A 113,210-nucleotide genomic window follows, 5' to 3' on the forward strand; every position below is an offset into this window, starting at 1 on the left:
CTTCCTGGTGTTTTCACTTTGAGTCATGTGGGAGTAGGAACAGACCAAAGATGCCATAAATCTTTAATTATAGAGCCTACTCTTCAGCTGGTCTGACTCTGTGCAGTCGGAGTGATATCATTTACCCTCATCTGGCTTTCCAGTTCATGGGTCTCCAGCAGGTTTTTCTTGGGAATAACCCATCATATTCACATTCTGCCAAGATCAGCTGCAATAAAACTAACTCAGGAGTCTGATTTGACACGCAGAACCTGTGGCCCTGAATCTGCAAAAAGTCTTGTGAAAAGATCCAGTTTTAATGTGCTCACAAGAGACCAGGGAGGAGAACTGTAGAAAAATGAATGAGCCCAAAATAGAGCAAGTAATACATAGGATGTTTTCTCTATGGCGTCAGTGGGTCTTCAGCTGAAGGTGGGCTGGGTCCTACATCAGGTTGTTGGAATTTCTTCTCATGGTGAATGGAGAACAGCTGAAAGAAGCTTTGCTACTCTGGCTGTCAGCAAAATCACTATAATTAAATGGATGAAAAAGCAGAATTACAAAGAAGGGAGACCTGTAAGTACTCATCAGAAATGATAGCACAGAATGAGTGTTCTGAAAGGAATTAAAGTTTGCAAAATTGTAATCCAATAATTAGGGCAATTAAAGAAGTTGTGAAATATCCAGAACAAGGACCCAAGGGAATAATTCCTGTGTGCTGCTCCCTCCCTGAATGAAATTTCTGTTTGTGGGGTAAAAAAAGGTAAAGATAGGAAAATTTGTCAATTAGAAATAGAAGTAGAGTCTTGAAAAGCTGAAGCAAAATATTATTGTAGTGAAGAGATCACTTCAAAACAATCAGTTTAAAAAAATCATACTTAGCTTTTCCAAACCCCATAGGAAAAAAAAAAAATCTGTGGTGTCAAATGTATTAGCATAATTTCATTTTTGGGTGCTTCTTCAGTATATGCTAGCAGCGGACCCCAAGCTGTGAATGCGAGGGCTAATAATTCTTTTAGTGTAAAACAGGCTTTGGGCAAAAACTGGTGAAAGAAACCCAGGCCTGTGATCTGGGAGCCCTGTTTGGTTTGCCGCTCAAGCCCACTGGCACTACCCTACAAGGAGACTCTGCTGCGGTGTCTGCTTCGTTGCCTGTATTAATTGAAGGTATTCGTGAGGGTCTCATACCGGACAGTTTTTATTTCATGCTGCTAGACTACACTGTGTGATACTAAACCACACCTTGCTCTCCCAAGTCTCTGACAGGTGCAAGGCCGACGCGGGAGGCTTTACCTTTGCTTCTTTCCAAGCCGGATGCTTATGTGCTACCTGCTCATTTCGGGGGACATTTAAGCAAAAGCACCCGGGAGCCAACGCTGGGCAGCTGCTCTGGGCGGCCGCCATACCCAAGGGCAACTGGGGAGGACAAGGGCTCTGGAGAGGCGCCGGCCTGGAGCAGAAGCCTGGCCCTCGGGAGGACCCCCAGTGCTGGGAGGCCTTGCAGTGGCCCTGCCGTCCCCGCGGCCGACCTGCCCTGCGCAGCCCCTTCCCCTCAGCACTGCGCCCACCCCGGCACCCAGCGCGTCCTGCCCGTGACAAAGGGCGGCCATGACCCCTTCGGGCCTAACGCTGGCCCTTTGGGGGATGAATCCTGTGAGGAGAAATCCCAGCTGGCCTACAGCGGCAGCTGCCTCGCTCCGCCACCCTACCCTGCGCCTCAGGGAGGCCCCTGCCCCACGGCAAGCGGGGCACAACACCACCACCAGCTCTCGGCGCCTCTGAGGGGAAGCGAAGGAGACGGGGGCGAGGGAGGGCGCCGTATGGGTCTGAACTACTGCAACAATGACATGGTTTTTAACCTATGCCCGTTACGGTGACTGGATTTTAAATGTCCTTTCTCCCCCCTCCTCTGGCAATGGGCCTAATTCTCCATCCCTGGAGCAATGCAGATGCGAAAGTGTTACCATGCCAATTCCCTCCTCAGCTCCTCTTGCAGGCGTCAGGAGGGGCTTTCATACTTGAAGACTTGTCTTTGTTCTTTTTTTTTTTTTTAACTGTTATATTTCCCCCCACTGTTTCATTGATCTAATAAAAGGTATCAGCTCTTCTTACAGACTACCTCGCTGCCATTCTGGTTTGGTATCATTTCAGTACCCCTTGACACTCAGTTTGTTCAAGCCTGTGGGACTGTGGAAAGTGCAGATGGATACCTCAAAGACCAGAAGGTTGTGTGCAACCCTCTGCACTCTTGCAGCTTCTGCAGGCAGTGATCTAAGTCCCTCCGCTGCACCAGCCCTGCAAACATATTGTCTAGAATCATCACAGAACGGTTTGGGTTGGAGGGGATCTTCAAAAATCATCGAGTCCAACTCCTCTGCCATGGGCAGGGACATCCTTCACTAGACCAAGTTGCTGAAAGCCCCATCCAACCTTACCTTGAACACTTCCAGGTATGGGGCATCCACAGCGTCTCTGGACATTCTATTCCAGTGTCTCATCACCCTAGTAAAAGAATTTCCTTCTTAAGTCCAATTTAAACCTACCCTCTTTCAGTTTAAAACTGTTGCCCCTTGTCCTATCACTACAGGCCTTGGGAAAAAGTCTTTCTTATAAGCTTCCTTTATACGTGGAAAGGCCACAATAAGGTCTCCCTGCAGCCTTCTCTTCTCCAGGCTGAACAACCCCAACTCTCTCAGCCTGTCCTCGTAGGAGAGGTGCTCCAGCCCTTGGATCATTTTTGTGGCCTCCTCTGGACCCGCTCCAGCAGGTCCATGTCTTCCCTGTGCTGAGGGCCCCAGAGCTGGACGCAGTACTCCAGGTGAGGTCTCACCAGAGCAGAGTAGAGGGGCAGAATCACCTCCCTCGACCTGCTGGCCACGCTTCTTTTGATGCAGCCCAGATTCAATGGCCTTGCTGGGCTGCAAGTGCATACTCCGGGCTCATGCCCAATTTTTCATCCTCCAGTATCCTTAAGTCCTTCTCTGCAGGGCTGAACCCAGTTTCATATATGTATATATTCAAGGTACATTGCTGCTTTTTACAGCCACTTTTCATTTCTTTCATTGTAAACTGTAATGAATCCTTCAGCATCCTTCCCCCCCCTTTCTGACCATCGCCCCCTTTTCTGACCACTACCGTAAGTTATATTTCAGCAGGAGCTATCAGTTCCCTACATTTGTTTAAAAAAGTAGAGTGTCAAATATGAATTTTCTTGCCTGAATTTAGTGGCCAGCTCAGAGACCTTTGGCAAAGATTCCTTTATCTTTTCCCGTAATTCAAAACTGCATGACTTTCCTGCATGACTAGTCTCTGCTGCTCTCTGGACTGGGTTTCAGGGGCCACCAGCCCTCACGCCGCAGAGGGAGGCACTGACACACGTCCCCGCTGCCACCTCTGCAAGGAAGAGCTGAGGGATGTCATGTCTGGAGCCATATTTCATGGCTGGTTCTTTTAACCACCATGAAGGTAGAGAGCTTCAGCTCCGCGGGCTGCCCAGCTGGTGGTCCTAACCATGCCCTGCCTGCGGAGCAAGCCATGCCCTGACAGTCCAAGGTGAAGTAAATCTTTTATTGGGATGAGTCTAGAGGACAGTATTACGAAATCAGTGGCAATAAAAACTTCACAGTACCTCAGACTGTGGTGCATCTTGTGTCCATGAAACAGGTTCAGCCTTATCATTCATCTTTTTTTTTTTTTTTGCTTGTTTTTGTCTTTTTAGATTCCCTCTTTTTTTGAAAGACTTTGGAATATATTAGTTACTAGGGAAACCATTCTCATTGCGAAGGGTGGAGTTCAGAGACATTTACGAGACAAGAACAAATTATATTTATGGAGTGTTTCAAAATGTTTATTGCAATTTGTGAAACAGGGGATGTGTAGTGATTTGTTTTATGTGGAAAAAATCTAACTGTAGATCACAAAATGCCAGTCCACTGTTGTATGTGAAGGTCAGTCCAAAAAACTTTTTTTTAGTCCATGAGTTACTCCCACGCTAATACCAAACTATGTGTGTTTTATGATGGTTCTTTGGATCAGTAACTAGGAGAAGGAAACTTTGATCAAGGGTAGTAACAACCTCCACCTCTAAGACAGAAAAAGGGAAATCGATAGGAACCGTAAGCACTGTGGTTCGGGTGGTGAGCTGCAGAGTAAGGGACAGACAGGTCCCCCGGGGCTGCGTGTCCCATAGCTGAGATTCCTCCGCAACTGCCGAACTGGTTGCACCAGCAATGGACTGCGCAGGGCATGGACCCTGCCCGCTGCCATCCTGCTCTGTCTCATCTTGCCTCTCCTCTGAATTCCTTACCTCTCCACGGCACCGCTGCCAGCATCGCTTTTCAGCAATGGTACTGTACAGATGTGTGGCTGGGAGGCTCCTCAGACATTGTTCCCGCACTGAAGTACCATCAGTTCCCTTTACACCCACCAACCCCTTCCTCTGTTTTTAAAAACTTCCAGCAAAGGGGATTTGATAAACGATCCCATAACCTGTTCACCGTCCCAATCCCAGCTGTTAGCATTTTTTTCCTCATGTCTGATTTTCTTTCCTGCAGATCAACCATTTCTTCAAGTCTTCGAAGATGGGTAGCATCCAGTTACTGAGTTTCACAGGCTTCCTAGAGGACTATTACTACCAAATCTTCCTAAAAGACAATTACTACCAAACGTGTCTTCCTGCCTGAGAAGCAGGAAGTTTTTTGTTGGTTTGCCTTTAAGTCTGAACCTAAAGGTTTCCAAAACGAAACCTATTCCTGCGAGCACAGCTCCACTTGGCAGCTCCCTGCCATAACAGGGCTGTGCCTTCTTGCAGCTCCCATGCTCGTAATCCTGTGCACCCAGGACTGTCCCACAATTTGGGGGGACCCCTAGCCCCCATTCATGCAGTGTTCATCGCACCCAGTATGTTTCCGAGAGGAGCACATTTCAGGCTGAAGGAGGACAGGTTATTCCTTTTTAAAAAGGAGGAAACGAAGACTTCATGAGTTTTCTAAGGTAAAACGCAGAAAGGCTTTCCAGATTTACAAGCTGCCAGGGTCAGTTTGACCTTTCCATGTTCTTGCAGTGACTTCTGTGCTGGCAGCAACTCCCTCCACTTTCAGTACAATCAGCATGGTGGGTCAATATAGTGCCAAATTCGTATCTGTTTGGCTCAAAAGATGAAGATACCAATCCCAGCTCTGACCTTTGCAAAAATGACTTTTTGCAACATATTTGGGATATGTGAAAAGAAACATATATATGTCATGGCTTTAAGCCTCTTTTAACCAGCTCTAAGGTGTTGTGCCCATTTGGGCAGTGATAAGAAGCAGAGGAAAGATGGCACTAGATGCATTATCCTCTGCAATTTTAAGAATATATCCTGAACACTGACGTTATTCAGGGTAGTTTCATGAAGAAACTCCAATTCATATGTGAGAATCCACCCATAGGTAACTCTGTAACCTTATTCTCTGCTGCAGAAAATGGTTTTCTGCAAGGCACAGCTGCAGTAAAATATTAGGAAAGGAGCAGAGATGCAAGGAGATGGATGTGGATGATTACACAGGCAAAACGATTTGTTCTGGATAATCGGTGTTTCAGATGGCTGTGGCTACTGCCAAAGCTTACGCAAATATCCCCACATGGCATGGGTGGTCTACACTCACTGCTTTCCCAGGGTCTTAGCTCTGAAAGCACTGGCCTCAATATTTAAGGAGTAATTCTTTGGGAGTAATCCTTGCGCTTGCTCCGAAGCAAGTATTTTTATATATAAGGGCCCTTCTGAGGCCATCAGAGAATCACAGCAACATTGCTCAGAATGATACATTAGCCAGACTGTATCTTACAGAAACACAGGTTTTGGTGGTTTGTTTTTTTTTTTTTTATTATTCAGGCAGCATTTAAAGATGAAATCTAGACATATAATCAGAAGCAGCTATCTCAATAATACGAGGCAGCAGCTGGACACCTCCATTTTTTAGTGTATTTATCCTCAGAATATCATTGTGAGAAAGGGAAATGCTTCTGTATCAGTCATACCAGTGGGGAGATGAGAAGGCAGAACAGGGATTTGACCCACATCTCTCCAGCCCTGGGCACTTACCCTGCGTTTCTTCTGGCCTTCCTCTCCCCGAGGCCTCTACCTTTGCATGTGAAAAGATTGCAGGTCAGACTGAGCACAGCCTGATGTTTTCATTTTCAACCCCTTGCACAAAGCCCCTGCCCTTTGGCAGACTGAGGCTATAAACTGTTTTATATAAACTGCAAGGTTATGGACTATTTCTAAAATATGGTCCTAAATGCATTCTCTATATTTTTAAACAAAATAAGTGTGTCAAACTGCTGGTGGTAGAAAGGACTCCAGCTGAGGAAGCTTTAGGGGATACGTTCCAAGTAATTGTATAAAGCTTTTCTTTCCTCGTGGCTTTTGGGAGGTTTACTAATCCGTCTGTCTGATACTCCTGGAAATTTTGCTCCCTTTCCCCTCGATGTCGTCATGTGGGGCTTTTTAAGTAATTATGGTCAAGCAGTTAGAATGGGACCACCTAATGTGTTTTAATTTCTTGCAAGCAAAATGTAGAAGTGGCCCCTGCGGTGGATCTCAGCAGGGATATGGCCTGTCTGTGCCAGGAACAGGCTTTATGCGGCAGGGTAGCGGCTGGTGTGGGGACCCAAGGGAGGCAGAGGAGGATGGGAAGGTGGCACAGTTTATTTAAGAAGAAAAAATGAGGTCTGCTGGTGTCAGAGTAAAAACAGATGCAATCAGTAATCAAAGCAGAGCGTGGCTAGGATATTAACATTGCACATCTGAACACCCTAAGCCGTTTGAACCTGGCTCTCTGCAAGCTATGCAGGCTGGCCCTGATTCAATACAGTGCCCCTTTCTCCCTGCGCTGCTGCAGTCCCCTGGCTCACCTCCTGGAGCAAGGAGGACTCACCGTTGATGCAGAGGAACCAGGCTAGGGAGCACTTAAACAACCCTGACATGCATATGACCATGGGCCCTGATGGGATGCAGCCATGAGTGCTGAGGGAGCTGGCAGGTGTCATTGTGAGGCCACTCTTGACAATCTTTGAAAGGTCATGGTGATTGGGAGAGTTTCCTGAAGACTGGAAGAAAGCAATGTCACTCCTGTCTTCAAGGAGAACAAGAAGGAAAATCTGGGGAACTACAGGCTGGCCAGCCCCACCTCAAAATCTGTGAAGGTGATGGAGAAAAGCCTCCTGGAAACTGTTTGCAAACACATGAAAGACTAAAAAGTGATCAGGAGCAGTCAGCATGGATTTAGGAAGGGGAAATTGTGCTTTGCCAATGTGATAGCCTTCTACAACAAGATGAGTGGCTTGGTGAATGAGGGGGGAGAGCAGTGCATGTTTTTTATCTTTACTTTAGCCAGGCTTTTAGCACTGTCTTCCATAACATCCTCACAGAGCAGCTGATGAAGTATGGGCTTGCTAAGTGGACAGGGAGGTGGACTGAAACCACAGCTATTCTGTGATTCTGGGAATGTTTAGGATCAGCCATAGCTGCTCTCATACCAGACAGTTGCAGTCTCCAGATGCTTCTGCTTGAACTAGCTGTGTACCGTGTGGCACATCCGGAAAGTCATCCAAAGGCCTGACATACTAGGAACACCCTGAGGCAGCAGGACATGGCCTTTGTGGCCCTGCAGACAGCAGCATCAGCAATCTGAACACGACAAGCATCCTTTGCTCTCCTTGTTGGATTATCTGATTTCTGTGAGTAATGCGAGATGATCTCCTGTACAGCAAGTAGTTCCTGAGGCACAGATAGTCTCTTCAGAGGACAGGGCAAGCCAGGAAGGTCTTTGGCCAGCTTTTCATTCTGAGCTCATTCCTTCTGTTTCCAGTTAGTAACTGAGGAAGCAAAACTTCCTTGGAGGGCTTGTCTCAGACAAGTGTTTTTCATTTCCCAAAACCAGTTATGTCAAGATTCAATCTTTACATCATTTGGCAAATGTATCATCAGTGACCTGGTTTAAGTCTTCTGTTACCAAGGGTTGCCCAATCTATTTGCTCGTCTAAAGACAGATAGTCATAAATAATACAGACCATAGCACGAGCATGTCCTCTTTGCTCATTGCATTCTGTGCCTGGTGGAAACTGTTAAGTAAAGCCAAAGCCATATGGCAACTGGGCATCCAGCTCCTTTTTGCTTCTAGAGGAGGTAGCAAATGCCTGTGGCAGGATCAGGTCCCTCACCCCATTGCCCCCAGCAGTGGTCCCTGCTGGGTGAGGAGTGGAGGGACAATGACATGATGCTCTCCCCATGCCTGCAGCCTCTCCCCTGGCACCTGCGGGCGGCAAGATGAGCTGGTGGCATCCCAACCTTACACTGGACTCGGGCATCCACAGCAATGAGTAACAGCTGCTGCCTGAACAGCTGTGACCAACCTAATGTCTGTGGATAGTGTAAACACTGGGTGTCGTGAAAAGCTCTTTGCTAAACATCCAGATCTCCTCTGCTCAAGTCACAGCAAAGACAGGAGGAAACCCTGATCTTCAGCCCAGCCAGCAATGGCCCTGGGCAGAGCAGGATCCCTGGAGGCAGAGTCCTCCAAGCTGACAGCAAAAGCAGCAATACATTGCAGGGGGGAAAAGGGGTGGTTCATGCTCATTGCCTCTGGACTTCCCTGATTCCCTGCAGAGAGGAACGGCATTCCCTGTTTGAGAGGCCAGGGATAGTAGGACAAGGTGGTACACATATAAATGGCATGACTGGAGACCCACTGACACCTGTGCTTGGAGGAAAGTCTGGGGGCAGGAGGAGGACAGGAGAAAAATGAACAAGTGTCCAGCCTTGGGGTGGGTGAAATATAGGATGAACAAACAGACCCTGGCCAAAGCGAGCTAAAATAAAAAGTAAGTTGGTAGTGTCTTGCCAGTTTACTCCACTGGAGTCATTGAGCCTTACTGGTCTTTGTATGCACCAAGGAGAAAACTTCAGGCCAGACCGTGATCCTGCCCCGACCTTACTGCACTTTTATGCACTAAATCACCCCACCAAGAAGGACCGAACTTCCCAGAGGCCCCACTTACCTGCCAAGAGCCACCCCTGGAGAAATGAAAACCCAAAGCTGTTCCTCTTTGTACAGATGGGTTAGGGAAAGCACCAGCCCTTTCCAGGCAGGGGGATGCTGTTGGCATCAGGGAGCTGCTTCTTGCTTTCCCTCTCCCACTCGTGCAGCCTGGGGGAGGGCCGGGGGTCCCTTTGCCACGGGGTGCGTGGTGCTCGGAGGCAGTGACCCAGAGGAAAGCCTCAGGCAGCGCAGCAGGTATGGCTGCTCCCTGCTGATGGGGGATTCGTGGCAGAGCGCGGGATCGCCCGTACAGACCGCCATCGTGCCACAGAAATTCTGGGGAGCGGTAGATCAGTGCAGTGAAACACACAAAGCTCACCTGAAGAGCATCAGCCAGCAGGCTACTGGGCTGCCAACAACCTGCTCTCCTCTCGTCCTTCGGCCAACGGGACAACCCACCACTAGGAATGGGCAGAGGGAGGTTTTTCCCTCCAGTTCAAGTGAGGTATGTTCTGGTTTTATTTTTATTTTATAGCTCATTACTTAATAATTGTTGTACAGCTAATTTAGCAGGGGGGCCTGGTGTGACTGCTGTAGAGAGTTGACAAGCTCTAACTTAACTGAAGCACTCGGACAAGGCACTCACCAAGTACTTCATTGCAATGATACTAAAACACTTGCCACGCACCAGCCTCCTCTCATGAACTTCCAGAAAATGCTCCTTCAAAGATACTGTCTCATGTACAGCTTACCCTTCTCCCTCCCAGTGCCTTGTGGAGCCCCTCTTTTGGGTGCGGAGGAGGTTTGTCTGACTTTCAGAGAAGGGCAACAAGGCTGGTGAAGGGTCTGGAGCACAGGCCTTATGAGGAGCGGCTCAGGGAACTGGGGTTGTTTAGCCTGGAGAAGAGGAGGCTGAGGGGAGACCTTATCGCTCTCTACAACTACCTGAAAGGAGGTTGTAGTGAAGTGGGTGTTGGTCTCTTCTCCCATGTAGTTAGCGATAGGATGAGAGGAAATGGGCTTAAGCTGCGCCAGGGGAGGTTTAGGTTGGAAATTAGGAAAAATTTCTTTACGGAAAGGGTGGTCAAGAATTGGAACTGGCTGCCCAGAGAGGTGGTGGAGTCACCATCCCTGGAAGTGTTCAAAAAACGGGTAGATGTGTCACTTCGGGACATGGTTTAGTTTAGTCTACCCTTGACTGGTTTAGAGTGGACTTGGTAGTGTAGGTTAATGGTTGGACTGGATGATCTTAAAGGTCTTTTCCAACCTAAACGATTCTATGATTTGTTAAATTACTGTGTTCACTGTTAACTCCTTTACACACAACAGTACTGACGAATGTAAGGAAGAAAGGTTTATCTTCAGCTAGATTAAACTGTTCTCCATGACCATGATTTCCATGAGAAGCCCACTCAAAAACATGTCTGCGGCCTTCCTGCAGCACACTGGTGAGCTCCAGCACCCACGGTGCCAGCTCCTGGCCCCAGCTGTGGGAGGGAGGGAGCACTGCCCCACGGCATGCAGCAGCCAGGCTGCGGGGGCTTCGGCTGCTTGGTGAGGCTGCAGACTCTCCATGCAGCAGAGATGAGGCATCTTGCTGTCAATAGACGGCACTCAGCCTCCCCGCCGCATTGTCCGTCTGCGTTCCCTGCTCTCGCCCGACCCCATGGTAAAGCATGTGATTTGCTCTTTCCTGTAAAACTAATGCTTTCTCGAAAGGTCCCTCCCAGGTGCCAAGGGAATGCTTCAGTATTTTTAAACGGTTGGTCTCCTGGAAGCCCTATTCCAGTAAGAGAAGAAAACCTCATTATGCAGCAAGAAGGTTAAAGTTTTTCTAAGTAGATCCTTTTAATAGTGCCAGTGGGTTTTCCTTGGCCACCCACACCCCCACAGGCAGTGTATGGCTGCTCTCCTCCAAGCCTGATCACTCCTTCATCCTGGGAATACGGTGTCCCGAACTCCAGGCAGCCTCCTCCCTCCCTCCTGTCATTGCACAGAGTGGATTTATGGTTTTCCACACTTATTCTTGGATGTTAATTTCACTTAAAAAACCTCATTCAGCACCTCTACCTACTTGATTAAAACCATGGTCTTACACGGCAGAAATTGTGAAGCTGGGACTTGGCTTCCTCTGCCACTCTCCCTCGTGGATTCTTTGGGGTCTAATAATGGAACAGTATAAAAACTATTAAAGTACTATAAAGATAATTTGTGATGATATAAAAACTGAAAATAGACATCATATGGCAGGCTTTCTCACCACGGAGATACTAGCAGCATCTCTTTCCAGCCATCACCTATTTTCATCAAAGCCATCAGAACTTGGTATAATTGAATCTTTGGTCCCTCTGTCAAATTTATTTGGAAACTGGTCATCAGGTTCTAAAGTTATGGGTGGAAACTGTTAGGCTGACAAGGTGCCTGCTACGTAATACTTCATTTTGTTAGGAACTGGCTAAAAATTGACCTGCAGGCAGTCACAGGGCTTTCAATTCAGGCAGGCTGTGATGCCGGTTCGCTGGAAGGTGAGGGCAGCACAGGTGTATTTGCTGTTGCAGGTAGTTGTGATGATCCAGATAAACTATATAATGCGATCTTCTTTTCATCAAAATAGTCTCTTAGTCTCCATGATGACTATAACTTTACCAGCTGTTATCCCATCCTAGTCCTGTTGATAAGTGCAGATTGATAGCAAGGGAGCAGAGGTCCTGTTTTACCTTACCCTAACCGTGCAGGCTGGCTGCGTGTATTCAGTAGGCACAGACTTGTGGGAACTTGGAACTACTTCCACCGAGCTCACTGTTCCTACACGATTGGCTCTAGCTGTGTAACCACAACATAACTCTTCCTCCGATTTGGAAACGAAAGTCCTTCTCTCTGTCCGGCTCTTGCCTGTTCAAGGAATCAAGCCTGCTCCCAGGCCTGGGCTTTGGGAAAGCTTCAGAGCAAAATGAGAGAAAGCTTCAGCCCACACACGTCTTTGTGCAGGCCAAGATCACTTCTATGTAAGAACGTGGGTGGTTTGGGCATAGCTACAGTTACAATTGCCTGGCCAGGTTCTCCATCATTAACCCCAAATGCCTCATGACCGAAGCATACAGCCAGTGCCAGGGAGATGGGTCAGCCGGCGTCCTCCCAAGAACGTCCCAGACTCTTGCACAGCAAGAGACTGAGCCCCACTGTTTGGGCTGTCCCCACAACAGTGTGGCTGCCCCGTCCCCGGGCAAACAGTGCAGAAAGACGTAGTTTGCGTCATCGTGTTTCAGCCCACCCTGCATTTAGCCGTACAGACACTGCCCAAACCGGCAGGCATGCTCTGCACAGCTCTGAAACACCAGGGCTCCTGAGAAACTTGCAGACTCCTACTTTTATCCACATTTTCAACCTTTTATCACTCTAATACCTCTGCATTTTTAGTAGTCCTTAAGTACTACAGCAGGGCAGAGAGCACAGAGACTAATTCTCTTAGATCCTTCAGAAAACCTTAACCCAAGCTTGACTGTAAAACTAGGGTAACTGTAGTCTTTTCCCTGTTCATATGCTGTACGTTTAAACTTTGTTTAGATTACAATTGTTCTATAGCAAACCATCTTCCAGGCCTGATGAGAAGCAGAACAAATTCAATTTTAGCATAAGATGATCAGGAATGCTGCTGTGTTGAAGCTAAGAGATCACCACCTGATCCAACAGTGCACCCCATCGTTATTTTTTTATTCCTGTGAACAACAGTAACCAAATGCTGAGGATACACTGTATGATTTTGGTCTCATAAAAGACTCTAAATTAGGAGCCCTTCAAGAGCAAAGAAGAAAAACTTGATTCACTGCGTTGCACATACCCAGACAAATATTCATCTTATCATCAGATTACTTTTTGTGGTAGTTTTTCAGGTTCTGCAAACTTCGGTGGATTTTTATGTGAAACGGTTAAAAAGATACACTTCTTAAAGAGGGAGCAGGCTCCAGACAAAACTGCTGGCAACTGTTTTGTCGGCTGCTATGAAAGTTAACCCCCCCCAATCTTCCCACTTTATTACCACTGGGAAATGCAGCTGACTTTAATATCTGTAAGTTTATTTTTCCCAGACTTTACTTTCCAGATCACCATCTGTCTAGACACTGTCAATTACTAATATGTGTACTCAAGGTGAGTTTAAGGGTACTCAATATTTTCTTCTCCATGTGACTGAATTTCCAGGCAGCACTGAACCAACCCACTATATTCGCATTTGTCATTTAAGGCAGATGTCACATTATGAAAAACAAATTAAAGACCTTTTCATTGATTTTTTACTGAAACCAAAGTACAGAAGTTGTGGAAAGTACCCTGAATTTCAAAGGTCTTCTTGATGGTTGTATTATAGGGCCAATCTTTCCCTTGGGTATTCCCCCCTTCCCCCCAAAAAAAAAAAAAAGAATCAGTGAGGTGTGGGAAGGAGGAAAGGAGGATTCAGCTGAAACGAGTTGTGAGTTAACATTGCTCACTCTAAAGAGAAAATGGAAAAGCTTTTGAAGAGCAATCAGATTGATGACACCCACCCCTATATTAATCCATGCAGAGAAGGATTTGGCTGTGCTGGAAAAAAGAACAATTACATTTAGCTTAAATACAGTTTCCGCTAAGTAGCTTCTAGTGCAGCTGGCCCTCGCTGTAGAGCGGGTTACGGAGCACAGGTCAGCAATCCCCAGCTCTGCGGGTGTTGGTGCAGACACCAGGTAGCCCAGGACCAAGCATTTGCATTCTGCATGTCGTGTCAGACACGGTGGCAAAAACATTAAGCTCCCTCTATGTTCTGATCTTCAGCACTGCCGCTCTTGGAGAAGATGCCGCAGCCATCAGGATAGACCAGCTAGGAAAAAAACCCCTAAACCCCCTGATGCATATGCTCTTAATGAAAACTGATTGTAACTGATTATTACTTTCACACAAGTTTATCAAATTTCCTTCATAATATGAAGAGACTTGTCCCTTTTCCTCTACACTAAGCCACTAAATCCCATTCCCCACCAGTCCTGAGGTGTCTGCTCCCCCAGTTGTCTTAAAAGCAAAGTCAGCCCTTTGTGTGACCACAGTTCAAGTCAGGAGGCAAGGACACTGGGCTTTAGGCAAAAGAGGAGAAAAAGGACCAATATTTTGTACTTTTTTTTTTTTTCTTCAAATGTGCAACTGAGCTGATAAAAATTAACATCCCAATAAACATATCTTAATTGGCTGACCCAAGTTAATAAACACTGAAGTGTGAAGTATTAGTCCTAAACACAATTTCTTAGCAGTGTAGGAAGGAGCTTCCTGAACTCCCCTTGCAGTGAGACACCCCTGCAGTATCTTCTTAAAAATATGAGAAAAGATTGCTCCTTTTTGCTTCCCAACGATAGCAGGCAATGCAACATCAAAGTTTGGGGGAGATGTGCATAGAAGGTAAATGCACTTTGAGCTCATGGGTTCACCTCTCCCCTCTGGCTGAGTTACTCCACATCCATGTTTACCAGTTTTATAGGGTTTCTGGGCAGACATTCAGTCTTCCTTATTAAAGCTGTTCTATGACAAATAGATTCATTATAGATACTGCAGGACAGGATGACCAAAACCCCCCAAAAGCACATCTCCCTGGCTAGGCTAGGGCCAACAACCTTGCCCTAGCAAACTTGGACTCTGAACAGAAATGTTCAGAGCAAGGCAGGGACTTGAAGCGATGACCACTGCTTTGGGAACACATGCTCCCCAAGCGGCAGTGGTTAAGACACGCTTCTTTTCAGTGCGTCATCCTTCATCACATAAAGATGTTCCTGTTTCACATATCGGCTGCTTCAGATCCCATTTGGAGGCCGTCCTCCTGGAGAGCAGGAAGCAAACTCGGGACTGAAGGCTCCACTCTTGAGACTCAGATACTTAAAATCCCTTTGAAGAACGGGCCTTTCTATTTATTCCCATTCAGTTGTGCCATCATGGACGTCTTACTCGTGCAGAAACCTAAGAAGCTGAACGCTTGGCAGGCTAAACGTAATGCTAAACTATTGCTTGTTGCATTTTCTCTGTTTTTCCTGGAATGTTCTCAAATTTTAAATAAGCTGTAGGGAAAAATAAATATACTTAAGTTTATTAAGTACAAAAGAAAACTTCAAACTGAGGCATGCCACCTAATGGCAGAACAGCAACATTGTGCATTGGCACCAGTAAATACACATCAGGAAGCCGCATCCCAAAGCTCTTTGTTTATTACTGAGCTGCAACAACCTGCAGGGGTAGTGTTACTTTGGCAAAAAAAACTTGGGAAAAAAAATCAAATTCCTTTGCAAAAAAATGTTTGCAAACTAAGCCAGGTAGAACTTCTGGTTTCAGAACTTTAGCAATCTCTTACCATTATGGAAATAGAAACAATTAAAAGAAATTTACTTTGGGTGTAAACTTAGCATGGAAACATGCAGGGGTCACAGTGCTTGTACATGTCTTCTCAAGGGAAAATTCATTCATTCAAAAATAAAATGTGTGGAAAAAATGTCTGTTCGTCTTGGCTTTCCACATTAAAGAATAATTTAATTTGGCAGGATTTACTAGTCTTACTTTTCTTAGCTTTGCATCATATCCAGCTATTTCTCATAGAGCATTCTGAGGCTAAATGTGCTACAGACACTGTCAAAAGATGTCAGAATACCTGCAGTTGCCAAGGTAGGAAGGCTGTCGATCCTAAAAGATGCAGGAACACTGTCTTCAGAAGCAGTCATGTTTTGTGACTTTTTTTCTATTCATACTCTGAATATGTGTTCGATAAAATCACACTATACTGTAATTTTAACACCTGTCTCTTACTGCCTTGAACGATAGGTACACGTCAGCGTGGTGCATCTGGACCCTTTCAAATGGGCTACGCTACCAGAGCTGAAAGCAGTTTTAGCTAAGAGAGAATGCCACTTCTATACATCCCAAAAAGTTCCATTCAATAACAGATTCTAGTTTCTCTTCCAAATCCTTTGTTTCAGCCAACACTATCTAGGACTTGTGGTTTTAAGAATTATTTCAAAGACTCAGGAATTATACTCTGGACAAGACTGAAGTAAGGCAAAGCACTAACTGTTCCTTTTAAGCAAACAATTATGCAAGTCATTTTACTAAGAAAGCTGCCAGTCTTAGCATAAAGGACAAAGCTTGAATCCAGACTGAGTGAAATGGACTGAGTGAAATTTGACTTCCATCAAATGGAAATCTTTGATTTCTTTACAGGTGCTATTAATACTAAATAACATATATAACATTAATTTCTGAAATCCAAACTGTTTTGCAAATGTATGTAAGCTTTTATATTTTTCTCATCTTGGACAGTAGGAAAGACAAAATGGGAAAGCACCTCAATTGTTGAGCCATTTTAACGTCGACACAAGTTTCTGAATACACTGGCACACATTCCAGGGGAATTTTCTTGGATTAAAAAAAACCAGAACAGACTCCATTGTTTTCTTTCTTTAAACAAAAAACCTTGTGTAAACACCATGTGTGTTTGAAATTCTGACCAGCTTGGCTCATGGTTACCAAGTGAATCGGGAGCTGAACTTAGCAGTCGGAAAGCATCTACCGCTGGTCCATTGCTCAGAGCGCCGAGTCACACCGTCCCTACTTCCTCCCCCTGTCTACAGGCCAGCATTACACACCAAGGCTTAACTGGTGCCAATCTCCACTTAGACTGAGTCAAAGCAGCATAACATTTGATCATCTGAGCATCTTCTCTCCACAGAACTGTCCACTCTGCTGTCTTCAATCCAATGCATAAAAGAGATCTACAGCTCCGAGAACCATGTTTGTGTCACCTCTTGTAGCCCTCCTTCCATTTTTATAAGCGAACTAGTCTCAACTCATACAATAAACTCTTGGGAAAAAGGACTGCATAGGTGTATACCTTATTCTTTTATTCAAGTTACAAGTATCATTAGTGAAGGACAATTTCCCAGCAGTAAACTAGTTATACCAACTAATGTCTTTATATGGTAATTAAAAGGACAATAAAACTAAATTATAAGAACATAAAGCCTCTTGCAATTAAAGCCTTAGACTACTGAAAATCACTAGATAGAATGGAGGAAGAGCAACTAGTCACCCATTTCTTTTCTGAAACGAGTACTATTTTAATAGCTGCACACGAACAGACAGTAATAGTATCCACTGATAAACTGTTTCAAAAGACAAAACTAGCTCAACTGTCTTATATTGTTAAATGCAGAGGAACAAACATGTTAATTACAGCTCAGTCTCAGAGATAGAAGGCTCACATAATTTTCTTGGTGAAGGAATATTCCGTAAAATCTTAAAATAATCATTACCTGAGACTTCTGTTGAACATCTCAGTTTATAACAGGACATTACCTAGCTTTTCCATTACACGCAGAGTATATTTCAAACACGTGGCCAAGGCAAGAAAAAAACAAAAGCTCAGAAGAAGCAGGTAAGTCTTGCTATGAAAAGAGCTTTGAATTGAAAGGCTCTTCTATTACATCCAACTTGTTTACCAGACAAAACTATCCTAAACAAATAATCGGCATCATCTTCTCATTCTTCTGACAGAAACTTTTGACATTTCTCAGCAGGCAGAATCAGATCTTTATCTTTCACCCTCAACAAAAGTGTAGGTAACTAACATCTTTCCCTGTTTACAAACTTGGCAATATTTCAAAACATGAAGCTGATATTCTAAGCCATCATTTTTCCCTTCAGCAATGAGACACAATACACTCCTTATTAAAGGTTCTGTTGTATGAAGTAATAGTGCAACTGCAGCCTAAGGACATAGGCCAAAGAAGGGTTGTAGGCAGAGTCTTATTAGACTAACTAGAAAAAGCACGAAGTTTCAGATATACATGTCCTTATTCAGAACTCATGTACCTGAAAGCTTCTCTACTTTTCTCAGATAACCTGTAAGTAGTATAATAAAAAGTCATTAAGAGGTTAATTCTACCTGTCAATCTTGCCTAGCATGTAGTTTATGCATGGTAACACCTAACTAATGATCTTTAACTGTATGAGAATAATGATTGCTTGGCAAAATAAGAAATTGCAAGGGATTGCATGTTCAAAATCACGATTTATTGATGTATTTTTAATCATGTAGCTCCTTGCAAAGATACACTTTATAAATTATGGAACAAGTATAGTTCTTCCCACAGCTTTCACATATTAGTCCTCAAGTCGAGGTCAGTATTTTGAAACGAGATGTTCAAAGGTAAATTATGTAAAATGGCTTTAAAAAACTACACTAAAAAGCTTCAGGTTCTTTCAGAATCCAAGATACATATATAATAAGCGGCATTACAGTGTCTGCACTACACCCCCAAGCGATATATGCAGGACAAGCAGCGTACAGTACCTGCACCAAACCTCAACGTACACTTCATGATTAGCAGTACACAGCACCTGAACATCTACAGCAGCCTCAAGACTTATCTTAGTACAACAAGTGCTCAAAGGGTTTACAGCATCTGTAGCAAGATTAAATGAAGGGTTACAACACATTACAATCACGTCCAAGTCAGCCCTGCTTCCCGGTGCATTCGGACCTGGCCAATGCACAAGCAGGACACTTCACCGTTGCACTGCGACACGTCCCAAGCAGAGCCAGGTACCCTGCAAACTCGTCCCACAGTACAAGAGAACAACTCACTGCCCATACCCCTCCCCGCTTCACACCCATCCTGTCCAGAAGGCGGGCTCCACTGAACTTTTATCAAATCAAATTACATCTATGACCAACTGACATCACTGCCCTGGTGGGGATGTCCCTCTGCGGTTAAATTTTGCACTTCATGCTTGCTTGCCCTTGATTATTTTTCCTTAAGGTTGATGTTGACAAAATGCCAGATCTTAAAGGCAAACAAAGTAAGTTTGATTTAAAGAAAACATTTATTTGAAGTTCTTTTAAGTCACACAATTTAACAGATACAAGACAACTTTCTCCCCTTCACACGTCAAGCCTTCACCAGAGACCACACGCACTGTCCCATGGACAGTGAGATTTTCCTATAACAATTCCTTTTGGACAAACCAGTGTCCAGGCAGATGAAGACTCACATTTTAAGCAGACTGATTTATAAAATCTGTTTAAAAAAACCCAAACAAAAACAAACAACAAAACTTTGTTATCAAATTCTTGTCACAAAGTAAAGGTGTTTAATACTCATAAGCTTGATCTCAAAACAAAACTACAGCCATTTATAATCAAATAGAACATATTGCCTTCAAAAAATTCCCAAGAATTTTAAAATGTTCCAAATATATATACACGTTTATAACTTAAGTGCTCATTAGCTACAACCTTTTATTCATGCAAGAGTTGTGAGAGGAAAAGATGTTTCTTAGAGCGGCTTTTCTGAAAATGCAGTAAAACTCTTCACTCGTGCAAAGAACAAAGGGGTGTACATTTTGTCAATGTCGAAAGCAGTAATAGCTGTCTCACCAGTCGATCTGCAAAGAGTATTGTAAAAGTTAAATTAGATACAAGTTGCTGTTTAAGTCCCTCAGTAATGCAGTCATGTTCCACAGTACAGTGTGTGCACCAAAACTACAGCTGGAATGTAAGCGTCTTTCGTACTGCTTCGTTCTGAAAGCATTTGAACGTTGGCTGACTCACGCTACATAGAATACACTTCCATTTTTATACCAAAGAAACCACTTTCCCCTTCCATTCTTCTTATTAGCTACAAGACTTGAAACAGCGCAGGATGTCACTCAAGTTACCATATTAATATTGAAGTAAAATAAAATCCCCTTTCATTTGTTTCACTTGCAAGGTGGAATTCAGAAAACATGGTGACAACAAAAACTTGTATGTTTACAAAACCTTAAAAAGAAGAAACCCATATATTTTTGAACATCAGTGATAAGAAGCATACATCCTCTTAGCTGTGTTTTACACTCATCTTTATTCTAGTTTCAAAAGAACACCACCACACTGAGAGGTACAGCAGAACCTGAGCAGTACAGGAACTTCATACTGAAAAGAATGCCTGTGATATTGCCACTTCTTCACAAATTAGGTATGAAAACATTAGTTTTTATAAAAGCAAATTTTCTGTTTATGGAAGTTACCAATACTCCCAACCACCAGTAGTTTACTTCCTAGATTTTATATACTTACAGCTCAATAGCTGAGCTATGTCCCTATAAAAACACCGAATATAGAGATTAAGAGGACTGGAAGACAAGGCCTAAATCCACCCTAAATGCCAACATCAAACATCTGGACAGCCAACTTGCCAGTAATTTAGAGTGTTTTGGTCCAAGAACAGCGGCCACGGCTCTTGCTTCGTTAGTGATCAGAACAGCCAGTCACACACCCATATTTTGCACTGCTGGATTATATAGTTTGTAGGCATCACAGTTCTCACATGATGGGTGCAGACATTTCTAGCTTGCACATCCACAGAGCAAAAGAAATATACCTTCATGAATATATGTTTTCCACACACCTTTACTAGCACCACACTGAGTCATTCAACCTTGATTCAGTTCTGAAATAATTCAAACGCTGTGCATAAAACCTTTAAATGGCTAAAATACTGCAGTTCTACTACTTAGGAAGCTTCCCATACCATTAGAAAAAGTTGCTTGGGATTTCTTAAAGTAGAATTTCATTACGATGTATCAAACCAGTCTCACAGTCTTTACATCTCCTGTACTTAGTACTGGGCAAATTAATGTCACCTGTGTTTCTACAGTTAAGCATCCTTCTTTGATCTTATTCCCCATTTACTTACTTGTAAGTTATGTGACAAGAATGATGTATCCAGACAAGTTTGTTGAACCTCTGGCGCCCACTGGAGCACAACTGTAGTCCTACATGAAAACTGTGATCTGTTTCTTGTGCAGGAACACGGCGGAAATACCTGTATTTGTGGTAGTCAATTGGTTTCTGCACAAAAAGAAAAGAAGTTTCATTACCTACAAAGAACACATTGTGCAACTATTTATCCTGAGGCCTAAATAACTGTGAGAACAGACTGTTAAACTCTCATACTTAAAAGCAAGGAGTACTGGTATTCCTTGACAACACATCAATTTAGATGTTAATTACGGAAGAAGTTTTCACAGAAAGCAAGATAAGCGTGGAGGCCAAACTACCCAAATCCAATGTAAAGTCATGTAACACTTCTAACTCTTCAAAAGTTTCTCTTGACAGACACTTTGTTAATCAGAAAATTTAGTGACAGAAGTAAGTTGACCAAATCATTCAGAGTTCAATTAATGAATACTGCTTATTTAGTTTTATTTAATGCTGTGGAACATAACCGCACACAGTCAAAACCCATCTCAGAAAATGACCTCTTCATCCTTCCCTTCTGTTTGTTGACAATGTTAATGAACTACCTAACAGCACCACACATGGCAATTAAGCCTAAGAGGGAGAACCGTTGCTCAAATGTGAACCAGATATTTACCTGTCTTAATAAAAAGATTATTACAGATTTGGGGAAAAAAGGTAAGGCAAATCACCATGCTTACTCATATTTTATTTTTAAACCATTTAAAAAATAAAATTCGTTTTTTAATCCTCTGGTGTAATGTCAATCTTCAGGTGCCTTAAAATATGCAGTCTGAGAAAAAACTTACTAAAAAGCCACCTCCTTAAACTATTTTTCCTCTATTTTGCTACTTACCTCTTCCTTTTTCTTCATTATTACAGCAAATACTTTGGTTTGATTGTCTGTTTCCTGGGAAAGGCGATAATGGCCAAGCAAGATTGCATCCGTTCTGGAAGGTTAAGAGGAGGATAGTGTCAACGACATAAAAATATTCTGTCTCAAAAGAGTGATGTACTTACAAGTATCAGCAATGAAAAGAAGACTGACTGCATATCATAATCAAAGAAACTATTTTTTATTTCCATTTAGTAAAGTACCAGGCTCATTGATGATATGAAATGACGAAAACGTTCTGGAAGGTTGCTTTTAACTTTCCCAGATAGGACAGTAAAGACAAGTTAGTCAGTTCTACCTAGCCTGCTGCTAAATATTTTTGGACTTCTGGTGAACAGCTCAAACCTGTTCTGAAGTCACAAACAATTTTCTATGTTTTTAACAAGTTTGTGCAAACATCAAAAAGAAATCAGGCAATAATTTAGTCATATCACACCAAAATCTTCAGTCAAGGAAGTGTGAGAAGGCAGTCAATAACAAAATAGTATCTTCAAAAGGATTCTAAAACCACCAAACTAATAGCATGTATTCTTCCATCTACTTCCTTTAAGAGTTTAAAATCACATAACCCACAAAGGAAATCTAATTACAGTATCAGGACCTTAAAATGAAAGGTATCTTTGCATAAAGACCAAAATTTTTTGTTGTTCTCAGCAGAAAACTATAAACATCTATAACACAATATAAATAACATGGTTTTTTTACTCTTGTTTTGCTAAGCCAGGATATAGAATCTGAGACAAAAGTAAATAGAAATTGCCAGGTAAAAGCAAGATGAAAACTGTAGAGGCAAATACTTTATTTTAATAACCTTGTATTTTTAGTCCGTAAGCGAGGAACTATAGATTGAGGATCCTCAGGAGTTGTTAGCATCATAACTTGACCATCTGGAAAGAACCTCAAATACCTGCAAAAATATAATTACACAATACAAACCTAGAAAACATATTCTTTTTCTGTTGTGGTTTTTTTTTAAATCACAGGATGCTTCCCAGAAGGATACAGAACTTAATAGGTAATAGGATTTGAAAACACATTTCTTCACACATGACATAACAGAAAAAAGAGATCAGAAATCAAGAGAGTTTTGAAGATTAAAAGATCAAGTTATGAAGAGTTATGAAAGACAGCAGGAGTTCAGCAGTTTTGTCACCTCTAATCAAAGAAAGAAGGCTACCCTGGAATCAAAACTGACTTCAAGTAAGTTTCTCCATTCCTAGCATCAATTGAGACAAATGCAACAAAACCTTAATTACACTATCAGTACAGAATGGACAATGTCACACGGACTTTTTCAGGTTCTGGGATCTGATCCATTTTTACAGTACTCAGATACTGTGCTGATGTTTGTGAGACTACAGAAATAGCCATGAAATTCCATGATTTCTATTAACAGTTTCCAGCCTCAGAAGGGACAGCAGAATGGAACACTAAATGCTGGGAACAGCAAGATGAAAACCAGCAGAAAAACATGCTGAGAAACAAATGGCAAGGTATTTACAGGAAGTTGAGAAAGCCCAACCTCTTGACTATTTACAATTGGTTACAAGTAAGTTAGAAGACAATTCTTGTATAATCACTTGTTTTCCCTTTGCTGAAAACAATTATTATATCAGAAATGCAGAAGTGATTTGGGGAAAGAAATCTGTGGACGAGTATCACTGTTGTTACTGTTTACGTTTTATCCACATGAAATGGTAAAACTGAGGATGAAATGTGTTTCATGTTTTCATGTGTGAAATGTTTATTTCTTAAGACCTATTCTCAAAAAATACACATAGCTTTACACACTGTAGTAGTTCCATTGAGTTTTACAGAATCATTAATGTCTGTCATATCAAGGGCTGGATTTAAAGAACTTAAGAGAGAGAAACATTTCACTCACTCATTGTACTACAGTTCTACCTGTAATATTCCACTTGGTGCCATGCTCTATAGAAACCATCAAGAGATTGTTCTCCTTGACGTATGTATTTTGTCTTGCTGATATATACACCTGCAGAAAAGGAAGATATAAGTATATGAACAAAAATTAAGTACATAAAATATTTAAAATTAAAAAACCAATAATCTAAAACTTCTGAGTTTATTTTTGTTACTTAAATACATGAAAGTTTTTATTTTTGTCCCTTGCACCCTTCCCTTCTCCTTACAGATATTCTACAGATTCAAACACCCAAACAAATTCAGATTAGGTCTAACAATGTCATAAATATCAAACCCACCCGATTGCTTCTGTCACGGTTACATGCAGTAAAAAAAACCCCACATTATTTGCAAAAGTACCCCTCACCATCAAATCGAACACGAGGCCTTTCCAAAAACATTTCCCTCCAAGAGGCATATGGAACAAGTTTATTGCAGCTCCTGCCCCATATTTTCAAACAGACTTGATGCCAGATTTCAGGATCTCTAGTGAAAATGAGAAAAAAAAGCAAACCCCATAACCTTCCTGCAAACCTTCTTTAGCTTTTATACATCAAAGTAACACACTCCATTATTTAGTTTGGATGCAACTGAATGAAACTTTCTTGAACAACAATAGCTCATAATTTAAAATCATTGACTAATTTACTTAATCCTGGAGCGTTTGAAAGCCACTTCCTCCTCCCAGTGAAATTCAAGAACACAACACCATTTTCAGCCAAGTACAGAACAACAACATGGCAGGAGCCTGGCACTTCTCTGTGTGGCCACACAAGGATGACAACACAACAGATTATTCTGGAGACCCTGCAACTCCGACTTTCAAACAAGGTAGAGCAAGTAAGAGTTTCAGCAACATTTTTTACTACAGTGAAGTCATCTACCTAACATACCATTTAGTGGTGTATTCAAAAGCTGATTAGCACTGTGAGGAGCATAACATGAAAACTGCCGGAAGAAAAAGCAGGACACAGTCCTACATGTACAATTTAGCAGCCTAAAAGTAAAAAAAAAAAAAAAAAAACCAACCCCACCACCACCACCTTTCTAACACAGGCAATTTTGCTCTATGGATTTATTATCCCCCTCTACATACTGTTTACACATACTTGAGCATAAAAAAGCTCTTTTTTTCTTCCTTAGAGCACAGAGAAGCTTCACTCTAGATAATTTATCTACAATACCTGGCGCAAATGTAAAATCCTCGACAAACAAGAGATAATTGCTCTAATGATCTTAGGTCCAAGTCACTCGAAACCACCCATCGGAAAATGTACATTAGTACTTCCATAGGCAACACTGCAAAGAGAAGATAAATCCTTGTTAGAAGGCAACCTGTAAATCAATAGGTTATCTATAATTCCAGGTTTGACCATTACTGAAGTCCTGGCTTTCCATAAAAAATCCTACTTTTTCAAATTGTAGCCAGATGCCAGGGAACAAAAAAAAATCTTTAATTAAAGAAGTCACTATAAATTAGAAAAAAGTCATATAACGGAAGAACAAAAATCAAGAGCTGAAAGTGCATTATGGTAAGGTGATATGATAAAACATAGTTCTAGACTACAAATATCCACAACTGTAAGGTGTTATACCAAAAAAATTCCACATTACATTGCACATCCACAGTGCCTGTGAAGCAGTCTTTTCTTCAAACTGACCTAGTGTGTAACATTACCTCAAAGCATACTGCTTTCGCGTGACAAGCTAAATAAGCTCAGGTCGGGTTCAGTACTGGGTAGGAGGTCCTAAGAACAGCTTACCCACTATGCAATCAGTATGATATCACTCTGTACTTTGTGGTACAGGTCCAGTGACTGAAAATGCTACCACACAGCACAGTTGTGTCAAAAGACTTTTTCTAATGTAATACAAGATAATGACAGGATCCTCATCAAAGCACCACAAGATCATATGAGAATTTTCCTAGCATTAAAAAGTTCAGTGAGAAAGCGCTGGGAAATTAAGCCAAAATGCTTTCTAATAGCCTTCTGTCTCCCTAAGTTTTCTCTGTTATTTCTGCTGGGTATAATCTTGTTTACTAATCATATACCCTCAGGAATTACACTTAATTTATTTTCAACTACTGCTGCTTTCCAGAGCCTATGGCTTGAACTGTATCACCACACGCACTTAAGACTTGATTTTACTCAGTGTAACTGCTTTGAGATCAAATGGAGAGAATAGCTGAGCGGCACAAATGTAAATTGAACTACAATAACTAGCTGTAAATACCATGGTAGAAACCACAATTTAATAGAATTCTGATTTTTAGTGAAAAAACATGCTTCTTAAAAAAACTGTGTTGCTGCACTCCCACAAATCCAACCAGATTGTTTTTGCTATCAAATTTGATGGAACTTAAGTTTCACATTTCAGAATACTAACATGATAAAAAGTACATACACCTCATTGGGCACCAGTTTCTGTATTCATTTAACACACATCTCATTTCATGAATCTGACTTAATTCTATGTTTCCTTCCTTGAGCAGAACAGAGGAGATGAGGCCAAGATTTCCAAGAGCAACTGATAATTCAGGATGCAAAACACACACGCTTTAGAGGCATCTGATTTTAAGAGAGTTCATAGCTTATATATACTCTACATTTTAGATCTCATAAGAAAGTCTCAGGATGACTGTCCTGGAACTGAAGCACTGAAAATTATTAACCTTCAAAAGCCTTTCTAGCTATGTTACATAGTCTTGCTGAACCTGAAAACGTATTTGTTGTAAAAATCTCATACAGAATCAGATAAAACCAGGAAATTCAAAGATGCATATTCTTCACAGAACAATTGTCTCTTATTCACACTTAAGAATTGTAATAAATATTTGCAAACCAAAACAAAAAACCCCACATTTCACTTTTTCAAACATTAACTGGAAGGAAAACTGGAATACACTTACTTCAGCAAGTCTGTTCCTAGAAGTTGCTACTTTTAAGTATGACTCTGATGCTGAAAAATTCTACTTAGTAGTAGTACTATATGGAAAAGCTTGTGTGATAAAGGCAAAATCATGTATGAGAAAAAGATCTGTTTAGGTAGTTGATGATCTTTGTTCCTTTACATCTAACTATAAAAGTAAATAAAGAGATACTGTGTACGTTTCTTTAAAGGTGGCTTTAAAATAAAGGAGACATGTTTTAATAGTGAAACATCTCTATAAATTCTGTCTCTGAACTCTTACAGCGTATCTTAACTCATACCTGAGATATGGGTCTGGCTGACATCAACCTCAGGCTGACAAAGTTTGACTGAAGATTCCTGAAGAGTTAACTGCTGCTGGAAATCTGACAGGAGATCAGCCATTTTGTCATCCTCTTTGTTATCCTCAACACTAGAAAAGGGGGAATGCCAACATTGTGATATTGGACAAAACATACCAACAGATGTCCTTATCTTGGCATCAATCCGCTTTCTTACCCTCATTCAATATAGTTGTTTCCTGTATGTTTTTAAAGCAATCTCATTTCATCATACAATAAAAGAACTACTACAATCTTATCAAGTTCATTTAGATTTTGCTGGAATCCATCTGACAATAACATCTTTTTTTTTCATTTAATTCCAAATCCCGTTTCTTTTTGGGTTTGAGAGTTTACTGTTTTTAGTGAAGTCACTGAAGAACTGCGTGACCTCATGAAAAGACAAATCTCATCATTGACTTTGTCTAAGATAAGCCATATGCAGGAAATAAATTATCATTGACAGAAAGTGATATTTAGTAACCCTTGTCACGATGTAAGATACTGAAAACAATTAAGAATTTTTTTTTTTTATTTACTCTTCCATTATTCACTGAAGAGTGATCCTCCATGGGTTTATTCATCAGTAATGAAGGAAAACTTTCCTTTAGGAAAACTACTTTTTCCCAATTCTGTAAATAGGCAGACACAAAAAATTTCAGGAGCAAGAATAACGTAGCAGAACAGAAACAATATGCTTGCTACTCGTCAGTAAACTCAAAGGATTACTAAGTGATAAAAGAACATTACCACATTCAAGAAAAAATCTAAATTTAAGTTGTATGTCATAATATGATCCTTTAATAGGTGCATGCTTGTTTGCACCAAGTAACCACAAACTACACAACTCTCCTTGATCTATTCATGAAACTATTCCTTTCCCCTGACTTGGTATACAAGCTAGCTAAGAGATCTTCCAGTCACTTTTTAATATTATTCAATTCTACTCTAAACAAGCTTAACAGAATGAGCTGAGAATATAAGTATGCAACTAGTAGACCTACCAATGGGTTTTAAAGTATTATAGGGAAGACAATTATGTTTGGGCCTGTCATAACTAAGACTATAGCAAGGCACTGCACTGAACATACCTTCCTTTCTTTTGATGAATATGATGGCCAGTCCCAATACCTGCAGGCCACACTGTGTATTGTTTTTTCAAATGTACTTCTGTAATTGTTTTCTTCTCACCAAGACTGTATGAAACACCTACAACAGTAATCGAGCAAGCAGAACCACCACAACTCTTGAAAAAACACACCTCTACAAATACTGCTTTTAAACAACAATTAAGAGTACTGGCTGGTTTTCCCTCATTGTCATGTAGTGCTAGGGATAGTGCAGCAACATTTACAAAACTGAATGAAAATTCACAGAATCATACTATCATTAAGGTTGGAAAAGACCTTTAAGATCACCGAGTCCAACCGTTAACCTAGCACTGCAAAGTCCACCACCAAACCATGTCCCTGGGTGCCACATCTACACGTCTTTTAAATACCTCCAGGGATGGGGACTCATCCAGTGCTTGACAACCCTTTCAGTGAAGAAATTTTTCCTAATATCCAATCTAAACCTCCCCTGACACAACTTAGGCCATTTCCTCTTGTCCTATCGCTTGTTACTTGGGACAAGGGACCAACACCCACCTCACTACAACCTCCTTTCAGGTAGCTGTAGAGAGCGATAAGGTCTCCCCTCAGCCTCCTCTTCTCCAGACTAAACAACCCCAGTTCCCTCAGCCGCTCCTCATAAGGCCTGTGCTCCAGACCCTTCACCAGCTTCGTTGCCCTTTTCTGAACACGCTCTCGCACCTCAATGTCCTGCTTGTAGTGAGGGGCCCAAAACTGGACACAGTATTCAAGGTGTGGCCTCACCAGTGCCGAGTACAGGGGGACAATCACTTCCCTGCTCCTGCTGACCACACTATTCCTGATACAAGCCAGGATGCTGTTGGCCTTCTTGGCCACCTGGGCACACTGCTGGCTCATGTTCAGCCGGCTGTCGACCAACACCCCCAGGTCCTTTTCAGCCAGACAGCTTTCCAGCCGCTCTTCCCCAAGCTTGTAGTGTTGCATGGGGTTGTTGTGACCCAAGTGCAGGACCCAGCACTTAGCCTTGTTGAATCTCATACCACTGGCCTTGGCCCATCAATCCAGCCTGTCCAGACCCCTCTGTAGAGCCTTTCTACCCTCAAGCAGATCAACACTCCTGCCCAACTTGGTGTCAGAGGTTTAATGAAGGGAGTAGAGAAAATGATGCTAAAATAAGAAAAAATCCTAAAAAACCTAGGATTTTTACGTGACTGTAGTCTATCATCCAGCATTTTTCCAAGTGCACAAATGCACAGCAAAGATTTCATGCTAGCAATGCATTCAGAAACTAAAGTAGCAGATGTAAATAAAGCACTTAGCTCATCTTACTCTCTTTTATATTGAGTCAACTACTGTATTGAAGCTGTACTGCTCAGGGCAACAAGACTGAGCTAGTAATACCACACAGACATGGTTCTACTTTCCTCTTTTATTCTCAGATTTAAAACTCTTGATTTCTTGTAGCTATCAGCAGCATCTATGGATGCTACCAGTTACCAGTGAATTGGGAAGTTCTGTTTCATAAGCTTGTCTTCACTACGCTATCTGAGCTATAACAGAAGTTTTGGCCCTAACCTGAATCCTGTCCTCAAACTAAGTCTTGGGCTCAAGTTAGGCCAATCCTAAGCCGCTACACATCTGGTATGTCACGGCTAGGGGTATTCTGATGCCTGTAATGATGAAACACTTGACTACTCAGATTACAATCTGTGAGCTTCCAAATTTATTGCTCTACTTACTGGAAATGCTCCCATTTGGCTGTGTTAGCACAAGAACATTAGTACATGCCCTTGCTTAATTACGATGCTTATTCCATGGTACAAAGCTTTTACTAATTCATCTTTTTGCCACCTACAATTTTGTAGATAATCCTAAATGTATAACTCATAAATCTGAAACTAAAACTAATAAAGTGACTGACACTTTTTTCTTTTTTTAAGTAACAACATAACGACTTGTAATCCTTCCATTTGAATTTAACTAGCTCCAAACAAGCCTGTTACCTTCTTTGAACTACAGTATAGAAAAGTCCTCCTTGGACAAATGCATCTGTAAACTTTCTATGAAGCAGTGTATTCAAATGAAAGCAGACAAGTTTTCCAAATGTTAAGAGACTTACACCTGTGTATCACAGTAGAGCGCTCATATGCTTTAGAAACAAAATTTCAGGTTTCAGTACTCCTATGCGCTTAATTAGTAAATTTTCATACTTACCACCTCTTTCCTACTCCATCACCATCTGGGGACCGTGTATAGGTGATCTTAAACTCTATGTCAGGTACAAGCTGCATGGCTAGACGATAAAACTTGATGGCTGAAAATAACGGTTTAATGTTTAAACATGCCTAATGTCTATACTAGCTTATCAAAGCAAAGATTTTTTTTCAGAGAGATGACTTCAGCTAAAAGCACTAAAAAGGTGGAAAATGCCTTTGCCTAGTAAATCTTATTTAGTCTAAATTGATTATGTTTAAATTCAATACAGAAGAGAGGCACATTAAGCCCCTATTTTCAAAACTAAAAACTGCAAGTACTCTTTCAGAATAAAGAGCTCTCTCAGATGTGTTTCAGCGTTGACAGATTTACCTTAACTACTACAAATTCAATTATGGAGTAGAAACTTTTACATTAAAACATTACAAAGTCCTGATTTCATTTGTTGCCCAGCACTTACAAAGCTTTCTCAACAAGCCGTAAAGATTTAAAGCATATTATATCATATTATATTATATTATGGCGTAAATAACCATGAGGAACATGAAAGAGAATTTGAAAGATGATGCAGGTACCTTAAATCCCCGGTATAGTACAGTCAGTCATTCAGACATACACAACATTATAAAGGTGAGAAAGATAAACAAAACGTTGTAATTTTAAAAATTCAACAACAGACACAAACCAAGTAAATTTTACTGTGGCAAAACCCTGGAAACTACAGAAGGCACAGAAGCAAGCCACTCAAAACACTGAGGGTGAGGAACCTGACTGGAGAAAAGCAGCCTTTTCAAAAAGCTATGTAGCAAGCACAAGACTACACCCAACACACAAAATACCTTAGCCTGAAGTAATTTTGGCCCGTAAAAACATGTAATAAATTAGAAAGTGAACCAACTAATTTTATTACCTACTGGGGACTTATATTTCTCCCTCTTCATCTGAGATCTGGAACAACCACCAGAAATCCCTTGCAAGGGAAGGAAAACTCCCATGGTGGAGAGGAAATTTTGTATTCAAATGGTGGCTGAAGTCAGGATCTTCCAGAGTACTCTCAGTTTTGCATATCTTGACATATTTTGCACCTGCACTTTAACAAAGGTGGCCAAAACCTCTAGTGGATGAGCAGGATGGCACATACATTCTGTGTTGCCTTTTTTTTCATGAAAGAAATAGAAAACTGGTATCTCCACTACTGATCTACAGGACTTGAAGTTAGGATGGGCTTCTTTATATGTTCTGAAAACTAAATATGAGAAAGAAAACTTTGAATTTCCATTTTTACCAGTGCTGATAGCAAGAGGGCAAGCAAGCTAAGCATCTTAAATATTTATGGCAAACCTCATAAAATAAGACTACCAGATTTAAACATTCACTTCAGGAATTCTTAAAGAAGCTATCTTAGCATGGTGTGTAAATTAAAAAAAAAAACCAAAACCAAAAACCAAACAACAAAACATTCCATGGGTTAAATAGTTCTGTTCAAAGTGGAATGAAGAAAACTGTGAGCACAGGAAATACAGTATACTGCCTTGATTAATTACTATGCTTTTTGCATGTTACAAAAGTCTGTATATAAAGAAGCATGCTATATGAAGAAGCAAGCCCGTGCTTCATGAAATTGCTAGATTTCAAAATACTGTCATTTTGTCTGAAAGCTAGATATTCTTTCCTTGATCTCACTTTAGCTTCACCTCAACCTTAGAACTCTGATATGAAGGTTGCTTTTATAGCAAGTTGCTTGTTTATCCGAATAATTCAGCTCTCAAATGACTATTAGCCTGCAGTTTAAGTTCACTGGCATCATGCAGTCTTGCACATAAATCAGAGAGCGTTAAATTCCTCTGCAGTAAGGGTGTTCATTGTAGACTTCCATATTACCTTCATAAAGAGCCCCATTTTGTTCTTCTTCCACAGCCTTCAGGAAGAGTTCTTTTGCCTGCACAATAAATTACACAGAACACTTCTTAAATCCCTTACAAATACAAGTGCATAGTCGCTTGACTTAGAATTATTTTTCATCTTACCTACTGTACCCTAGGAAGGAGATAAATAAAATAATTCCATAGAGCGAGAAAACGTATTCATGTGCTATAAGCCATAGCTGAAATTCCCAGTCAACAAACTATCCATGTTCTTGCTGCTCACCCCTTACCTACAGTCTTTCAGAAAGCAGACTGGGAAGGTGACGCAAAGCCAAGCATAAAAACTAGAAAAATCAGTGTAGGATTATGGAAAGACATTAGTATGGAAACAACAGGTCAGTCACCTCTGTTGTTTCTCTAGACTTAATTCAGCATTAGCTTTTAGGACAGTTATCCTGCAATACTAACACACACAAACACATCCCAAAATTATACATCTATTTTTTGTACCTTTTCCTCTTTTGCCATCTCCTGTTTCCCTCTGGCATCTAGAGACTTTACTCCAGGTCCTCTTGAAGATGCTCTGCATGGCAGAGGTTCCAACCCACTAGAACTCACACCTGGAGCAAGCTCAAACATCCACTGAGCTCTGAACATCTGGAGCTGTGCCTAAAAAATGCAATTGATTCTGATTTAGTATCACATATTCAGACAGTACATCTTCTGAGGAGAAATTATAAAGTACAAACACAAAAAAGAATTTCAAAATTATGCTTTACACTTCCAAGTCTTAAACAGTTTCAGTGAGTTTAGACACAGAGAGTTAGTAATTGTTTTACAGTAAATTTAAAAAAAAAAAGTGCATGAGTACTTGTTCAATCCCATTCAGTAACGTAAGTGCTTTTATCTGAACTGCTCACCTCAGAAGAAAAACTGATGTTCAAGAAGTGGTTGTTAGTGCTATGGTTATGACCTAAGTCTCCACAGAAAAGTATTCTTTCTAGACATGTTTGTTCTTGTTTATGCAGAGTTATCTTAAGCAAGAAGTCAATTAGCTCTTGAAATTAAAATGTAGAAAACCTAGTATTTTTTTTACACAAGCATACTAAGCTTTATGACAATCAAGGCTGTCATTCATATAATGTACAAATAAGACCTTACACTCCTTTCTCTTTTAAAAAGAACGGGCTATGCTCTGTGAAACAAGACAAGCTGTAATTCTTGCCATGCATTTTTTTTTCAGCATCTTTAAGGTACACTTTACACACCTCTTGCAATCATGACTTCTGGGGAACAACTACACAGAAATCTAGTACGTAAGAGAACACACTTTTCTATCAGACTGCTTTTATCAACTTGCTGCTCCAGAAGAGAGTGACAACTTAAACTGGAATTTGATCCATACAGAAACTGCTGTCCGATTTCTGCAGTTCTTCAAAGAAATTCCAAATCTGCCACAAACTTTCTTTTTATCTAACTAATACTGAAGACTGAACTTGACACTTGGAACACAATGCAATATTTATCTAGTTCACTTTTGGAGGGGCAGACAGATTACGCATTTGTCAGATCAACAAATGTGCGGTAACTAAATGAGCATAAGTAATGCAGCTTAAATCACAGCAATACTACGTTTGTAAAAAAAACACTAGCATGAGAGACATACCTGAAGATTTGCTTCACCGGATCTTTCATTGTCATCGGTTCTTACCAAATCAGAGTGACAATCTTCTTCAGCTTCTGCCTAGTAGAGAGCAGTCAGATGTGATTATAGAGTCCACATAAGTCCCTACAGCACCTTCACAAGGCGCAAGTGTCACGGACACACATTAAAAAAAATTTAACCATACTCCCCTTTTCCCCATCCTACCCACCTATGCCACAGAGCACTCTCAATTGAGGATAAAAATTAATCTTAAAATTACTGGTATTGTTTGCACTTCCCTATTAACCCAATGAAGTTGGGGTTTGCATTTCAGTCACATCAATCCAACACAGATTAGTACATGCATCAGTACACTGCCATAATACCTGAATAAATACACTCAGTGTTTAAGTCAAAGCATAGGAGTAAGCTTCAGTATTAAACAGTAGTGTGCTTCATGCAAGAAATTAAAATTTAATCACTATCTTCTCATTGTAAAGATAACCAGTAGTTTTGATCTATTTAATATTTACAAAGGCACAAAACAACTAGTGCTTTGAGTAACAATAGATATTTTATGAAAATTATGGGACAATATGGGAAATCTCAAAAACTACATGTGAAACTAAACAAGAAAGTATTGTAAAAGAAAATAAAAAGCTAGCATGAGAGCTTGACAGCTGTTTTTATTTACAGTACTGCTGTGAGACAGGTTAAACAAGTAAGACCTTAAATAAGACCTTTAACTAAACTTAACATGGCTCTACATAGCAGTTAGCTAGTTTAACAGCAAAACTTAAAAAGAAGCAAATAAATTCTCACTGTGAAATATACTGAGATTTATGGAATCTATACTAAGACAAAGGAAAACTAATTCTGAGCATCAGTGACAAGTCACTACAATGACAACAGCAGCAAGATGCCAGTAAGGAAAAAAAAACCTCAACAAAGACTAAGCCATTTGTTTAAAGTTCTTCCTGCAGCTGAAGCATCCCAGTTTTTCTACCACTCTGTGCTGAAATTCACATCTATAGTTCTGCAAGTACATAATGCAGAATGAGATTATAAGAAGGCAAACCTGACGTTAAGATTACCACAGCTACTTACAGAAGTTTTGTTTCCCATCCTTCCTATTGCAGATAGTGCTCAAAGACTTCAAGTGACATTCTAGCAGTGAGATACTTACGAGTTCTCGTAAAGAAATCTCTTATCTCCTGCACAATCGAAGTGCAGAAATCAAAGCATTCTTGTATTCAGAAGATTTGTAAAATTTTTATAGCATCTGGAAGTTCATGATCAAACTACAGAATACTGGCAAACCCGATGGGAAAGCAACGTTTAATCTTTTTTTCTTGGTGACAAGCAGCTCCCTGGAGTTCAGCTGTAGCACTTGTCTCCACTTCCCCCAACAACCACAAACTTACTGGCTTGTCATCTGTAAGCGTGTTTTCACTGATGTCTCAGTCAATTTATCTTTTACAATTGATAATGCAGACAGTGTTGGTTGGTTAAACTAAACGGATATTGCACCTGTTTCTACACTCTGATTTTAAGGCTGCACATTTTTAATTTCTCGGTGGAGAAAACGGGTAAGCCAGAACACTCCAAAGCACTAGCAGCGTTAAATCTGAGCAAGGAGTAAATAATTTAGAAATTTCACGGGTTTTGATTCCAGAATTTTATTGCAGGCAGTTAATGTCCTATGAGTTACAGCAGTCTTACCATGTTATTTCAGCATCCAGGGATTACATCTATGCTGGCCAAACAGAGATGGCCTAGGAACAAGCTAGCATTCAAATGGATGTCTGTAAGTGCATTATTATGGCACTGGGCTGACACAAACAAGGCCTACCTCTGCCTGCGCAGAGTGCAAGGCTTCTGGTTTGCAGCCAAATTATGTCCAGTCAGCTCTCAGTCTGGGCAGAATAAGCCTGTTTTTATCTGCAAAATGCAGAAACTAGCAATTTCTAAACTAAATCAACACACTATCTTCTTATGCATAAAGGCACGCCCATTAAAACCTTTAACTCATGAAGTTTGTAAATAAACTAATTTAAGGGTAAGAGTTAAAATTATTTAGGTAATGAATCTGCCTGAAGTTTACCTCATCTTCTTGCTTCAGTAATCTGTTCAAGAGTCTTGATTTTTCCTCCCCTCATCTCTGTTCAACTGTCTTACTTCTCCTTCATTTCTGAGTCACAGTCAGTCATGGTTCTGGACCAACTGCTTCCAAAATCTCATTCAGTGCTCTTTAAAACTTAAATGTGCTCTCAATCCAAACAGAAAATACACCATACTATGAAGACCTAGTCCACAGCCTAAAAGCTGTCAAAAAACGTCATGAAGTTGATTACAACCAAAGTTTTGACTTCCGTCATTACCTCCTCTATACTGAGTGCATGTGTGATCTGAAGTCTGTCATATCAAATGTTTGTCTTCTGGCAGCAGTGGCAGCCTAAGTGACCATCCCTCTAAATTCACCAGTAAAGCAATTCATTCACATTGCTACTGCATGACTAACTGGACTGAAAAACTGATCTCTATTAACAACCTTTCCACGATTTATTTGATCTGCTGAAACCCTATGGTTTTGCTAGAAGAAATGAGTAAACACAGGTATTGCTGAAACAAGGATCTTCACTAGCAGACAGCTCATGAGACCACACCTAAAGCAGGCTGTTAACTTGTAGAAATTGGCTCCTTGCCCCCACTCTGAGAATACTTAAATTGTAGTTACAGTTTCTGAAGTTCACTGAACATTGTACTGTAACTTCTACTTAGCGGATAAAACTAGCCTGTTCATCTTTATGCAGCTGGCCTTCCTCCTGCGACAAGTCAGCAGTCACATTGAACAGTGACTTTATCCTGCTTAGAAGTGAGACATCCTTAGCATGTACTGATCAGCTCACATAATTTTCCATGAGAAAAGTAGTAGCCAGTCAAGCCACCAAAAGGTCAACGTCAATAGTAAACATCTGAATTAGACTGCAACCTGTAAAAAGTCAGCTGAGTCGACTTGATTCTGTTTGCAAAGCTTTAGAAATCACTTGCCAAATACAAAACTATTTGCACAGCTTAGTTTTAACTGTTTTGCAATCAATAATTGCGTGCTGATTTCCTCAGAGCACAACGATCGCTTACTAAACTGTCTGTAATGTCGAATCTTCTAATAGTTTAGATCTTTGTTTCAACAAAATAAAGCCAAGATCAGAAACAGTTCAAAGCAGACTGTCACCAGTTGAACAGGGCTACACGTGAACTGTACAGAACTGAGGGAGAAGCAAGCACAACACAGCGAAACAGTGACTGATGGCTAATGTTCTTCTTGGTTTTATAAGAAAACGAGGAAGTTGCTCCTTTTTCCCGTCAATGTGGTAGAAGCAACACTGTGTTCAAAATTAAAGAGTTTTAATCACAGTGGTAAGGCGTTTTGAGAGCTCCTGAATGATATAAATGGTTTAACTTTGAACGATCGAGTCCTCATTATGGATACTTGAATCCATATTGAGGTGCAGTCAGAAAAGCAATACTGAACCAAACAATATTTCTGATATCGTATGTTAAATCACAAACTCAAATAAGCAGAGCGCCTGGCCCATGGAGTCGTTTAAATTACCAAGTGACTTTATGCCACCTGTTTTTTGAGGGAAGAAAGAGAAAGGTAGGGCATGCTCGTCTGTAATGACACAGTGATTTGTTCAGGTGTTTCTACGGATAGCCAGATCGGTGCTGAATCAAGCAGCCCCACTCGTCAGCCCAAAAATCCTCTGCGGAAGGCGGCCGCGTCTCCTTGCGGCGCGGTTATCCGCGGCGGGATCCCGGCCAGGATCAGGGCACGCTTCCCGCAGGCACCCCCCGGCGGGCGGCCAGGGCAGGCCTGCTCGGCGGCAGCACGGCTCGGGGGGCCGCTCCTCCCGCCCCCGGGCACACACCCCTCGCCGCCGCCACCAGTCCCCCCCCCGGCGGCGGGGCGGGGCCGGGCCGCCCTCCGCCCGCACCCGCCACGGCGGCCGAGCCCCCGCCGCCGCCCCCCGGGGCGCCCGCTGCCTCGCCCCCCCCCCCGCCGCAGGCCGCACTGCAGCGGGGAGCGGGGCACGGCCGGCCCGGGCCCGCTCACCATGCTGCCAACGCTCGGGCGGCGCTGTCCCGTCCCGGGGGTCTCCGCCCCCCCCGCTCGGTCCCTGCGTCCTCCCCGCGGGGGGAAATTAGCAGAGTTCTCGGTCGGAGAAGCGCACCACGCAGCGGGAGTAACTGCGGGCCCTGCGTACGGCAGCCATCTTGCCGGCGAGTGAGCGGCCGGCGGGCCGGGAGCAGCGGAGAGAGGCGACCAGACAAACCCGCAAGGTCAGAGCGCCGCCTGACGCACGGGCCGCTCCCAGCCGCGGCCGCCGGCCGCCCGGACTACCCGCCCCAGCGCGCACCGCGGCGGCGCGGTGCCTGCTGGGAAACGTGGTCCCCGGCCGGCACCGCCGCGGGCCGCGGCCGCGCCGCCCGGCAAGCGGCGCCTCCCCAGGCCCGTCCCGCGCGGCGGCGGAGCAGAGGCTGCCGGGAAGGGCAGGCCCCCCGCGCCGCCAGCCCGGCGGGCGGCGCCAGCGCCCCGGGGCACCTGGCGGGGTCGCTGCTCCGCCCGCCCGCTCCCCGCCGCGCTTGAGGCCCGGCCCAGCGCGCCGCCGCCCCCGCCGCTCCGGTGCGGGGTCCGAGGGAAGGCGGCCATGTCCGGGGCCCACGGGGAGGCCTCCCGCCCCCTCGGCCCGGTGTCCGCAGGCGCAGGGTGCAGTGTGGGAGCCGCCGATTCCGCTGGGCCGGCGGTCAGACCGCGGGCCTTGTTACCGAAAAATTAAAAACCGGTTAGCAAAGGAGTGGTTAGCACTGCGGCTGTACGGGTCATAACGTGACCCTCAGGGCCCCCTGCTCTTCGCCCATCCAGTTCAGTGAACAGGGTTATTACGTGCTGTCAGTACACCCCCTCAGGTTTTCTAAAACGGGACTAAAACCATCTTTTCAGTCTGCATTACAGTCTTTGTTCCAGAAGAAAACCACGTCTACGGCTCTTTACGTCTGACCTGCAAACCCTTACCAGTACCTTACCGCAAACGTTTTTAAGAGCAGAGGGAGGCGTGTGCGTGTGCCGGCGTCGGGCCGGCGAGGGCTCCCGCTTGGGTGCTGGGGCCGGCGGCGGCAGCGCAGCTGAGGTTTTGTGATGGGTGGTTGTCGATGCGACTGGTTATATTTAATGCTGCTTCTCGTTTGGGGTTGGAGTCCAAGCTGCTGGGCTTTTCTCCCGCCTGGGTGTGCCTCTTCTTGTGGGAATGAAGAAGCCGCGTCTCCAGCAACAGAAAAACAGGGTGCTAGGGCTGTCACTGGGCCCGGTGCTAGCGTGTGTCGCTGCACCTGAGATGTAATAGGGATGGCTTAAAAGCAGAAATCTCTTTTGAGTACGTGTGCACTGCTCCCGCTGGCATCACTGAGAGTCATGCATGGCCATAGGAGAGAATCTCACTCCTTTTATAATTTTTTCAGTCTGAGAAATGTGAAGACAAGCCTCTATTGAGATGGCGGCTGTGGGGGACTGGGCATCCAGAGCTTTCTGGAGTTCCTTCACACCTTTTTTAACGAATGTCTTCTCAAATAAGTGTATTTCACTGTGGGATTCACTGATGCAAAATCCTCCCCGAGGGGAGGAGCGGCATGCGCTGTGCTCCTGAATAACGCCAGCTCACCCCGTCTTGCAAACCCCGGGAAATAACTCTGTGCTTGACTTTTAAAACCTCAGTGAGTAAGTGTAAAAAGAAGCAAAGGCTTACTGAACCATTATTACTGTCAGATCTGATGCTCAATTGCTTGAGGCCAATTTTTTTTGTTCCTTATTTCCCTTTTTCTGCCCCCCCCTCCCCCCCAAGTGTTAACCGGACCCTGCCAGAGGCAGGGAGAGCTGCTGGTGCTGAGGCTCGGGAGGCTCGGGCCCTCCAGCAGCGGTTAAAATGTCGTATTTTTGCCATTTGTTCACAATTTGGTATTTCTGCATTCCTGCTTTGTTATTTAAACTCCTCGCGGGGGTGTGAGAGAGGCCAGTCATCAGGGGATTTTTATCATTTTTTTTTAATTACGTTAAAACCCAGCTCAGCCGTAATCCCCTCTCCGGCAGCCGTGCTGCCGCTCCGCCGGCTCTTGCCTCTCCCCGCGACAGCCGCCCGCTTTTTGGGGGCCGCTAACCCCCCTCCCCGCGGCTGAGGCCTCGCCGGCGAGGCCCGCGGGCCCCCGCTGCCCGCCCGCCTGCCTGCGAGGGGGCCGGCCGGGCGGCGCGGAGGGGAGGGGAGCGGCGCCGGCCCAGCCGCCCGCTGTCGTGGGGCCTTATCCCCCCGCGGGGAGCCCCGCCGCCGCCGGGCGGGGAGCGGCCGGGGCGGGGGGCGCGGCGGGCCGCGCCATGGGCTCGGCGGCCGGCGGCGCCCTGAGCGAGGCCGGCGGCCGCCGTGGGCTGCAGCTGGGCCGGGGCGGCTCGGGGAGCGCCAGCGGGCAGCGGCGGCAGCCGGCGGGGCCGGGGCGCCGCCATTAGGGGCCTTTCGCGCGGCTTCCGCAGGCCGGGCCTCGGCTGAAGCAGGGGGAGGCCGTGCGCCCGGTACCCTGAGGTGCGCCGCCAGTGAGTACCGCGGGGCCCGCTCCCGCCCGCGGCGGGGAGGGGGGAGAGCAGTTCTGCGGTAAAATCAATGACCGGAGCGGGGTTACTCGCGTCTGCCGGGGCTGGAAACCGGCCACGGCCTCGGCGTGAAGGCCGGGCGGGAGCCGCCACCCGGCCCGCGGTGGCGGGCGGGCGCCGGGCCCCGTGGCTCGCCCCCCCACCAGCTGGCAAACGCCGCCGGGCCCTCCTGCTGCCGAGGGGCCGATTCCCCCCGCTGCCCCCTGCCTTGGCGATCGGCTTCGGGGCACCCCCCAAGCCTTTTCACTGGCAAACGTAAGCAGCGGCCGCTGGGACAGCATGGATTTAAACCCGCGGCTTTAAACCGCGCCTTTCTCTGTGCAACCTACGAGTAACACCTTCAGGTTATTGCTAAAGCACAGCGCAGCGCAGATTTTAAAAGGCACTTGCTGATTGTTTACTGTTTGCGTTTCTCAGCTGTGGCAGAGAGTGAGCCAGTTTCGCTTTCAGTTCTCAGCGCTGAAGCCCTTCAAACGGGAGAGGATACTTACTTAAAGCATACATAAGCGAAATAGTAAGTTTGAGTCAGAAAATAGTCTTGACGCATTAAATTCGGCTTGCTTTTCAAGGGGCTTTGCTGGTTGTTTTACGTGGGAAGAAACGTTTATAGGTGAGGCGGAGTCCAAACACGGTGTTACGGTATGGTGAAAATAAGGCTTTTACTTTTTTCTATTTAGTATCGACACATTCACTCCAAGATAGTTTTGCAGTTTGTATTTACATCCTCTAACTATGTGAATTTGCCTAGATTGTAGTTCTAGACTAGATTATACATGTTGTAGCTCTGCAAACGGCTTGTCAGAGACTTGTGCTCTTTTTAGTGATTTCAGTGGGACTCTACTTAGGTGAAACAGTCTGCAGGCTAAGGTTTAGTTTCTTCCCGTAGCTGAAAGTGAGAGATAGTAGGTGTTAAGGACAGAACATAAATCTTGCAAAGTAAAATAAGTTTTTAAAAACAACTTTGCTATTAAGCTCAACAAGAAATAGTACTGATTTAGTTAACCCAAGAAGACTTTATGTAGTTCAGTGGATTTTCATACAGGTGGATTTGTGCTTCCATAGGAGCCTTGTTAACTTCTGTGCATCCTGGCATGTTTTTTAATATGTGTTCCCCACTGAAATCTGTATTTTTTGACACTTTTTTCTTCTCTAGGTTCTTTGCCTCCCCTTTATGCCTCAGAAATATTCCAGTTCATTTGTCTGTTTTGGTCACGTTCGATAGCAGAGCTGGAATCGCAAAGATTTCTTACAAGTTGTGTGAAAATCGGAGGCTGTGGAAAGGAGAGGGGCTTAAATTACTGTCCCAGTAAGGAGTAGGCAGTTATGTTCACCACTTCATCTGTTCAAGAGACATCAGACAAACGGTGGTCTGTCCATGATAGCCATTGGGGATTATTACTAGCAATGTCACGTGCTAGCAGTTATGCATCTTTTGGTTTGCTGTGGTTATCAAATATGAGGTAAAGATGCTCCTCCACTCTGCAGTCACAGTCCCCTGGGAAGGGATATGTGAACGGTAAGCCAGGGGCAGCATAATGGTCTGTGAACTGTAAGGCATCTGTTACAATTTCAGAAATCTGTCATTAGGGGAGTATGTGCTGAAAAATCCACAAGTCCCATGTGTTTCAATTTGAAGTTCCTGTATGAAATTATCTGTTTGGATACTGATAAATACTACATTTTCAGACTAGGAGACCATGCAAGGCTTTGTTATTGTTTGAAGTTTTCACCAAGGATCTGAGTAAAGGCCTGGGAGCCAAGGCTTCTGAGTTGCCATCCAGTCATTGACCAGCTGGAGTAACCAGAGCTTTTTAACCTGGATGCAGAACACTGCCTAAACATAGCTTTATGCTATGCAGGTGCACAGCCTGAATACCAGCCAAAAAGAAACCGGTCCTCCAAAGTGCCGTTCTTATGGACAGGCTCTGTGTTCCTTGGCAAGTAGTACAAAATGAGGGATGAGGTCTCTAAGGTGCTGAATTGTGGTTCTCTGTAGTAGTGTGTGGAGAGAAATGGGTACTGCTAGAGGGCAATTTCTCCTGCCTGAGGTGCTGCCCAGTGTCTAAGATAGTGTTAGAGAGACGCTGTTTCTTTTTCATACATGATGTGTAAAATTGCTAAAAGGTATATTAACATCATATTTCCTAATTTTTGTTTGTTCCTGTATTAGTGTTAGTGGGACTAATAGGCTTAGAAGACTGAAAACAAGGGATCTTCACAACATCTGGCATCTACAGGATTGTGGCTCTGCACTGATGTCAGTTCAGAGTTTAAGCAGCGTAATCCCGTTACTCTTAAAATCATAATTTGGCTTTGTGGAATAGGGCAAGATGGAGGAGAGATTTAAGACTGCTACAAAAAAACCCTGTGGAAATGTAGTTCAAATGTAAAAGTCACTAGCCGTGAATATTGCTGTCCTCTTGGAGAAAAAGAGAATGCAGGGATCAAACCCTCATTGCAGGGAAGTTCTGTGTTATTCCAAATGTATGGTTAATTTATATAGAAGAGATCACATTTGTTCTAAAGTGTAGGAAATACTAGCAACAATTAGATTAAATGAAGGAATAAGAACTTTTTTTTGCTTTGTTATCTAGCATTCTGTTGTTCATGCAGTGTCAGGACAAAAGGTCAGATAGATAATCTGATGTAGCCACTACTTCTAGAGCCTGATTCATGCTTAGGGCTACTGTAGTGAAATACATTTGGTCTTATCTGACATGAATATAGTATTCTTCCTCTGAAGACTTGCTTTAAGGGAATACACATGGCTATATCTCTAGCATAGGACCTTACAGAAAGTCAGAAAATTGGTTTGTTTTAACTGATGACAGTACAACTTGTGAGACGGTGACTTACATGTCTGACAATTTGGCTTGAATAGATTCCCTCCTGTCTTAGTGTAATGCTTCATTTTTCCGATAGCAAAGTATTTTCCCCAAGCTATGAGACTTTATCCTCTGCTTTTAGTAATAGTTTCTCCCATTAGGGCCGCCTGCAAGCTTGCTGTAAAGTACCTCTAGCTTTAGCATAAGAGTGGATTTGGGGAACGTACCCAGTTACATTCAGGTACAGGCTGGCCCTTTCTGGCGAGAGACCCAGACAAGTGTTTGTGCATAGTTTACAAGGAGTATCTCTTGGAGGAGAATGGAGTCTGCAAACAAGCAACCTCAGAAGCATACAGAAATCAAATGGATTATGTTCTGTGCTTTCAGACCAAAGGCTAAGTCTTGAAAACATGATTCCTGCAACTGTTCACACTGTCCTGAGTGCTCTATATTTATGCTGCCACAGAAAGAACTGGTTACATTCGGAGGAGAAACACAAGAAACACTAAGGACTGAAATGCGCTTGCAGCTAGAGTATCCTCATCATGAATAGGTACACAACTATCAGACAGCTTGGTGATGGGACCTACGGCTCTGTCCTCCTAGGGAGAAGCATTGAATCTGGAGAGCTAATAGCCATTAAAAAGTAAGTATTTTCATTTGTTACTTAACAGTAGATAGTCCAGGTTTTTCCATTCTGTGGTCCACATCACTTGGTCATGCTGGTTTGACAACTTCACATTCCACACAACATTTGTATTTGGGCAGCATGCAAAGCTCAAGTTCCTTGTATCCTCCAAAGCCCCAGCAGAAGATAAAGAAGGTGAGATCTGTAGGCTTGCTGTAACAGTCCTCTGCTACTGTGTGCAGTCAAACATGTATTATGTACATTATTTAGGGTATTCCGCAATGCTCCTTGGGAGCCTGCAGACCCTTCCCTGCTGCGTATATGGAACATAGATTTCATGGCCCAATTTCCAGTGTAATGTTAATACTGCAGTGATAATTAACACAATGGATCTCATTGTCCATTATCTGTATCTATATGCTGTTACGTATTGGTCTTTTCAGCTTAAGATTTTGTTAAGATTCCTTGAGAAATCCACTTGATTTTTCTCTGCTGCTTCAGCAGTGACCTCAGTTTGTAAATGGCTTATTTGTCCTAGTTGTGGTAAGAGGCAGCTGTAAAGCATTGCAGGCACCTTCCTGAAATACCAACCATGACCCAGGGACATAGTTGTCAAAAGAGCTTTCAGTACAATGCTGTTTTGTATGAACAGTCAATAGCTGGCTTTAGCAACTTTCGAAGTCCCCTGTGCTGAGGGTATTTTTCCCTGTATCAAACCTTGCCAGAGGCACCTTTGATTTTCATTCTGCAACATGGTAGAAACTCAAAAATTTCAGAACAAACCAGAAGATGGTACTTTCTTAGCTTATACGTTAATGTCAATCCATTATTATGAACAGAAATGGCCTGGTGGCTCAACGCACAAGACAGTAACTGCAAAAACACTACTTAAAAAAAAAAAAAAATTCCAGACCCCCTTCACAAAATGAAGGGCTTGTAGTTCTTAAGCTATTCTAATTCTAAGAGCTGATTCCAAACTGGAAACTTACTACAATAATAAGTAATACTGAATTAGTATTAAAGTCTGACAAAGACTCAGATCTTCCAAGGGTGCCTAGCTCACTCTGAATCCAGACTTTAAGCAGTTGGGTATTTTTGTAAGTTTAATCTGTGTTCTTCTCTGTGTGTGTGTGTGCACGTGTGAGCCTTTGTCCTGTTGATCCTAAAGCATGGAGTTATGTGTGAAAGAACTGAGTCATAATCAAAATGCACATGAACAAATAGGACCATAAGTTACACACAAATACTATGTTCAGAGTTATATTCTGGCTTAGGAAAAAACAGATCTGCCATGCAGTTTGTTTCTGTTAGAGCAGAGTTGCTTATAAGCTTGAAATGAAAGGCAGAATTTGGAAAGCAGTTGGCATGATAGATGCAGCTCGCAAGGGAGGGAGAAACGTGGGGATCAGTGGACACTGAAAAATGAAGAAATACAACTTAGAGGGGAAAGGTACTGAAATTACAGAGAAATCAAAATATGGAGAAGAGGAACAAGAAGAATATGCTAAAATTGGAGACCCAGCGAAGCGGTTTAATTTGGTCTTCATTAGATTTGTTTCAAAACTTAGTCTGAGTTGTTCATAGCTGTCGTAACCCTTGTCATTTTTACAATTAGACTCGACTCCGCCACATTGTATACTGGAAAGAAAAATAGCATGCCCTGACTTGTTGAAGGCTCTGAAATTTTTGCAGCAAGATATATACACAAAAAAAAGCAATCCTGTGTAATAGTAATGGTTTCAATTCTATTAGAGTGTACCTTGTCTAGAGATGTAAAGTTTTCTGACAAAGGGGATAACATGTTGTATTTTGATGGAAGAACTGAATTGTTAAGATGTAGTGAGACTTACGGGTCTAAGACCAGCTGATGTTGACCATGTATTAATCATTTTTTTCCCTCTATTATTGTAGAATGAAGAGAAAGTTTTATTCCTGGGAGGAATGCATGAACCTTCGAGAGGTTAAGGTACTTCTTTCATTCAATAGTTGACTTGAAATTAGAGGATCCCTGTCACATTTTGGGGTAACATCAAATTCTTTCCACCTCTTATCAAAAACTCCCCCCAACATGAGCTGTGGCATATGGCATTACCGTTGTGTTTCCTGGCTCTGCATTTGAACAGGGTGTCCATAGTCTCATAAAAATTCTTACTAAAATTCTGCAGTCTTACAAAAAAAATTATTTGGTTGTAGAGAGCTGCTTCCTCCTTGCAGTAAGTGGTGAGTGAGTGGGAGCGCTTTCCTATCACAAAACCTGGAGTTGATTGATGTTTCTTTTTCAGAGCTTGAGAACACATGCCCTTTGCTCAGCAGTAACCTTTGTACATGCACTTGTTTCAGGGTAGTTGGTTTGGGGAAAGACATTTGGTATGAAATTCTGACACCAGCAAAGCTTTAGGGGTATGTTCTAAGGACCACCCTTAGTTCTAGTCCATGCTATCATTGTTGCAAACATGCAGAAAACCTAGGTCACTTTTCTTACTTGGTACTGTGTTGCTACAGCAAGAATGAATGTAGAACACACTGAAAATCTAAAAAGAAGGGAGAAGGCCCAAGTATGCTGGTTTTGGCTGGGATACAGTTAATTTTCTTCGTTGGATTTGTGCTGAAAACAGTGTTGATAATACAGGGATGCTTTAGTTACTGCTGAGCAGTGCTTGCACAACCATATGCCTTCTCTGTTTCTTACGCTTCCCTGCCAGCGAGTAGGCTGGGGCTGGGCAAGAGGCTGGGAGGGGACACAGCCAGGACAGCTGACCAAAGGGATATCCCACAGGACATTGTGCTCAGCAGCGAAAGCTGGGGGAAGGAGGAGGAAGGGGGGACGTTCGGAGTGATGGCGTTTGTCTTCCCAAGTAACCACTACATATGACGGAGCCCTGCTTTCCTGGAGATGGCTGAACACCTGCCTGCCGATGGGAAGCAGTGAACGAATTCTTTATTTTGCTTTGCTTGCGTGCACAGCTTTTGCTTTACCTATTAAAATGTCTTTATCTCAACCCACAAGTTTTCTCACTTTCTGCCCTTCTGATTCTCTCCCCCATCCCACCAGAGAGGATGAGCGAGCTCAGTTGCCCACCGGGGTTAATCCACAATACCAAGGAAGAATTTCCAGGGTTATATTTAGTCCTGAGTCTAACCTGACTGTTGCTAGTGCAAGTACAAGAAGAGTATGAATTCTGCTAGTAGGAAATTACTTAGAGAGAAAATGCAATTGTTTTGGTGCCTACTGTGGTGCTGGATAGCTGGCTTTTGAATGACCAGTGCATTAAATTGATACATATACCATGTATGTATCTGTTAATACTTGTCTTTGCCCTCAGAGCTGTCTGATTATTTAAAATATTGAAGAATTTTTGAAGCCATGTCTTCTGCATCAGTGAAGTAGTTTTTTCTTTTTCATTAGAGTAAGACCCTTGTAAAATCCTGTTTGTATTTTCTGTTTCTAGTCTTTGAAGAAATTAAACCATGCCAATGTAGTAAAGCTGAAAGAAGTTATCAGGGAAAATGATCATCTGTATTTTGTGTTTGAATACATGAAGGAAAATCTTTATCAGTTAATGAAAGAAAGGTATGTAGCAGCATCACCCATTCCTGGTATAATTACTTGCATAATGTGCTTCTAACACCCCTGTTACTTTTCAAAGGACTTTGGATCAGTTGTTTAGGCTTAGATCACTATGGCTTAAAGCTGTGTGCTGCAGTAGGAGCTGTGGCTGTCACTTTTGAGCATATCCCAAACGTTTTAGTGAGAGTTTCCAGTGTCTCTTCCCAGTTTAGCAGGGCAGATAAGTAGGGCACTCTTTTGAGAGTTAGGAACTGTGGACTTTTAACAGCCCTCATGCTGAGGAGGCAGTGAACCTAGAACTCTTGATTTCCAGGTAAGTACTCCAACCAGCAGTGCTTTTTCTATTACAGGGTGGTATCACCACCTCTTCTGTTACTTCCTCAAATAAATGAATAAATAAAAAGTGGTTGAAACAGTAATCGTGAGGGGTCAAATTCGGGATTACTTCTAGGAATTTTTTTTCCTGGCAATTTGAACTGGCATGTCCAAAGACTGCCTATTTTATTTGTCAGCATTCTCAATAAAATCTAGCTTCTTGATGTTTGCTGGAGCATTAATAAGTCTTAATTTTAGCCTTTGGGCCATGATAGCATCCTCCAGAGGATAATTTGGGGCAAAATAACTCCTTGCTTTGAATTGTTCTCTGAGGAGGCCATTTTCTTTATATGGACCGTAGAATCAGCCTGGGAGATGACAGTGATCTTACTTGATTTAATGAAGTAAGGTTATTGTTACAATATATCTCTGTGAATATGACATAAAATACCTTTTTAAGCATAAAAGTACTTATTATGCATGCACAGGTATAGAACAACTTTAAATTGGGCACATATATGGATGCTGATTTTTAATTATATGAAATGATGAACCTTGAGAAAATGGTTCAAGTGGGTAATATACAAACCAATTATCTTAGGAATTTCTTAGAAATGCTTGATTTATCCTACCTTCTTATCAGAACAAAAAGGGCAGATGTCTGTGAAAGTGTGCTACACATCATATTCTCTACGGTTTAGCTAGGCCTTGAACTGGTTAGGCATTGTATAAATCAAACCTTTAAGAATGTGATTTATTTGCTTAAGTCTTAGTTAAAATTGCCAGTCTTGCTGGAAGGGACTGTAGAGGAAATACGGCTTTCTTTATGCTGTAATTAAAAAAATAAGCAAGCAAATATGAAAAGCTGACTCTAGTAGCTGATCTCACTTTTGAAATATGTGATGGTCAGGTTTTTTGAGAGGAATCAAGCTCAGGAAATTGAATAAGGCCCAGGCCATCTTCTTCATTCACTGTTAGGCTCTTTCTGAATAAAATTGTCACTGATTTCCACTGATTTCCACCCCAGCCCATCTCTGCTGCGTTTTGGCGTGCGCAGAGGCAGCTGGTACAGAGCTCTTTGATCCGAATCCTCTGTTGGTAAGAGGGGCTATTACTAAACCGTCTGCCGTGGCTGATCTTCTCGCCTGAGTATTATGAGAAGAGCCTCTTGTTTTCAATGGTAGCAGATGAGACTGTTTTCTCAGATAGCAGAAGAGAAGCAAGTTAGATAACATCTCACATCAGCTGTTAGATAATAACAAGGGACAGTGACAAGTATGGCTTGTATATGCTCTAGAAGAGAGGCCAGAAGAAACTGTGCACGAAGAGCACTAAATTAACATGAACCCATACTGTCTTGAGCATAGCATGCCTTGTGACCTGTAGATGTTAAGGTTTGTTCAGTTTGGCCAATTTTCTTCTTTTTTTTCTTTTATTTCTTTCCTTTTTTTAATTCACTGTCCCACATAGCCTTAATATCATGTCATATAGTCTTAATATAGTGTAATGCGGCAGTTCTGCAAATACTGTGTAAATTTTATTGGAGAAGTAAACTACATGAGAGTGCCTAAAATATATCTAGCAGTTTTATTGTCATTGTTACCTTTTATCTTTGGTTCATTAGATAGGATAAGCTAATGTGTGAACTTAATCACTAATATTTATTTCTTCCCTTTTATCCCACAGAAACAAACTGTTTCCTGAGTCTACAGTTAGGAATATTATGTATCAAATCCTGCAAGGGCTTGCATTTATCCATAAGCATGGTAGGTTATGTTTTAGCTGTAAACATTTTGAATTACAGCAAGATAGTGTCTGTATAAGTTTTTTTAATGAGTATACTAAGACTTACATTACTGACTTTAGTAAAGGGAGTGATCAAAAGAATGGCAGTATATGAAAGATTCAGATTACTGAAAATACCTGTATTTTATAGTTGCCTGATATTTTAGTCTGGAGGTTTGCTCAGTTCCTTTCTGTAGATTTCTACTTTCTCAAACTGGCAGCTGGCCACTTTCTAAAACTCATCTGATGTTAATGGACACATTTCTTGATAGATTTAGAGGTCCCCTGAGACTGAGTATGAAGGAAAAATTACTCTTTTCTCAAGGTACACAGATACCTGAATAAAACACACGTTCTCTGTAAGATACACTTAAAGCAATAAAGTCTGAGTAACAGACAGCTTTCATTGCATGGCCTTCCAACTAATTTTTACAGTAATGATAAAAGCTAAAGCTGGTGTACCAGCCGGTAGCAACAAGACCCACTTAACTAATAAAAAAATTACTTATTTTAGTGATAACTTCCTCGCAATGTTTTGCTACCTTCTGCAATTCTGCTTGCTAAATGCACTGTAGTGTGTGTTGGTGCTCAGCCCTCGGGGTTGTCAGAAGAGAGCTAACATCAGTAGCCAAAGTCCTGGAAGTGAAAGGCTTGTAGGACCAGCGTTTCAGTTCACTTGAAGAACACATTTAACTTTGTTTTGCAAAACATTTTCAAACTAATGGCTTTATTCTGTATTCTGATGGGGCTTGGATACTCTTCTGAAACCAAACTAGAAATTCCAGTGTGTTCCAGTGAGATACAAAGTATTTAAAAACATAAAAATAATATGATTTATTTGCAAAAATCTAAGCCACCATTTAAAAAAAAAATTGTCAAATGGATCTCAACCTTTCAGAATACCTTTTACTGCTGTTTAACTTACTATAGCTGTTAAAGAACAATTTTATGTCAAAACTGTCTTGTTCACTGATGTGCTAGACATTAGGCTTGGCAGATATTTCTGCCAAGATGTTGCAAATCTGTAGTTACAAAGAGCTAGAAATTCTGAAAGCTAGAATTTCTGCCAGAAAGCCTGGCAGGATGGTCTTGTGGCTCACAGTGTAAGACTGGGTGTCCCAAGATGCTCTCTGCAACACTTTTGGAAAAATCTCATGAACCTTTTTCCCCCCCACCTCTATTTCTCTATTCTGCTCCTGTATGGCATAGAAATGCTTGTAAAGTAAACTTTTTATGTTCTTTGTCCATCCAGACTCTTAAGACTTATCGATTGCTCTTTTTACAAGTTTGCCATGAAATAAATTGCCTCAAAAGCGTTCTGTTGGTGCATTGCATGTCTGTGCAGCAAAATACAGAAGTGATTGTACTAAATGCCAAAACCAACCTTGATTGCTCTGTCTGGTACCTTCCATAAAGAGGCAGTAGTTTAAGCTGGCACCAGAACATCTACTTAATATCCCTAGGAAGGACATAATCTGCTGGTTGGTAGAAATCTACAGCACTATGTCTTCAATGCTGTCATGCATTAATCTAACAAACAGAAGTTAATATACTGGACAATGTAGATACATCCTTTGTGAAAGTTTATCCTGTTGTCTGTGGGAACATACTCAAGGCCATGGAAAAAAATAAGCATGTTGGAACGTCTCTGAAAAGGAGGTCATAAAGCTCTATTAAGGTACTACAGAGGGAGCTGCATACAGGAAACAGTGGTCTCAGATGCTTGCAAGAAAGAAGTGTAAGGACAAGTTTTCCAGACTAAGGGTGGAAGCAAATTTCAGAGGCAGTAGTCAGTAATATTCTAGCCCTCTTCTCTCATTTGTATTGAAAGAGCTCTTGCCAAATGCTCATTTGTCATCAAGTTTTGCTGAATGCAGATAGCACTAAAAAAACATGCTGAGTTCCTCTCTCTGATAGGGTGATCAGTAACTGAGTGCTTGCAGATTATTATGTTCTCACATGTAAAAACGAGTTTCAAAGTGCAAAAAAGTACCTCGTGTTTTAATTTTTATGCTGTTTAAAAGAACTTCTGAAGTGATTTTTTTTGATGTCTTCAGTGCAGTTTCCAACACAATTAGAATGAAACTAACATTACAATGGTGTAAATTTTTTTTATGTTAAAGAATTGGCACTTGAAAGGGAGCTGACTGAATGCTCTGAATCATTATAAGATAGTCAACTTGTGTATACTGTTCTTCACAGTCTGACTGAACAACCATTATAATGACTAGCTTTGTTGATGATACAAGACTTTGAACTCTGTGTTGTACTATTCACGTTTCAGCAATAATAACTAAAGCAAAACAATCCAGGTAGAAAATAAAGGCTGCAGCTAGGGGTGGCATTGCGATGCACATCAATATTTCATTTGAATTTTAGGGTTCTTTCACAGAGACTTGAAACCTGAAAACCTCCTTTGCATGGGGCCAGAACTTGTGAAAATAGCAGACTTTGGCTTAGCCCGAGAAATCCGATCTAGACCTCCTTACACTGATTATGTATCCACAAGATGGTAAGTGCTAGTATTCGCCTACGTTGTGTGAAACTTACAGTCAAGCCTTTAAAGAAGTAAAGTATTAAATTTGTGCTGAATGTAATACCACTTTTGATGCCTCCTCTTTCTGAAACTTTTATTTAAGCTTGGCATAATTCAAAAAGCTTCAGTTAGTACAAGGCAGTTTACAGATGGCAGCAGCACAGGAACAAAGAGGGAGCCTGATAAGGCAGGTGGGACATGCTGGGATTGCTGCATGTCAGGAAGGCATAAGAGGGCTTACAAGAGCTTATGTAGGTTTTAATTCTTCATTCCAGAAAAAAAAAAAAAGAAGTCTTATGTATAGGAAAGGAGAGGGTAGGAGCTTTTTAAGGAATGTTTGCTCTTAACAGCAAGAAATGAAGAGCTGAATGGTTTAATGTATATCTGTTTGAATTGTGTTGATTGTTAGGATTTGTTTCTTTTTTTTTCTCTCTCTCTCTTATAGGTACAGGGCTCCTGAAGTCCTTCTGAGATCCACCAGCTATAGTTCTCCAATAGATATTTGGGCTGTTGGTTGTATAATGGCAGAAGTTTACACACTGAGGCCTCTCTTCCCAGGCACCAGTGAAATTGATACTATATTCAAAATTTGCCAAGTCTTGGGGACGCCAAAGAAGGTAGCTAAAGTGACATTCCACACTGCAATAATACTAGTGGCGTTCTACGATACAGAATGACAGAAAATAATCAGTTTTCATGCTTACTGCTATTGTGTGGTATTGATCGCAGATATAGTAAACTAAATTAAAACTTATTTTCTGTGAAATAAACATTATGTACTTATGCTATAAAACCTGACATTTGGAGGAGGAGAAATAGACTCCTGAACAGCAAAGAAAGTCATTAGACTGTGACTTCATTAGGCAGAAATTTCACTTTCTCTTGCATATTGCGTATAAACCTATGGTTTAAGAGGCTAGAAATTGGAATTGTGGCAAGACTCCTATCTCCTGATTCCATTTGTGCCTTTGACTTGGTCGAATGTAAAGTGAAACTTGCATCTCACCGGAGGTTTGAGGTTTCTAGTGAAATCTTTAGTATAGTCTAGAGTAAGCTGGGCACAGTCTATTACTGATAGGAGAATATATGCTAGTGTACTTAGGCACTATGTTTTACAGCTAAACTTTCTTTGTGATTGGAAATCTCATTCTTCCAGAACGACTGGCCCGAAGGCTATCAACTTTCAGCCTCCATGAATTTTCGCTGGCCTCAGTGTGTACCTAACAACCTAAAAACCCTCATACCTAATGCTAGCAGTGAAGCAGTGCAGCTCATGAGAGACATGCTGCAATGGGACCCCAAAAAGCGGCCAACAGCTAGTCAGGTTTGTTTTTCTTTTCTTTTTTCTCACATCTGCAGATGACGCTCGCTTTCACTGCGAGACACCTTTTATAAACAGTCATTTAACAGTTGCTCAGGGGTGTGGTTCTTAGAAGGGAGAAGAGCAGAAGCGAAGAACAATTTGCAAGACAAAGGGGAGCAATTAAAAGAGAGTAATCCATCTTTTGCATGCAACATCAGCTGCATGGGGTGTGTACTCAATGATCAAATGTGTGACTGCAGTGTGTATAAGTACATCTGAATTAAGTATAATCCAGTCACTGCGAGTAGCAGCAGAGTGAAGGTGGGATGTATGGCTGAAGGCTGTGATGCGTTCTTTCATTGCTATTGATACGTGCCACAGAATCATGGAATGGTTGAGGTTGGAAGGGGCCTCTGGAGGTCATCTGGTCCAGCCCCCCTGCCCTAGGCAACATGTGCCAGTGCTCAGTCACCCTCACAGTAAAAAAGTGTTTCCTGATGTTCAGAGGGAACCTACTGTGTTGCAGTTTGTGCCCGTTGCCTCTGGTCCTGTCACTGGGCAGCACTGAAAAGAGCCTTGCTCCATCTTCTTTGCAGCTTCCCTTCGGGTATTTGTATACTTTGATAAGATCCCCTTGAACCTTCTCCAGGCTGAACAGACCCAGTTCTCTTAGTCTTTCCTCATATGTGAGGTGCTCCAGTCCCATAACCATCTTCGTGGCCCTTCGCTGAACTCTCTCATTATGTCCATCTGTCTCTTCTGCTGGGGGGCCCAAAACTGGACACAGCACTCCACGTGTGGCCTCACCAGTGCTGAGGAGAGGGGAAGGATCTCTGCCCTTGGCCTACTGGCAACACTCCTGCTCATGTAGCCCAGGATACTGTTAGCCTTATTTGCAGCAAGGGCATACTGGTTGCTCATGTTCAACTTGGTGTTTACCAGGTCCTTTTCTGCAAAGCTGCTTGCCAGGTGTTTGACCCCAGCATGTGCTGGTGCATGGGGTTTTTGCTGCCCAGGTGCAGGACTTGGTATTTCCCCTTGTTGAACTTGATGAGATTCCTGTCAGCCCATTTCTTCTGTTGAGGTCCCTCTGGGTGGCAGCATGACCCTTTGGTGTTATCAGCCACTCCTTCCAGTTTTGTGTCACCAGTGATCTTGCTGAGGGTGCACTCTGCACCACCACTGACATCATCTGGGCCTGGCCATTCAGTCAGCTTTCAATCTGCCCCACTGTCTGCTCATCCAGCCCAGTGTTGCCTGGATAAAGCTAGCTTTTGCAAGGCAGTTTGCAGGGCAGTCTCAGCTCAGTTGTGCTGTAGATATGTCCCAACATCCTGTACATAAGTGTAGCCCAAGCCATCACTATTGTACATATAATGGTCCGATTGATGATGTTGGTGGTAGCCACTGATTTCAGATATCAGTACCGTAGTGGTAGTACCCAACTAATGAAATGAGCAGGGCACCTTTTGAAAAACAGATGTGATTATGAGTTCAAATCTGACTTGACTTCAGTAGGACCATAGCTGAACCTTTGTGATTATATCAGACCTTCGGTACAAATTGTAATAGAAAGCTTTAAAGCTAATTAAAGCAGTTAAAAAGTAAATAGATGAAGAACTGTCAAAGGTAATGAAAAGCAAAAAATACTGACTATAACTTGGTATTAAGAGCTGTTAACAAATGTTTTGCAGTAAGGTACAAATACAGTGAGGAATCTGAGCTTTTAGAAGCTTTTTGCAGCGAGAGGTCTTTGGGGAGGGAAGATAAGTATACCTGAAACAGCAAGATGGGCAGAGATGAATTGCCTTTACTGACAGCTCCTTAATTACTTGTAAGGCAGGATAAAGATAGTTTTACCAACATGTCTTCCAAAAAAGAGAGAGGCTAATTTTCATAAGGGTTATATTTCTTTCACTTGATTCAGTCCTGGAACTGGAGAATGAAAGAGATGGGATGTCTCTGGGGTCATTCCAGTCTTGCTGGCTGAATCTGCAATGACGGGTGTGCACGTTTGCACATGCACATGCACACACACACATGAAGAGACAGTACATAATGAAACATGCCTCTAGATGCAATGTACCTAGTTAAGTATCTTACTTCTGCAGAACCTTTTCCTTCTGTGCGAGTTGACAGAGGATTTGATAACTTGGTATCTGTTGAAACTTTACTTCTATTGCAGCATTATTCTGAAGTGGGTTGTGCTTACTAGAATCTAGTGTTGAGAGATGGGTCTTCTGCTGTTTCCCACCCCAGAAAAAAGGAAATAAAATTTGTACCGTCACATAGGGCTAGGGTGAGTTAAAAATTTTGGTTTCCTGAGTTGGGTCCTAACATCTTCATTATATTTTAGGCACTTCGATATCCATACTTCCAGGTTGGGCATGCCCTGGGCGTTCAGGAACTGGGGAAACAAAAGGAACTGCATAATAAATCATCTCTGCATATTAAACCTGTCCCTCCAGCACAACCCCCTCCAAAACCTCACACCCGCATTTCCTCGAGGCCTTTTCAACAAAGCCAGTCTTCTCAGCGCTTGGTGTACCCATATAAGACAGACAACTCTGGGACTGAGCACGGTAACTACTTACAGGAGGACAAGTCTAACCAGGTTCTTCTGCCTGCAATTCACAATAAGGTTCCTCAGCAGGTAAAGGTCCATCTAGCATAAGATACACTTCCTGATATACTGGCTGATTTTTCCTTAATTGTATTTCTTTTTCTTGTTCTCTTTCAAGGTTCTTATACTTTACTAAAAGGACAGGAAATGAGAATAAAGAATAGTTACAACTTTCTGCTAGAAACTAGAAGTTACTCTGTTGAAATCTAAATCCAATTGCTATAAAACAAGCAAGTCGATTTCTCATTTCAGAGCCATTTTATGCTTTCCTTTGTTGTAAAGCACCACTTAAATGATGACACTGTGATTTTGTACGAGTAAAAAGGATGTACAGTGGTCAGAATATTAATGGGATTGATGTCAGAGAGGAAAGTATTAAGCTAAATAGTATTGAAATGAGGGGGAGGGGGGCTATTTCCTTCATCCATTTAAGGCATCCAGTTTATGTGATTGAGAATAATAGTCCCTTTGGGCTTCCATACTGGCCATGGAAAACAACAGAGTCTTCTTTCAGCATAAGAACCTACCATTTCTGTTGATTATACAAGAAGAAGGCTGGATTCATAAGATGGGTAGCGAGAGCAGACAGCACGAATGCTGCTGCTGCTAAGAGATCAGTCTTAAGCAGGGTCTGTACTGGCCATGTACAGAGAGACACAAGGTTGAAATGTACTGATGAGCTTAAATGGCTGAAGAGACACAAATTTGTATCTGTGCTGTCCTGTAAGAAAAATATGTTTTATAAGTGTCTAGGCACAGGCTTGTATAAACATGAACATGCATGCAGTTTGTACTCCCAAGATGGGTCAAGAAATAAAAATTGAGCATGAGCTAATTGTTTGGGAGGTATGAAATAGAAACAGAATTGGAATTGAGACCTAAGAAATTTATTATTCTGTCAGTGCAAGATACTTTATTACAGGATGAAATGCAGAAGAGATGTTATAATGTCTACTGGCTACAGATCGTGTTCTTAGCATGTTTAATGAAAAATTAGGATTCTGTTGTTACAGCTCTACTACCACTATTACTCTTTGAGACAGAAAAAAAAGTCCTCTTTGTTCCTGTCACCTGGTTTATGGTGTAAGTGCGTGGGTTTGTTTCTTTTCACTCTTCGTAACAGAAAACGTCTGCTGGGACTGAGAATATAAATGGTGAACTTAAACCAAAAACTAGGCGAAGATGGGGACATCTTGCTAGAACAGTGAGGGCTTCTGAAGACTGGGATGACTTGGAAGACCTTGATTTCAGCTCTTCTGTCATGAGGATGGACTTGAAAAACAAGAAGAGGCAGAGTGATGAAACTCTTTGTAGGTAAGTTGGTTTCTTTTATGTCCATGTGCTATTTGGTCTTATTTCCTTAGGCTTCGCCTCTTTTTTCATAATGTTGCTCTTTATGCTTTCTGTGGATCTAGAAACATATATCCAGGCTGGTAAAGAACATGCAGCTTGTCTCTCTTCTGCTTTGCCTTGGCTGCTTGTTGAATGCTGAGCTTTGAATTGCAGCGCGTATTTTGATGGACAGTGCACCCTTCTATATAATTCCTTGTTCATTTTTCCCCACTGGAAAAGATGCTTAGCTTAAGTCTTCCCAAGTTATCTTTGAATATATACTTTCTGTTTCACATACGAACCCTTTTGATATATTCCACGCGTATAAACTCTTTTGGATGACTCTAAGCTGCAGTTTCCATAGATTATACGCAGTAGAGAAAAACTCACTGAGTGATTTATAAAAACTTTAAAAGTAATGAGTAAGGGAACTAGAAGCACCAATCTGATTTTCAGGGGCACTTCTATGGCTTCATGCTGAAAATATTCCCTGTTGTCTGTGTGTTTATGCTGTAGCAAACATAGTATGAGGAAATGATTCCTGGAGATGGGATGGAGATGAGAAGGCCAACTGTGGATAAATATATGCTCTAAGAATTGGACTAAGTGTAGCAATTTTTGGGTTATAGATTTGAAAGCATTTTGGACCTGAAGCCTTCAGATGCTGTAGGCTCTGGCAGCAGTGCACCTTCCCATGTGACCTTTCCACGACAGGACACTCCCACATTGCGAGTTTCTGCAGCAAAACAACACTACTTGAAACATTCTAGGTATCTACCTGGTTAGTAAAAAATACTTATTTCTTTTTCTTCCTGTGATTCCAGCAGCAGTATGAAATAGTCATTGGTACATTAGGCTTTATCCTTTGGGCTTGTGGAGGGGAGCTACTGCTTAAAGAAAATGAGGAGAGCAAGAGCTTTGCTAATGTACATGGTCGTGATACAGACTACATTCTAGCACTCTAGCAACTGAGATAAATCCTGCTTACAAGAAGGGGAGAGGATTGTTGGTGCTGCTTCTTCCTGCTGGATGCTCTTTTATACTTTGAAGTGTGTTAGAAAATGTCTGTGAATGTGCCAAGCTATTCCCTGTTTCCCTAAGAAGGATAAGACTGGTCTTCTAGACTGGAAAAGAAAGTGTCCTATGTTTACGTCATGAGTATATAATACCACGAACAACAGAGGCTAACTAATAGTGGGAATATGCTTTGCTGTAGCTTGGAGTTAAATAGAATGGAAATCCACGTCTCTGTAGAGGAATTGCATGCCTGTCTTCATGTTAACCTCTGCTATACTGAGACCAGCACTGGGGCAGGATGAAGTACAGGAGGTGGACAGCATGTCTGCCTGTATTTAAAATGAGCTGAATATAAACATATCCTCTTTCATAATTTCTGTTTATAAAGGCAGTGTTAGCTGGTCATTCACTTGTAGTCCTAATACTTCAAAATTAAGTAAGTAAACTAGAACATGTTGTGATGGTAAACAATCTTTTTTCCTGAAACAATTTCAATTACTTTCAAATTGGATCACTTAAGTACAGTTTTGGTAGCTAAAAGTTGTGTTACTAGAGGGGGTTGTAAAACACATTGATCCCAAGCCTGCTTTTGCTTTACCATAAATTGTGAGCGCATCCTTGCATGTTAGGTACCCTGCTTAAATATTGGATGTATATTAAATGCAAATAATATGTCACATGTGAACTCTAGTGCAAACTGTTTGCACAACCTGTGGTTTCAGTAGATACACCAAAGAAGAGTATAGTACTATGAGAAATGTAATCTACTGTTATTACTCTCAGGTTATCTTGTCACTGTTAGGCTAAAAGCTGTGAAATGCTGTGTTTGATACAAAGGATAGATTTCATTTACGTAGCAAGGTTCGCCTTCTGTGACTTGATGCAAAGATCCTGTCCCTTGACATAAGCAGCCATTGATGCTAGTGGAACTACTTCCACTATTATCTTTGCAGGATTAGGGCCTATGGCTAGTCATAGCATTCCCATATGAGAGGATGGGAAGTAACCCAGAGGCGTGTTAAGAGTGAAAAGGTTTTGGTTAAGTTCACTGAACTGGACATCTGCTCTAAGATTGTGCATCAGATGGAATGAATGCAAGCCTGTGTAACAACAGAGATTTCAGTGTGGTAATTTTTGCATTTTTGCAATAGGAATAAGCACAAGGAATAACATAGTCTCCACTTCAAACAAAGAGTCTGTTCCGCCTAATCCCTGGCCCAGTTCTGGTTTGCCTGGGAAAGCTTCCGGTTTGGGAGGAAATATTAACAGGATGAATTCAGGTAAGAAGCTGTGCTTAACACTCTGAGAAAAGACAATAGGTGATGCCTCAGCAACTCGAGACAGCTGTATTTTGGGGTCACCCATCTCTAATGTATTGTCAACTCTGAAGATAATCGCTACCATGTCTGCTCTTTCTGTTGAAATCAGTTATGAGCACTGTTCCTTGGATTTGGAGACTATCTTAAACTGAAACATAGTAATTTCTTCTAATGAATCCCCAGAAGTCTGGTTTGAAGTACCACATGCGTTGAAGGTTGGACAGCTTAGGTCTGTTCAACCTGAAATACTTCATCCTGCCTTCAGTTTCCCTCGTCAGTTTTTGTAAGTCATATTTTCAAGTTTCCAAATTATTTTAGCCCAGCTGGTGCGTAAATGACTGTCAGCAGAGGAAGGAGGTCTAAATTGAACTAGCCATACACACCGCTCTTGTTATGTGAATAAAGCAAATAAAATCTATCATCTATAATAATGTCTTTTAATGGATACTGTTTAAAATAGTGAAATAATTGTAGCTTTAAAAAATTCAGACAAAAAGCAAAACTCTTCAATTTTTCTTCTTCAGGTTTTTGGGGCATTTGGTATTTCAGGTATTTAATCCCTATTATTTGATTTGAAGAAATGAATGTGTAGATTTTTACATTAGATTTTACCAGATATACTTAAACATGATGATGTTTCTAGATTGTATCTATGTATTTCCTCTCTAAATCTTTCTTGGCTTCAGGTTTTCATGTGATGTTACGGTTCTGCAGTGCAGTACTTGTTTTGCATATGTTGTTATGAAAATGTTTGATTGAGAAGATTTCTGCTGAATCTTGGCCCAAAGAAACATTTTGGGCCTTTAGGAACTCTGGTTTAAAAAATAAAAAACTTAAAATTTTGGATGTAATTTAATCAGAAAATTGTTCTTTAAAGATTCAAGATGGGAGGATGTTGTAAACGGCTAAACTACATGAGAACCTTTATATACGTAGCACATGTCTCCATCCTGGCTCTACTACAAGTTTTTGCTTCTTTTGTAGCTGTATAGGATATCATTAGATTTTTCACTTTTTTACTTATTACCATCATGTCCTACAGTATGCTTTGCCATGGCTCTACTGCTCCTAGTACATTATAGGCATATGTGCAATGGATCTGATGTGTGCATGCTAACTTCTTTAGTGTCCATCTGTGCTATGACTCCAGACTGTTTTATTTATAACTATTTTTGGTCCAATTTCTGCAGCTTATCCTACAGGTCAGTCAGATCTGTCCTGCTTATCTTAGGGACAAGTTTTGTAACTGACTTTCCAAATTTAGAACATGAATCTGTCCCAGTTTATTTAGTTGTGCTCTTACTGGCTTCAGTAAGAGCTTTGTGTAGCACCAGAGCCCCAGACTCACTGCATGGAAATCAAGAGTGAGTATATTCATAGGACCCAGTTGCTGAAAGTCAAACAAAATAATTCCAACTGGAATGCTAAGTTTTGAAAGCTTTGAGAAATCTTGAAAAAGCTGTCAGGGAGAAGCAGAAATTGCCCTTCTAAGAGTACAGTTTGTACCTGTTTTCCGTTCATCTTTAATGCAGTCTGATGCAGACAGTCTCCTGAATGCAGGTATGTAGAGGATCTGTGGATTTCTAGTGTCTTCAATGAAGTTGTTGTTTTCATCAGTCCATGATCAGGCTTGGTTTTGCATATGACCCATCAGTGCGTACCTCTGTCATCTGGTGATAGTATGGGAGATCCATTGTGTTCAGCTCAAGTGTTCCTTGCCATTTCTTTCAGGGCCCATAGGATCAAGCGGTCTAACTAGTGGTTGTATCCCTTCATTTCTGAAGAAGGAAGTAGGCTCTGCTGGGCAGAGGGTTCAGTTAGCACCAGTTGTGGATCCATCTTCTAGTAAGTATAGTACTAAACTTGTCTTGGTCCCTTGTTCATTGCTCTGGTAATGCTGCGTATATGCAGCACTGACCTACATATCTTTGCTTTACTTTATTTGTAAATATTTGACTGACCGGAACTACAGTTTGTAACCTTGCAGAACTTCATGTGGAGAAGGATTTGGTTTATTTTTATGCTGTTTATGAAATATGTGGTTTTATCCACAGCATATTTCAGTGGGACCTAGAGGTTGGTGTGAGAACTGTCACAGAATTCACACTTATCAAATCAATGATATAAATACTCCTTGTCTGATAAGATTTTAGGGATTGCATCCACTATTGTCTCACATCAGCAAATTCTGTTAAAAAAGGAGGCTTATTTCCTGAAGAAATAAGCATCTGGACCTGCACCCAGTTGCTGTTCAATGTGGACAGCTGCTCACTGAACCTTTATCTCATGGCATTTTCTTTTGCACCTTAGATTATGCTTCTCTGAAGTCAGTAAGACCCCATCTTGGACGGCCACCGTTCGAGTCACCTACAAAAAGCACACCAAGGTTAATGCCTCTCCCACCACCAGCTCAGCCGATCCACGGGCGTGTTGACTGGTCTGCGAAGTATGGTGCTCACCGGTGACGTGTGGAAATGCTCTCTGAACCAGTGCATGTTTCCCATGAAATGGTGGCTAACATGAGACAATTTGATACCATTTTATATACCTGTACATTTAAAAGAAACAGATCTTCTATGAACGAGACATTTTGAAGGGTTTTTTTTACTTTTATTTGTATTAATTTGAATGCAATCTTGTACCTTTTTGTATAAAATTGTTCTGTTATATAATTGGGTCCAGTTATTTTCATAAATCTGATACATTTTGTATATATGGCTTAGGGGGGGTTGGCATTTTTATATGATAAATTTTTATAACGAACTTTTTTAAAATTTAACTTTTTCTTTATTAGATTCAACTTTTTTATAAAAGTGGATAAAAAAAGCAAAGTGGTGCAATATTGCAGTGGAAGAGAGGTACTGAGGAAGGGGCATTCATTAGACATTTTCTGAAGTTTATGTGCTAAATGAGGCTGTATAATTTCAGTCATGCCACGTCTGGATGCCACACTTCTGTTGTCCTTTACTCATTTGCTTTGTACTGACATCAAAGGAATGAGTGACTAACAGTCTAAACTCTCCTTTGCCGTCGCTGAGAGACTGCTGAAAGTCAGTGGGAGGCTTTTTTTTTTAATTTATTTTTGCCTTTAAAAGGTTTTTGTTGGACTGCTGTCCAGCTTTCCAGCTCCATTCTTTTGCTTTACCAAATTTGGGGAATCTTCTTGTTTGGTGAAGGGTGAATAACCTTTCGCAGACCTATTTTCTGGCACAGCGCTCTTTGGTCCTGCTTCAAACTTGCTTCTTGGCATTGTTCACTATGAAACAGAATGTGGACCTACCTCTGTTAAATTCATTCAAATGTTCTCGTGATTTTTAAGGAGAAAAATCAGATTCTGTTTCTCCTTTTTTTGTTGTTGTTGGGAATATAAGATCTGAAGACATATTTAAGGCAGTATTAACAATTATAAAGCTGGTTTCAGAGTAACAAAGTATTAGTGACAGGCCAGCAGCAGAGTTCAAGGAAACAGTATCTATGCAGCTGACTTAATTCTCACAACTGTTGTAAATCACTTTCGGAAAAAGAAATCCAGAGGAAATGAGTCAGTTTAAGCTTACTTCAGTTCTTGTTCAGTTCAATACATCTTCACTTACAATGTGAAGAATATGTCAGCTTCCATAAATTAGGTCCCCAGGTTCTACTGGGAAAAATGGGGCCTTACCTGGTCCTGCTAAAAAACGTTCTGAAATTGTGGTTGACTTCACAGAAACTGATACAGCTCTTTGAAGAGCAGTTTAACTCAGTTTATAAGAGAAAATGAATTATCAGGTTATAGAGAAAAGAAAGTATCCCCATAGTCTGGTTTAAGCCTGCACTAGAAGGGAGTGCCATAGTCCAGCCATGAGCAGAAGATTCATTTAGATCACAGTCAGCATTTGGCTGTTCCTGCACCTCCTTCCACAGAAGGAGGATAAAACGGTACAGTGCTGTGGGAGAACGTCTTTTATAGCTGCGTTTTGGAACAGCACCACGAAAGCTGAAGTGTGCTGTGCAAATGCATCTTCCTGCAGAAGTGTACAGAAATGCTCACCTTTCCGAGCTCATTTTATGAAGGGATCAGGCAAGTCGTGTGACTCAAATCCAGTCTGAAGGGATGAGAGCAGGTATGGTTCTCAGCATCCGGCCGTTTTGAAGGAGCTGAATGGCTGGTGTGACAGCAAGATCCTCTCCGTGGGGTTTGCCGTCACTCACAAGGGGCAGCCGCTGTGGACTAGAGACTGGTGACGCATGCTGGCCTTTTCAGTACTTCCCACGGAGAATGTGTGGGACTTTGAGGAAACTGTACCCTGGAGTAGGCTGCTGGCTCAGTGCTACGGGGGCACTGTGAGGAGCATTGGTCACTGTTTGCTTTTATGGACTCAGTCCACAGTGAGACAGTACAAGACAAAAAGGGAACAAAAGGGTCTATGCATTTAAAAAAAGTATGCACGTGAGACTTACACATGCCAAGGACACGCTAACATGTCCAGCTACTCCGTTATTTGTTCATAGCAGGTACTAACTCCAAACCATACCTAACTGCTTCCAAAGCAGCAATGCCAATGCATAGCAGTAAAATAAAGCAGCCATTTGATTTCTAAAGCACATACTGATGGTGTCTTTGGGTAAGTGGAAAGGGAAATATGTGTATTTGTCTTAGAACTGGAAAGATAGTTGTTTCTCTTGATGGAAATAAATATCTGTATTTATGTCTAGATATCATTTAATTTATTTCATCACTGAATAATTGGTCTCAAGAGGGAACACCCCGAACCTATCCAAAGTATCCCTAGACCGAGGTAGGCAATTTAACTTCTCTGTTCCGTATGCTTAATTCCTACTGGTGGATGCAGGAGACAAACAAGTCAGGAGAACGGGCTGCTGAGGCTTGGATTCAGCCTACCTAACCGCAGGCACCGGAGCGTGAGCTCCTTTGTCGTGAGCTGACTCTTTAAACCAGTGGTGAGTGAGAAAAGAGAAATTTCGTCTCGAGAGAAATTTGGCTCACCTGAGAGCCCTCTGGAGACACCTGGGTCTCTGTGCTAAGGATGGGGACTGCTCCACGTGTTTAAAGCAATACAGGATGAATCTGAACCTGGCCTGTAATGTCTGCGCCTTTATCCAGCCCTGCAGTGGTTTTCTTGACTATAGCATTAGGTTTTGGTCAGTCCAGCAAAAAGATTAGAAAAAGACGTAGGACTTTTCTTGGCATATCTCCTCCTTTCCCAAATTAAAGCATTTTTTTTGGAAAAAAGCGAATAATCTTGATATTCAGAATCACTTCTGCTAGTTTTAACTGAGTGGGACAGAAAATTAGTTAAGTATAATGGCAGCACTTGCAGCTCAAGCAAATTCCTAATGAAGTTGGAAAAAGTTCCTTTGAGTAAAGACTGAGTTGACTGAGCTGTTTCATATTTTACTGTGCTGTCTCAGTGTGCAATACGGATATGGAAAGGTGTAGGTTTTTATTATACCGAAGTTGAGACAAGCAGCATATCTGAGAATATATCATATGTAACCTAATACTTTGTGTTTTAATATTTAGCAGCATCTTTATGCAAAATGTTTTTAGAATTTTTCTGTTTACATTTTCTCAGGCTTATGCATAACATGTAATAATGACTGTTGGAAATGAAGGAGCCTGACAGTGGACTCATTCACCTCTGTGAGCCAGATTTTTGTATAAGTATTGTGTTAAGTGCCATGATGTTAGAAAAAAAAAAAAAACCCGACCCCACGCCAGAAAACCCACTTCCATGGTACGTCCGTATCTAATAAGGCTGTTGATGGGAATAGGATGTTCCATAATGTGAGGAGGAAAACATATTGAAAGAACATTTATGAACTTATATAGAAGGAGAGGGTGGAATTGTCAGAGCGAGTAAAGAAATAATGGTTCTTGTTTATTCAGTGTTTTTGTTCAAAAATGTTAATAAATGTTTGTTTCATTCCTTCTGTGTCAAGTCTCCTGCCCAGAATAAAGTTACTCTTGAAGAAATATTGACCGACTAGAGTCTTGATCTTTTATTCAGTTTTTAATAAAAGCACTTTGGTTTGGCTTTTGTTTGTTTAGTTGTGGGTTTGTGTTTTGTTTTGTTTTGTTTTTTTTAAAATAAGCCTTAGGTTTGGTGCCTTCTTGGAGGAGTACTGCCTCCTGGCAGCTGTGCTCCTTCTGCAAGTGCCTTGGCCACCTGATTTGAGCCTAAGCATGTAATTTCCTGCAATATACCGTGAGCTTCGTGTAAAACTAATAGTTTAATCCTTGGATGTCAACTCCTCTGAAACTAACTGCAATGCTGAATTAAACCAGAAGTTGCTTAACACCTTGGAAGAAGGACAGGCAGTTGGACTAGATGAGCATTGTGGGTCCCTTCCAACTGAAATATTCCATTTTATTCCATTCCATAATTATTGTCTCTTGTGTCACCTCGGCTCAGCCTGCTCCCCCTGCTTTCAAGGCGGTAGAAGCTGAAGACAGCTGATGACTTACAAACCCAGCCTGTTTGCTAACTGTGCAAGGGGGCTGAAAATGAATCGTTACAGGTGATGAACTAGGTGAAAAATACAAGTGCAAGGATGCTAGATTGTAAGTGGCAGGTGTGTAGGGTGGGGAGCTCAAGGATTTGTAGGTGACTGGGGGATGGAAGCGGGAGAAGTGATAAACTGAGCATGGCCTGCGGGGATGGAAATAAAAATTTGATTGGAATTCCCTGTTGCATGCGCATAAGGGTCGGTGTTTCTTGAGGGTGTGGAAAAGGCGCAAAGCAATGGCAGGGGTGTGGAAAAGGCCCAAAACAATGGCAGGGGTGTGGAAAAGGCGCAAAGCAATGGCAGGGGTGTGGAAAAGGCGCAAAACAATGGCAGGGGTGTGGAAAAGGCGCAAAGCAATGGCAGGGGTGTGGAAAAGGCCCAAAACAATGGCAGACTGCCCCATGCAGTGCCTCACTTGGATGTGTCTGCAGTCTTGGAAGCTTGACTACCCTACGTTCTCCTACAAATGGACCTTGAGCTTGTTTGGAGGTTCTAGCAGGGGAGCGCAGCTACCGTATACCCTTGACCGATGAACGGTACGTCTCTATCGGGGAAGGTCGTCCTCTTCGACCGAGCGCGCAGCTTCGGGAGGGACGCACATGGAGCGGTGAGGGAGGAAGGGGACACCCGCCTAGCCAGCCAGATCAGCCGAATCAACCCTGGCGATCAATGGGGTGACAGATGTCGCAGCCAGATCGCCCTCACATCCAGAGTACAGCTCCGCCCGCCTCGGTATATGAGCGTCGGATATTCGATCACCTTCACCTCAGGGTGACGCCGCCGAGGCTGATCGGTTCAGCGACAGGCACTGAGCATTCCGCTCTCGGTGGCGGAAAAACTGTTCCGAGCTAAAACAGTTCAAAAAATTTAACGTTTTTTGTTGTTACGTTTTCCTCCCAGGAGCCTTTGCGAAATATGCAGAGTAGCGGCTTTCTATTGGCGGCTGTCCCGCTTGTCACCGCCTCGTCGCGCTGGGGCGGGGTGCGGGGCGGGGGCGACTGAGGCTGCTGGCGGGGCAGGTGGGTGCTCGGCTCGGCTCGGCTCGGCCCGGCTCGGCCCGGCCCGGCTCGGCTCGGCTCGGCCCTGCTCGGCTCGGCCCGGCTCGGCCCGGCTCGGCTCGGCCCGGCTCGGCCCTGCTCGTCTCGGCCCGGCCCGGCCCGGCTCGGCTCGGCTCGGCCCGGCCGCTTTCCTGACGGGCTGGCAGCCAGCTGCGGGCGGGTGGCGGCCCGCGGGGGTCCGCGGCGGGAAGCGCTGCTGCCTCGCTAGGGAAAAGCCGTGCGTGTTCGCTTGGTTTTATTTTATTTTTTTATTATCATTATTTTCTGTGTGAACAACGTGGATTTCTGTGACTTCTCTATTCCGGTCACCACCCTGGTGCCCTCTGGCTCGCTTGGCTCCCGTGGAACGGGGGCGGGACGCTGCCCGGGGTTCATTTTGGCACTGGGGTGTCTGATCAGCAGATAACCAACCGCCCTGGGCGCCGGCCGCTCGCCCTGCGCCTGAGGAGCGCCTCCGTGAGAAGCGGGTACCCCAGCGGAGAAGCGGGTACCCCAGCGGAGAAGCGGGTACCCCAGCGTCGTGGCTTAGCGGGTACCCCAGCGGAGAAGCGGGTACCCCAGCGGAGAAGCGGGTACCCCAGCGTCGTGGCTTAGCGGGTACCCCAGCGGAGAAGCGGGTACCCCAGCATCGTGGCTTAGCGGGTACCCCAGCGGAGAAGCGGGTACCCCAGCGGAGAAGCGGGTACCCCAGCGTCGTGGCTTAGCGGGTACCCCAGCGGAGAAGCGGGTACCCCAGCGGAGAAGCGGGTACCCCAGCGTCGTGGCTTAGCGGGTACCCCAGCGGAGAAGCGGGTACCCCAGCGGAGAAGCGGGTACCCCAGCGTCGTGGCTTAGCGGGTACCCCAGCGGAGAAGCGGGTACCCCAGCGTTGTGGCTTAGCGGGTACCCCAGCGTCGTGGCTTAGCGGGTACCCCAGCGGAGAAGCGGGTACCCCAGCGTCGTGGCTTAGCAGGTACCCCAGCGGAGAAGCGGGTACCCCAGCGGAGAAGCGGGTACCCCAGCGTCGTGGCTTAGCGGGTACCCCAGCGGAGAAGCGGGTACCCCAGCGTCGTGGCTTAGCGGGTACCCCAGCGGAGAAGCGGGTACCCCAGCATCGTGGCTTAGCGGGTACCCCAGCGGAGAAGCGGGTACCCCAGCGGAGAAGCGGGTACCCCAGCGTTGTGGCTTAGCGGGTACCCCAGCGGAGAAGCGGGTACCCCAGCGGAGAAGCGGGTACCCCAGCGTCGTGGCTTAGCGGGTACCCCAGCGGAGAAGCGGGTACCCCAGCGGAGAAGCGGGTACCCCAGCGTCGTGGCTTAGCGGGTACCCCAGCGGAGAAGCGGGTACCCCAGCGGAGAAGCGGGTACCCCAGCGTCGTGGCTTAGCGGGTACCCCAGCGGAGAAGCGGGTACCCCAGCGTTGTGGCTTAGCGGGTACCCCAGCGTCGTGGCTTAGCGGGTACCCCAGCGGAGAAGCGGGTACCCCAGCGTCGTGGCTTAGCGGGTACCCCAGCGGAGAAGCGGGTACCCCAGCGGAGAAGCGGGTACCCCAGCGTCGTGGCTTAGCGGGTACCCCAGCGGAGAAGCGGGTACCCCAGCGGAGAAGCGGGTACCCCAGCGTCGTGGCTTAGCGGGTACCCCAGCGGAGAAGCGGGTACCCCAGCATCGTGGCTTAGCGGGTACCCCAGCGGAGAAGCGGGTACCCCAGCGGAGAAGCGGGTACCCCAGCGTCGTGGCTTAGCGGGTACCCCAGCGGAGAAGCGGGTACCCCAGCGGAGAAGCGGGTACCCCAGCGTCGTGGCTTAGCGGGTACCCCAGCGGAGAAGCGGGTACCCCAGCGTTGTGGCTTAGCGGGTACCCCAGCGTCGTGGCTTAGCGGGTACCCCAGCGGAGAAGCGGGTACCCCAGCGTCGTGGCTTAGCGGGTACCCCAGCGGAGAAGCGGGTACCCCAGCGGAGAAGCGGGTACCCCAGCGTCGTGGCTTAGCGGGTACCCCAGCGGAGAAGCGGGTACCCCAGCGTTGTGGCTTAGCGGGTACCCCAGCGGAGAAGCGGGTACCCCAACGGAGAAGCGGGTACCCCAGCGTCGTGGCTTAGCGGGTACCCCAGCGGAGAAGCGGGTACCCCAGCGGAGAAGCGGGTACCCCAGCGTCGTGGCTTAGCGGGTACCCCAGCAGAGAAGCGGGTACCCCAGCGTTGTGGCTTAGCGGGTACCCCAGCGTCGTGGCTTAGCGGGTACCCCAGCGGAGAAGCGGGTACCCCAGCGGAGAAGCGGGTACCCCAGCGTCGTGGCTTAGCCCCAGCCAGCAGCTGGGCACCACGCGCTCGCTGCCCCTGCCCCGGTGGGGTGGGGGAGAGGATCGGAGGAGTAAGAGCGAGAAACACTCCTGGGCTGAGATAAGAACAGTTTAATAACTGAAATAAAGTAAAATAGTAATGCTAATAATAACAGTATAATAATGATAATAATAATAATATAATACAAAGCAAGTGATGCGCAATGCAATTGCTCACCACCCGCCGACCGATACCCAGACAGTTCCCGAGCAGCGATCGCTGCTCCCCGGCCAACCCCCCTCTCAGTTTCTATACTGAGCATGACGCCATATGGTATGGAATAGCCCTTTGGGCAGTTTGGATCAACTCTTCTGGCTGTGCCCCCTCCCAGCTTCTTGTGCACCTGGCAGAGCATGGGAAGCTGCAAAGTCCTTGACTCGTGTCAGCACTACTTAGCAACAACTAAACCATCAGTGTGTTATCAACATTCTTCTCCTACTAAATCCAAACCACAGCACTATGCTTGCTGCTAGGAAGAAAATTAACTCTATCCCAGCCAAAACCAGGACATTTCTCATCTCTTACATGAGAGCTTGCTCTGTTCTGCTCTTTGCCTCCGAGCCCTCCCCACTATCAGCATGATGGCTCCCCGCTTAATAACAGGAACCACTCTTCATCTCGTGTCTATGAAGAACTTGTCACAAAGGGAAGGGGTTGGAGCTGATGGCCCGGGAGGCCACTGCCTGTCACACGTGGGGTAGGGGACTTCCCCCCAGCTTGGTGTTAGATGATGCCGGGCAGAAAAGAGCAGCCACTGTTGGGCTGAGGGCTGCTGGATGCAAGCAGCGAAAACCACGTCCTGGAGTCTTAGATATGCAGGACACGCCAGGCACAGGTGGTCTCCCAGCCCTCTTCACCAACGTTGTTCTGGTCTGTGTGGCTAGCATGGGCACGATGTCTTCTTGCACAGGTACATTCCTGTGCATTCCCCCTGTTAGCCGAGCTGGCCCTCATAAATCGCAACAAGGGAGTAAGTTCAGATCCTTTTTTCCCCAAAGTCCCTTTTGCTGTTGAGGTATCAGGCTGAGGGGAATGGCCAGCAACCTACCTATGATTGCTGCTCCTGGCTGCAAATCGCTGTTTTCCCTCCTTTACTTCTGGCGAGAAGGGTGGGGAAGGGAGAAGCTCTTTGCCCATCCCCAGGGCGCTCTCTTTCTGTCAGATTTCAGTACACAAGTTGGACTTTCTCTCCCAACGTTGCATGGCAGGCTCAGTCTTAGGAACCAGCTTGCTTCAAACCTTGTTGATCCCCGTGTATTTACAAGGCAAGCATCCACCCTGTCTTTACCTTCTGTTTGCCTTTGCTGCATTGATGTGAGCTTGGCAACAGCGACTTGCTGGTCTCCTGTGCCGTGGCAGCTGGCCTGCTAGGAGCATGTCTGCAGAAGGTGCACTGAAGAAACGTGACTCTTCTGTTCCTTCAACTTTTCAAACTTCAAGTTAAAAGTCACCTTTAGCTTTTTCTTCTGCAAATTTAGCTGTATTACAAGCAACTCCTGTTTCATTATGTTCTTTTGTGTAGTTCACACTGATACTTTTCTTTAGTCTTTTTTTCTGTTTCTCATGCACTGTTACATTTATTAGCAGTATGGACACTATTCAGCAACGTTTGAGGTCCCAGTGACTTACCTAAGAAGAAACGGAGACCCCTAAGCAGGTGTGGAAAGCCTCATAGCCTGGCTCATTTGGATTCCCGTGATCAGATGCAGTCTCATATTTTGTGTTCTATTTTCGTGCCTGTTGGCTAACAAGCAGATCACTTGCCTTGTGTGTGCTCAAGGCCTTTCAAAGGTTGCTTTTTGCCTCTGCTTATGAAAGAATGCTTGCAACATTGGGAACTGGAGGTTATTGTTCGCATGCCAACAGCCTCTTCTCCAGAATTACTTGAACTGTGGATTGGAGTGACAAGACATCTCCCTACAGAGGGAAAACAGTTCTCAGTTGCAGGAAGGAGTTGCTATTACAGAGTTCTGCACATGAAATGCCAGTGTGATGAAATTTGATGCACCCTTGGCTTATGGCTCTACAGTGGAATCCAATTCCTGCTGAGACCTAAACACTGGTCTATTCAAAAAATAGCAATAGCCTCGTTTATGAAGCCATTCAAGAACTAAAATGCTGCTTGCAAAGCGCGGTGTATTTGATCAGCTGAAAAGTCTATAAAGTTTTGCTTAGCAGCAGGGTTTATTAATAGAAAGAAATGCAACCACTAGAAAGATAAGTAGTGCAGCAGTCTGAATCTTTGTATTTTAATCTGGATTGTTACAGAAGAAACTGGTCATTCTTTTGAAGTTTCTACTGATTCCGGATCACATACTTACCCTGGATCGCCGCAGCAAGAAAGAAAAGTGGGAGACACTGAAAATACCTTCCCATACTTAAGTATACATAAGTATGCATACATAAGTATGCATAAAATTAATGTTTCAATACTTTTGGCATTCTTTGATATAAGGACTGCCAAATTTGAAAAAACCTGTCTACTGCATCTTCTCCCCTTTGATTGAAACTTGGCTTTCAGTGGTGATTGAGTAACTCTAGTGCTAAAACTTACATTTTTCTACAAGTTTTAAGGATTTCCTTAGTGGTGACTTTATTTTTTTCTGTTATCTCCTACTTAGCAACTTGATGCTTACTTTTTCTGAATTTCAGGGGAATTAAAAGACTATGAAATACTGTGAACTTGACTGCAGCAGTAAAACCAAATCAGTTTAGACTGGAACTTTACTGAAATGTTTTGTCAAAAATTAACTTAAATTTTTGTCTTGTGAGTGAGCTGTGAACCGTTATTCCAGCTGCCATCAGATTTTTGTATCGTTATTAACTTAATGTCTTTTATAACTATTTTAGGTAACGGGAAGTTTGAAATCATGGCTGGAAAACCAAAACTTTACTACTTTGATGGAAGAGGCAAGATGGAGTCAGTTCGCTGGTTGTTAGCTGCGGCTGGGGCGGAGGTTTGCTTTAGTGTTTTTAACTTTAAGCTGCACATTGGTAAGCTTGTCTTTGAGGCAGAGCACAGGTTATTAACCAAAAAAGAAAAGGCATTCCAAGACGAAGTAGTAAATGAGCATTGGCTATTCAGTGTAATTAAGCACTCTTACTTTAGGCACACAAAAGTATGGCTTCAAGTTACATGTCTTCTGAGCAATGACACTGTAAACCAGTTTCTTGCTTAATGCAAGAATGTGTAATGCTTAATTAAGCATTTGGTTACTGACCAGGGCTGTTGAGCTGAAGGACAGGTCTGTTCCTGGCATCACAGGTATTATCTGTGCCAAGTACAACAGCAACGAATTTACTTTCTCTAGTCTTTCTGTTTTCAGTTGGATGCTCGCACACAGATTTTTATCTTGTTTTTCACTCCACTGGCTGCATCCTCCACAATAAGCTACAGCATGAAATATATTTTGTCGTACTTGCACCATTTAGATGAGGTGTAATGGGGTGAAGTGAAAAAACTGACCTACATGTGTAGAAATTAGAAATTAGAAATCTCAGAGCAGGGAGAAAAATATTTGGGTAAACCAGAGAAGCAAGACACTACTCTAAGATTTTTTTTTTTGGATGGGATATAATTTACATATTCGTTCACTATCTGTCTTGGTGATAAACTGATAATTCAGGACTAGTAGTTGCTCCAAGTGTCCTCTTTTATATAGTAGGCTGTTACACTTCATACGGTTATCCCTGTACTGAGACAAGGAAGCTGAGTTTTTCAAAAAGACCACCAGTCTTTATTTGCAGGCCTTACAGAAGACACAACTGGTTGCTTCCCTGCATCATTTGTTCCTATGTTTTAATTCCTTCTCCCCCTTTTTTTTTTAATTTAAAAAAAACCCTGTTGACAGGTCCAATTATTACATTTTTCCTTGGGATAGCCTTTTCCCAGCTTTTCATCAGCAGAAACCTGGGTTCTGAATTTTAGACTCTGTGATCACACTTACTATGGTTGAACATTGGCACTGTATGAGTATGCCTAATCTTCTGGGGTTTCCCTAGTATAGCAAGTCTTAATTATTAACATAAGTCGCACAGATATTCTGAGAGAGGTTGACTGAGGAAGGATCCTTGGGAGTCCATAGCTAGGCATCTAGGGATTGGTAAACTCAATCATTTTCTAGTGTCCGTGGTCTACATTGACTATAGACATGTATGGCACATGTTTACATGTATGTGTTTACATCTAACTTCGGTGTCTTAGTCTTGAACTGAATTCCTCCGTAAGCAGCACTGATTGGACCAGCCATCCTCAACCATATTGAATATAACTACATCATTCTGATCACAGGCAATTCTGTATCTTTTTGTTTCTCATCTAGTGAATAATTCATCCTTTGGTGTCCCAAACATGCTTCTGTACTAAACTTCCTGCTGGGCATAATACTTTTACATTATTTTGTAAAAGCTTTGTTTTAACTTCCTAAGAATTTGTTCCTCTCTAACTCTCAAATCAAAATATCCCACAGCAGAGCTTTTTTCCACGTACCAGAAAGCATTTTAAGGACAGCCTAGTCTGTATTGTTGACTGTCTCACATTAAATTGCCTGTTCAATACCAAACCATCCTCACTCTAGTTCTTATTGCCTGTTTTTCTGCTAGGGTTGCCTTTAGCAGCATTTGCAAATATGACAGTCCAAGAGGTTTTGCCAGTGCTTCTACCCTTGGTATTTTCTCCCTTAGAGCCATCTCTGGAATGGAAGGAACCATGATGCATATTCTCTTCCTTTTATGATGCTTAAAAAGTTTATCTGTTCTAGAAATGTGAAAAGACACTTATTTCCTCTTCTTCCTCATTCTCTTTTGCCAGTTTGAAGAAGAGTTTTTGGAAACCCGAGAGCAGTATGAGAAGCTCCTGCAAGGTGAGTCCACGTGAAACCTCAAGAAAAGCGTGAGCAGACTTTACTTGGTCTCAGAGAAGACATGTGAAGAGAAGACTTTGAAGACTGTGTGGGACTTTCTTTCCACACAGCAGAGGGGAGTAAAACTGAGAGCTGTGAACAGCTGTGGAGGCTGATTTTTTTTTTTTTCTCCCATGTGTGGACAGATGCAACTGAAAATGGAATGTCTTTCCAACCTGGAGCGTTTCCCAGCCCTCTGGGTTGTTCTGTTCTCCGTATGTCTACGTGTCCCACCTGGTCCCACAAACTTACTCTAGGCTTCAGTAACTTGCAAAACTTATCCTAAAACTTCATTGAATGTCCTGATTTAGCTTAAGATACTGGTTGTAAGGGAGAAATTTGGGAATCTGACATTTGCTTCAACTGTGTTTTAAATAATGGAACAGAATTTTTTTAATGTATTTAGAATTAGACTCTTAGTTGATATGTTTAGTGTGATTGTCTCTGCTGTATTTCAATTTCAGCACAAAAGCTGCTGTACACAGTCCTGACTGCAACTTCAGTGAAATTTTTTTAAAGCAAGGATGTTAATCCACAATAATCGTGTTCTGCAGTTTAATTTGTCTGCACCACTGTAATTTATTGTTTGCATGGAAGAACCCCAGTTTAATATAACGACAACCCACAGCAAGCTGACCATAAAAGTAATGATCTTCTGAAGACAGCAAGAAAGCTGACGTGGAGTTACTCGATCCAGTAGAATAATGTGTGGCTTTCCCTTTAGGCGGATCCCTGCTATTTCAGCAAGTGCCCATGGTGGAGATCGATGGGATGAAGATGGTGCAGACTAGAGCCATCCTGAGCTACATAGCAGCAAAGTACAACCTCTACGGGAAGGACCTGAAGGAGAGAGCCCTGTACTGTAACACTACTACTCTTCTTGTATTTATTATAGTAGCTTAGATACATCTAGAATTAACTGCATACTTGCACACCCAGAGAATCACCTGTGTGCCTCAGTGACACACAACTTGCAGTGAGCCTTACAGGTCACAGTTAGATGCGAGCCAACTGATCTCTTCTAATTAGATTATTTTTACATAAAAATATTTGAAGCAGGGGCTTATTATGCTTTACTAAAAGATTCATACAGCTTGACAGAGGTATTCAAGAGGTGACTGGCATGTAAATGTTGAACTATTTTTGTAAACAGAACATTTTTTGGAGAGCAATGGTTCGCTTTTAACTTTTGGCTGCAAAATAAGATCTGTCATTCATGTTATCTGTGGTTGCACGATGTTCCACAGCATTGTAAAACATGCATGGTTTAGGTCTTTGGGAGTTGGGGAAAGAAGAGCTAAAAGCTGTTGAAAAACTTCTGGTTTCATGTGAAATTAAATTAAATCCAGGTCTTGACGTTGTGGCTGTGTGAAGAAAAAAAAGTGTAATTGGGCTATCTCAATATGTAGCCCTTAAATGTCCATTTCCTATTGTTTTTCAAAAGAAGGAAAACTAAAGGTCAACTAGCAAAGCATCTAACAGATACTTTACAATAAACTGCCATTAAACGGTGCAAATTGTTGGAAGAATTGGCTGAAGCAGGTTCAGGGAAATAACAAAAAGAAAGAATATTCAGATAGAAGCCTCAGTTGTAGCTTATCAGTGTCTTTGTGGTGTTAATAACCCATCATTTCCTGTAGTTTCCATTCCTTGCATGCCTCTTCCTTCAAACAGAATTCTTTTCCAGAGAGTTTTAGATTTAGCCTGGAGCCTATTCCTGCTGTCTTACCAGCAAATATAAATGGTTGATTTCTTCTTGGGCAGGGGGAAGGGAGCATCAGTGTTTCAAGGAAGGATTGCTGTGATTAGCTCCAGGTTTAAGTATTTTGGATAGCTGGTCTTGTACAGTGTGGTTTTGGAAGTTTTGGAAGACCAGATAGATTGCAGGCGAGAAGCTGGCATACATTAAGGCTTGCAGGAATATCTGATAGCTTCTTATTGCACGTAATACGTTTAATCCTTATAGAGGCTTTTTTGAGAAGCTGTTGCTTAACAACAAAAAACTGCAGTTAGTCTTATCACACAGCAGGAATTCAAATCTCTTATGACATAGGATGGTTAGAAGACTTTGTTAGACTATTTTACCAGATATTTTATTCATATTCATGAGGACTTAATTTAAATTTGGGTCTTGTCTACAGTACAAAACCTGGTGTCAGAGCTCTGGAAAAATGGATAAAAGGGTTGATCTGAAGAACTGCTATACTAATAATTTAGCTAGGTGCAGAACACGGTAGACTTGTTTCCAACCCTGTTATTAATCTGTTTGGCACCACTTGGACTTTGGATGAAACCCTGACGGTGGGATACATCGAGGTGACTAAGCCAGTTGGGGATCAATCTTCTTGTGGTGCTGTGTGTTTCTTTGGTGATTCTGAAGTGATCTGTAACACCAAAGTTAAACTTTTTTAACCTCTGTACAATCCTGTTTAATCCTGCACAATGAGGCAAGAGAAGTGCCAACAACACCAGAAATATAAGTGAGACTCAGACTGTGACTTCTTTTTTTTTAACTGCAAAAATAATTTTCATGAGGTGGGAAATTAAACTTTTACTATCACAACACAAATCTAAGAAAACTCTGCTTATGAAGGTGCCTTCTTATTTAAGGTTCTTGTTTGCTTTGGTTTTAAGGATTGATATGTATGTTGGAGGAACCGATGACCTTATGGGCTTCATTCTGATGTTCCCATTCTTATCGGCTGAGGATAAAGAGAAACAACGTGCGGTTATAGTTCAAAAGGCGACAAGCAGGTATTTCCCAGCATATGAAAAGGTATGTAGGAGGATCATTTCCTTCCATTGTTCTGGAATGATTACAATGGGAACACTGGGTATTTTACCAAAAGCAGAAGAAACAGAAAGGTGTCAGCGCAGTACTTTAAACCAGGACATCATACTGTCTCCTGGCTGGAGAGATGAGAGGGAGGTCAGAGCAGTATGAGACAAGTTGGGGTGGGTTAAATGCAGAAATTCCTAAATGAGATTTCATGGTCTGAGCAGCATCAACATTCAGACTGAAGGGTCCAAGTATGCCCTTTGGCTCAAAACTGTTACGATCCAAAGAACATGTAAACATAGCTATATACAGTTAAAATAGCAACTTCCTGGCTTTAGGAGAAATGAAACTGTGTAACTTGCATTGCAAAGGCAATGCAGTTTTAGAATTGCTAATTATCAGTTTTGTTTAACATTTCAAATACATCTACATGTTTTTTTAACTACAGTAATACACAGCCATCCCTGCTGTCTTCTAGTCTGAGTGGTCTGCTGCTTAAGCCATACTGGAATCTTGGTGTTTCTCTAACTGATCCTTTGAGAGACAGGACCCAAGAGGTGCTCTCGATGGAAATTAACATACACAGACAGGATGGCCGGGCAGAAATAGCTGCTTTTCTGTTTTAAAGACTAAAGGGAAGACAGTTTCCCACTTAAATACCAGCTCGCCTATAGATGGCTGCCAGAGTTCATTCTGCCCTAGATTCCACTTGTTCCATCCTAGCCCTAATGCTTTAGGCTGATCGCCTCTCTTTTACATTCTCTATTTTCCTATTGAGGCTGTAACTACATATAGAAAAATTCAAGATTTATTAGGCTATGAATACCAAGGAGGTATCTAACCCTGTAGTCCAGTATGTGGGGTTACCTAGGGCTATAGGAAGGAAGGATAGGTAATAGAAACCCTGGGATTTTAGATTGCCACTGTGAGGACTGCTCATAGATATTCCATAAAATGATCAGTGACTGCAGGCACTGGACCCACATCCCCCACACTGGTAGCATCCCTAGTCGCACAGGAGAGAAAGGTGAAAAGAAGAGGAGGCAGCAATTATTGTCAAAGGAGGTGTGCCTGTGCATTTTGAAAACATCAACCCCAGCTGGCTACCCACATCTAGACATTTTCATTTATGACCCTTCTAGGTTTTGAAAGACCATGGGCAGGACTTTCTTGTTGGCAACAGTTTTAGCTGGGCAGATGTTCATCTTCTTGAAGCCATTTTAATGGTAGAAGAGAAGAAGTCGGATGCACTCTCAGGCTTTCCTCAGTTACAGGTACCTTACAGTAACAATACACTCATATGGCTGGAAATGTGATGAATGCTATTTCAAAGTCTGTTATGTGTAGATGATTCCATAAAACGAGCATTTGTCACTCCTCTTTCATTGTAGTCTTGCTCTGCTTGCTTTAGGAAGAACGTTGTGATATGTTTCGTCTAGAGAATCTGTTACTTTCTGGAGTAACTCCTGTACAGATCTGAAGAAATTCACCCTCCCTTTTTTTCCCCTCCCCTCACCAGTTCTGTGATACCTTTAAGCAGGAGATATTTGCTGGATCACAAGAAGTGATTTGAGTAAAGTACACATCTGAAACTACAGATAACTGTTTCCACTTCATCCCATATCAATACAAGACAGAGGGCTGTTTTATTACTGTTTAAAATAACAAAGTTGGGGTGAGGGGGAGTAAAATTCATCTACGGCTAAAACTATATTTCTTGTCTTGCCTCCACATACAACTTGTTAAAGGATGTTGCACAAATCAGTAAAATTGTTTTTGCTTGTGTTACTTTCTGTTCTTTAAATGCCATGTACTTACTGTTTACCTTTTAGGCATTTAAAGCAAGGATAAGCAGTATCCCCACAATCAAGAAATTTCTAGAGCCTGGAAGCCAGAGGAAACCTGTTCCTGATGATAAATATGTGGAGACTGTGAGGAGAGTTCTCCGCATGTATTATGACGTAAAAGCGAATTAGTGTGCCTGGCTAAAACAACAGCTGTGCTCGGTTTAAGAGAACTGTCAGATTGCACGTGTACAATTACAATGCAGAGAGAAGGTGAAGGGGTGTTCGAAAGGAGTTTCAGTGGGCAGTATCTTGTGTTCTCTCATACAAAAGACAGTAGGCAGGTATCTTTTATAATACTTTGCTACTAGCCTATTTTTTTCGTTCATTCTTCTTGAGATTTTTCTGATAATTTTAAGCAAGTGAAATGGCAGCAAGCAGGCTGTCTTCCTGGAGACTTTTGGAAGAGCAAAAAAGAAAGAAATGTGAGTTGCTGACTGACAGCTTCAGCATGTTCTGCTACTTCTGAGGACTTTCTTCTGAGATCCAGATCAGATTTTTGTGTGATGATTGCTTCCAATTTAGGCCTTTATTGTTTTTAATATCACTGTAGGCAAATGAAACAAGTGGCTTTTAAAGAAAGTAGGAGGAAGGTGTTTCTCTTGCCAGTTCTATTGGACATCAGTGACTTGTCTGAAATGTCAGCATTGTGCCTCTATAACTAAGCTGCACTTTAATTACTGAATTAGGAAACAAATTGACTGACAAATAGCATTTTTCTGTAACCGCTATATTTAGAGGATCTGTTCTAATCAAATAAACTTTTTATTTTTATGTGGTCGTGTTGTCATGTTGTGTCATGAATGAAAGTTGGGGCCTGCAAATTTAATTTTTACTTTTCTTGGAGGATAAATTCTTTATACTTGATATGAAGGGGATCCTTGTTAACCCATATGCCTTATGCAAAGGCATTTAATTTGCATTTATAAACCAGAGAAGGGAGATGTGAAGGGGAGGTAGTAAACCATCACACAAACCTGGTATAGTTCCTATTTAAGGTCTAATACCTGCCAAACTCAAAATGTTATTTCTTTTCTTCTCTTTTTTTTTTTTTTAATCTATGGTTTCAGCAGACGACTTGTCAAAGGAATTTCAAATGTTTTTAATCACTTTGATAAACGGCACTTAATGCTTTGAAAAGCTGCTCTGTACAATGTTATCTTGGGGTTTCATATCTGTTATTTATAGTTCTATATTAATGATATAGTTTACAAGAAAAGACCTGTGTTCAATCCCTAATGGCATTGTTTAATTCCTGTGTTAGCTACGGGTTGAGAAATAAGATGCTGCTTGACCTTGGAATGCAGCGAGCACACTTGTCTGATACTTGATGAATGAGTTGCCCACTTGAGAGCTCATCGATCTCGCCAGCTTCAGCGCGACTAAGTTCTCAGCACTATGAATACTTTTCCCTCATTGCCAGGAATACAGGATTTATATTGACCTATGCTGGTTTATCTGTCACCTGCCTTCCTAATGTCAGTCACAGTTACAGTTTAGTCCTTGGTTTAATCTCGGATTGATTTAATAAGAAAGTTTGGAAAACCCTGCAGTTGTTGATCTTAATTCCTTTGCTAAGTGAACTTTTTCTCCAGAATATGAGGAAAGTTGTGGTGTAATGCTGTTCAAACAAATGTTCCACAAGCAAAGGTGCAGAAGATATAGAGGGTGACTGTCTGCCAGTACTTGTCGGTGATAAGCCTCATAGCCGATGGTCATGCTTTTTAGTAAATAGGGTGACACAGTAGCAATGAACGTCAACAGAAGAACAGTTGATACTGGAACCTTGTCATCAACACTGTAGCTGTTTGGGGACGGGGTTACTTCAGCCTAGCTCAGGAGTGGTTGTGTGGAGTGGGTGCCCCTTAGACTGCATTAGGTGCACTCTTGGAGCACATCTTTCAGTTTAATTTCATCCAGAATGAATCTAGTTAGTACGCTCCAAGATCACACTGTGATGGCAGCCAAAGCACAATTTAGAAAAATATATTTTAAAAACATACTCCTGTTCCAGACCACTAACATAGACATACCCTGTAATGCTCTGGGTCTGGCCCAACTGATGGGTCATTTCCTGCTATTTCAGTAAATCATTGATGAGAACTTGTATTCTGTTTGGTTATTTTTTATTTTTCTTCTTGATTTGGTTTGAGATGAAAACACCTACAGCTGTTTATATATGAGCGAGTGTATACTTCTCCATAGAGCATCTACAGCCATTTTTGCTTATGCTATCATTGCAGGGCTACATGGTGTGACACAGTGTTGTGGGTGAACCCTGTCTAAGGATGTAGCATTTCTTATTTGGATATTCCCACACAGTTTGTCAGTTTAGTTTCTAGCCTGTACACAGTGACTATTATCATGATCTTCCAAATCCTGGGAAAACTAGGGAGGAAATCAGCTTACATCTAAGTCTTTTGTAAAAAATCCCCACATTAAGGATTCTTGAGTCCTGGTACAGCTCTCTAGCCGTAATTATTTAGGTCTTTAGCTGACTTTGGTAATGCTTTTATGACACATCAGAGCACTTCAGCTCTGTTACCAGCCTTCAGGCAAAGAAGATATACAGATTTTTGTTGCCGTTTGTCCTACATCCCTCGATGTTGCTGGCCTAATAATTCCCATAAAAATTAGTTAAGAACGCATGATAACCCCAGGAATAGTTTCACTCTTAACTGTCCCAAAGCACTTAGGTGTTAGACAGGCAGTTTTGATGTATTTTCCAAGAAGGACTTGGGTTTGTCCTCAACACTTGCTCTGGTAAGACCTATTTATGTAAAAATCAGCCTGCAGCATCATTCTGATAGCCAGGCAAAAGTTACTGCTTAGTGGGAATAAGGGTTGTGGTCCTATACAACCTGTTTTGGTTTAAAACACTCGCTGTCAATGGAATTGCAAGTTCATTGAAAGCACTGGGAGAATTCTTATTGATTTAATAGTGAGTCCAAGATATAGGCTTTAGTACAAGTTACAGTTTCTGGTGACTGTATGGGATCTTTATAGAATACTCTGCATTGCGTTTGCTTATATTTTGGCAGGTGGCAATTAATTCCAATGGAACTTTAGTATTTGGGTGAGCACCTCTGAAGGTGCAAAAGAAGTGCCAGCTATTCATAGGGATTTTGCAGATCTCCTGTGTGCTTCTTCTGGTACTTCTTCATACCTGAGTATAGCAATGCTAACCGAAAAAAGCACGATGCCAAATTCAGGCAAAACTAGTCAGACCAACTGACTGGAGGGATCCTAACACTGCTTACAGCAGGCATTTGACAGGTTTTTCTATGCTTAGCAGAGAGATACAAAATCCCCTGCAAGGGCTATACTTTATTTCTGATGTCTTTACTGTGTACCTTATTCATAGTGAATACTTCAGGCTGTGGTTTTACAGCCAACTCTCTCACCAAAAAAGACAGGCCTCCCTTGCCTACGCTGTCTCCTTCCCCACTTTTCATGTCTTACTATTTACAACATAAGCTGAACCGATTGAAAACTCTAGACTTTTTATTTTAAGGGTGATTTTTTACTGGGTCAGACAATTAATTACACAGCTAGATTGCTGGTGCCACCACAAGCTAGGCAGTAAGAACAAGTGGCTGCAAGCCACAGAGGAGGTGTGACCACTTTCTTAATTGCACTCTTTTCAGTTGTGTAGATCAGCTTAAGCATTTATAAAACTACTGCCAAAATGTACTGGACACACAAGTACGGCAATTAACATACCCTTACGAAGTAATTTTTTGTGAGTTTCACTTAGTGAATCATTTTCTGGATCTCTGAGAGGATCATCCCCATGCTTCCTATACAATGCAGTTATCACTATTGCTGTACTTAGGCACAGAAATGCCTAATTTAAAAAAGATGTATTTTAAGGTAACAATCACCTTTCAACACCCAAATGTCTTTGTTCCTGGCCCATGTTTAACAGCATGCTGTGTCTCTATCCCAGTGTTTAGGGGCATGGGAAAGGTGGCTGCAGCCTGAGGATCGTCTTTCCTGATTTACTTACCTTGTTACCTTTCCAGTTCAAAGGAGAATTTCTGGAAAGCAGAGACCAGTCTAGGAAGTTACTGCAAGGTAAGACGTTTGACAGTCTTGAATGAATTCCACCAGATTTTGTTGCTTTGTGTGCTACCATGCAAACCAGTCTCCGGTCTTCCCAGCCTGAGGGAATATTAGCTCCAAATGATCAAAGGAGAGTGCATTTAGCATCATAGAATCGTTTAGGTTGGGAAAGACCTTTAAGATCATCCAGTCCAACCATTAACCTAACACTACCGAGTCTACCACTAAACCAATTTAGTGCTTAGGCCCAGGCTGTTACCTGCCATCTTTTTCCTTCTGTCAGTAGTTGTGGTGGGGTGACCTTCGCTGGCTGCCAGACGCCCACCCAGCCGCTCTCTCGCCGCCCCTCCTCAACAGGACAGGAAGAGAAAAATAAGATGAAAAAGCATGTGGGTTGAGATAAAAGCAGGGAGATCGCTTACCAGTTACCATCATAGGCAAAATAGACTTGATTTGGGGAAAATTAATTTTAATGTATTGCAAATTAATATAGAGTCAGATGGTAAGAAACAAAGACAAAAACTTAGAATCATAGAATCGTTTAGGTTGGAAAAGACCTTTAAGATCATCCAGTCCAACCATTAACCTACACTACCAAGTCCACTCTAAACCAATCAAGGGTAGACTAGACTAAACCGTGTCCCGAAGTGCCACATCTACCCGTTTTTTGAACACTTAAACACCTTCCTCCCATTCCTCTTCTTCCCAGGCTCAACTTCCCTCCTTTGTCCCCGACTCCTCTACCTCCTCCCCTCCTTCTCTTCTTGGTGTTCAGAGGGCTGTTTCTTAACGCTGTTTTTCCCTCACACTCTGCCAGGCAGTGTTTTGCCCTTTCTTAAATATATTTCTCCTGAGGTACCACCATCTTGGCTCAGCTGTGCCCTGCGCTGGGCCGGTTGGAGCTGGCTGGAACCAGCTGGAACCGGCTGGAACCGGCTGGAACCGGCTGGAACCGGCTGTATCCGGCACGGGGCAGCCCCGGCCTCCCCTCACAGCGGCCGCCCCGCAGCCCCCGCTGCCAGCCCTCGGTGCCTACATCCCATACATCAGCATCTGTTTTTATATGGTACAAATAAGCTTGCCCCTCAGCTGGTTTCCAAACGGGCCGTGGGGATTACTGGGACCTGCTGGCGGCCTTGGAGCTCCTGCGCGTTGGGCACTGCTTTGAGGTTCAAGAGGGGGAAGTTTGCATTTCAGGGGAGGTGCCCAGGAGCTGGACATCAGGTCCCTGCCTGGGCACTGCTGGAGCAGAGGAGTCCTCGGCAGGCTGCCGGGAGGCTGCACTTGGTACCCGAAATTTGGAGTTGCGTTAAACCCCAGTCCTGTACGTAGGAAAGGCTCTTCTATATCCTATTTGCTGTGGGGGGGGAAATTTCAGCTGTAGGCAACTACTAGGCATGTCTCTCAGCTCCATTTCAACAACGCAAGAGCTGTGGGCATTGAATTAGACTGATGTTACTTTTTTCTGTCCCCAGATGGAGCCCTGCTCTTTCAGCAAACACCCATGGTGGGGACTGGTGGGATGGAGGTGGTGCAGCCCAGAGCCATCCTCAGCCATACAGCCCGAAAAGTACAACCTCTATGGGAAGGACCTGAAGGACAGAGCCTGGTACAGTAACTTTAAACCTCTAGGCATTAGCTGCCCGCTTTTGAACGATGACTACTTTTGTAGTCAACAGAAAGAAATAAATATCACCAGATGGCAATTTATCTGTAAGGCATGGTTAACCTCTTAGCATGTGACTGGAAGCATGTCTGCAAGCCACCTAGGAGTGCAGGGCAGAGATTAGGCATACATATACACATCTCCAGCAGCCCCTTCCAGGCTTTGACCTGTAAAACTTTCTTTGTTGGTGTCTGTTGGAATTTCTCATGCTGCAGCCTGTGCTTGTTGCCTCTCCTCCTTTTACTATGCTACTCTGAGGACAGCCTGGTCCTGGCCCCTCTGTAACTACTTATTAGGTAGGTGAAGACAGCAATTAGATCCTTGTCACTTTGCTATTTAACGTTTTTATCAAGGGGCTAAAAGAAAAATTAGCATAGTTCACAGAAGCGAAAAAAAAAAAGTGACAATAGGGAGGAAAGGTGAAATTCAGTGATCTGAATCAGTATCCATACTGGGAATGAATAAACAAGATGCATTTAATGTAGCTAAATTCAGTCTACCTAAATTCCCACTGACAGGAGAAGCAGGAACTCAGAGGACATGGTGGATAGTCAGCCTTATACCAGCTCCCAACATGGGACTGGCATCCAAAAAACCTAATGTGACCTTGGCGAATAGTGGAAATTTTCAAGTAGCATGGTTGTACAACTCCATGTCCAACTCTGACATTGACCCATGAAGTACCTAGCTATAGGCATTGCTTCTTAATCCTAATGCAGAACTGGGGACAATTTTCTGGTTATGTTGCAGGTTCCAATTCATTTATGTTGCTTGCCCTACAACTACTACTTTCCATTTCAGGCCAATTTCTACACTGCAGCAGAACTCACACCTGGAAACATCATCCAAGAGAAGATGGAATGGAAATGTTATCCTTTCTGGCAAGAGAAAAAGAGCTTCACCTCATCCTTCAGCCCGATGCCATACCTTAGCACATATGACCCCAGCTGTGCCAGCCTACTTGGGTACAGATTAGCTCAAGCATAGATCATCCTTCCACTTGCTTTCTCAAGGAAGTAATTACCTTATTTAACTCTTGCTATTATTCAGCAGACAGTTTTGCTGTAGGAGAACTTTACTCACGGGGTGATCTGGGAGAGAACTGTTTGTTCTGGATTCCTTTGAAAACCTGCTTTGAACAATTATTTCTGAGAAAGTTTCTCTAAAACGGGGTTGCACAGAGACAGCTTTCAAATGAACAGTGTAACTCTCTCACCTTGCAGAGTATCTCATTGTTTAAGTTCTCACAAACAAAATACGCCCACACAACAAAACAAGGTGTAACAGGATGTCATGGTTTAACCCCAGTTGGCAACTAAGAACCACAGAGCCACTCGGTCCTCCTCCCCGCCCCGGTGGGATGGGGGAGAGAATCAGAAAAAAAAAGTAAAACTTGTGCGTTGAGATAAAGGCAGTTTAATAGGACAGCAGAGGAAGAGAAAGTAATATTATTAATAATGATAATAATAATAATATACAAAGCAAGTGATGCACAATGCAATTGCTCACCACCCACCGACCGATACCCAGACAGTTCCCGAGCAGCGATCGCTGCTCCCCAGCCAACCCCCCCCAGTTTCTATACTGAGCATGACATCATATGGTATGGAATAGCCCTTTGGTCAGTTTGGATCAACTCTTCTGGCTGTGCCCCCTCCCAGCTTCTTGTGCACCTGGCAGAGCATGGGAAGCTGCAAAGTCCTTGACTAGCATAAGCAGTACTCAGCAACAACTAAACCATCAGCGTGTTATCAACATTCTTCTCCTACTAAATCCAAAACACAGCACTATGCCTGCTACTAGGAAGCAAATTAACTCTATCCCAGCCAAACCGGGACACAGGACTGCGTGTATCTTAACCTTAATTAAACAAACACACTGTTTATTTGTCTAGTGCCATGGTACTTTCTTGCTAATAGTAACAGGTGCTAATATGAAGCAGTGCAGGGTTGAGGCTGGAGAACGTACATCTCTAGGATCCAGGGGCCATTTTTAGCCTTCAAAATGGACAGAGTAAGACTTGACTAGTTGGATAGTGTCCTGGTTCTCCTTGAAGCAAGAGGGATGCCTCTTCAAGCCAGACTACTGAAGACAAGTGTATAGGTTTGGGTCCGTTCTGCTCGTTCCTATGTAGAAGATTAGGAATCTCCACATTCAGCAGTGAAACATAGCCCCATCAACACTTTTCTAACGTGAGTGTATTTGCTGTATTTTACCTATTACAACTTTGTTACCTTGTACATAAAGATCATACACAGTTTCAGCGTGGTTCTCAAGCACACCAAAGCCTTCTTTCAATATTCCTGCTATGGCAAGGGCAGTTCAGTTTTACGTATACATACATTCAATTTAACCTCCCACTACGCAGGCTGATGAAAAGAAGCTTATGTACGTGTAAGTGAGATGTTGCCTTTTTGAAGTGAGCACTGAGGTCTACAGCACTCCTAACTAGCTGGGTGAGAGGAGCCAGATTCCCATGCCATTATCAAACTTGCATTGAAAACCTCTCCTTGAGAATAAGGGAACAAAAGCAAGTGGAGGTTTGTATCTGACCTAGTGCACATATGATTAACCACCTATCTTTCCCCCACTTTTAATATCTCTTATACCATACCTACAGTTTCTTCTGATCTTTTTTTTATTTGTAGTTTTTATGGAAATGTAGCAACTGTTGCACCTGTGCAATTTATAAAACTGTCCAGGGCTGCAGAAATAAAACTGCTGTACTGGAACAAAACTGAGAAAAGTCATTAGTTTTTTAATTCCTATAAACATTTTTCCTCTTAAATCAAGCTAGTTACAAGCTTTCGTGTCTGTCAAACTTCTGTGGGCAGAAGTCCAGCAACTGATTAAAACTGTCCTGATGGCAGAAGAGAAAGTGCCCTCCATTCTCTTAGAGTCTCCTTTTCTGTAGATAATTAAATCAAATAGTAATACACCCATATTCATTTGAAGTCTTGAGGAAGACAAGTTAAAATGCCTGGCAGTTTCTCACACTCTTACAGAATGCAGAATTAATCAAGTGAGGATCAGGAAATACAGCCAACAAAGTAAAATACAAAGAATAGAAAATGAAAAAGCAGAGCTGAGAAATGCATGTGAGAAGTGAATTACAGTCCAATTTGTTTAAAAAATTATTAGATAAATTATTTTTATGCATGTGATCCAAGTAAGAGAGACAGAGAAGGGCTTTCATCTCCCCTATCTTATAAAAGAAATGGAATAAGACACTCAATGAAATTAAAAGCAGCAAAATACAAGCAATGAAAGACAACATTTTCACACTAAGATTGCAGAAATCATTGTTAGAAGATGTCATTGAGGCAAAGAATTTAAAAGGATGAAAGTGATATCAAGGGAATAATAATAAATGCTGTGAAATCTTAAAAGATAATGAATATTCATGGATTAAGCAGCTCTCTAGCGCTGAAAGATTAAATTGTGAAAGGCAGATTATCCCACCACTGATCATTGCATAGTTTTATACCTTGCCTTGTAGACTTGTATCATCTGACTTGCACCTACTTTTCTCTGAGGTTGTACCATCTACTCCTAGGAAACTGCCTCCTCCCTTGTCATCAGCCCTGAGCCACCATCTGATGAAGCTGATTTCACAGGCTTGTGCTGGCTTGTCATTAGAACTTTCCCCACCCCTATTCTTAGATTTTGCATTGTTTTCAATTTTAGGCTTTTAAAGCAAGAGTAAGCAACACTGCCACAAATAAGAAGTTCCTCCAGCCTGGCAGCCAACGAAAGCCACTGCCAGATGAAGAAGCTGTAGCATTAACAAATTTTTTTTATCAGGAAATGAAGCCAGATTTCATCTGCTCTGATTTTTCAAGCCCTTTTCCTACTTAAACCTGGATTTTTGTTGTTCTAGATTTGTACAATCTTTCACAAGCAACATGAACAAATGAATCTCCTGCTGAAAACATCATTAGAGAGCAAGACAAGTTACATGTCACAAACTGTTACATGTTATCTGCAAGAAAGGTAAATGTAGAGTTAGAACGTTATTCATAAATGTGATTAAACCCCGTACATTTTATAATTTTGAACATGCTACCAAACAGTGAATAAAGATCTTAAAAGTGGAATAGTTCTAGATTGTATAAATAATGTGTCACTAATCTTGTTTCACTGAATCTTTTTACGCTGACAGATCTGTGTAAAAGGGTTTAAGGGAAGGAGAGAATATTTGACTTTGAAGATAAATTAATGCTGAAATTTGTATTATGGTTACGGGGCCTTAGGAAAATTCTGATGAACTCCAGGGAAACACGAACTTCAGTGAAAACAAACCTGGTTTTTAAGAGAAGAAATGGACTTGTGGTTAATAAAACCTATTTCTTCTTGTCTGAGAAGTATAAATAAATCTGGTTTTATTAAAAAAAGGACCAAAACAAACAAAAACTGTTTTACAGGATGAGAACTGCTTTTAAATTTTTTTCAAGTGATCAATTTTTATCTTTCTTTTATTGGAAAAAACCCACTTTTTTATTGAGAAAAAAAAAACCCATTTTTTTTGTCCAGCTTTATAATTGGTCAACATCAGATAAAAATAGGATTGAAATTTCTGCTTTATTTCTTTACACCCTCTTTTGAAAATAAAACGATTCTTTAAACCTAAGCTTAGATTATTATTAGTTTTAGTTGTAACAATGCACGTAAACCGAGAGGAAGTTTCACAGCACACACAAGAGACCAAATAGAGGAAACATACACAAGTTGCTATCAAAATATGAAGTCATTATAATACATGAGTTATTTAAGACAAATATTTCACAATTTGTACTACTAAGGTTATTTTTCAGTTGGCTCTGAAGCCTTGATCTTGCCCATCTTATGTCTATATAAATCAGCCTTTTGACCATGTTGAGATACTTAGATCAATGAAGACTAAACAATCCAAATAATAACAATCTGTAAACTGGCTCTCCATTTAAGCTCTCCTCACCAGCAGCACAATGGGTGTAAATGAGAATTAGGATTACTCTTTTCAGACTTTTCTGTGCTGGTGGTCCAGATAAGTGGCAAACAGCTTGCAGAAATATGTGTGAGGGTGAATACAGGCTTGGTTAATCTTGCCCTCGGGCAATCAGTAAAGCTTCCAGGACAGAACCAGAGCAGTCACTGAAGGTTTGCAGCAAGTCTAGGCTTGAGTGATGCATGACTTGTTCTAACTGTTCATGTGGACTGATTTTTTTATTACAGTGTTGGTGTCCTTCAGTTTAGAAGCTCGATAAGCAGCATGGGGAGAATCCTCGTAACCCGCCTTGTTTAATTCTCTAGTGGCAGTTAGTTATATATCCTGTCCCCACCTCTGAGAGGATGCTGCTGGAAGCTGGAATCAGGCATGGTCCCCCAAGCCAGCTGCTTAGTGGTTTGTGAGGATTGTGTGTAGGTACGTTTCAAGAAGACTTTGGACTTGTCTAACCTACAGCACAATGAAGTGTGTCCTCAGAGCACAATGGGAACGTGACATGCCAGGGCATGGTATATGCACTACTTGAAATCTGCCTATGCCCAACCCAAGATCACTTAAGTGGTACCTGGGCTCCATGCCAGCTGCCTGAATACTCAGGGCATGTCTTAACAAATTATTTATAAAAAAACGCTCGTTTTCTTTTCTAGTCCAGAGGTTTACAGAACAGCTATTCAAGTTATAGATAACAGTAACCTCATTGATACAATACCTTTAGATGTCAAAGGAGCTTTATAATTACATCATGAAAGGCTGTGCTGGAAGCAAAATAAAAAGAGAACAAGGGGGAAAGTCTTTCTGGCAAACTGAAATGCGTGGAAGGGGAACAACTGTCAAAGTTGGATGTGGCCATGTTCAGCAAATCCAAAAAGCATCAGAACACTTTGCTTGACCACTCATCCCTGAGCCTCAAATCAGAGACCTCTTCCTCCCCTTCTTCTTTGCCATCAAGCCTATTGCTGCCGTTGTCAGCATTTGAGACTGCAGAAAGGACAAGGAGGCAATAGTTACTTGCATGCTCTTCTGCGGTTACCGTTCCTGAACCAACTCTTGCACTCAGGTACATGCTGATATCAAAGACCTCAAGAGCAGGAATAGATTCATCTTGATTCAATACTGCCATCATGGGCAGGTATGAACAAATGCTCCTTTCTTACTCAGCTATCCCTTCCTGCATGTGTCGCACTCCTACTGTAGCCTCATCTACATTAGTGGTTTAAGCATACGGGGACCATTGGCTGGCACTGCTGCCAGCTAGCGTGGTACAGCATGCACTTACACCATGCTCCTAGCTCCCAAAATAGGGTGCCGTACCCACGCTGCCTGCTGGGAACTGTTCTGGGCCTATGCTGGACTTCCAACCTATACTTGGGAATTTTCCGGGAGGTGGTAACTGGGTTTGACATAGAAACAATACATAAGCATATATTTAATGCTGTGCTTTATTCACTAAATGATGAACCAGAGAGAGATAGAATTAGGCAAAGTGTAAAGAATCACCATACAGTTGTTTTTTGTTGACACCATCAACCTTTGAAGCACATAAATTACAAATTTGCAAGAAACCTCTAGTGGAAGTGCATCCTCTAGAAGAGACTGCCAGCAATTGCCAGGCAGAGAAACCATAACAAAACTCCAACTGTGAGGGAAAAAGAAAGTAAAAACTCTGGGGGGATTTCCTCGAGAGAGTTACCTAGAGATTTTCATCCTGACAGTCCCCATCTTGAAGTGCTGTGTTAGTACAGCCATGACTTTAGACTGATAGATACAATTTTGATAACAGCGTGGGTTCTGTGAACAGATCTTCAGATTAGCTGTACTGACATCTGCTGCAGGGGTGTAAAGTGATGCCCAGCATCACATGTGGGTCTATGCTAGAGGTGAGAACCTGATCTTCAGCACCCAAATCCCATTTCCCATCTGCTATACCATCCTTGTGTCTGTTCACATCCACTTTCAGTTTTAGTATTTTCACCTGAAATGTAGATAGCAAAGCTGAAGCAGTTACTTTTCATGGAAACGGGGTAGGAAAATCATAGTTTATTTCATCTCCGAGTATTAGCCATGTACACTCACTTTCCAAAATTAATACTATTGCCTTAAGACACAGGGTGAGTTGTGACATAAACTGCTCATCTATTTTTTACACCAAGTTATCACTACGTAAGTTTGATACTGGCAAACTGTATTTCAAAATAAGTGAGCATTGTTATTCCGTACTTTGTGTATCTTTTCTGTGCCATAAAGCACTGCAAATAAAAAGCTGGGTTACTCTTAAATAGTGAAATAAGCCTAGAAACTTCAGTGGTTAGTCTTTAAATACCCTAAATATGACCCAGAAAAATCTATAATTTTCTCAGTGTTTTAAAGTGTCTCACCCTTGTATTTGGGTAAAACGCTCCAATAATTCCAAGAGAGCAGTTTGAGTAGATGGCTACCACAGAAACTATGAGGCTACCTACACGGTATAGTCAAATCAGCAAACTGAAAAAGAAAGACAGTCTCTGCCTTGGATGGCAATTTCCAGAGACTTACGTCTTTAAGCTGGGTAGTGCCAGCTTAATAGCAATGGGAGATTTTCTCTCTAATTGGGTATGGCTGGAAACTCCCACAAGCTCCAAAGTTTAAACACCCCTGGGGAGCCTGCCTGTCCTGGGTGGAGGCTGAGTTAAGGTTAGAAGGTAAGTACTTAACTTACAAATTCCTGTTTCTTAAAGCATTTGAGCAACTATTTACAGTGAAGCTACTTCCAAATCTGTTAGGGCGTCTGCTGCGATAGTGTAAATTCTCTGCTCTCTGCAGTTTGTGTGCCAGGTAAACTAAGCATGGCTCTATAGTTACCACCTGGAGGCTGCAGGAGAGAAAGAGAAAGGAAGAGAAAGCCATTTTTTAACCAGGAAATTAATCAGTTCAGAGCTGAGCAAGGCAGCTGTGAAACTAATGAGGGGACAAAGTGTGGGAAAGCAAAGGTGAGCGGGAGAACACGGTGCAAGCCTCCAGCGCTGTGGCGGTTTCTTCTGGGTTTGAGCAGGAAAGCTGGCACATTTGGTAGGCTGGACTCTGCTCCCAGCTCCTGGGCTAAAGGGCACTTCACACTGAGTGCAGATAAAGCTGTTTCTGAAAGCTTGTCCCCTCTTAAATGGTTCTTACATGGCTGAGAAGCATCCTCAGAGAAATTTGGGACAAGCATGTCATTAAGGCTCACTAGGAAATAGGATGGAAATATGGAGTTTAGACAAAGGCAGTAAAAACATTTGTACACAGACAAATTTTGTGTTGAGGTCTTTGCTAAATATTAATTAAGGCTAAAGCTAGTGCATGCAAGATGTGGTTACTTATTTGGCTGCAGCATAAATTCCTGGCATGAACCAATTCTTCAGCAGTGTCTGGGCTGGTGCAGCACTCCCAAAATGCCCTGGATGGTCACGCATCTTTGCTCTGGGAATCAGGTATTGCTTAGGTAAAACAGGAAGGTTTTCGATATCTGCTCTCTATATTCCCTGGGAGTCTCTGGTCGCTTGTACCTTTTGCAAGAGTCAATTTCTTCAGCACGAACAGTCAAATATATCTTTTCAAGAGCAGGCAACAGCAGGTTGGACCACTGGACTGCTTGTAAGCCTGGTGGTTTGTATGGCTGTCATGCTGTGGCTTTAGCAGCAATATCTGTTAGACTATTTCTTATCTCTTCTTTTGTCTTCCACTGGTATGGGATGGCTGATGAACAATAGCAAGTTTCTCTGGCAATTGTATAGCTTTTAACAGGTCATTAATTTGTGGAGCATTTGATATTTTACTTCCACTAGAAGTTATAAACCCACACAGCTTCCGTAACTGCCCAGTGGCACGGCATAGCCCAAATGCATGTTGAGAATCAGCATAGAATCACAGAATCGTTTAGGTTGGAAAAGACCTTTAGGATCATCCGGTCCAACCATTAACCTAACACTGCCAAGTCTAATACAAGTATTTACAATCTTTGTCTAGCTGATAGACTGTTGTTAATGTAATATAAGGCTGCTTGTGCACTCAGCTTCAGACTGAGTGGTGAAGCCTCCACTACCTCATTCATAGTAGTTACTGAATAGCCCGTAACCCAGTTGCGGCTCATATAACAAGGACCTGCCAACAAAATCAGGATTTAGAAATGGCACGTCTGTTAAATCTGCTTGAGTCTTTTTGTCTTCATGGGTGGTTACTACACAGTCATGATGTGGAGTTCCTCCCCCAGGTGAAGGGAGTAGAGTCGCAGGGTTCAGCATGTTAGTTACCATCCCAGAGGCTATTCCTTGCCCTTATTGTACAAACAAGGTAAATGGTTTACTGTAGTCTGGCAGTCCCAGGGCAGGTGCAGCTTGCTTCAAAAGCTTGAATGTCTTTACCTTGTCTGTTGTCCAGTGAATGGGTTCTCCAGCATCTTGAGCAATAATCAGTACCAGGGGTTTTGCCATTTCCTCAAAAGCAGCTATCCAGGGGTGGCAGAATCCTACAGCTCCTAAAAACACTTGTGTTTGGTTTTAGTAACTGGTCAGGGAAGATTTTGAATGGTTTTAATATGGTTTTCAGAAAAATGCTGCTCCTCTTTTTGGATAATGTAACCCAGATATTCTAAACTTCTCTTATAAAAATTGCAACTTATGTGGAGAGGGCCATTGGGCCTCTACAGCTAAGGCAAACAGTAAGGAACAGGTACCAGCTATACAAGATTCCTTGGCTACTAATAAATCATCAACATATTGTATCAAAAAGGATCAATTTTTTTTTTAAACACAACATCCTGCAAATCTTTTACTAAAATTTTAGAAAAATAGTGGAGGATTGCATGAAGTCCTGAGGGAGCCTTGTCTATGTTAGCTGTACCTTTCCCCAAATAAATGCAAAAAGGAATTGAGAGTCTGGATGAATAGGTATACTGATTTAAGGTAGAAAAAGTTGCCCCATCTCCAGTAAGTCAAGGGTTGTATCTGCCCACCTTTAGGGAATCTCAAGTGTCAGTAGACACATTGGAATGGGCAACTAAGCTGAGCTCTCAGGGCAAGGCTCAGGTCCAGACCCGGGCACCAAAACATAGCTGTCTGTATGTGAGCTACATGTGTCAGGTCCCTGTAGAGTCAATGGAAATACATTCAGTGGATCTAAAGATTGAGGAGACTTTACCAAAACCGAGGGTTTTTTCTGTGTCAGAAGCTTAAGACAATTAAAATCCACTTACGGCTGACAGAGTTATTCTCAATTAAAACAAACAAAAAAAGAAGCTGATGACAGGTTTTTATTCTCCATTTGTTATTGTTCTCGCATAATTTAATACCATATAGAATTTCTTGTTCATGTAAAATGACACCCAAGACTTCTCACTCCCTCTGTTTTTGTTTTGCAAACAACAGATAAATTTTCCAAGAGGATTAAGCTTTAATATTCTTGGTATTGCAGTCTTTGGCTTTTTTAGTTAAAGCAAAAGTCTTATTTGCTCTGAGTGTCTGCATGTTACAAGTTGGGGCAATCTCTGTTGAAATGATATTGATGCAACGTATCTGAGAAGTATGATAATGAAAAAGGCACTAGTTAGCTGTTGTGAACTACATAGATAAGCTGCACTGCCATATAGCAAAAGCTAGTCACACAACATGCAGAAACTAATAAAACCACTGTCTTAGAGGCAAAACGTTGTAATTAGCAACAGCTATTTGCACTTTAAAAATGGAGGTGATCATTTTTTTCTTTATGTGTATTTGGCTTATACTGTCTAAATTACCCAAAATATCGCTGTTTATTGTAGTAACGTGACTTAGCTCTTACCAGAATTGCTCAAGGGAGAACTCTTCATCTAGTTGTTCTTTAAAATTAAGTTTTCGCACAGTATGTTCCAAATGTACTTTAAGTACACTTACAAAGCACTGTGACTTGAGGAAAACACATCACTAGAGCATACTGAACCTGACTTGAAAAGGAAACGTAATGTGGATGCAAAGTGCGACAGATTTAATACAGCCACTTTGGCTTTTAGCTATGAGAAAACTGGGGTCATCTGTAAAATTACTTTTTTAAATCAGGCACTCTACTCTTTGGTTTCTGAGCCATTAGGACACGATTAGGATACTTATCTTTAAGACTTTTTGCCTCCCAATCATTAGTGTATGATACTAACATCTTTGTGAAGGGGGAATGCTACTCCCATTTGTTAGTAATTAGGGCGATTCAGCATAAAGAAATTAAGGCCTGGATTTGCAAACACTTACACTTGAGTGGCAGCACTAGTCCAGCTGGTTGTCCCTACGTATGGAACCACTCAACACAGACGCGCTGTCTCTGCCACACAGTCTATTGCTCGTGGTGCAGAGAGAGGTGCTGTTACAGTGAGCTTCAGACAGCCTCCAATCTGCCAGTCCCCGGGGCACCCGGGTCCCCCCTGCCCTGGGGGATACTTCTGGGAGCACCTGAAGCCAGTGCAGCCAGGTTCCAGACCTGGCTTTGACAAGTGAATAACTTCCCTGAGGATGTGGTGAGATTTTCAGCGGCTTTGTATAGTTGTCTTAAAATGCAGCAAGGTTCCCCCTGTAGCTCAGGACTTGTACCACTTGTTTAAACATGTCTGTGTTTGCTTATAATCATAAAAAACCCTCCCTAGTAGCACTGGGGAAGGCTTTACAGATTTGCACATCTTTCCTTTCCTAGCACAGGCTGTGTGATGTCACTGGTCCGTCTCTCCTTTTATGTTTTAAACCAGGTGCAGTGCAATTCCAACAGGCATAGTGAGAATAAAAGGCTCCTCCTCTCTGCAAAGTAATGGTACCTACACCAGTTTTATGAGACACTGTTTTCTGCTTAATGTTTTTCAGGGAACCAGGAGCTCAGAAGCATGTCGGGGAAGCCCAGGCTTACCTACTGTAATGGAAGGGGGCGAATGGAGCCCGTACGATGGCTGTTGGCTGCAGCTGGTGTGGAGGTTAGTGGGTACTTGGTACAGTGTTCCAGACTGGTGTTGTCAGCTGGCCTCAGTAAGGAAAAATTTAACATGCACATGGAGGATAAACAGCTGCAAGGGGGTGGCTAAATTCATTTGGCCAGTGGCACTGCATGTTTGTAACTACCCTGTTCTGTGGTTAATAGTTTGGGTGCAAACTCGATGGAGCTTGGAGTTTTATAGAGCTGGTATCAGTCCCCTGAAGTAATTAATCATAATGGATCAAAATGGGGATTTATTTAAAAGCACTTAATAAATCTCAGTTTTCCAGCTGTGCAAAGTCTCTTAACTCAGTAGTGTGATTTAGCCCCAGCCAGCAACTAAGCACCACGCAGCTGCTCACTCCCCCTGCCCCGATGGAATGGGGGAGAGAATTGGAGGAGTAAGAGTGAGAAACACTCCTGGGCTGAGATAAGAACAGTTTAATAATTGAAATAAAGTAAAATAGTAATGATAATAGTAACAATATAATAATAACAGTATACAAAGCAAGTGATGCACAATGCAATTGCTCACCACCCACCGACCGATACCCAGACAGTTCCCAAGCAGCGATCACTGCTCCCCGGCCCACCCCACCCCACCCCAGTTTCTATACTGAGCATGACGTCACATGGTATAGAATAGCCCTTTGGTCAGTTTGGATCAACTCTCCTGGCTGTGCCCCCTCCCAGTTTCTTGTGCACCTGGCAGAGCATGGGAAGCTGGAAAGTCCTTGACTGGCATAAGCAGTACTTAGCAACAACTAAACCATCAGTGTGTTATCAACATTCTTCTCCTACTAAATCCAAACCACAGCACTATGCCAGCTACTAGGAAGAAAATTAACTCTATTCCAGCTGAAACCAGGACACTCAGTCTTGCTGAGTTTGCAGTTACAATGTGTATAAACAAGAGAGTATTGTTGACTTGCATGCCCTGGAGTTAGGCTAGAAATAGTTCATTTACTTTGTGCTTCCCTTGGTACTGGCTGCAACCTGTCTTTCTCCTGCAGATGTCTATACTCTTTTTCTACCCCACTAAGGTTACTTCTGCATCAGTGCAGTGAGGCAGAAGTGGCCAGGCCCTTCTGCTCCTCCCCAGCTCTGAGGGTGGGTGGGGGATCCTCAGGACACCTGCAGCCAAAGAGCACAGCTGAAGATCCCACTCATTATCTTTTGCTTGGTTGGGTTGTTCTGTGCATGGTTATGTGCAGTCACTTACACTGGTGTATTTCAACCTTTTTCTTCTGTATTTCTCGTCTCTCTCCTTTTCCAGTTTGAAGAAATTTTTTTGGAAACAAGAGAGCAGTATGAAAAGTTAATCAAAGGTAAGAATCTGACACCTGAGGCTTCGTCCTTTAAAAAAATTCCTCTAATTTAGCTAAATTTGTAGTTTAACATTAGTTTATTTAATCCAGTGCAAACATCTAGGTGCACACCTAGAATACTGAAATACTAGTTTTGAATAACCTGTTCTTTCCAGTGCCAAACAACTCCTTCAAGCTAAATGCCATAGCTTCTGTGACTATGTTTATCGTAGTACATTAAACAGGGGTAGCAAACATTCCTATGTAATGCAAGTTAATTACCTATGCTGTTGAGCTGTTAGCATGGCTCCTGGCACACTTCTGGTCCAGGGCAAATAGCACTCCCTGAAGCAGTTCCTTAGGCATCATTTGGGAGTTGTCCCAGGCCAGGGGCCATTTCCAAGATGTCATTTAGATGTGACCACCATGCTCTATAGGCAGAGAGAGCTGAATAGAGCGAATGTGGCCAGTCTGTGCCAGCTGGCCTGAGCTGTTGCTGAGTTGGCTAGTAGAGATGTACCTGTATGTTGGTTCTGAACCTCAGTGAGATAAGGCTCTAAATGAAAGGCTGGCATGGCACCAAAACACCCAGGAAAGCCACTTTTCCTTTGTGCTAGGCTCTGTATGAACACACTAGTGACAGTCCTAAGGAGGATAAGCCTGAGCCATGAAGCTTCCCCCAGCTGAAAAACAGGGAGCCAGCAGGGAGACCTGCAGAAAGTCCGACGTGGTCAAAGCAGCAAGCCACAAAGGCTTCATGTCAACCTTGGGAGTCAGACCAGTTCCCAAACACCAGTGCATACCCCCAGCCACTGCCCTGCATATTTGGCCAGATGAAACCCAGCAGTCACCCTGGAAGGAGAAGACCTTGTTGCCGGGGTGGGGAAGGAGTGGGACTGTGAGGAGCTCTACAGAGTGCACCTGCACGGCAGTTTTCGGGCTGCCCAAGACATGCAAGAGAAACCTCACAGCATGCTGAGCTTGATAAGACATACCAGGAGACTTGGAAGAGGACTTGGCTGCATTCTGGCTGCCTGCTCAGAAAGGAGAAGCTGTGTTTATAGTTTTCCTGTGAGAATTTCTTTAATGAACAAAAATAAAAAAGAAGCAGTAACTAGAAGATCAGGATTAAAGTTGCAGGTCCAGCTGGCTGCGAATCCGATTACGTGGGTGTAAAGACACCAGTTATAGCTCTAAATATGATAGCTCAGGTACTGAAAGCCCAAATCTGAATTTGCTTCACAGGACTAATAATCCAGACAGCATCCAAGCTTATCCATATCCAGAGAGAAGAATTAAGTGGTGATCAAAAGGATAGGAAAGTTTTATAAAGATCAAGGGCTTTTACGTATATATATATTGAGCTTAAGGGGGTGAGAACACAAAGAAAAGGGTGGGCTTTTATCCAGTGCTTTGAAGAAAGACAAATTAGTTGGCCATCCTGATAAAGGGACCTCTGGAATGCTGCCATTCCATGCAGGGCAGGAATGAACACAAATTCCCCACGTTACCTCTCTCTGTAATTTTTTCTGTCCCTACCAACATACTTTTCACCAGGGTATCCTGTGTTTAGACGCCACCACATTGTTAGAACGGTCCAGGCATGACTTTGGCCCATGCCAGCTGATGATCTTCTGAGCAATGCCCCAGCAGTGTCCAGGATGAAGCCTGGGCCAGGGGCAGTTCCCAACAGGCAGCTTGCAGACGGACAGCTGTTTTGGAGGCCAAGAGAGTTAAATAGCATCGGCCTGGCATAGCAACAGCCTGGCCAGACCTTTTACGTGCTGGCCTGAGACACAGCTATCTTGGTTCAATCTGTGCAGCCACAGGTTCCCCAAGCCGCTACCTGGATATCAAGAAGCTCTGCTGGTCTGTGACAAATAGTAGGTCTAGATGTTTGGTTTTTAGTGTATGTGGAGCATACACTAAAGTGCTTCAGACAGCACAATGCAATCTGCAAAACAATTGGCAAACCGCTTTTAATCCTGCATATATATTCTATGCAGTGGCTATGTGAAGTGGTTCTCACCACAAAGCAAGGAGAAGCAGTCTGCTACTGGCCATAAGAGAGAAATCCCTCTTTTCTGCAGATAAAGAACAAACCATGCATTCAGTTCACTCACATTTGCTGCATCACACTTCTTGTCAAGGGCGAGAAAGTCAGATTTTATTTTTCACTTTGTGCATTTTTCTGCTGAAAAATATCCTTGCAGAGCTCTTAGTTTTCCTATTCTCCTGTGTTTCTGCTAGACAGATACCAAGTAATATTTTTTTCCTTAAGCTGCAGAGGTGTGTTCTGGAAAGACATGAAAACACAATCTTTCTGTGAACGTTTAGAAGAAACAAACAGGCTATTCATTGCTGCAGACAGAACTATTCTTTGAATTTAAACTGTAAATTAATAATATAGAATGAGTGAAGAATGCTTATTCTAGGCTAGCAAAATATTTTAATAGCTCTGTGGAGAAAAAAGCAAATGTGACTGTTAAAATGAACTCTTATACCTGAAAGAAGGATGCAAATGAACAGATTAAAATTGAGCAATTAAAATAAATGATTAACTTTGAGCAATGCAAAGTGGCAGCTGCCTAGTTAGATTTGAAGTTTTGCTGTGATTTTAACAGGGCGGGATTGTTCTCTGGGTGCCCTTAATGTGTAAGTGGAGGAGGGAGTATCTCCAAAGACAGTGAATTAGTCCAGCAGAAAACTGGTCTGGAAAAGACTGACTTAGCTATGCTGAATCTCTATGTCAGCTTAGCACTCAGAGCCGCCTCACTGAAGGCTCAGACAAATGCTTCTACCAGCACCAGAAGAAAATGGGACTACAAAGGCAGGAAGGGATTGTGGTGGTGTATCTAAATAGGCTTAAATTGTGGAATGCCACTGAGGATAGCCCTGTAATGAAAATCTATGGGAACACTCAAACTCTTGTCCCTGGAGTGACTGTGTAAAACTTATTTAAACAGCAACGGCTGTCACAGTCCCTGCCTTTAACTCTGTAGCTTCACGGTGCTTAAAGTGGCCTGACCTCTTCCTTTACCCCAGTAGCTCAATCTTGCTGCGGTACTACCCCTTTCATAATTTCTACTCGTGTATATGTCCCTGCCTGGGAACTGATCTGCATTCAAAATAATTAGATTTTTTTTTTTAAGTTCAGATTTAACACAGATCTTTATTATTCTCCGTTCCCTTGGGTTGAAAGTGCTGGTTCAGGCTTTTCCTGCCAGCATGAGGCAGGGTGCAGAAGTGCAAAGGAGGAGGTGCTGCCAGCTCCCATCAGCCAGTGAAGCTCTGGCAACGCTGTAAAGCAAGGGGCCCAGCTGCACTGTGGTGACCTAGCTATAAAACTGTGATGCAGATTAGTCAATATTTGATCTTTCCCACAATGTTGGTTTACTGCATGGAGTTTTACAGGGAGAGCAAGACATCAATGATCTCCTACACTGCAAAAGAAATGTGCTCAGTCTCTCACTTTCCTGTAAAGCTAGGAGTCTAGGAGGAGCTAACAAGCTTTCCCTCAACTTTTCACCCTAGATGGAGTCCTGATGTTCCAGCAAGTGCCCCTGGTTGAGATCGATGGGATGAAGATGGTGCAGACCAGAGCCATCCTCAGCTACATAGCAGGGAAATACAATCTCTATGGGAAAGACTTGAAGGAGAGAGCCCTGTACCGTAACACCTCCTTTCACTTAATGAGCAATCTGTTATTTGATAGCTGCATTATATATAACAAATTCAATCCTGTAAATCCAATGGAAAAGCATGAGAAAGGCTAACACAATAAAAAGAAAGGACTCTAGCCTTTGCTTAGGTTTTAACCACTACTTCTAAAATGCTGCTGAACAGAAACAGGCTTTTAGTCCTTTTAAAAAATATTTACCTTTAGTTTATGTTTAGTTTTGGCTGTGAAAATTGGTGCTATGATGGTGATATAAAATTCCTGTAAGTTCCCTGAGTTAATTGGAAAACAGATGCAATAACTTCTGTGCTCTTTTCTACTGTCTTCCCCCCACCAATAGGATTGACATGTATGTGGAAGGAATAACAGATCTGATGCAAATGATTTTGATGTTTCCTTTCTCTCCACCTGAGGCAAAGGAGAAAAATCTTGACTCAATTAAGGAGAGGGCAACTAACAGGTACTTCCCAGTCTTTGAAAAGGTAAGTGACAGTGAGGGTGTGTCTATAAAACTTGTATTTACAATTATCAAGAAGTTTCCCCAAAATAAGAACATTTGTAGTGCAGGTCAGTTCCAAATCGTCAGCTCTCTTGGCTTTCTCTCAAAGGGGAAATACAGCAGCATGTTTTCTCTATTTGTTGCCTTGTGTTGTCAGGGCTGTAGTATTTGAACATCTATGAAGCAAACAAAGCAGTATGTTCTCAGCTATACAACAAAACTTTTTTCCAGCTTTCTGTTGGAACATTTTCATTAGAAGAGTGCAAAAATCCCTTGCAAATAAATCAGGTAGAGATAGTAGAAGTACTTTAGTAAAACAACAGTCATAGATTTCTGCACATCCCACTTTCAAACACAACAAACCAAACCCATATGACTCAGGCATCTGGCAACTTTTCTGACTTCTGTAACATTCATCTAGTTTTGATGGACAACAATAATAAAGGCTGAACATCCTAGAAGTTCTTATGACTATAATAACTTATTCCCAAAGGCAGGGATTTTCTTTGGTTAGCTATTGTAATTCTGCATTTCTAAGTTTGCTTCATGGTATCAACACTGGACATAACTTTAAATGAAATACCTAAATGGCAAATGGCAATTTTATACATTCTCCAAGTTACTTTTTAGTTCCTCCATCATCCCTGTTTCTAATTCTATGACTGTTACTAGTCTACTGCAGTGTGTGGTTTTGTCCCTGTTCCCAGTGACTATCATAATTCATCATTAGTGAGTGACCAAAGTTTGTAGTCTGTGTACTACAAGAGTTCAGATTTTTTTCCCAACAATAATGAAGTGATTTAGGCTCACAGCTTCCAGCTGAAAACTCCACCCTGAAATTTCAGATACAATCGCTGTTCAGCTCTACAGCTGTGCTGTGAGGCTTAGCTGCCAGGCATCCTATGCTCAGTTCTCATCTGCAGCCCACATTCTCTTGTATTCTACAGGTTTTGAAACAACATGGTCAAGAGTTTCTCGTGGGCAACAAATTCAGCTGGGCAGATGTTCAGCTAATTGAAGCCATTTTAGCAGTGGAGGAGAAAATACCTGCTGTGCTGTCAGAATTTCCTCAGTTGCAGGTAATTTTGTTATTGAGCATGCCCGAATTCAGGAGCTAAAGGGCAATCCTGAAGTGATCATCTCTCCATGCTATGTAAATTAGGAGTGTGGGCTCTTCAAGGAACTGTCATTATCATATGTTTGTTTAACATCAAGCACAAGAGGGAATGATCTGGTTTGTTGTAAGACACTGTGCTCCTGATTAACCCTGTTCAGGTATGCCTATCCCTCTGAGTGGTCTATGCCTCCTCAATAGAAATAAATTAATGTTATCCCAAGGGAATTGCTGATCTAAGCTGCCCTGTTTTCATTTTCCTGCTTCCTGCCGGTAGATGCTATCTAATACCAGATAAAAAATTAAGTCTGTGATACAGGCTGATATGTTAGAATAAGGTATGGTGTTGTCCTGGTTTTGGCTGGGATAGAGTTAATTTTCTTCCTAGTAGCTGGCATAGTGCTGTGGTTTGGATTTAGGATGAGAAGAATGTTGGTAACACACTGATGGTTTTAGTTGTTGCTAAGTACTGCTTATGCTAGTCAAGGACTTTGCAGCTTCCCATGCTCTGCCAGGGGCACAAGAAACTGGGAGGGGGCACAGCCAGGACAGCTGACCCAAACTGACCAAAGGGCTATTCCATACCATATGGTGTCATGCTCAGTATAGAAACTGGGGGGGGTTGGCTGGGGGACAGCAATTGCTGCTCAGGGACTGTCTGGGTATCGGTCAGTGGGTGGTGAGCAATTGCATTGTGCATCACTTGCTTTGTATATTATTATTATTATATTGTTATTATCATTACTATTTTACTTTATTTCAATTATTAAACTGTTCTTATCTCACCCCAGAAGTGTTTCTCACTCTTACTCCTCCAATTCTCTCCCCCATCCCATTGGGGCAGGGGGAGTGAGCAAGCAGCTGTGTGGTGCTTAGTTGCTGGCTGGGGCTAAACCATGACAGGTGTGCCATTTTCTGTACTGGCTGGTATTACAAGTTTGGGATCCCACAATTTTGGGAACCTCACTTCACTTCTGCCTTCTACCATACAACTAGGAACTCAAGCCTTAGCATTAAGCCGCAGTTTTCTTTCAATAATCAACTAGATACAATCCAGGATGAATTCTCTGCCTTTGTGCCATGTACAAAGTCTGAAACCAAGCAGAAGTGAGGCACTTCTGCTGTGAGACTGGATCAGAAATCAGAAGCCTCCAGGCATGCAGCACACTATAGTGCACAGTGCATGGGCAAGCCTGGGGTGTGACCTGCAGGAGTCATTAAGAGTTGAGATGCAGGGGACCCAAGTAGTCTGTGGCTGGAAGAAAGCAGATAGTGTTCAGTAGTCCTCCCATGTGCCTGTAATCATGGTAATAAAGCAGTGTAGGCAATGCAAATTTGGGTTGAGGGTGCAAGGCTTGAGGTTGTGCTTCTTTGTGCTTACAAACTGTTAATTTGAGGGGTGCACTCAAAGAGTTTGGCTTTATTCCAATTAACAAAAGAAACAGTTCAGCATCAGACCATCACAGTTAGGTTTTCTACTAGGAACTGATGAGGAAAAGGGCTTTGATTTTTTTTTTTTTAAGTTTTTTTTTTTAATGTTATTTTTAAATCTCAACCCCAACACTTTAAGCCTGAATTTAGTGTGACAGAATGAGGCTCTTCGGCCACAAAGTGGGCAGTGACGTGTCAGATTTTATCCCATATGCAGTTTTGCAGCCTCAGGTAATTCTTGCCTCTAGCTCCTGTCTTCTAGCAAAAGATCTTAGACACTAGGCATGGGCACAGTTCTGTTGAAGCCGTGCCTTGAATTATGGAGAGATTCCTTCATGGCCAGAAGGGAAAAGTTGCTAAAATTGGTCGTTACTTATTTCACAGTTTTTACTTTTCTTGCTCCTTCTTGTATTGCCCCCTTATCCTTCCAGTGTCTATAAGGAAGAGGAAATTATGTTCATACATCTGCCAGCATGGACTGTCTGTTGCTCTTGAAGCTCCTCTCCCTTAGCCCCATTGTTAGAAGAGGTTCTTGTGTATCTACTATTGCTCAGCTAACCGTGGGGTCTCCAGCTGCTTGCAATCTGCATCAGTGAGTCCTCCCTGACTGTCTGTACAATGAGATGACTCGGGATCCTTGACTCAGTTGCCTTAACGCAGGCATGCCTTGCTACCTGAGATGCCCAACTCTTCCCTAGTCCTAGTCTTGGCCTCCAGCCCCTGCTCCAGAAGGGAATAGGTCTCCCTGAGGGGCTGTGTTATATCTGCCAGCCCTATGTAGATATTTTGGCTACCCTAGGCTACCGCACAGTACAAGAAGCCTCTACTGGAAAACGGAGTTGAGCCAAGGATGTCTCCAGCCATTTCACCTTCACCCATGCAATCCTGGAAATGCTGGGACAGTGGAACAACAGTGGCCATGTGTTGTGGTTTAGCCCCAGCCAGCAACTAAGCACCACGCAGCCACTCGCTCACTCCCCCTACCCCGATGGGATGGGGGAGAGAATCGGAGGAGTAAGAGTGAGAAACACTCCTGGGTTGAGATAAGAACAGTTTAATAATTGAAATAAAGTAAAATAGTAATAACAATATTATAATAATAGTAATAATAATATACAAAGCAAGTGATGCACAATGCAATTGCTCACCACCCACTGACCGATACTCAGACAGTCCCTGAGCAGCAATTGCTGTCCCCCAGCCAACCCCCCCCAGTTTCTATACTGAGCATGACACCATATGGTATGGAATAGCCCTTTGGTCAGTTTGGGTCAGCTGTCCTGGCTGTGCCCCCTCCCAGTTTCTTGTGCACCTGGCAGAGCATGGGAAGCTGCAAAGTCCTTGACTAGCATAAGCAGTACTCAGCAACAACTAAAACCATCAGTGTGTTACCAACATTCTTCTCATCCTAAATCCAAACCACAGCACTATGCCAGCTACTAGGAAGAAAATTAACTCTATCCCAGCCAAAACCAGGACACCATGCTAGATGCAAACAGAGCTCAGATACTTACATAATGTAGTAAAAATGGAAATCATGTTAACATATATTGTGGTTTACACAGTAGTTTTCACCACCAGAACCAGCAAAGAAAAGAAAAAGATCATGAGCTGGGTTAGTGTATTTGTGCCTTCAAAACTATCCCCTGGTGCTCCTGGATATTGAACTTTTGGTTAAGAACAGGCTTTTTGGAGCAGCTGGCTCCTTCTCCTGTTGGATAGAAAGAGGCAGTGTAGATGGCACAAGGACTGAATGAATGTTGGGATCTCTTCTAGCAGTAGGGGGAAGCAGTTGTTCTGTGCAAGGAGCACTGTTTGCTACTGGAGTAGCTGGAACTTCTCTCTTATTCTGTTGTTTTTATTTTTTAGGCTTTTAAAATAAGAATGAGCAATATGCCTACAATTAAGAAGTTCCTGCAGCCTGGCAGCCTGAGGAAACCCCCACCAGATGAACATTACGTAGAAACTGTGTTGAAGATTTTTAAGAAATGAATGCCTTGCTACATTCAGTGACACTCAAAATACTGAAAAAAAAACCCCAACCCAAACCCCAACTCCCCCTGCCCCCCCGCCACCCCCACCCCCCCCCCCCGCAAAAAACCCCAAACCCCAGACCAAAGGAAGCAGGAAGCTCAGTAAATTAGTATCGTTGTAGTTAAAACCAATGGTAAAAAAAAACCCAAAAACCCAAAAAACACCAACCCAAAACAAACCAAAATAAAGCATTCTGATTACTCTGGCAATGTGACAACAGATTTGTCTTTATTGATAACAAATGCTTGGCAAAACATGAAAACAAAGGAATATGGAAGCAAAGAACTATTTGTAGGGTGGTGAATCTATTCATTTGGAAAAAGACCAATGCAGTGTTAGTATTGTCAGAATGTAACTTGTTGAAGAAGATATTTTCTAGATGAAAACAGGCTTCAGATAAGAGTTATGGAAGAGAAGAAAGAGAAGACTCACTGAATCACTTATCCTTTAAAGAAGTAGACTTGTTTCAAGAGCAATTTTGGTAAGTACTTGTATTGCATTATTTTTACAGTATTGTGTGAGTGAAACTTCTAAATTAGTATTAGTTTCATCTGTTGTTACCAAAGCCAAATCTCATTGGTTTCTCATGCTTCTCAGACCTTGCCTAGGAACCAGCTCTTATAATGTTCCATTAGTTTCTTCCTCTACCTTCTTAATGTGATTCTTCCAGGCAAACCTATTTCATCATTCCCAGTGCATTGGCGTCTGTGCACCTCTTCACATGGTGAACCTCTTCAAAGCATGGGGAGGGCAGAGCACATCCTCAAACAGATGACCGCTCAGGTTCAATATTTGTTCATGCTTCTTTTTGTGCATTCATCTGCCATTTTGTGGGGCTCTCAGCTGTTTCCTAGCCCCAGTTCTGGACACCTATGGCCAGCTACATCTTTTTCTTAGTAAAACAAGAAGCTCCAGGCTCCATTCCCTATCCCTGAGGCCATATACACACTATTTAACTCTCTTATTACCCAAAGCTGTGTAACCACATCCAAACAGCTTCTTACGGCTTGGTCCCAGCATAGACTCGCTGTGGCTGGGAGCTGTCTGGGCAAGAGCAGTGGGCTTGGGCCAATAACCCCCTAAGCAAGCTGCCATCAATTCAGTCACAAAGATGGTGTCTTCCAGCGCCTGTGTTTTGGCACTGCCTTGTGTTTAATGTGATTTTTGGAGAACTCCAGAGGGCAAAACCTGAGCCTGAGCTGCCACTTTGCACAGAGTGAAGCGCCAGCAGCCTAGAGGTGCTGCTGCTTTGGCGTTGCCCTTGTGGTAATGTGGTGGGACCAGTGACACCAAGGTGGTCACAGCTCCTCCCAGTCGGGCCTGTCTGCAATGGTGGAGGCGATTCACAGGGTGGCAATGGGGAAGGGAGGAGTGGGGTCACAGAGCAGAGCAGGTTTCATGGCTAGGAGAGCTCAGGTGCATTAAAGGTCTAATAGAATTGCCTAAATTTCTCTTATCAATCTCTCCTCATGCAGGTAAGCTTGGTAATCATTTAGTGAGTCATGCTCATTACCTCCATCCTAAAAAAACTATTTAAGGTTTCTTGGAAAGTGACTTTGGTCCAGTGTGAGCAACGAAGAGTGTGCCACCCAAAAGACTCCCAGGTCTGATGTCAGGGTCAGCTCAGGCTGAAGGGGGGAATGGTCCTGTGTTGCTTTCACCCTGGATCTCTGGTCCAAATACTGAACCACTGGGCACAGCAGTGGCAGCTGTTGTGGCTGGCATCGGCACCTTGCTCCACAAGACTGTCAGTCCGATTTGGTGGTGACTACCCAACCCTCTGGGAGTCACAGGAGGTCTTGGAAAGATCTCCTCTGGAGATGGCTCTCACTTAGCCGGTGTGCCAGCATGTGGGATCACCAGGCACTCTGAGCCATGATTCCCCAGGCCACCCAAGTGCCCAGCTGCGTGATACCAGCCTCCCTGTTTCACCCTTGCTGTTGGTGCTTTGTCTCCTCCTGGTTCCCTAGCAAGTGAAAGCACCAGGTCTCAAGCAGTTGCTGGAAGAAGTTGCTTTTCCTGTAAAATCCAGAAGGGCGGATTTTACAGGAAAAGTACCTGAACTTATTTGTTAACAGTTGGCAATGCCATAGGCAAACTGCCCGTGTGGCTGCAGTGCTGTGGTGCATCCTGCCATCTTGTGTCACCAGGCACCTCTGTGCTGTCCCAAGAAGGCGGCCACTGCATGCCTGCCCATGCAGGGACACCACCTCCCTGGTAGCTGCTACCCCAGCAATGTACATCTCCGTGCAATCCGTGTGGCTGTTACCTCTCCATGCTGAGCAACGGGATGGGCTTTGAATATGAAAATGGAATTACTGTGAGCTGGCTGGTACATCACTTGCTTACACACCTGTAACAGGTCAAAATGTAGTTAACACACCATCTTTAAATTAAGGACTGTGGGCGAATTGGATTTAAGATCCCTCTGCAAAGTTTTCCTTGCAAAACTGGTTATTTTTCTTCATAAATCAATTATTTCAAACCTTGTGTACGATCTTACCAGTATTTCACATGCAGGTTACAAATATATTATCTCCTGACAATGAAGTGCTGTGGAATAAACATGCAATCTGTTTTGCAGACTCAGGTAAGGCAGAGGTAGTTTATTTCTATAGCTGTAGGACAGAATACACAGCACCAGAGGTTTAGCCTCTGTTGATTTACAACAAAAATATTAGGGTTTATATATATTTACAGCAGAGAAAACCTGTCTTGTTAAGGGGTCTGATGCCTCAGAGCAGCATCTGCATAGAAGGAAACTGTTCCAGCGGGTATCAGTAACCAAATCTGATGCTTAATATTGCCATGACAAAAGTGTAGAAAAAAGGAAATTAGGAAAAAATATTAGAAAATTAACCTGGCAGGGAGAAAACATAAGAATGAAGTTCCTTTTCAGACTGCTCACTCTCCAGCATTCTCCCACGCCTCTCCCACACAGCAGACTGCAAAAGGACAAATAATTATTTATTTCTGTTAGGGTGCAACTAGATGAAGTGGGGTTTTTAACTGAATACACTCTGCATTTTGTCAAAGGCAACTTATCTTTCTTTACTATTATGTCTGACACAATTGTGTAGCTTTTTGGTTATGACCTGCAAACACTGAAACTCATCCTTGTTCATCTGAGGCCAAGTATGTGCTTAAGTACAATTATAACTCAAATAGTGAGTGCTAGCAAACTGTGTACTCAAGTGCATCTTTATGCTCTAAGCATAAATAGAACTGAAGTAGAAAATATCCTTATGCGAGTTATTCACAAGTGTGTATAAGGTAGGGCCCTCCTGTAAAATCTTATTATTTTTGTAACCAGGATTTTTTTTTTTTAAAGTGTCCCTTAGTGTCCCTAAGTTTTAGGTAAGCTAAACAAGAGAGTAAATCTTCTGAAAATAAGGGTGCTGGAACAATGCTAGTACACCCTATTGGCAGCTTAACTCTGTAAGAGGTATGAAAACCCACTAAAAACAATTGCATTTGCCACTGGTATAGGACATACAGAGCAGAGAGTGGGAGCAGAGAGCACAAGCAGTTTAACAAGACATGTGGCATGTTCCAGGCTCTGTGGAGCAAGAGGGTTGGAGGTCACTGTCAGGAGAAGGCAGACAAATATAGACTTCTGGTACTGGTACGTAAGTCTTTCTTTCCATGCCCACCTCAGGTTTCAAAACAGAAGTTGTATTTCCCATTGATTTTCCACTTTTAAACTCCCAATAGCTCCTGAGGGAACAGCTAGCAGAGTGAAGTGGCTGGCACCTCTCACTCTCCTAGAGTGAGGACCTGCAGGTCAGGAAATGGTCAATGCACCTTCACATTAGACCGTAAGTGACCTTAGAGTGGAGTCGTGCGGGTTTGTATCATGTTATTGCTTGAGTGGGCTTGGAGGGATACTTGCAAAGGAAGTTAATCCCTTAAACCTGACTTCAGAGAGGAAAAGCCTGAAATAATTACTAGTAGTGGTCTAAGGTACCCTTGAATTGCTATAAATATTAGGATCCTTTCTGTGTTGTCTGATTGAAAGCTGAAGAAAGAAGAGGAAAGATGCTAAAGAGAGGTTTTTCAGGTGTGAAATGCTCTGGAAGTCCTGATATTGCCTGCCTGCCAATGGCATGCTGCTTTCTATTCCTACATACTGACTGTCTCCCTGGGGAGAGAACCACATCCAGAAAGGAGAAAGGTCCAGGGGCTGGAAGTGTGGAGGGGAAAACAGCAAATAATCATAGGTAAGTGAGACAGTGTGGAATTTGCCAAGAAGACACAATACAAACTAAGCAGAGGAGAGAGAAAGAGAAAGGGACCAATCTAGAAGGAACGAGAAGGAAATCTGAAAGCGGAGGATGTACTTTCCCGGAGCTTAACATGCTGATATGTGGAGAGAGAGCTCTAAAAGCAGCGGTGAGCAGGTAACAACCCACTGACAATCTTTTCTTTGGCTGCCTCACACTGCTGATGTTAGCCAAAGAAAGATGGTCACTAATTTTCACTGAATATCACAGCGTTGCTTTGGTTTTGCTTAGGCAAGGTCTCACATTTGTTATTCAAACCTTCATGTAAGGAACTGCTGGCAAAAATACATCCTGGTCAAAAAATTCCAGCTCGGTAGCACTGAGAACACATGCCCGCTTCTAGGTAACCCACTCGCTCTTCTTCAAAAGGTTTGGAAAAACACCTAATGCCCTTCACATACCTGAAGCCAAGTGTTAAGTCAGCATGAGGATCACTGGAGAAAAGGACATTTTGTTTCTTTTAATTTCTCTCTTCCTTCTGCAAGGCTATCTTTTGTAAACACATTCCTGAGTTTATAAGATGGTTACATTGTACGCTTACCCTGCTGAGTTTGGAGGGCTTACACCCTCAGTGTGGAGAAATATTTCATGGGACGTAATGTGTGAGCTACACTTTTCAAGTGTGCTGAACACAGGCAGCGCTGGTTTGGAAAAACAACAACAAACGGGACATTTGTTTTAAATAATATGAAACACCGGAGCTACTCTTCAGTTCTGCAGCACGGCAGGACCCGGCATATCCCAGCAGGTCTCATTAGCCACAGACGAGACTCCCTTCTCTACACTCCCTATTCCCCCTGCTAATACAATAAGGGACAACAGTTTGTGTGTGTGCCTATTTCCCTTGCAAGCACATTTTAATTATTGGCTCATAATTTTGAACACAGCTGCAACCCAAATTAACATAATTCTGATATGTTTTATATAGAGAGGAAAGTTCACAAAGCCTGATGACACAAAACATTTTCCAATGCTTTCTCAAGAAATCAGTATCATGCCTGAAAAAAAGAAATTTAAAAAAAAAAAGGCCAAATAAAAAAATATTTATACCTTACTGTTTAAAGGAAAAGGCTAAATGGAAACAATCTGGTGGGCAACAGCAGCAGCTAGGGTGAATATTCGTTCCTAAGTTATTAGGGTATCTTTGAGATGTCCACTAGTTTTAACTCCTGGATGGTCAGTCTAAATCTAGAAGTACTTAAGGGATTAAATGCCTTCAGGCATGCAAGATACAAATGACGTTTCTGTAGCATTTTCCAAAATACTTTACAAGCTTAGTGAAGTGACATTTCCAAAAGTCCTGTTAAGTTAGGAGACAGACTGTATTGTATTTTTCTCTTTTATTTAGGCTAATAACTGTGTGGAAGAGGACTTGCCTGAAATCTTGATGGATACCTCTGATAGGGTAAGAAATGTCAGTGTTGGGATAAATCATCCTCTGAAGACTTCTGCTGCTCTCCCCTACCATGAGCAAAGGTTGAAGGGACTGGCTTCATCTAAACATTTAACTGCCTCACTTGAGACAGCATGCCTTTCCAGTGCGTACTGCTGGCTTTGGTTTAAATATCAGCTGTAGCTCAAGTGCATGGTGAGGGATTCCTCCTACTTGCATTTATAGCTATTTAAAGGAGACTAGGCAGCTAGACTAGATGTAGGTGTCTACAAAGTTAGGTGAGATGAGTTTTCCCAAGTTGTCCACACCATGATTAACTTTCATGCTTGAACTCATGTTTTCTTACCTTGCAGTCCTCTAACACAGTGGATGTGAAATCCTTGTAGGTGTAGTCACTAAACTTGGGATATCTCCTAGAGTTTATCATGGCCAGGTCTACAAATGAGTAATCCAGCCAAGTTACCTAAGAGTGAGTTTGGATTTGTGAAACGCTACCAGACACACCTCGGTGCACGTGTCTGTGCAGGGAAAGCTTCAATCTCCCACATTATCCTAGATTCTGGGTCATGTCTGTGTGCCCAGCAATGCCAGAAACACTCTTTCCGGCAGTGTAGTTTGATTTTTTACTCGTAAAAACCCCTGTGCTAACAGCAAACGTCTGCACTCGCAGAAGGGGACAGAGGGAAGTAAGAAAGAAAAGAGCCCGAACCAGAAGGCAGAGGCTATAGGATGTGCTGTCAGTGAGGAGTCCCCTTCTGTGAAGGCTGACTCTCCTCACGTGCCATATAGGGTACAGG

The 113,210-nt window shown here is 42.7% G+C and overlaps 5 protein-coding genes across 8 annotated transcripts in view; 4 read left to right on the forward strand and 1 right to left on the reverse strand.

Moving 5' to 3' along the window:
- GCM1 (glial cells missing transcription factor 1) overlaps positions 1-1,761 on the forward strand; it is a 9,790-nt gene extending 8,029 nt beyond the window's left edge. The window contains exons 5-6 of the mRNA XM_075708421.1: positions 1,236-1,551; positions 1,724-1,761. Coding sequence (XP_075564536.1) covers positions 1,236-1,551; positions 1,724-1,761 — 354 coding nt within the window. The remainder of the gene's footprint in view (positions 1-1,235; positions 1,552-1,723) is intronic.
- A 16,297-nt stretch (positions 1,762-18,058) lies between these two features.
- FBXO9 (F-box protein 9) lies at positions 18,059-37,861 on the reverse strand. 3 transcript variants are annotated; one of them, XM_075708601.1, is made up of 13 exons: positions 37,786-37,861; positions 33,690-33,763; positions 32,534-32,692; positions 32,040-32,097; positions 30,159-30,258; positions 26,812-26,942; positions 24,784-24,898; positions 23,967-24,085; positions 23,579-23,669; positions 22,485-22,580; positions 21,635-21,728; positions 20,735-20,889; positions 18,059-19,442 (listed from the first exon to the last, which is right to left on the reverse strand). In XM_075708601.1, exons 3-13 carry the CDS (start codon positions 32,678-32,680, stop codon positions 19,334-19,336), a joined length of 1,215 nt encoding a protein of 404 aa, XP_075564716.1. In that variant the 5' UTR covers positions 32,681-32,692; positions 33,690-33,763; positions 37,786-37,861; the 3' UTR covers positions 18,059-19,333. The 3 variants fall into 3 exon arrangements, with proteins under 3 accessions (XP_075564716.1, XP_075564714.1, XP_075564715.1); XM_075708599.1 differs by having other exon boundaries at positions 33,690-33,767; positions 37,786-37,817; XM_075708600.1 differs by lacking the exons at positions 32,040-32,097; positions 32,534-32,692; positions 33,690-33,763; positions 37,786-37,861 and adding an exon at positions 31,069-32,027.
- Positions 37,862-40,568: 2,707 nt separating this feature from the next.
- On the forward strand, positions 40,569-64,048 carry CILK1 (ciliogenesis associated kinase 1). Its single transcript, XM_075708584.1, has 14 exons — positions 40,569-40,876; positions 43,575-43,833; positions 45,727-45,781; positions 47,265-47,386; positions 49,385-49,464; positions 51,863-51,995; positions 52,465-52,636; positions 53,176-53,343; positions 55,679-55,975; positions 57,069-57,259; positions 57,907-58,058; positions 59,446-59,574; positions 61,345-61,458; positions 61,924-64,048. Exons 2-14 carry the CDS (start codon positions 43,733-43,735, stop codon positions 62,076-62,078), a joined length of 1,869 nt encoding a protein of 622 aa, XP_075564699.1. The 5' UTR covers positions 40,569-40,876; positions 43,575-43,732; the 3' UTR covers positions 62,079-64,048.
- An 8,309-nt stretch (positions 64,049-72,357) lies between these two features.
- Positions 72,358-79,351, forward strand: LOC104027166 (glutathione S-transferase 3). Of its 2 annotated transcripts, none has more exons than XM_075706761.1 (6): positions 72,358-72,497; positions 74,306-74,357; positions 75,121-75,253; positions 77,031-77,172; positions 78,318-78,449; positions 79,008-79,351. In XM_075706761.1, exons 1-6 carry the CDS (start codon positions 72,366-72,368, stop codon positions 79,149-79,151), a joined length of 735 nt encoding a protein of 244 aa, XP_075562876.1. In that variant the 5' UTR covers positions 72,358-72,365; the 3' UTR covers positions 79,152-79,351. The 2 variants fall into 2 exon arrangements, with proteins under 2 accessions (XP_075562876.1, XP_009476100.1); XM_009477825.2 differs by having other exon boundaries at positions 72,358-72,452.
- A 17,236-nt stretch (positions 79,352-96,587) lies between these two features.
- LOC104027167 (glutathione S-transferase A4) lies at positions 96,588-106,695 on the forward strand. Its single transcript, XM_075706885.1, has 6 exons — positions 96,588-96,674; positions 97,950-98,001; positions 101,515-101,647; positions 102,000-102,141; positions 103,106-103,237; positions 106,573-106,695. Exons 1-6 carry the CDS (start codon positions 96,588-96,590, stop codon positions 106,693-106,695), a joined length of 669 nt encoding a protein of 222 aa, XP_075563000.1.
- Positions 106,696-113,210: the final 6,515 nt, after the last annotated feature.

This window comes from Pelecanus crispus, chromosome 3 (genome assembly GCF_030463565.1).
Source record: "Pelecanus crispus isolate bPelCri1 chromosome 3, bPelCri1.pri, whole genome shotgun sequence".
Taxonomy (NCBI): domain Eukaryota; kingdom Metazoa; phylum Chordata; class Aves; order Pelecaniformes; family Pelecanidae; genus Pelecanus; species Pelecanus crispus.

What these genes read in the sequence shown, in the direction of transcription:
- LOC104027166 (XM_075706761.1), top strand. Translation starts at nt 72,366, where the DNA reads ATGGCTGGAAAACCAAAACTTTACTACTTTGATGGAAGAGGCAAGATG. An exon ending in AGCTGCACATTGGTAAGCTT is followed by an intron (nt 72,498 to 74,305) that starts GTCTTTGAGGCA and finishes CTCTTTTGCCAG; the next exon opens with TTTGAAGAAGAGTTTTTGGA. An exon ending in GACCTGAAGGAGAGAGCCCT is followed by an intron (nt 75,254 to 77,030) that starts GTACTGTAACAC and finishes TTTGGTTTTAAG; the next exon opens with GATTGATATGTATGTTGGAG.
- FBXO9 (XM_075708599.1), bottom strand. An exon ending in AGATGGCAAAAGAGGAAAAG is followed by an intron (nt 32,098 to 32,533) that starts GTACAAAAAATA and finishes TTTATTGTGCAG; the next exon opens with GCAAAAGAACTCTTCCTGAA. An exon ending in CACCAAGTGGAATATTACAG is followed by an intron (nt 22,581 to 23,578) that starts GTAGAACTGTAG and finishes ATATTTTTGCAG; the next exon opens with GTATTTGAGGTTCTTTCCAG.
- CILK1 (XM_075708584.1), top strand. Translation starts at nt 43,733, where the DNA reads ATGAATAGGTACACAACTATCAGACAGCTTGGTGATGGGACCTACGGC. An exon ending in TGCATTTATCCATAAGCATG is followed by an intron (nt 49,465 to 51,862) that starts GTAGGTTATGTT and finishes TTTGAATTTTAG; the next exon opens with GGTTCTTTCACAGAGACTTG. An exon ending in GATTATGTATCCACAAGATG is followed by an intron (nt 51,996 to 52,464) that starts GTAAGTGCTAGT and finishes TCTCTCTTATAG; the next exon opens with GTACAGGGCTCCTGAAGTCC.
- LOC104027167 (XM_075706885.1), top strand. Translation starts at nt 96,588, where the DNA reads ATGTCGGGGAAGCCCAGGCTTACCTACTGTAATGGAAGGGGGCGAATG. An exon ending in GTATGAAAAGTTAATCAAAG is followed by an intron (nt 98,002 to 101,514) that starts GTAAGAATCTGA and finishes TTTTCACCCTAG; the next exon opens with ATGGAGTCCTGATGTTCCAG. An exon ending in ACTTCCCAGTCTTTGAAAAG is followed by an intron (nt 102,142 to 103,105) that starts GTAAGTGACAGT and finishes TGTATTCTACAG; the next exon opens with GTTTTGAAACAACATGGTCA.